The sequence below is a fragment of the Loxodonta africana genome, chromosome 4 (genome assembly GCF_030014295.1).
Source record: "Loxodonta africana isolate mLoxAfr1 chromosome 4, mLoxAfr1.hap2, whole genome shotgun sequence".
Taxonomy (NCBI): domain Eukaryota; kingdom Metazoa; phylum Chordata; class Mammalia; order Proboscidea; family Elephantidae; genus Loxodonta; species Loxodonta africana.
Genome location: NC_087345.1, coordinates 81106893 through 81244872, shown reverse-complemented (window position 1 = coordinate 81244872; position 137980 = coordinate 81106893). Strand labels below are relative to the sequence as shown.

The window sequence follows — 137980 nt, the reverse complement described above, 5'->3', positions numbered from 1 at the left end:
ATGCAGTGAGTCCTGATGGACAGCACTCTTCACAAGCCGAGTGTGAAGTGGGGCCTGGAACCTGGGCACTGTCCCAGCTCACCTGCCTGCAGGTCCAGGGACCCAGACTTCACAGCTTCTCCCCAGGGGTACTTTCCTCTCTGCTGTGTTGTCTCGGGTCAGTGCTGCACTCATCATTTCTGAATAATGGGAATATCTTGGCAACAAGACGAGAGAGGCCCAAGAGCACTGGGATGGGATGTGGGACACCAGGAGAGGAGGAGAGAAATTGGAAAAGGGAAGTAGAATACAGTCTCCTTCTCATCTCCCCAAACCCCAAAGAGAAGTTCCGAGGACACATTCTTCTTTCCAGTATAAAGCGCTGCATGGCCTACCCTGATCCAGGTACCTGAATGAAGTTAGGTGAGTTCCTCAGATGTCAAGATGTCAGGGGCAGGCCATGCCTCATGGATGTCAGTACCCAGGGTGACCATAGTTGGCAGTAGAGTGCAGCAGTTGAGTTATCCCAGACCTGAGTTTGAAACTTTTGCTAAGGGATAGTTACCCTCTTCATCCAAAAAAGGTAATAGTTACACTTCACAGGGCTGTTTTGAGAACTAAATGAAATAATATATCCAAGGGACTCTGCATAGAAACTAGGAGGTAGTGCAAACATTATTTTTAACCCCGTCCTAACTTCACATGTCTTAAAAGCTCAATTTTTTTTTGCAGCTTTATTGAGAATAATTGATATACATTAAATTGTAGATATTTAAAGTGTACAAATTGAAATGTTTTGACATGACACATATATTTGCGTATGTGTGGGTGTATTTGTTGTTGTTAGCTGCCATTGAGTCAGCCCTGACTCATGGCGAGTCCCTGTGCACAGCAGAATGAAACACTGCCCAGTCCTTTGCCATTCTCATGATCAGTTGCAGATTGAACCGTTGTGATCCATAGGGTTATCGCTGGCTGATTTTCGGAAGTATACGTCTCCACGAAACAACCATCACACCCAAGATAATGAACATATGTTGTTAGGTGTTGTTGAGTCGGTTCTGACTCATATAGCGAACAACAGAATGAAACACTGCCTGGTCCTGCGCCATCCTCTCAATTGCTGTTATGCTTGAGCCCACTGTTGCAGCCACTGTGTCAATCCATCTCGTTGAGGGTCTTCCTTTCTTTCGCTGACCCTCTACTTTACCAAGCATGATGTACTTCTCCAGGGACTGGTCCTTCCTGACAACATGACCAAAGTATGTGAGATGTAATCTCACCATGCTTGCTTCTAAACTGGATATGGAGATTATGGAACAATATCATTATTATCACACGAGTAAAATTTTGTTGATCATTCAAAAGCGGCTGAAGCAGTGTATTGATAGGAACCTGACAGAAATTCAAGCTGGATTCAGAAGAGCATGTGGAACCAGGGATATCATCGCTGATGTCAGATGGATCCTGGCTGAAAGCAGAGAATACCAGAAAGATGTTTACCTGTGTTTTATTGACTATGCAAAGGCACTGGACTATGTGGATAGCATTGCAAAGAATGGGAATTCCAGAACACAAATTGTGCTCATGAGGAACCTTGACACAGATCAAGAGGCAGTCATTCGAACAGAGCAAGGGGATACTGTGTAACCCGTTTAAAGTCAGGAAAGGTATGCATCAGGGCTGTATCCTTTACCATACTTATGAAGCTGGACTATATGAAGAACAGGGCATCAGGATTGGAGGAAGACTCATTAATAACCCGTGTTATGCAGATGACAAAACCAGTGAACATATACCAAACCAAAACCAAACCCACTGCCGTGAGTCGATTCCAACTCATGGCGACCCTATAGGACAGAGTAGAACTGCCCCATAGAGCTTTCAAGGAGCGCCTGGCAGATTTGAACATACAGATCACCCCAAATATTTCCTCTTGCTCCATTGTAATCTCCCCATTCTGCACCTCCCAGCTCTGTCAAGGCAACCACTGACCTGTTTTCTGTCAGTATCGATTAGTTTGCATTTTCTAGAATTTTATATAAATGGAGTCTTACAGAATATGCTTTTTTGTCTTCGCTTTTTTTTACTCAGCATGATTATTTTGAGATTCATCCATGTTGTTTCATGTATCAATAATTGGTTTGTTTTTATTGCTCAACAGGATTCCATTGTATGAATGTATCACAGTTTGTTTATCCATTCCCCTGTTGATGGACATTTGAGTTGTTCCCAGGTGCAATAAAGCTGCAATGAACATTTGCGTACTAAGTCTTTGTGTGGACAATCTTTTTATTTCTCGTGGGTAAATACCCAGTGGCATCACTAGGGGGTGCGGTGGGTGCAGACTGCACCGGGTGACACTCTCAGAGGGAGTGACACCAAAATGACTGTCTATAAAATTTTTATGCAGTGTCTCAGCAGAAGTTTACTATTTTTAATAAAAATATCCCTGTAGTGATAACAACAATTTTTTTTTTTTCCGTAAGCCCAGCTTACATGTATCAATATACCTACAAGGCTAAAACCCTGCTAATTTGTTTTTGAATCTTCTAATGCGCTCCATTCCGAGATGTCAGTATTACCCAATTACAAGTATGCTTCGAAGCACTGGCTTCCTCTGCAAGCACTACAAGCACTGTTGTTTTCCTTGCTGGTGGTGTTTATATAGTTGCTGATTTTGTCAAATTTTCTGGTTTTAGCTACAATATTGTGGTAATTAGTATTCGTGAACCTATATAAATAACTTTTTTGAGAACAAAGTAGTAATTAAAGGTAAAGAAGGTGAACAATAAAAAAAGGCTTCCAATCAGTTACCAATATTGTTGTAACTAATAATGTTGTAATTCAATGTAGAAAGATTTCACAAAACAATTTTGTTGTTCATATTCATATAATCTTAAGAAACATTGCATTTAAGCAATTTACAACTGTATTTGTCACGTATTATTCTACGATTAAAATTGATAAACACATGTATGAACCAAAAACCAAACCAAACCAAACCCATTGCCATCCAGTCGATTCCAACTCATAGCGACCCTATAGGACATGGTAGAACTGCCCCATATGGTTTCTAAGGCTGTAATCCTTATGAAAGCAGACTGCTACATCTTTCTCCCACAGAGCAGCTGGTCGGTTCGAACCACGGACCTTTCAGTTAGCAGCCAAGTGCTTAACCACTGTACCACCAGGACTCCTAATAGGTATAACAATTATTGATTGTATAACTCTTTGGTAACTAAATAGAGAAATTGGCAGTTTAAAACATGAAGTGGGTAAAATGCTGTTTCTTCATACATTTTTAGAAATATAACTTTAATCTTAAATTCAGGTTTTTTAAAATTTTTAGTCTTTTTAAAAATTTCCTTTAAAAACGTCACTGTCTTGCAAATATATATCTGACTTTAATGAAATTTTCAGGGTTTAAGTTTGAATTAAAGTTTAAAAAAATAGTGACATATTAAAAAGTGAGTTGGTGAAGGGCATTGATTTCAATGAAGTCATTCATGGGTTCAAAGATTTGAAGGCTAGGAAAGGAAAGTTCAGATTTAGTCAAGATGTTCACTAAGTACTAAAATGATTGTGTATTTTTTCCTGTTTATTTCTGTGGTATTATTTCATTTATGAATATATTTCTACATGCATTTGTTTACAACTTCTACATTATATGGGATTGGTTATATAAACCTAACTCATTAATGTATCTCTTGTAACGGTAAAGTTTAATGTTAAAATGAACATAATTTCCAAGTTTTTAGCTATGACATTTCTGATCAGCGTCTGATCTCTAAAATCTACATGATACTACAAAAAGAAAAATAACCCACTTAAAAAATGGGCAAAGGATATGAACAGGCACTTCACTAAAGAAGACATTCAAGTAGTGAACAGATCCATAAGGAAATGCTCACAATCATTAGTGAGTAGAGAAATGCCAATCAAAACTACAATGAGATTCCATCTCACTCCAACAAGGCTTGCATTAATCCAAAAAACACAAAATAATAAATGTTGGAGAGGTTGTTCAGAGACTGGAACTCTTATACACTGTTGATGAGAATGTAAAATGGTACAACCACTTTGGAAATCGATTTGGTGCTTCCTTAAAAAGCTAGAAATAGAACTACCATACAATCCAGCAATCCCCCTCCTTGGTATATATCCTAGAGAAATAAGAGCCTTTACATGAACAGATATATGCACATCCATCTTCATTGCAGCATTGTTTACAATAGCAAAAATGTGGAAGCAACCAAGGTGCCCATCAACAGAAGAATGGATAAATTATGGTATATTCACACGATAGAATACTATGCATCTAAAAAGAACAAAGATGAATCCATGAAACATTTCATAACATGGATGAATCTGGAAGGCATTATTCTGAGTGAAATTAGTCAGTTGCAAAAGGACAAATATTGTAGCAGACCGCTATTACAAGAACTCGAAAAATAGTTTAAAAAGAGAAGAAAATATTCTTTGATGGTTATGAGATTGGAGATGGAGGGAGGGAGGGTGGGAGGGACAGAGGGAGGGAAAGAAGTTTTCACTAATTAGTATATAAGAACTATTTTAGGTGAACGGAAAGACAACACACAATACAGGAGAGGTCAGCACAACTGGACTAAACCAAAAGCAAAGAAGTTTCCTGAAATAAACTGAATGCTTCGAAGGCCAGCATAGCAGGGGCAGGGGTTTGGGGACCATGGTTTCAGGGGACATCTAAGTCAATTGGCATAATACAATCTATTAAGATAACATTCTGCATCCTATTTTGGAGAGTGGCGTCTGGGGTCTTAAATGCTAACAAGCGGCCATCTAAGATGCATCAATTGGTCTCAACCCACCTGGAGCAAAGGCGAATGAAGAACACCAAAGACACAAGGTAATTATGAGCCCAAGAGACAGAAAGGGCCACAGAAACCAGAGACTCCATCAGCCTGAGACCAGAAGAACTAGATGGTGCCCGGCTACAACCGATGACTGCCCTGAGAGGGAACACAACAGAGAACCCCTGAGGGAGCAGGAGAGCAGTGGGATGCAGACCTCAAATTCTCACAAAAGGACCAGACTTAATGGTGTGACTGAGACTAGAAGGACCCTGGAGGTCATGGTCCCCAGACCTTCTATTAGCCCAGGACGGGAACCATTCCCAAAGCCAACTCTTCAGACAGGGATTGGACTGGACTATAAGACAGAAAATGATAATGGTGAGGAGAGAGCTTCTTGGATCAAGTAGACACATGAGACTATGTGGGCAGCTTCTGTCTGGAGAGGAGATGAGAGGGTAGAGGGAGTCAGAAGCTGGCCGAACGGATACGAAAATAGACAGTAGAGGGAGGGACTGTGCTGTCTCATTAGACGGAGAGCAACTAGGAGTATACAGCAAGGTGTATATAAGTTTTTGTATGAGAGACTGACTTGGTTTGTAAACTTTCACTTAAAGCACAATAAAAATTTTTTAAAAACCTGAAAAAAAATGATCATAATTTTCATGTAGTTCTTAAACGTTTTTGCTTTGAATTCTGTTGTTTTCTTACCAAATTTTCACTTTAGCCACATGAAACTATGTAAATGTAAGTACATTTAGGCTGTGCATATGATATTGAAATTTAAAGTATAATTTTAATTTTGCTAGTTGTTTACGTCACTAGTATTGCCATTACATTCAGTGATATATGGGAATTATGATTTATGAGTAACATTAGTACAAAAAACATTACGAAGGATGCTGTATGGTCTGGTATGGGAGGAGGTCCATGGGGGGGTGACACTACGAGTTACTGCACTGGGTGACAGCAACCATAGTGTAAACACCTAGGAGTGCAAGGGCTGAGTAGGTCATGTGGTAGACATATATTTAACCTTAGAAAAATCTGCTAAGTTGTTTGCCAAAGTGGCTGCACCATTTTGTATTCCCACCAGCAGTGTATAAGAGTTCCAGTTTCTCCACATTTTCTCCAACGCTTGTCTTTTTAAGTTTAGCCATTTTAATAGGTGAGTGGTAGCATCTCATTTGGTTTTAATTTGCATTTCCTTAATGATTAATGATGTTGAGCATCTTTTCATGTGCTTATTTGTCAACTGTATCTTTTTTTTGGTGAACTGTCAAATCTGTTCAAATCTTTTGCCCGTGCTTTTTTTTTTTTTAATTGCCCTTTTTTTTTTTTTAACTTTTATTGAGCTTCAAGTGAACGTTTACAAATCAAGTCAGTCTGTCACATATAAGTTTACATACATCTTACTCCGTACTCCCACTTGCTCTCCCCCTATTGAGTCAGCCCTTCCAGTCTCTCCTTTCGTGACATTTTTGCCAGCTTCCCACTCTCTCTATCCTCCCATCCCCCCTCCAGACATGAGATGCCAACACAATCTCAAGTGTCCACCTGATATAATTAGCTCACTCTTCATCAGCATCTCTCTCCCACCCACTGTCCAGTTCCTTTCATGTCTGATGACTTGTCTTCGGGGATGGTTCCCGTCCTGTGCCAACAGAAGGTCTGGGGACCCTGGCCGCCGGGATTTCTCTAGTCTCAGTCAGACCATTAAGTATGGTCTTTTTATGAGAATTTGGGGTCTGCATCCCACTGTTCTCCTGCTCCCTCAGGGGTTCTCTGTTGTGCTCCCTGTCAGAGCAGTCATTGATTGTGGCCAGGCACCATCTAGTTCTTCTGGTCTCAGGATGATGTAGGTCTCTAGTTCATGTGGCCCTTTCTGTCTCTTGGGTTCTTAGTTGTCGTGTGACCTTGGTGTTCTTCATTCTCCTTTGATCCAGGTGGGTTGAGACCAATTGATGCATCTTAGATGGCCGCTTGTTAGCATTTAAGACCCCAGACGCCACATTTCAAAGTGGGATGCAGAATGTTTTCATAATAGAATTATTTTGCCAATTGACTTAGAAGTCCCCTTAAACCATGGTCCCCAAACCCCCGCCCTTGCTCCGCTGACCTTTGAAGCATTCATTTTATCCCGGAAACTTCTTTGCTTTTGGTCCAGTCCAATTGAGCTGACCTTCCATGTATTGAGTGTTGTCTTTCCCTTCACCTAAAGCAGTTCTTATCTACTGATTAATCAATAAAAAACCCTCTCCCTCCCTCCCTACCTCCCTCCCTCCCTCCCTCCCCCCTCCCTCCCCCTCTCGTAACCACAAAAGTATGTGTTCTTCTCAGTTTTTACTATTTCTCAAGATCTTATAATAGTGGTCTTATACAATATTTGTCCTTTTGCCTCTGACTCATTTCGCTCAGCATAATGCCTTCCAGGTTCCTCCATGTTATGAAATGTTTCACAGATTCGTCACTGTTCTTTATCGATGCGTAGTATTCCGTTGTGTGAATATACCACAATTTATTTACCCATTCATCCGTTGATGGACACCTTGGTTGCTTCCAGCTTTTTGCTATTGTAAACAGAGCTGCAATAAACATGGGTGTGCATATATCTGTTTGTGTGAAGGCTCTTGTTTCTCTAGGGTATATTCCGAGGAGTGAGATTTCTGGGTTGTATGGTAGTTCTATTTCTAACTGTTTAAGATAACGCCAGATAGATTTCCGAAGTGGTTGTACCATTTTACATTCCCACCAGCAGTGTATAAGAGTTCCAATTTCTCCGCAGCCTCTCCAACTTTTATTGTTTTGTGTTTTTTGGATTAATGCCAGCCTTGTTGGAGTGAGATGGAATCTCATCGTAGTTTTAATTTGCATTTCTCTAATTTGCCCATGCTTTTTAAATCAGGCTATTTGTTTTATGTTACTGAGTTCTGAGAGTTCTTTATATATTCTGGATACAAGTCATTTATCAGAATATGATTTCCATGTTTTTTCTTCCAGTTTGTGGCTTATATTGTCGTTCCCTTAATGGAATTTTTCGAAAAGCAGAAGTTCTTAACTTTATTGAAATTCAATTTATCAATTACTTTTTTTCAATGTGTCAACATTCTCTTCAGTTGCATTCTGGTTATTTTGTTTCCAGTACTGTAGTTTCCCTGTCCCCTTATCTTCTCATCTTTGCTTTAGAGTAATAGATGACCTTTTGGTCTCATACAGGTGGCTTTTAATGGAGCACCGTACTCACAGATAACAAAAGTATTTTGTGTGCCAATCTGTTATTTTGCTAAAAGGTGATCTCAGGGGATAGTTTTGGTCCAAGGTTTAAAGAGTATCTCAGGACAGACAAGGATGCCCTTTATCACCACTCTCATTCAACATTGTTCTGGAAGTCCTAGCTAAAGCAAATGGCAAGAAAAAGAAATATAGGGCATCCAAATTGGTAAGGAAGAAGTAAAACTTTCCTTATTCACAGATAATATGATCCTATACGTAGAAAACCCCAAAGATGCCACAAGAAAGCAACTGGAACTAACAGAAAGATAGAGCAAACTGGCAGGATATAAGATAAACATATGAAAATCAGTTGGATTCCTCTACACCAACAAAGAGAACTTCTAAAAGTTAATCAGGAAACTAATATCATTTACAATAGCCCCCCACAAGATAGAATACTTAGGAATAAATCTAACCAAGGATGTAAAAGACCTTTACAAAGAAAACTACAAAACACTACTGCAAGAAATCAAAATAGACCTATGTAAATGGAAAAATATACCATGCTTATGGATAGGAAGACTCAACATTGTGAAAATGTCGATACTACCCAAAGCTATCTACAGATATAATGCAATCCCAATCCAAATTCCAACAGCATTCTTTAAGGAGATGGAAAAACTAATCACCAACTTTAAATTGAAAGGAAAGAGGCCCCAGATAAGTAAAGCATCACTGAAAAAGAAGAACAAAGTAGGAGGCCTCACACTACCAGATCTGGCAGACTACTATACAGCCATGGTAGTCAAAACAGCCTGGTACTTGTGCAATGACAGACATATAGACCAGTGGAACAGAGTTGAGAACCCAGATATAAATCCATCCACCTATAGGCAGGTGATCTTTGACAAAGAGCCAAAAGACAGTCTCTTTAATAAATGGTACTGGCAAAACTGGATGTCTACCTGTAAATAAATGAAATAGGAGCCACACCTCATACCATACACAAAAACTCTCTCAAAATTGATCAGAGACCTAATTATAAAACCTAAAACTATAAGAATCATGGGAGAAAAAATAAGGACAACTCTAGGGGCCCTAATATATGATATAAATAGAATACCAAACATAACTAAAAATGCACAAATATCAGAAGATGAACTAGATAACTTGAACCTCCTAAAAATTAAACACTTATGCTCATCAAAAGGCTTCTCCAAAAGAGTAAAAAGAGAACCTACAGATGGGAAAATTTTTTGGCTATGACATATCTGACAAGGGTCTAATCTCTAAAATCTGTAGAAAACTTCAACACCTCAACAACAAAAAGACAAACAACCCAATTAAAAAATGGGCAAAGGATATGAACAGGCATTTCACCAAAGAAGCATCCAGAAATGCTTGCAGTCATTAGCCATTAGAGAGATGCAAAGTCAAACTACGATGAGATAGCATCTCACCCCAGTATTATTGACACTAATCAAAAACAAACTAACAAATGTTGGAGAGGTTGTGGAGAGATTGAAAGTCTTATACACTGCTGTAGGGAACATAAAATGATACAACCGCTTTGGAAAATGGTATGGAGCTTCCTGAAAAAGGTAGAAATAGAAATACCATATGACCCAACAATTCCACTCCTAGGTGTATACCCTAAAGAAATAAGAGCTGTGACACGAATAGACATATACACACCCATGTTCACTGCAACATTGGTCACATTATCAAAAAGATGGAAGCAACTTAAATCCCCATCAACAGATGAATGGATCAACAAACTGTGGTACATACACACAATGGAATACTACTCAATGATAAGGAGTAATGACGAATCTGCAAGACACCTCAGGACACAGATGAATTTGAAGTACATTATGCTGTGTGAAATCAGTCAATCACAAAAAGTCAAATATTGTAAAAGACCACTATTATAAAGAAACAAGAAAAGGTTTATACACACAATGGGGGTGGGGGGGAAGCTTTCTTTGTTACCAGGGATAGGAGGGAGGGAAGGAAAATTATCAAGTAGTTGGAAGACACATGTTAATTTTGGTGAAGGGAAAGGCAATAGACAATATGGAGGAAGTCAGCAAAACATGACCAAGGCATGGGAGGACACTGAAAGGAACGCAAGAACAGGGCAACAATGGTAATTACTATAGCATAGACAATCCTGCAACAACAGTATTAACAAACACTAATTTACGAATGGATAGATAGCTAGATAGATATGGCAAGAGGTGTGAGAGAGTATAAGGAAACACACCCATCTGAAGATATAGGTCTGGTGGTGGATATTTCTACATACATAGTTGTAAGTGATAGCTATATAACAGTATAGACACTGGAGCACACACAGGGCCACAGTCAGGGCAACTTCTTAGACATAACCAAACATGTCGAGGCTCAAAAGTGAAGGATCACAGACTTGGGGAATAGCTACATCAATTGGCACAACATAGTTTATAAAGACAAAGTTCTGAATCCTACTTTGGTGAGTAGCATTTGGGGTCTTAAAAGCTTTCAAGAGGCCATCTAAGATACAGCTTTTGGTCTTTTACCATCTGGAGCCAAACAGAATTAAGAAAACCAAAGACCCAAAGGAGCACTTAGTCCAAAGGACTAATGGAGCACATGACCACAGCCTACACAACCCCGAGACCAGAAGAACTAAATAGGGCCCAGCTACTACTACCAACCACTCTTACGGGGATCACAACAGAGGGTCACGGACAAAAACTGTAGAGAAAAAAACAAATTGATAAAAAAGACCAGACTTACTGGTCTGATAGAGACTGGAGGAACCCCCGAAACTGTGGCCCTAAGACACCTTTCTGAGCTGGAACTGAAGCCATTACTATATACCACTCATCAGCCAAACCATAGACATAAAGTAAACAACACCCCAGAGGAACGTATTCTTTAGAGAAATCTATTATACTAGATCAAAAGCAAAGATAAGAAGGCCGGAAGAAGTATCAATTCAGGATGAAAGGAAACAGGGAACCTAGGATGGAAATAGGGGGAAGGCAGGCACATTTCGGGAAATGGAACCAAGTCAGGGAACACTTTGTGTACAAACCATTGAATGGGAAACTAATGTGCTATGTAAGCTTTCACCTAATGCACACTAAAGAATTAAAAAAAAAAAAAAAAGGAGTATCTCAGGGTGATAGTCTCAGGGGGTTCTCTAGTTTGAACTGCTCCACTAAATCTGAACTTTTTAAGAATTTGAGTTCTGTTCAACGTTTTTCTCCCGTTCTATCCAGGTCTGTCTATTGTGGCCCTGATCAGAATGGTCACTGGTGGTAGCTGGGCACCATCTAGTTCTTTTGGTCTCAGGGTAGATAAGAAAAACTCAGATTTTGAGAGCGCACTCAGATTTGAACTACACAAACACTTCAGGGTTAGGAAACTAGCTGAATCACTGAAGGTATAAGCTCTGATGTGGAGACTGCCTAGGTTTAAATCCTGACTAAGATTTTCTGGCTGTTTTATATTAGCCAAAATTTTTATGACCCAGTGTAAAATATGGGTACATTGCTCATTGGTGTGAAGAATAGATGAGGTAGTATGTATAAGGCGCTTATTATAGCAGCTGGCACATAGTAAGTGCACAATAAATGTTAACTATTATTACTATCTAGGAGTCCCTGAGGAGCCATGGTGGTGCAGTCATTAAGCATTCAACTGCTAACCAAAAGGTCAAAGGTTTGAACCCACCAGTTGCTCCACTGGAGAAAGATGTGGCAGTCTGCTTCCGTAAAGATTTATAGCCTTGAAAACTCTATTGGGCAGTTCTACTCTCTTCTATAGGATTGCTTTGAGTTGGAATCTACTTGACAGCAATGGGTGTGGTTTAGGAGTCTCTGGATGGCACAAATGTTTAAGCACCCAACTACTAACCAAAAGATTGGTGGTTCAAAGCCACCCAGAGGCAATTTGAAAGAAAAGCCTGGTGATCTGCTCTTAATAGGTCTTAGACTTGAAAACCCTACAGAGCACAGTTCTACTCTGTAACACAAGTGCTCACCATGAAATGGTATCAACTCAAAGACAGCTGGTTTGTTTTTTATTATTATTACTATATATATTAGGCACTTTACAGGTACCTAGGTGGCAATTTGCGCTTGACTGCTGTCATGGATTGAATTGTGTCCCCCCAAAATATGTGTCAACTTGGTTAGGCCATGATTCCCAGTATTGTGTGGTTGTCCTCCATTTTGTGATTGTAATTTTCCTATGTGTTGTAAATTCTAATCTCTGCCTGTGGTTAATGAGGCAAGATTATGTTGGAGAGGATTAGGGTGGGATGTAACACCCTTTCTCAGATCACATCCCTGATTTAATGTAAAGGGAGTTTCCCTGGGGTGTGGCCTGCACAGAGCATTGGAGACCTCATACCACCAAGAAAGCAGCGCCAGGAGCAGAGCGTGTCCTTTGAACCTGGGGTTCCTGCAAGAAGAAGCTCCTAGTCCAGGGGAAGATTGATGAGAAGGACCTTCCTCCAGAGCCAACAGAGAGGGAGAAAGCCTTCCCCTGGAGCCGATGCCCTGAATTTGGACCTCTGTCCTACTAGACTATGAGAAAATAAATTTCTGTTTGTTAAAGCCATCCACTTGTGGTATTTCTGTTATAGCAGCACTAGATAACTAAGACAACTGCTAACCTAAAGGCCATCAGTTCGAACCCACCCAACAGTACTATGGAAAAAAGGCCTGACAATCTGCTTGCATTAAAATTACAGCCAAGAAGACCCTCTGGAGCAGTTCTACTCTGTAACACATGGCATCACCATGAGTCAGAATGGACTTGGAGGCAACGGATTTTGGTTTTGGTCACTGGCCCAAGCCACCTATGCCTCTCACCTAGATGACAGCAGTAGCCTCGGAACTGTTCCTCTTGCTCTTACTTTTAACCCCTTCAGTCCATTCACCACATAGGAACGAGATTATTTTAAAAAGTAAATGTAACCCTGTTACCGCCCCCCCAACTTAAATTCTTCCAAATGCCCTCCTCTGCAATTAAAATAAAATCCAAACTCCTTACTGTGGTATACAAGCCTCTGCATGCTGTGGCTCCTCCCTTCCTGTCTGACCTCCTCCGCCACTGTCCTCCCATTATTCTGTTTCAGCTACAGTGGCTTACTTTCGAAGCCCTGGTGGCACTGCGGTTAAGCACTAGCCTACTAACTGAAAAGTCAGCAGTTCAAACCCACCAGCCGCTCTATGGGAGAAAGATGTGGCACTCTGCTCCCGTAAAAATTTACAGTCTTGGAAACCGTATGGGGCAGTTCTACCCTGTCCTATAGGGTCACTGTGAATTGGAATCAACTCGATGGCAGTGGATTTAGTTTTCTTGCTTTGGCCTCATTTCAGCTCCTCAGACACTCTAAACTCACTGTCTCTCAGGGCCTCTGCCCTTGCTGGTTGCTCATCCCTCAGAACAACACACAATTGCCTCGTTCTCATCATTCAAGGCTTGGTGCAAATGTCATTGCCTCAGAGAAATCCCCTCTAACCACTCTGTCTAAAGTAGCCCCTCCTCAGTCCCCACTCACAGCAGTGATCACTCTCCCAGTACCTTGTTTTGTTTTCTTCAAGCCACTTACTACTAAAGTTATTTCCTGAGTTGACTGCCCTCCCCAGCAAGTAAGCTTTTTGAGAGCAGAGCCTTGTCTCTTTACTGCTGTGTCCTCAGTGTTTAGAACAGTGCCTGGCACTGAATGAATGAATGAAAGGAGGCCTCTGGTGGTGGACCGTTGTATTAGTTTCCTATTGCTGCTATAACGAATCACCACAAGCTTAGTAGCTTAACACAGTACAAATTTACTATCTTACAATTATGGAGGTAAAAAGTCCAAAATCAGTCTCAGTGGGCTAAAATCAAGGTGTTAGCCGTATTCCTTCCAGAGGCTCTAGAGTAGAATCTATTTCTTTGCCTTTTCCATCTTCCAGAGGCTGCCTGCATTCCTTGGCTTGTGGCTTCTTCCTCCATCTTCAAAGCCAACAGTGTCATATTGTCAAATTTAACTCTCTGACACTTCTACACACTAAAACCAAACCTACTGCCATCAAGTAGATCGCAACTCATAGTGACTCTATATGGGGCAGAGTACAGCTGCCCCATAGGGCTTGGAAGGCTCTAAATCTTTACTGAAGCAGACTGCCACATCCTTCTCCCTCAGAGTGGCTGATGGGTTCAAACCATCCACCTTTTGGTTAGCAGCTGTGCCACCAGGACTCCTTCTGACATCCCTGACTTCCTCTTATAAGGACTACCGTGGTTACATTGGCCCCCCAGATCTGGATAATCAAGGATGATCTCCCTATCTCACAATCCTTAATTTAATCACATTTGTAAAGTCCCTTTTGCCATGTTCGAGGACTTCAAGGCTACTATAAAAGGGGCAAGGTGGTGCGGGAAAATTGGAACCCTTTGGAACACTTGTATATTGTATATTGTTAGTGGGAATGTAAAATGGCTCAGACGCAGTTAAACATAGAATCACTATATGACCCAGCAATTCTGCTCCTAGGTATATACTCAAAAGAATTGAAGCAAGTATTCAAACAAATACTTGTACACAAATGTCCATAGTCCATGGCAACACTATTCACAATAGCCAAAAGGTATAAACAACCCAAATATCCATCGACTGAAATTGTGATATATATAAACTCTGGTGTCATAGTGGTTAAGTGCTATGGCTGTTAACCAAAGGGTCAGCAGTTTGAATCCGCCAGGTGCTCCTTGGAAACTGTATAGGTCAGTTCTACTCTGTCCTATAGGGTCGCTATGAGTCGGAATCGACTCGACGGCACCGGGTTTGGTTTTTTGATATATATATATATTTACAATGGAATATTATTCAGCCATAAAAAGGAATGAAGTACTGACACATGCTATGACGTGGATGGACGTCAAAAATGTTGTTGTTGTTAGGTTCCATGGAGTTGGTTCCAACTCGTAACAACCCCACATACAACAGAATGAAACACTGCCCAATCCTGCACCATCCTCACAATAGTTGTTGAGCTTGAGCCCATTGTTGCAGCCACTGTGTCAATCCATCTCATAGAGACGCTTCCCCTTTATCACTGACCCTCTACTTTATCAAGCATGAAGTTCTTCTCCAGGGACTAGTCCCTCCTGATAACACGTACAAAGTACATGAGACAAAGTCTCCATATCCTTGCTTCCAATGAGCATTCTGGCTGTACTTCTTCCAAGACAGATTTTTTTGTTCTTCTGGCAGTCCATAATATATTCAGTATCCTTCGCCAACACCGTAGTTCAAAGGTCAATTTTTCTTCAGTCTTCCTTGTTCATTGTCCAGCTTTCACATACATATGAGGCAACTGAAAATACAATGGATTGGTTCAGGCACACCTTGGCCCTCAAAGTGACATCTTTTCTTTTTCAGACTTTAAAGAGGTCTTCTTCAGCAGATTTAACTAATGAAATATGTCTTTTTATTTCTTGACTGCTGCTTCCACAGGCATTGATTGTGGATCTAAGTAAAATGAAATCTTTGACAACATCAATCCTTTCTCCGTTTATCATGATGTTGCTTATTGGTCTAGTTGTGAAGACTTTTGTATTCTTTATGTTGAGGTACAATCCATACTGAAGGCTGTGCTCTTTGATCTTCATCAGTAAGTGCTTCAAGTCCTCTTCACTTTCAACAAGTAAGGTTGTATCATCTGCATATCGCAGGTTGTTAATGGGTCTTCCTCCAATCTTGATGCCCATTCTTCTTCATATAGACCAGCTTCTCAGATTATTTGTTCAGCATACAGATTGAATAAGTATGGTGAAAGGATGCAACCCTGACACCCACTTTTCCTGACTTTAAACCACACAGTATCCCATTGTTCAGTTCAAACAACTGCCTTTTGGTCAATGTACAGGTTCTTCATGAGAACAATTAATTTGTTGTGGAATTCCCATTCTTCACAATAATTTGTTATGATCTACACAGGCCAATGCCTTTGCATAGCCAATAAAACACAGTCGAATGCTTTTATATAGTTAATAAAACATAGCCACCACAAGCCTGTCAGTTTGTTGAACTGTGCTGGCTTGTGCGTTGCTGTGATGCTGGAAGCTATGCCGCTGGCATTTCAAATACCAGCAGGGTCACCCATGGTGGACAGATTTCAGCAGAGCTCCCAGACTAAGACAGCCTAGGAAGAAGACCTGGTAGCCTACTTCAGAAAAAATTGGCCAGTGAAAATTTTATGGATAGCAGCAGAACATTGTTTGATATAGTGCCGGAAGATGAGTGCCTCAAGTTGGAAGACACTCAAAATACAACTGGGGAAGAGCTGTCTCCTCAAAGTAGAGTCAACCTTAATGACGTGGAAGAATAAAGGTTTTAGGACTTTCATTTGCTGATGAGGCACGATTTAAAATAAGAAACAGCTGTAAACATCCATTAGTAATTGGAACATGGAATATACAAAGCATGAGTCAAAAATGAAATGGAATGCATAAAGATTGGTATCTCAGGCATTAGTGAGTTGAAATGGACTGGTATTTGCCATTTTGAATCAGTTGATCATATGGTCTACTGTGCCAAGAATGACAAATTGAAGAGGAATGGCATCGAATTCATCATCAAAAAGAACATTTCAAGATTTATTCTGAAGTACAACGCTGTCAGTGATAGGATAATATCCATATGCCTATAAAAAAAAAAAATTTTTTTTTCTTCACAAAGAAGGCCAGTTCATAGGACTGTTATTCAAATTTACACACCATCCACCAAAGCCAAAGATGAAGAAATTGAAGATTTTTACCAAATTCTGCAGTCTGAAACTGGTCAAACATGCAATCAAGATGCATTGGTAATTACTGGTGGTTGGAATGTAAAAGCTGGAAACAAAGAGGAAGGATCAGTAGTTGGAAAGTATAGCCTTGGTGATAGAAATGACGTCGGAGATCACATGATAGAATTTTGCAAGATCAACGACTTCTTCATTGCAAATACTTTTTTTCAATGATATAAATGGCGACTATACATGTGAACCTCTCTGGATGGAATACACAGGAATCAAATCAACTACATCTGTGTAAAGAGACAATGGAGAAGCTCAATATCATCAGTAGGAACAAGGCTAGAGGCCGACTGTGGAACAAACCATCAGTAGCTCATGTGCCAGTTCAAGTTGAAGGTGAAGAAAATTAAGACAAGTCCAGGAGGGCCAAAATATGGTCTTAGGTATATCACTTCTGAATTTAGAGATCATTTCCAGAATAGATTTGTCCCATTGAACACTAATGACCGAAATCCAGATGAGTTGTGGGATGACAACAAGGACATCATACATGGAAGCAAAAGGTAATTAAAAAGAAAGAAAAGACCAAAATGGATGTCAGAAGAGACTCTGAAATTTGCTCTGGAACATAGTGTAGCTAAAGAGAATGGAAGAAATGATAAAGTAAAAGAACTGAACAGAAGATTTCAAAGAGCGACTTGAGAAGACAAAGTATTATAATGACAGGTGCAAAGACCTGGAGTTAGAAAAACAAAAGGGAAGAACATGCTCAGCATTTCTCAAGATGAAAGAACTAAAGAAAAAATTCAAACCTCCACTGAAATTTTGAAGAATTCTACAGGGAAAATATTGAACGATGCAGGAAGCATCAAAAGAAAGTGGAAAGGAATACACAGTCACTGTACCAGAAAGAACTGGTCGATGTTCAACCATTTTAGGAAGTAGCATATGATCAAGAGTCAATGGTACTGAAGGAAGAAGTCCAAGCTACACTGAAGACATTGGCTTAAAAACAAAGCTCCAGGGATTGATGGAGCACCAATTGAAATGTTTCAACAAACAGATGCAGCACTGGAGATGCTTACTCGTCTGTGCCAAGAAATTTGGGAGACAGCTACCTGGCCAACTGACCGGAAGAGATTCATATTTGTGCCTATTCCAAAGAAAGGCGATTCAACAGAACATGCAAATTTCCAACAATATTATTAATGTCATACACAAGTAAAATTTTGCTGAAGATCATTCAAAAGCAGCTGCAGCAGTATATCAACAGGGAACTGCCAGAAATTCAAGCCAGATTCAGAAGAGGACGTGGAACAAGGGATGTCATTGCTGATGTCAGATGTATCCTGGCTGAAAGCAGAGAATACCAGAAAGATGTTTATTTGTGTTTTATTGACTATGCAAAGGTATTGGACTGTGTGGATTATAACAAATTATGGATAACATTGGAAAGAACGGGAATTCCGGAACACTGAATTGTGTCCATGAGGAACCTATACATGCAGAGGCAGTCGTTCGAACAGAACAAGGGGATACTGTGATTTAAAGTCAGGAAAGGTGTGCATCCGGGTTGTATCCTTTCACCATATGTATTCAATCTGTATGCTGAGCAAATAATCTGAGAAGCTGGACTATATGAAGAAGAATGAAGCATCAGTACTGGAGAAAGACTCATTATCAACCTGTGATATACTGATGACACAATCTTGCTTGCTTCCAGAAAACACTTATTGATAAAGATCAAAGAGCACAGCCTTTGATCTTTATGTTGAAGACTGCACCTCAACATAAAGAAAACAAAAATTCTCACATCTGGACCAATAAGCAACATCATGATAATCAGATATGCTACTTCCTGAAATGGTTGAACATCGACCAGTTCTTTTTGGTACAGTGACTGTGTATTCCTTCCACCTTCTTTTGATGCTTTCTGCATTGTTCAGTATTCTCCCTGTAGAATTCTCCAAAATTTCAAGTGGAAGTTTGAATTTTTTCTTCAGCCCTTTCATCTTGAGAAATGCTGAGCATGTTCTTTCCTTTTGTTTTTCATTTTACTTGGATCCACAATTAACACCCATGGAAGCAACAGTCAAGAAATCAAAAGACACATTGCATTGGGCAAATCTGCTGCAAAAGACCTCTTTAAAGCATTGAAAAGCAAAGACATCACCTTGAAAACTAAGATGTGCCTGACCCAAGCCATGTTGTTTTCAACGCCTCATATGAATGTGAAAGCTGAACAATGAATAAGGAAGACCAAAGAAGAATTGACGCATTGAATTGTGGTGCTGGCAAAGAATACTGAATATACCATGGACTGCTAAAACAACGAACAAATCTATCTTGGAAGAAGTACAACCAGAATGCTCCTTAGAAGCAAGGATGGTAAGAATACATCTCACTTACCTTGGACATGTTATCAGAAGGGATCAGTCCCTGGAGAAGGACATCATGCTTCGTAAAGTAGGGGGTCAGCAAAAAGAGGAAGACCCTCAATGAGATGGATTGACACAGTGGCTGCAACAATGGCCTCAAGCATAACAACGATTGTGAGAATGGCACAGGACCAGGCAGTGTTTCGTTCTGCTGTACATAGGATCACTATGAGTCGGAATCCACTCAATGGCACCTAACAACAACAACCATAGGCACTTGGGGCAGGGAGGAATGGGAAGGAACTGCTTAATGGGTATGTGTTTTATTTTTGGGTGGTGGTATATGCTCTTTCCAGTATGGTTGCTTCTAGCCACATATAGCTACTGAGCACTTGAAGTATGGCTACTGGTATTGAGGAACAGGATTTTTTATTTTAACATTGTTATAAAAATACATAGGTAACACCATTGCCAATTAAACACTTTTCAGGTGTACAATTCAGTGATATCAATTACACTAATCATGTGCAACCATCATCTATAAATTTTATTTAATTTTAATTTAAATACCCACAGTGGCTGTTGTTGTTAGGTGCTGAAAAGTCTATTTTTGACTCATAGTGACCCTATGTGATGAAGTAGAACTGCTCCATAGGGTTTTCTTGGCTGTATTGTTTATCAAAGCTGATTGCCTGGTTTTTCTTCCCTGGAGCCACTCAATGGGTTCAAACCACCAACCTTTTGGTTAACAGCTGAGTGCTTAACCATTGTGCTAACAGGGTCCTCGCATGTGGTTAGTAGCTACCATAATAGACAGTACAGATATAAAACAGGTAGTTTCCAACATATCTTTGTTTAATTCATAAGTCTAGTCCCTGCGAAAATGAGACAGATGCTGGCCTATGACAGTGAACTCCTGCAAACTCAACCAGGTAGTAATCCCAATTGCAGCTGCTTTGCCATATGTAGTATCATAGAGCAAATTAACAGGGCCTCAAGCACATGGAAGGAGCCCTAGTGGTGCAATTGTTAAGCACTGGGCTACTAAGCATAGGTCCGTTCAAATTCACTAGCAGCTCCACTGAAGAAAAGACCTGGTGATCTGGTCCTGTAAAGCTTACAGGCCTAGGAAACCCTATGGGGCAGTTCTATTCTGTCCTATAGGGTCACTTTGAGTCAGAATCTACTAGAAGGCTTTGAGGGCATACAACAGCAAAAATAAGTACGTGGTATGTAGCCATTGATGTTGCAAATGCATTCTTTTCCACCCCTGTGGGAAAGGAGGATCAGAAATAGTTCACATTCACTTGGTAAAAACAACGATACTTACAGTCTTGCCCAAGGGCCACGTTAACTCTTCTACTTTCTGTCATAAAATAATATGAAGAGACTTGGGCCACCTGGGCATCCCTCAGAACGTCATAATATTGGTCTTCTATGTTGATAACATCATATAAACTGAACAGGTTGAGCAAGAAGTGGCAAGTATGTCAGATGCCTTGGTAAGACACTTGGTCTCCAAAGGGTGGGACATTAACCTTACTTTAGAGCTTTCTTCAGGATTAGCTGAAGCCTTGTGACTGCTCTGAAGCCCATCTTCTTCTTCTGTTCAGTCTTGCTTCCTTCCCTTCCTCCTACAAATTTTGATCCCAAGAGTACTCACTAAAGATAAACTTGCACTCTAATCTCCACCTTAGAATCTGCTTCCCTGGGAACTCAATCTGTAACCAAGGAAAAAGTTTTACCAGGCAAAAATAACAAAAAGTAAATGGGATTTTAATGTGTGACAAAATTAAGGGCAAAAAAATATGGGACAAAGTGGAAAGTGCTATATAATGGTAAAATAAATAAGAAAATATAACCATCATAAATGCACTTGGCAATATTAAAAAAAAAAAAAAAAATTCACTGCTGTTGAGTCGATTCTGACTCATAGCAACCCTACAGGACAGAATACAAGTGCCTCATAGCGTTACCAAGGAGCAACTGGTGGCTTCAAACTGCTGACCTTTTGGTTAGCAGCTGAGCTCTTAACCACTGTGCCACCAGGGCATGTATAAACAGCAAAGCTAACTTTATTGAGAGCCCTCTATGTGCCAGGCACGCTCTACATGGGCTTTACACGTATTAACTCATAGCCTTCATTACAACCCTATAAGAAAGTACTATTATTCTTCCCGTTTTACAATTAAAAAACAATTGACAAATTTAGGAAAGAAAAAATAAACCAACCATTGAAACTGGAAATATCTACCCATCTCTCTTAGAAACCAATGAATCAAGCAGACAAAAAATAAGCAGAGATATAGAAGATCTGAATAATTAACAAGCTTAATCTACGCGTGAAAAGTACTACATTTACACCACAACAATACCGGCACTAATCCAAAAAAGAGAAAATAACAAATGTTGGCGACGTTACAGGGAGATTGGAACACTTATGCACTCCTAGTGGGAATGTAAAATGGTACAACCACTTTGGAAAATGATACCGGGCTTCTTTAAAAAGCTATAAGTAGAAATACCATACAATTCAGCAGTCCCACTCCTACAGAAATAAGATCCGTCACACAAATAGACATATGCACACCCATGTTCATTGCAGCATTGTTCACAACAGCAAAAAGATAGAAAAACCTAGGTGCCCATCAACAGAAAAATGGATAAACAAATAATGGTACATACACACAATGGAATACTACACAACAATAAAGAACAGTGATGAATCCACAAAACATCTCACAACATGGATGAATCTGGAGGGCATTATACTGAGCGAAATAAGTCAGTCACAAAAGGACAAATATTGTATGAGACCACTATTATAAGAACTCAAGAAAAGTTTACACACAGAAAATAACATTCTTTGATGGTTATGAGAGTGGACAGGGAAGGGGAATGAAAATTACTAACTATATAGTAGAAAAGTGTCAACTTTGGTCCAGGGAAAGACGACACGCAATATAGGAGAAGTCAGCACAACTGGACCAAATCAAAAGCACAGAAGTCTCCTAGACACATCCAAATACTTTGAGGGACCAAGTAGCTGGGGCTAGGGCTGGGGAACCATAATCTCAGGGGACATCTAGGTCAATTGCCATAACATACTTCATAAAGAAAATGTTCTACATCCCACTTGGTTGAGTAGTGTCTGGGGTCTTAAAAGCTTGCGATTGGCCATCTAAGATACCACGATTGATCCCATTTTGCCTGTAGCAAAGGAGAATGAAGAACTTCAAAGACACAAGGAAAATATTACCCCCAAGGACTAAAGGGCCACATTGACCAGAGACTCCACCAGCCTGAGCCCAACTAGATGGTGACTGGCTACCTCCACCAATTGCTCTGACAGGGATCACAACAAAGACCCCTGGATAGAACTGGAGAAAAATGTAGAAGAAATTCAAATTCATGAACAAGGACCAGACTCATTGGTCTGACAGAGATTGGAGGAACCCCCAAGGCTATGGCCCTCCGACACTGCTAACTCAGAAGTGAAACCATTCCCAAAGCCCACTTTTCAGACAAAGATTAGACAGGCCTATAAAATAAAAATAACACACATGAGGAATGTGCTTCTTAGTTCAATCATATATATGAGACCAAATGGACAACTCCTGTCCAAAAGCAAGAAGAGGAGGCAGGAAGGACAGAACTGGACTAATGGACACAGGGATCCCGGGGTGAAAAGGGGGAGCATGCTGTCACTTTGTTGGGATTGCAGCCAATGTTACAAAACAATATGTGTATAAATTTTTGAATGAGAAATTAACTTGAACTATAAACTTTCACCTAAAGTGCAATAAAACAGAAAGAGTTCTACACCTAGTGAACAGACAATATACTTTTTTCTAGCACATATCAAACATTTATAAAAAATGACTATGTATAAAGTTACAAAGGAAGAGTTAATACATTTTAAGAACCAATATTATACAGCCTATGTTCTATGACTGGGTTTATGTTCTATGACTGTAATGTGATAACATAAGAAATTAATAATTAAATGATAGCTTTTTAAAACCTCATTTTTGTTTGGAAACAAATATACGCTAATAAATAAACTTTGAGTTAAAGAAATAATAGAAAAATATGAAATATTTCAAAATAAATGAAAGTTGTCAAAATTTCTAGGATGCAACAAAAGCTTTACATAGAGATTTAAAGTGTTAAATGAATTTAAAGAAAACAAAAAAGTTCTAAAACTAATGAACAAAGCATTCAACTCCACAATGCATCAGCTATTAGAACTAGAAATTTTAACATACTCTCTCAGACACTGGTGGGTCAGGCAGACAAACAATAAGCAGAGATACAGGCTATCTGAAGAATATAGTTAACAAGCTCTATCTATTAGATATATGGAGAAGAAATAAAAATAAAGGGAAAAATATAATCAATGAACCTGAGAGGAAACAGAAAGAGAACTCTGGGTAGACTGATCAAGGGGGAAAGAAAAAAAAAAAAAGATACAAATAAACAAAATACAGAATGAAAATTACTACAGACACTTGAGAGTTTTTTTTAATAATAAAAGAGTATGATTAGTAATCATAAATTAATAAATTTATAAATCTAGATGATACAGACAAATTTCTGAAAAAAATATAAACACCAAAATTGGTCAAAAGAAAATAGAAAACTTGAACATAGCGACAAGCATTAAAGAAATTACAATGTTAATCAAAGACTTTTCTTCCCAAAACTCTTAGACCCGCATGAATTTACAGATACGTTCTACTGACATTCAAGAACAGTTAATTACTGTTTTGTACAAATTTTTCAAAAAATAGAAAAAGAGTGAAAGCTACCTAAATTCATTTTATGACAATGTAATAATCCTGATTCTAAAACTGCCTAATGCAAATACATGAAATGGATGTTATTAGTCCATCTCACTTACGTGCATATATACAAATATCCTAAATAAAATACTAGTTAACTGACTCAAACAGTATGTTAAAAAATAATTATCAAGTAGAATTTATCTCAGAAATGCAAGAATGATTCAATAACAAATCCTAAAAATGTGATTTATCACATGAATAGACTAAAAGAGAAAACTCATATTATCCAAAGAAATACAGAAAAAGCTTTTGTTAAAGTTCATTTCTGTTTATAATCATTAAAGAAAATTCCGGGTGCCATCTTCATGTTCTCCATCGTGGCATAGGATCAAGATGAAAAACAGAATCCTATGCAGGAACTCCATAAGCTTTGCCTCAACATCTGTGTGGAAGACAGACCGATCTGGCAGCCAAGGTGTTGGTGTAGCTCACAGGACAGACTCTGGTGTTCTCCAAAGCTAGATACACTGTTAGATCCTTTGTCATCAAGGGAAATGAAAAGATTGCCATTCACCAATTGGACTAAACCAAAAGCAAAGAAGTTTCCTGAATAAACTGAACGCTTCGAAGGCCAGCGTAGCAGGGGCAGGGGTCTGGGGACCATGGTTTCAGGGGACATCTAAGTCAACTGGCATAATAAAATCTATTAAGAAAACATTCTGCATCCCACTTTGAAGAGTGGTGTTTGGGGTCTTAAACGCTAGCAAGCAGCCATCTAAGATGCATCAATTGGTCTCAACCCACCTGGATCAAAGGAGAATGAAGAACACCAAGGACACAAGGTAATTACAAGCCCAAGAGACAGAAAGGGCCACATGAACCAGCGACTACATCATCCTGAGACCAGAAGGACTAGATGGTGCCCGGCTACAACCGATGACCGCCTTGACAGGGAACACAACAGAGAACCCCTGAGGGAGCAGGAGAGCAGTGGGATGCAGACCCCAAATTCTCATAAGACCAGACTTAATGGTCTGACTGAGGCTGGAAGGACCCCGGTGGTCATGGCCCCCAGACCTTCTGCTGCCCCAGGACAGGAACCATTCCCAAAGTCAACTCTTCAGACGTGGATTGGACTGGACAGTGGGTTGCAGAGGGATGCTGGTGAGGAGTGAGCTTCTTGGACCAGGTGGACACTTGAAACTATGTTGGCATCTCCTGCCTGGAGGGGAGATAAGATGGTGGAGGGGGTTAGAAGCTGGTGAAAAGGACACGAAAATAGAGAGTGGAGGGAGAGAGCAGGCTGTCTCATTAGGTGGAGAGTAATTGGGAGTGTGTAGCAAGGTGTATATGGGGTTTTGTGTGAGAGACTGACTTGATTTGTAAACTTTCTCTTAAAGCACAATAAAAATTATTAAAAAAAAAAAAAGATTGCCATCCACTGTGAAGTCTGTGGGCCAAGGCAGAGAAAATCTTGGAGAAAGGTCTAAAAATGTGGGAGAGTCACTATACCAAAAAGAATTGGTCAATGTTCAGCCATTTCAGGAGGTAGCATATTATCAGGAACTGACGGTACGGAAGGAAGAAGTCCAAGCTGCACTGAACGCACTGGTGAAAAACAAGGCTCCAGGAATTGACAGAATACCAATTGAGATGTTTCAACAAATGGATGCAGTGCTGGAAGTGCTCACTCATCTATGCCAAGAAATTTGGAAAACAGCTACCTGGCCAACCAACTGGAAGAGATCCATATTTATGCCTATTCCCGGGGAAGGTGATCCAACCAAATGCGGAACTTATCGAACAATATCATTAATATCACACACAAGTAAAATTTTGCTGAAGATCATTCAAGAGCAGCTGCAGCAGTATAACAGGGAACTGCCAGAAATTCAAGCTAGATTCAGAAGAGGATGTGGAACAAATGTTATCATTGCTGATGTCAAATGGATCCTGGCTAAAAACAGAGAATATCAAAAAGATGTTTATCTGTGTTTTATTGATTATGCAAAGGCATTGGACTGTGTGGATCATAACAAATTATGAATAACATTGCAAAGAATGGAAATTCCAGAACACTTAATTGTGCTCACGAGTAACCTGTACATAGATCAAGAGGCAGTTTTTCAGACAGAACAAGGGGATACTGATTGGTTTAAAGTCAGGAAAGGTGTACGCCAGGGTTGTATTCTTTCACCATACCTATTCAATCTGTATGCTGAACAAATAATCGGAGAAGCTGGACTATATGAAGAAGAACAGGGCATCAGGATTGGAGGAAGACTCATTTACAACCTACGTTATGTAGATGATTCAGTTTTGCTTGCTGAAAGTAAAGAGGACTTGAAGCACTTATTGATGAAGATCAAAGATCATAGCCTTCAGTATGGATTACACCTTAAATAAAGAAAACAAAAATCCTCACAACTGGACCAATAAGCAACATCATGATAAACGGAAGAAAGACTGAAGTTGTCAAGAATTTCATTTTACTTGTATCCACAATCAACACCCATGAAGCGACAGTCAAGAAATCAAAAGGTGCATTGCGTTGGGCAAACCTGCTGCAAAAGACCTCTTTAAAGCATTGAAAAGCAAAGATATCACCTTGAGGACTAAAGTGCACCTGATCCAAGCCGTGTTGCTTTCAATCGCCTCATATGCATGTGAAAGCTGGACAATGAATAAGGAAGACTGAAGAAGAATTGAGGCCTTTGAATTGTGGTGTTGGTGAAGAATATTGACTATACCATGGACTTCCAAAAGAAGGAACAAATCTGTCTTGGAAGAAGTACAACCAGAATGCTCCTTAGAAGCAACAATGGCGAGTCTGCGTCTTACATACTTTGGACATGTTGTCAGGAGGGATCAGTCTCAGAGAAGGACATCATGCTTGGCGAGTACAGGGTCAGCGGAAAAGGGGGAGAACCTCAGCGAGGTGGATTGACACAGTGGCTGCAACAATGAGCTCAAGCATAACAACGAGTGTGAGGATGGCTCAGGACCGGGCAGTGTTTAGTTCTGTTGTGCATAGGGTCGCTCGCTATGAGTCAGAACCGACTCGACAGCACGTTAACAACAACAGCACCCTGTCAAGGAGCCCTGGTGGCGAAGTGGTTAAGCACTCAGCTGCTAACCAAAAGGTCAGTGATTCGAACCCACAGGTGTCTCCATGGGAAAAAAGACCTGGCCATCTGCTCTGGTAGATTTCAGCCTAGGAAACCCTATAGGGCAGTTCTACTCCATCATATAGGGTTGCTATCAGTCAAAATCCACTCAATGGCACGCAACAACAGCGCCCTGATAGGGGGCCTTTCCAGGGAACTATGCATTGCATGGTGGGATCTGAAGGTTTCTAGAAGTCAGCTGGAGAAAGAAACCCGTCAGTCATACATCTAAAAGTCTATCCAGGAATTGACTGGCTAAGGAGATCATGGCCTGATATGGGGGGAAGACCTCATCACTTCCTGAACTGATTTGCTGACTACAGCATTTCAGACTAGGTGGCCCCCTCTACAGACTGACTTCAGCGGACCCTCCTTCAGGGAGTCTCACCAGAGACCCAATCGTAAGTCATTACTCAAGCCCAGTGATCCCAGGCTCAGCAGTTCGGTGTGAGCGAGTGAGTAGGTGGGCCTAGTTTATGTGTTATATGAGGAGCCTATTTTTATTCCAGTGGGTCAGTGCTACTCAGCTCCCCACTGTGAAAAGTATGTAAATCACTCACCATTTCTACCCTCCCCATTCAGATTGCATCCTTACCTCAATAAGAATTCCCATTTTTGCTCCATCTAGACCTCTCTTCCAACTCTCCTCCCGTTTTATCACCCTTGGGTCTTTACATGGTGGAGGAACATGTGCACTTGAGCTTCACTGGAAAAGTAAAAGACATGGTCAGTTCTGACAAGCCTCCTACACTGAGGCAATAATATTGCCTGACAGTCCATATGCAATTAGCTGGGTTTATTGTTGTTATTTTTAAATCTAGGATCAATCAGGGATCATTCATTGCATTTGGTTCTGTGTTTTTGATCTTCTTTGACGTGAAATGATTCTCTTGACTTTTTTTTTTTATGACATTGGCACGTTTAAAGAGTCCAGCCCAATTGTTCAGTAGAATGTAGGACAAGGAACTCTGTTTGGCCTTTTGTTTCTGGTTTTCAAAAATAGCCTGAGCAATTAAGGTACTCTTTGTCTTTCTAAAACAGCCCAGCCACATTTAAACAAGTGTAAAGTAGGGGACTACCCAGGCCCCAACCTGGCAAGAGACCTGAGGAAGAGAGGGGCGTGACGCACTCATTGACTGAACTGATCAAAATGATGCACTGAGGCCTCAATAATGCATATTCCAATTTGATACATGCACATTCATTGAGGTCCCAGTGACTAAAAAAAAAAAAAAAAAGTGACTAGGGGACTCTAAACCTTGGAACTCTCTTTGGGGATTCCAGAATTGGTGAGAACATCCACGCAGGGGAGAGGGTGCTGCATGTCCTTGGGGACAATGGAAGCCTCATGCTGGGACCTTTCTCAGACCCTGCCTAATGTGTCTCTATGTTTGCATTCCTTCAGGTTATGATAAAGTATATGTAAGTACAAGTCATAGTCTCTGTGGATTTTGTGAGCCTTTATAGAGAATTACAGAACCCACAGGGGCCATGAGCCAGCAGGGGCTGCAGTACAGAGCTGATTTGTGTAGGCCGGGCTCTGAGCGGCTGAGTCCGACAGACCATGAAGAAGCATAGAGTCCTTCCAGCGTGTCTGACCTAATCCCAGGACACTAGGGTAAGAGAGAGAGAGAGAAAGAGAGAGAAAGACCAGTCTGAAGTGTGTTAAAACAAAAATCATATTATTAAGCCAACAATAGGAACTGATTGAAATTTACTGAATATATGATTTGCAAATTAGGGTAACATTTCAACTAAGAGTGTCAGAAATATTCCAAAAATGAGAAGAATTTCCAGCCAGGGCCCTGAAACCTAGGTTGAGGTGGTGAGCGATAGAAGGTCCTCTAATCTGGGGGAGAGTAGGTAGGGATGGAAATTCCTAAGTGATGTTAGCTCAGTTATCTGATGGGAGTTTGAATCTCAGTATTGCATAAGAAATCCTAGTCAAAAACCTGAGTCCCTCGTCCTGATTCTTCTAGATAAATCACGAGTTTCTAGAACTTCCGTTTTCCATTCTGTGAAAAAAGGGAACAAATGTCACCTAGTTTGTATAGTTTTTCTGTTAAGTGAAACATTCATTAAGGTACTGAGTTTGAGGAAATGTTTTACAAATTAAGTGGTATATGTTTGTATATGTCAAAGGCTTGTGCTGTCGCAATTACAGTACCACCGTCACGTGAGTGGTCTGGGCGAGGCCAGCGCCCTAGAAGTGGACAGAGAAAGTCTGAGAAGTTTTAGCCCGTTGTCTTGGCCTGGGGTGAGGGGCGACATTTTTCTTCATCAAGATACAATTGTTCTTGATTATTCAAGCCTGAAGCTTTGGGGAAAGTAAAATCCACTCTCCGTTTAAGACCCGGAATGCCAATCTCTGGGACTGAAATCTACGCCGTGTGGGGCTGGTGGGCACCAGGGGGCGCCAGTTGGGTGCGTCGAGGGGCCTGGCCCAGCCTTGGGCAGCCACCCTCGGTGCACCCGACCGCCTCTGGTCTGGATCCGGGAGTTGATGCGAGAGGTGCCAGGGATCCATGCCATTCACGGACGCAGTCTCTATTGCCCCTTCCTTCTTTCCAGTGCGAGCCCGGGCTTGGGAGGCGCCGGAGGGTGTGAGCGCCTGTGGCGAGGTGTGCCCATATGGGTCCCCAGCCGACCGGCGAGAGCTACGGCCGCCCCGTCGGCGAGGTCACAGACTCCAGTGTGGAAGGGGCGCCAGCTGTTCTCCCAGGCGGCCGTGGGGGGCAGCAGAGGGGACGGCGACAGGTGCGGGAGCCCCTCCCAGGGTGGAACTGGAAAGCGGGCTCTGGGGTCTGTTCCCAGGCTGGAAACCACCCCCGCCCCCCAACCAAATCCCCGGGAGAGGCCGAGCCGGCGCCGGGTCTGGAGAAGGAAGCGGCCGGAGACAGTGCAATTTCACGCGGCCTCTGGGCTCGGGTTCCTGGGCAGGGGGGATGAGTTATGGGGTTTTGAGCCGGGGGAAACTGAGGTGGCCTAAGCGTGAAGCAAACAACACCCTCCCCCTCAAAAACACACAGAGAGAAATATTCACTCCAGAGAGAAAATCCTCAAGTGATCCAACCGGCTAGGGGAGATGAGTGATTTGGTTAGTGGGCGAGGCCAGCTTTCAGGGGGCCGGGCTTTGGCGCTCTCTCCCCGCCCCCATTACCTTTCCGGGGATTTGGGGGGCTTCTGGAATCTTGACCTCCGCCTTCGTAGCCCAGCTCCGGAAGGAAAGTTAGAGTGAGACCCCTTCTTCGTCTGCTTGGCGAAGAAGAGGGAGTCCCGGAGTTGCCGAGGTGTGGGGCGCGCTCGGGGCGGGCAATCAGTCGGAGACTCCAGCAAACTCCTCCAGCCCGGCTCGAAAGGGGGCGCGGCCGTGACTCACCCCCTCCCCTGCGCGCCCTCCCTCCCTCCTCTCACAGACACACACCCCTCCTCTGCCACCCGCCAGGACTCCGGCTCCGGCTCGGGTGGTAATTTGCTGCCGCCGCCGCCACTATCACTTCGCTGGCGGCTCAGGTGGCTCCTGCCTCGATGTCCTAGTCCAGGGGCCCCCGGGGCCGGACTTGGCTGGGCTCCCCTCACCCTCCGCTGGAGTCATGAGGGCGAACGGGGCTCTGCAGGTGCTGGGCTTCCTTCTCAGCCTGGCCCGGGGCTCCGAGGTGGGCAGCTCGCAGGCAGGTAAGCGGCGGGGAAGCACTGGCCAACTCGGAACCGGGATCCGAACCGTGCGCGGAGCCACTGAGGGTGTGAGGCGCCGAGTCTCGCACAGTGCGAGGCTGAGGCTTCTGACCCCGACTCCGCGGGTATCACCTGGGAGGGGACGGTCAGGTTTGGTGGCTTGGGTTCTCGGCGTGGTCCGGTCAGGGACCGGCTTCCTGGGCCCCCTTCTCCCTAGCGCGCCAACGACCCTCTAATTCGTTCCCATGATGGTACTGACGGCGAAACAGTAGTTCACACTTCTGAGGGACCCTCAGGGAGAGGAGCCGGAACCTCCATTCCGTAAGAGTAAGGAGATGATTGGAGGTAGAGATCTTCGGGGGGGAGGGGGAGTCTCTACCCCCCAGTTTCAGCAACCTCCAGTTTCGTTGTTTTGCCGACAGGGCGGAGCTACGGGAGGATTGGGGGTGGGGAGGGGAGGTGATGGTGGTTGTTGTTCTCTGGTGTTGGAAAACAGGAGCTGCACCTCCTCTTCCGTGAGTGGCCTGCCCCGGGGAGGTCTGAGATTAACCAGAGGGCCAAGTCCAGGTGACAGCAGGGTGAGAGGCCCAGCCCACCCTGGCTGCCCGCTTTCCCTCCAAATAATAAAGCTGGCTGGTCCCCTACGAGGCCAACTTCTTTTTGGCAAGACCCAGTTCAATTCAACTAGTATTTATCGAGCATCTACCATATACTAGACCCTAGGCCAGGAACTTTGTAGGGGCAAGGGCTTCCAGCCTCTATTTCTCCGTTTGTCTTTTCTCTCCCCAACTTGAGGCCAAGAATGCCCTACTTCCACCTTCTGAGGCTTCTGCCCTGGAGAGCCCTTCCCAGGCCCAGCTCCTCACCCAGTTTCGTTTATTTGACTCCAGGAGAAAAGAGTCCCAGACTGCTCATCTCTATTCCTTCCCCCCAGTGCCACCTAATCTCTTTTTGGGGGTGTCTCTGGGACCGCAGACACCTGAGGGGTGCCAGAACTGGAGGAGTCCTGTTGATCTTCTCTCCTGTTCCCAGATACCAGCTTGCAGTGTGTGGCACAGCCAGGGCCCCTTCCCCAGGGTGGGAGTGGGAAAACACCTGTGCTTCCCCCACAGTTGCTGGGCCTAAATTTAGACCCTGGGATCTTGAGATATGAACACTCCCAGCTGGTGGGGGGGGGGGTCTGGGGATTGGAGTGGGAGGGAGGAGCGAAGTGACTATCACTGGTCCATCCAGACCCCTGGAATTTTCAAGCAGTAACCCAGGAGTCCCAGATTCTGGCCCCTTCCCTGGGGGAGGCAGGAGGCAAGCATGGTTGGGTCTCTTTACCCTTTATCTGGGTTCTGCAGCCTCTGGGCATCCGGCCCTGTCTCAGTTCTATAGCCCCTTTGTCCCAGCTATGATGGCTGTGATGGGGGTGGGGGATGTTAGAGGGGAGGCCCTTGGTTGAGGAGGGGCTTGAGGTTCTTGTTCTGCCCCACACCCAGTTCACTCTACCAAAGGAGAGCTTGTGACACTGACCCTTCCTATCACTCTGGCCCTGTGGGACAGTTAGGGATTTTTGTAAAATTCCTCTCTCCCTGTCCCCCTCCTCAAGCTGTCTGGCTTCTCCCCAGAGATGTTGTTCGTCCCTCTCCTGCCCAGGCCCTTTGCTCCCTGTTTGTGTAATATGGACTTTACCCTCAGGGTGGCAGGGAACTGGAGATGGAACTCTAACAACTAGCCTTCCAAGCATAGACACAGAGTCTGCACACACACATATGCGCACTTGGCGGTGGATGGGACACCTGAAATACTTCCCAATAAGAAAACCCAAGGGCAGAACTCATATAGATTGAAGGGGAGCTATAAACATGTTTGTATGTGTGGGCCTACATGTGCGTGCGTGCACACATACACACACCACTTCCGTATGCAGAAATCTTGGCTCCTCCCTTATCTGGGGACAAGGATTGGCGCCTTGACTTGGAAGAGGGGGTGTCTTGCCAGGAAGGGGGTTGGGGTGGGGCTGAAATGACTAACCTTCCTAGTCTCTTTTCAGCCCAAGGACCCTGAAATACCCAGGCTCCTTTGGGAGTTCCTGGCCTGTTTACCCTTCTTCTGAGCCTACATCTACCCCCCCCCCACTGCTCCCCTAACCTCTCCCCCCCCCAGGAGTGATAGATAAGGGGAGCCCCTCCAAGGTCAGTAGGTCAGAATTGGGTAGATCTAAGAGGAGGGGCTGGGGCTTCACCATTTTCCCTCCATTCCCACTCCTGCCTCCCACTAAGCTGACACTGCCTCAGGGAAGGGTGGTTGGAACAGGTGGTATCTACATACGAGCACATGCGCACAAACACACACACAACAGAGTCTTGCACCGAGCCAGGTGAAAGAGACAGGAGCAAGGTTTCAAGGTCCACCATTTCCTGGAGCCCCTATATCCTTCATACTTACAAGTTAAAGGGAACCCCGAGACTGACATGCCTCCCGTACCTCTATTCTAGACTCTCCCCTAGTGTGGGTGAGGATTGCCATGTTGAGAAGACCTTTTCATGAACCCCTTTGTCAGTGAAATTGGGTGGGTAGCTTGGGGGAGCCTGCTGCTGTTTCTCACCAGGCTTCTGTGTATTTGCTAAAAATACTTTAGGGCTGGAAAGTGTGATGCTGAGGGAGTTGAAGTGGGTCAGGATAGGGGAAAGCAGTGAGAAGGGAAGCCAGAGCTGTTCAGGAAGGGGAGGGAGGTAGGCAACCAGCTCCTTATCTTCCAGCTTTAAAGACAAAGCTCCCATTGACCCCTCACCAGAGACCCCCCCCCCCCAGTGAGGTCACTTGTCTGAACCCAAGGCTTGAAGGTGGCGAGGGGGTGCTGCTGAGCAAGAGGAGTCTGGGGACAGGGTGGGGCAGCCCCCTCCTCCTGGATAGAATCGCTTCATTGTGGGCTAGACTGTGGCCCCAGGCACTGCCCCCACCCTCTGCCCCCATCCCACCCTCAGTAGACACAATAGGGGCTGTGTGCTTGCCCCAAAGAGATATTTATTCCGGGACCTAGAGAGAGACAGGATGGGGATAGAGAGTAAGTGCCGTGGGGGGGGGGGGGGGGAGGAGAAGGAGAGTAACAGAAATTTCTGTCCTTTTCTACTTTCTAGGGGGAAAAAAAATCCTACATCCTCCTTGATTAACCCCTTAGTGCCCAAAGTCATACCCAAAGGAGGCACAGAGGAGCCCCCGGTGGAAAAGGAAAACTTTTTCACCTTCCTGTCTGGGAAGATTCTAAGAGAGGAAGCTCAGGATCTCGGTCCACTATAGGCCTCGCTGTCTATCTGTGGGTGGCACAAATGGTTTACACTCCACTACTAACCTAAAACTTGATGACTGGAACCTACCCAGCAGTGCCAAGGAAGAAAGACCTGGCAACCTACTTCCATAAAGATTAGGGAGCTATTCTCCTTTGGAACACATGGGGTCACCATATGTCAGAATTGACTCAACTGCAATGGGTTTGGTTTGGTTTTGCCTATTCCTAAGGGAAGAGCTGGAGGCAACTGCCTTCTGATCCTATTGAGTGTAACTGGAAGAGGGCAACCAAGAGGGTGGTCTCAGAACATACGGATTGGGGCTGAAAACTGGTGTCCAGCCCTCCACCACTCTTATCTCTACTTTGAACAGTATGTCCCGGAACTCTGAATGGCCTGAGTGTGACTGGCGATGCCGAGAACCAATACCAGACACTGTACAAGCTCTACAATAGGTGTGAGGTGGTGATGGGGAACCTTGAGATTGTGCTCACAGGACACAATGCAGATCTCTCATTCTTGCAGGTTAGAGAGCCCAACCACCTCCCTCAACCTGTCCCTCTTTGTTCTCCCCACAGACACTTGGCTCCCTTCCTAAGGGCTATCCCCTGCTGGATGGAGTTCAGCATTCCTAAGATGCAGTAGTTTCTAAGATCTAATCTTCTGTATTTATGGGGACAAGAACTGGAATCTGGGACGTGTGGCCTTGTCATCATAGCTGGGGATACATAGGAGCTGGCCATAATGAGAAGGGGGCAGGGGCAGGGTGGTGGTCTGTGGTTGTGCAGGGTAAGCAGGGACTAATGCAGACAGCTGAGGACCAAGAGGCACCTGGGGAGATGGGGAAGTGACTAAGCAAGGACCCTCCTGGGAAGCTCTGGGAAGAAAAGTGTAGGAAACTGGAATTCCCCAATCATTTCTGCTGCCTATTTTCACTCACAATAGTGTGACACAATCCACTCCCTTATCCAAAATAGGAATTAGAAAGAATTAGAGGAGCTAAGGATTCCTTAATGCCTTATGGAGGGGAATGGGATTAAGACTTTTTGCCCTGTTGTCCATCTCATTGACACAATCTCCTGCATCACAGTGGATCCGAGAAGTGACAGGTTATGTCCTCGTGGCCATGAATGAATTCTCTACACTGCCACTGCCCAACCTGCGAGTGGTACGGGGCACCCAGGTCTATGATGGGAAGTTTGCCATCTTCGTCATGTTGAACTATAACACCAACTCCAGCCATGCTCTGCGGCAGCTCCGCTTTACTCAGCTCACTGGTCAGTTCCTGATGATGCTCTTGCCTCTCAGCCCTCTCCTTGATGATGACTCAAGACAGCTCACTCCAAGTGCCCCCTCCAGGGTGCCTACCACCTTGACCACTCTGGTCTACCACCCCTTAAACAATAGAGGGCCTCCCAGTGGGAAGTTGGGGGCATCTGTTCTGGAGGGAGGGTCCTATGTCCTGTGAGGCTGGAGTTAGAGCTGGATCTGTTCACCTATTCCTCTAACTTCCGAGTACAGTGTATCTCCATGTCCCTCTTCCCTGGGAATTCTACCTTTACTCTGTCCCCATGCCCCCACAGGCTGGAGGGATATAGGAGTTAAATATCACCTGGCCATCTTCCACTTTTCCTTGTCCCAGTCAGTTGGAAAATACACAGGCAGGGCTCTCTCTCTTTCTCTCTGTGTACGTGTAGGGGGGAGGCAGGCTTGAGTCAGAGATCTTTCTCCTTATTCCCCTCCCCCACTGGTCAAACCGGATCTAGACAGGTGTCTGAGGAGACTGCAATTCTTTGAGCCTGGCTCCTCCTCTGCTCTATAATGGGAATCTTCTCTGCAGCGTGGATTTAATTGGATGTATCTGTCTGCCCCATTTCCCTTACTTCTGAGTTTTAGGTGTCTTTTTGGACTGGTGGGAAGGTAGGGAAGAGGAGGTCTGCTATAGCCCTTAACCCTGTCATTTCTCTTCCCTACCTCAGAAATTCTGTCAGGGGGTGTTTATATTGAGAGGAACGAGAAACTTTGTCACATGGACACAATTGACTGGAGGGACATCGTGAGGCACCAGGACGCTGAAATTGTGGTGAAGGAAAATGGCAAGAGCTGTGAGTGGCCATAACTAAGACTGCTCTTCTGCCCCCACCAAACCATAGTGACTCCTTTTCCGCCGTCGTTACATCCCTGTGTTCTAATCTGAACCCACCTCTTCTCTATTGAACAAACACCTCAGGCCCTAGACCCAAGGAGCCTGCCAGGAGGGACCAGGTCAGTCCCCTAAAACCCAAACCACAGAAGCAGTGTGTCAAGAAAAAGAGCAAACAATGTCTGTGTAGAAATGGAGAAGCCAGATCTTTGGACTCCATATCCATTCCCCTTTTCACTGCAACATGGTCCTTTCTCTTTGGAACCTACCTACCCCTGACCATAGTCTGTTTGTTCCTGCCTGTTCATACACACTTATTTCTGCTGGGTTCAGTTTGCCAAGGAGGAACCAAGTTCCTGGGCTGGGACTGGGGCCGAGGTTGGCATTTGCCTCAGCCTCTCCCTTTCAGCTGCCCAGTGGGTGGTGTGGAGGCGTGGCTCCACCCCTTGTTGACAGGTTCGCTTGAGCCCAGCCCTGCTCTCCAAGGGTGAGGAGGGACAGTGCTCTGAATCTTCACTTCCTGGGACTGGGGTGCCTGTGTGTTGACATCATACCCTGTTGATTCAAGCAAGCCTTTCTTAGCCTTTTGTGTTGTTTTCTTTCTCAACCAGGTCCCCCCTGTCATGAGGTCTGCAAAGGACGATGCTGGGGTCCAGGACCAGAAGACTGCCAGACATGTGGGTTCTTTTCTGCCTAGAAACTTCAAACACATACACTTTCATATCCTTGCCTACCCCAGCCTGTGTCAACATTGGGCATAGGATGAGCCTGGAGGACTCTTAGAATACAGTTCTAACAGCCCTGACAGCTATGCTTTCTCTCCCTCTATAGTGACCAAGACCATCTGTGCCCCTCAATGTAATGGTCACTGCTTTGGGCCAAATCCCAACCAGTGCTGCCATGATGAGTGTGCAGGGGGCTGCTCAGGCCCTCAAGACACAGATTGCATTGTACGTATTGGGACCTGCCTGGGGCCGAAATGAGGATGTGGGCTTCAGGGAGGAGTAGGGGTGCATATGTAACATTTATGAGTCTCCCATGTTCCAGGCCTGCCGACACTTCAATGACAGTGGAGCCTGTGTACGTCAGTGTCCACAGCCACTTGTCTACAACAAGCTAACTTTCCAGCTGGAACCCAATCCCCACACCAAGTATCAGTATGGAGGAGTTTGTGTGGCCAGCTGTCCCCGTAAGTGTCTGAGGGGAAAGAACAACTGTAGTGGATCCAGGATTTTAGTTGGAATTTTAGGGGTACAATGGGGTCAAGTTGGGTGGAAAGTAGTGGAGGCCTAGAAGGCAAGTGGTTATAGCCATCTAATCACCCCCAATGAGTGACCCATAGATCCTGTCCCATTCCAAGAACCTAGGGTGGTGGGGATATGGGCAAACCCAATACAGAGCAGGAGGGAACAAGGGCCCAGGGGAGGGGTTTGGCTGGCAGTGTTCCTCATCTCTGATTGTGTCCTTCTCTTCCCTAGATAACTTCGTGGTGGATCAAGCTTCTTGTGTCAGGGCCTGTCCTCCAGACAAGATGGAGGTAGATAAAAATGGGCTCAAGATGTGCGAGCCTTGTGGGGGGCTGTGTCCCAAAGGTGAGTAGGAGATAGGAGGAAGTCAGTAAAGGAACATCTTTTCCTCCAAAGCTACTCAGGCCACCTCTCCTGAGCCCCTTTGTTGTTTGCAGCCTGTGAGGGGACGGGCTCTGGGAGCCGCTTCCAGACTGTGGACTCGAGCAACATCGATGGATTTGTGAACTGCACCAAGATCCTAGGCAACCTGGACTTCCTCATCACTGGCCTCAATGGGTTAGAAATCAGAGATCCTGCCTTCCTTCCCTGTTCCCCCACCCATCTACCCTCTCACAGTTCACTGCATTGCTTAACCATTCATATGCTGGGCTGATTAGGAATCGAAGTCATAAAAATCTTAGAGGTTGCAAAGGACCTTGAAACAGTGCTTAACTCAACTTCCCACCCAGGCCTTCAATCCCCTCAGGAATAACCTTAGGGGATCCAATGAAAGGGACAGGGTCTCCTTCCTCTTTCTTAAAGTTTTCTAAAAAGTTTGTTTTTAAATTTAGATCATTATCTGCCTCCCAGCTATTCTGTTTTAGTTATCTAGCGCTGCTATAACAAAAATACCACAAGTGGGTGGCTTTAACAAACAAAAATTTATTTTTCTCACTGTTTAGGAGGCTAGAAGTCCGAATTCAGAGCCCCTGTTCTAGGGGAAGGCTTTCGGTCTCTGCCATATCTGGAGAAAGGTCGTTGTCTCTTTAGCTTCCGCTTTCTGGTTCCTTGGAGATCTCCATGTGTCTTGGCATCTATCTTACCTCATCTGACTTCCAGCTATTTTCCTAAGCTGTGCTCCATGGAGCAACAAAGAGCAAAAACAAAAACCCATTGCTGTTGAGTTGATTCCAACTGTTAGTGACCCTATAGGACAAAGTAGAACTGCCCATAAGGTTTCCAAGGAGTGGCTGGTGGATTAGAACTGCTGACCTTTTGATTAGCAGCTAAACTGTCAACCACTGCACCACCAGGGCTTCTAATCTGTAGGACAGCATTTAAAGGTGTGTGTGTGTGTGAAACATTATGTCCACCTGTTGTTTTTTTCTTTCAACTTTTTATTTTGACATAATTTTAGATCTACGCTAAATTTGCAAGAATGACATAAAGATTCCCTCTTCTCTCAGGTTTTCCAAATGATAATATTATATATTAGCATCTCTCTTTCTTTCCCTCCCTCCTCCCTCTTTCCCTGTTTCTCTTTCTTCCTTTTCCCCTCTCTCTCCTTACACACACATACACATACCAAAACCCGTTACCAGGGAGTTGATTCTGACTCATGGTGACCCCATGTGTTACAGAGTAGAACTGCTGAATAGGGCTTTCTTGTCTGTGATCTTTATGGAAACAGAACACCAGGCCTTTCTCCCACCCCCAAGCTTTAGGTCATAGTGGAGTGCAAACCATTCGTACCACCAAGGGACCCTCACATATACACATTAATATATACATATTATAGAACTATTTTTTTCCTGAATAGCCTGAGGGTAAGTTTCCAGACATGATGTACCTTACCCCTGTTACATTTCAGTGTGCACTCCCTAAAAACAAGAATATTTTCTTGCGTATAGTATAATTGTTTAAATCAGAAAATTAACATGAAACAAAATGTTATCTAACCTATAAACTGTATTCAGATTTTACCAATTGTCCCACTAACATCCTTTATAGTAAAAAAAAAATCCTGAATCATAGATTATATAAAATTGTCTACTCTCCTTTAGGAAACCCTGGTTGGTATAGTGGCTAAGAGCTGTGGCTGCTAACCAAAGGTCGGCAGTTCAAATCCATCAGGCGCTCCTTGGAAACTCTACGGAGCAGTTCTAATCTGTCCTACGGGGTCGCTATGAGTTGGAATCGACTGAAGGCAATGGATTAGTTTCCTTTAATCCAGAAGTAGGAGCTTTGGTAGTGCAGTGGTTCGGCTGCTGACCAAAAGGTTGGTGGTTCGAACCCACCAGCCACTCCACAGGAGAAAGATGTGGCAGTCTGCGTCCGTAAAGATTACAGCCTTGGAAACCCTATGGGGCAGTTCTGTTCTGTCCTATAGGGTCACTATGAGTTGGGAGTGGCTTTGGTTTGTTTGTTTTTTTAAATTTGGAAATGTTTCCCAATTTTTATTGGTCTTACATGAGGTTGACAGTTTTGATGAGTACAGGCCAGGTAATAGGTAAAATGTTCCTCAGTTTGGGTTTGTCTGATGTTTCCCTATGATTAGGTTATACTTTTTTGAGAGCAATACCACAGATGTTGTATTCTTAGTGCATCATATCAAGGAGGCACATGCCACTGATTTGGCCCATTACTGGTCACGTGGTTAAGGTGGTGTTCTGCCAGGTTTCTCTATTATAAAGTTAATACTTTTCTCTTATAGTTACTAAGTATCTTGTGGGGAGATATTTGCTTGAATCAGTTATTATGATTATTCCTTCTATATTTATTGGTTGCCGTTCTAGTATTAGGAAGAGACTCCCCTTATTTATGTATGTATGTAATATATACATATACGTATGGATGGTTGGATGGATGGATGGATACCTATTTTATTCAATGATTCAGAATCTACTTGACAGCAACTTTTTTTTTTAATCCTTTCTAATTATTTATTTTGGTGTTCGATTGTCTCCAAGTTGGCCTGTGGGAGCCCCTTGAAACTGGCTCTTTGGGTTTGAACCCTTCATTCTTTGAGCACTTTGTTACTTTTTGGCACAAGATGTTCTAGGCCCCAGCCATTTCTCCAAGAAGCCCTGAGCCTTTTTAGCAGAGAATGATATTTAGAAACCAAGTTCTGAGACTAGGTGTGCTCATTGCTACTGGAGTATACCTCTACCATGTTCACCTGTTTTTACTGTTCTTCCCAGAGACCCCTGGCACAAGATACCTGCCCTGGACCCTGAGAAACTCAATGTCTTCCGGACAGTACGGGAGATCACCGGTAAGCAGAACAGGCTAGGCTTTCTGAGAGGAACTGATGAATCACTGACACAGATTAGGGCATAACTACTTGAGAAAATCATGCCCCAGGCAACAGGGGAGAGAGAATCTGAGAAAGAGGAAGGGGAGAAGGCTTCCTGCTCATACTCCTCTTCTAATTCCTCAGGTTACCTAAACATCCAGTCCTGGCCTCCCCACATGCACAACTTCAGTGTCTTTTCCAACCTGACAACCATTGAGGGCAGAAGCCTCTACAAGTGAGTATGGGGTATGGAGGCGGGAGCATCACCATGCAATGAACTCTGTTTCTTAGGTGTGTTTGAGTGAAATAAAAGACACTGTCTCATATAGCAGGCCCAGAGGGTCTGAGAGTTTGATAGGTAAAAGGCAAAAGGAATTCCTTCTCAGTGAACCTTACTAGCCCAGAACAAACTTATTGAATAAGAATGAATCCACTGCATAGTTAATTTTCCCTTTGTAGTCTCCCCTCTCATTCTGTCTCCTTATTCTCAGCCGGGGCTTCTCCTTGTTGATCATGAAGAACTTGAATATCACATCTCTGGGCCTCCGGTCCCTGAGGGAAATTAGTGCTGGGCGTATCTACATAAGTGCCAATCGGCAGCTCTGCTATCACCATTCTCTAAACTGGACCAAGCTGCTTCGAGGGCCTGCAGAAGAGAGACTAGACATCAAGCATAATCGGCCCCGCAGAGACTGTGGTGAGGGAAAGGGCCCATGGGTAGTGGGAAGAGGGAGTCAGGGAGGAGAGGGGCGTGAGGACTATTCTGCCTTGGAAGTGGGAGCAGGGGTGGCAGGTGGAACAAGGAGAGGGAGGATATTTGAAGCTTTGGGGGTTCAGAAGCAGTGATGAGGAGGAATTCAAGAGACGGCTTTTTAGGAGTCCTCAGTCTGCTCTCCTAATCTACCCCTTCCTCTCCAGTGGCGGAGGGCAAAGTGTGCGACCCACTGTGCTCCTCTGGGGGATGTTGGGGCCCAGGCCCTGGTCAGTGCTTATCCTGCCGAAACTACAGCCGAGGAGGTGTCTGCGTGACACACTGCAACTTTCTGAATGGGTACAGTGAGAGAAGAAAGAGTCAAGAAGGGGTGGCATTGGGGCCCTGGGATGGAGCTGTTTGGGTGACACCTGAAAGTCTTTAGACAACTTGCTGCATATGCCTTGGTGGGAATGAGGTAGGAAACCCTGTGGTTGGGGGCATAAAGGTCAGGACTTGAAAATGACCCTCTCCATTTACCCACTACAGGGAGCCTCGTGAGTTTGCCCATGAGGCTGAATGTTTCTCCTGCCACCCGGAATGCGAACCCATGGAGGGCGCTGCCACATGCAATGGCTCGGTACAGTAGAAGCACCAGAGTCTCTAAATCCCAAGGCCAATACAGGAAGGCCAAATAGTGCTAGGGCTTATAGATACAGATCCTCAATGAGTGGGTTGGTCCTTGCTGGAAGGTATGGACTGACCATGGGACCCCATTCTTTCTGACCTTCTCTTTTCCACCCAGGGCTCTGATGCTTGTGCTCAGTGTGCCCATTTTCGAGATGGGCCGCACTGTGTGAGCAGCTGCCCCCATGGAGTCCTAGGTGCCAAGGGTCCCATCTACAAGTATCCGGATGTTCAGAATGAATGCCGACCCTGTCATGAGAACTGCACCCAAGGGTCAGTGATGAGATGATGAGGAGGTCAAAGGGTGGGGGGGTAGGAGCACAGAAGAAGGGAAAGAAAGAGGGTGATGTGAACAGAAAGAGGAAAAGGACTGATTTAAGAATCATGCCCAGCTGTGTTGTAAAAGATTAACTGAAGGGAAACTCTTAACAGCACAAGACTGCACCACAATTTTGGGAACCTGGAGTAAGCTCAGCTCAGGCGAGGGCTCAGGGAGGGCTGGCAAGGTAGGGATATAGGCTATGTCTTGGGATATGCTTTGGGCTCTGAGATGGTATGGCATGATAGGGTCTGGAACAAGCTTTTGTATATTAAGGCTGTTGGAATTGACCCTCTGTTGTTTGAGCTCCCATTAAGGGTGTGACTTTCTTTTCCAGGTGTAAAGGACCAGACCTGCAAGACTGTTTAGACCAAACTCAGGTGCCGATCAGGTATGATGGCCTTGATGATTCAAAAAATTGGGGATATTTGTGAGAGAATCTAGGGAGAGGGCAGTTAACTGCTAGGAAGTGTAGGTCTGTATTCATTCTGTCTTCCATACACAGTTCACTAGCAGCACTGGATGGGGAAGATAAGAATCCAGGATCTTGGCCTTCCCCTCCTAAAATTAACTTGCTGTATTCTAAGGGGGTCCAAATCTAGCTTAACCTCTTCGGGGCTCAAGGATATATAGGTATATTAATGTTGACTTATTACCCCAGATCTGCGCCATACCTTCAACATAGGTACAGATGACATTTGTAGGGAAAGTATATCTCTGGGATAATGCTGGGCTTCTTTATATCCCATAGCAAAACCCATCTGGCAATGGCTTTGGCATTGGTAGTAGGATCGCTTATGATTTTCCTGATCCTGGGCAGTAGTTTTCTCTATTGGCGTGGGCGCCGGATCCAGAATAAAAGGGCCATGAGGCGCTACTTGGAACGGGGTGAGGTGAGTACTTAGCTCAATCTTGAAAGGTACCCTATGCCATCACACTTTAAGAGCCTTTTCATTCCCTGGAGATTTGATCCCTATCTTCAAGGAGATAGTGTGGCCTAATAGAAGGAACATTGGCCAGAGAGATGGGAGACATTTATTCTAGTCCTGATTTTGCTATTAGTTTGTCACATGACTTGGAGAAAGTTACTTTCCTTCTCTATGCCTCAGTTTATGGATCTATACAAAGGAAATAACATTCACCCTTATAAGATGGCAGTAAGAGTGAAAGAAGATGATGTATGTGAAAGCGCTTTGAAAAACATAGAGCACTGCTTAAAATACCCAAGGTGATGTTATTACCAACCTCTGATCAAAGGAAAAACGTAACCCTCTTGATTCTTGTCTAATGGCACAAACAATTTTCTCAATTTTCAGGGTCTCTTATTCCTCGATATGCCTATGATGCTGTCCAGGACTAAAAACTCTTCCTGACCCCAACCTTTTGGGCTCTGCTGCTCTCAGCACCACTGATAGGGAGGGAGTGGAACATGGGAGTGGGCTTTCCTGATGACCTCCTCCACATCTGCTTCTCAGAGTTTAGAGCCTCTGGATCCCAGAGAGAAGGCTAACAAGGTCTTGGCCAGAATCTTCAAAGAGACAGAGCTGAGGAAGCTTAAAGTGCTTGGTTCAGGCGTCTTTGGAACTGTGCACAAAGTGAGTGGTGGCTCACAGGAAGTCTTGGGAGGTGGGGAAAGGATCTAAGGCAAAGGGGAAAAAGATTTACGGACAAGACTGGCCTGGGGAGGATGACTTTAGGCTGACTCCTGCCCCAAACTTTCCAGGGTGTGTGGATCCCTGAGGGTGAATCCATCAAGATTCCAGTCTGCATAAAAGTCATTGAGGACAAGAGTGAACGGCAGAGTTTTCAAGCTGTGACAGATGTAAGGAGGGGGTTGTAAAAGTTGGAGACATTTGTGTATAAGCATAATTAGATACATTTGCATAGAAGCATGATCCTGTGTTAGCAGATAATATGTTAGCCATGTTGATGTACCTGAGAATCTTGGTCTACGTAAATACAGGTTGTGTGCACATATTTGAACGTATGTGAACCTGTTTGTTCTCTGGATAATTCCTCTTATGTCTCTTAGCATATGCGGGCCATTGGCAGCCTAGACCACGCCCACATTGTACGGCTGCTGGGACTGTGCCCAGGGTCATCGCTGCAGCTTGTCACACAATACTTGCCTCTGGGTTCCCTGCTGGATTATGTGAGAGAACACCGGGGGGCCCTGGGGCCACAACTGCTGCTTAACTGGGGAGTACAAATTGCCAAGGTGAGAGGAGCCTGGAAGAATTCTATGAGGGAATTGCCTGGCTAGGGACAGGTAGGGAGGGGTGGGCAGGCTGAAATTCTGAAAGTTGCCTTCAGGGTTTGGGGTGATTCTGGATCTCAAGGGCTAATTCCCCCAACCTGAGTACATATCCTTCCCCTATAGGGTATGTACTACCTTGAGGAGCATGGTATGGTACATAGGAACCTGGCCGCCCGAAACGTGCTGCTCAAGTCACCCAGTCAAGTTCAGGTGGCAGATTTTGGGGTGGCTGACCTGCTGCCCCCTGATGATAAACAGCTACTACACAGTGAGGCCAAGGTGAGGTAGCTGGGTAAGGTGGGGGGTGAAGCATGGAGCTAGGGAACAGAGGCAAGCAGATGCTGCATAGTAAATTCAAGGAGAGGAACCTGGAGATAGCAGAAATTTTAGTTCAGAGAGCAACAACAACAGGATGGAGCGTGCCTCAGGGTGTGGAAATGATTAAAAAAAAAAAAACTCTGGAAATCAACTGTTCACACCTTTATCTTTAATCCCTCAGACTCCAATTAAGTGGATGGCCCTCGAGAGCATCCACTTTGGGAAATACACGCACCAGAGTGACGTCTGGAGCTATGGTCAGTGCATCTGGATGCCCCCTATACCATCGCTGGCTCAAATTCATTAGTTGCCTTTTAAGATCCCCTCCCAGAATCTCTAAACCTTTCAGATCCTTTTATCAGATCAGGTTCTGCTTTCCCTTCACCTTCATAACCATGTCTGCCATCTGCCATTGACCAGTTCATTGCTTCCTCTACCAGGTGTGACAGTTTGGGAGCTGATGACCTTCGGGGCAGAGCCCTATGCAGGGCTGAGACTGGCTGAAGTACCAGATCTGCTGGAGAAGGGGGAGCGATTGGCACAGCCCCAGATCTGCACCATTGATGTCTACATGGTCATGGTCAAGTGTGAGTTACCTGGTGACCTAGATATTTTCCAACTGGACTTCTCTCCACACTCCATTCCCCGCTTATGGCTCTGCCTCCTACACCTTACCCCCAGGTTGGATGATTGATGAGAACATTCGCCCCACCTTTAAAGAACTAGCCAATGAGTTCACCAGGATGGCCCGTGACCCACCCAGGTATCTGGTCATAAAGGTGAGAAGCGACTAGGAGGTGTCAAGGAAATTTAGAGAAAAGGGGGCTTGGCTGGAACCAGGATCCACCTTAACAATATCTGTTCCAATAGAGAGAGAGTGGGCCTGGAATCCCCCCTGGGGCAGAGCCCCCTGCTCTGACAAACAAGGAACTGGAGGAAGTAGAGCTAGAGCCAGAGCTAGACCTGGACCTGGACTTGGAAGGAGAGGAGGACAACCTGGCAACCACACTGGGTTCAGCCCTCAGCCTGCCAGTTGGAACACTCACTCGGCCACGTGGAGTAAGACTACTTCTAATTACCCAAGACTGTATAACATGCCCATCTGTACCTCTAAGCCCTCATAAACCCCACAGATAACACGAGTAACTACTCAAAGACCCCCATGACAAGAGTAGGTTTCTCTCTTAATATTAACCTGTCTCCTACTTTTTACTAGAGCCAGAGTCTTCTAAGTCCATCATCTGGATACATGCCCATGAACCAGGGTAATCTTGGGGAGGCTTGCCAGGTAAGATCTGCCTCTGTAAGGAGCGGATGAAAGGCTGGGTGGCAGAGGGTCCTAGAACTGACAGGGTCAGTGTGGGAGACATTAACTTTTGAGTTAAATCAGTGTCCTGCAAAAGAAGAAGACACTGAACAACCCGATCTCCTTCTAAACAAATATTTCTTTTTCCTCATCTCTGGGTAAGTCCCTGTGTATTGTTTTCTATTTTCCTCCTTAGGAATCTGCAGTCGGTGGGGGTAGTGAGCGGTGTCCCCGTCCAGCCTCCCTGCACCCAATGCCATGGCGACACCTGACATCAGAGTCATCGGAGGGCCATGTGACAGGCTCTGAGGCTGAGCTCCAGGAGAAGGCATCAATGTGTAGGAGCCGGAGCCGAAGCCGGAGCCGGAGCCCACGGCCATGTGGGGACAGTGCCTACCATTCCCAGCGCCACAGCCTGCTTACTCCTGTCACCCCACTCTCCCCACCAGGGCTAGAGGAAGAGGATATCAATGGTTATGTCATGCCAGATACCCACCTTAAAGGTGCCTGACTTTTCCTAGGGCTTTCCTCAAATGTTCCTCTAATCCTTTTTCTCCAGGGTCCTCTCAATCCTTTTGTCTTCTCTGATCATATCCCTTCCGATTAGTTTTTTCTAACTTTCTCCCACTCCCTACTGTCTGTTACCCTGAAATTCTCCACATACCCACACTGTCTTCTCAACCCCCAGGTACTCCCTCCTCCCGGGAAGGCACCCTTTCTTCAGTGGGTCTCAGTTCTGTCCTGGGTACGGAAGAAGATGATGAAGATGAAGAGTATGAATACATGAACCGGAGGAGAAAGCATAGTCCACCTCGTCCTCCTAGGCCAAGTTCCCTCGAGGAGCTGGGTTATGAGTACATGGATTTGGGATCAGACCTCAGTGCCTCCCTTGGCAGCACACAGAGTTGCCCCCTCCACCCTGTGCCTATTATGCCCACTGCTGGCACAACTCCAGATGAAGACTATGAGTATATGAACCGACGACGTGGTGGAGGAGATCCTGGGGGGGATTATGCATCCATGGGGGCCTGTTCGGCAGCTGAGCAAGGGTATGAAGAGATGAGAGCTTTTCGGGGGCCTGGATACCATGCCCCCAATGTCCATTATACCCGTCTCAAAACGCTCCGGAGCTTAGAAGCCACTGACTCTGCCTTTGATAACCCTGATTACTGGCATAGCAGGCTTTTCCCCAAGACCAATGCGCAGGGAACATAACCTCTGCTTCCCAAGGCACTCAGGGAGCATTTGATGGCAGCTAGTGCCTCTAGAGGGTACCCCCATTCTTCTACTCCCTCTCCCTCACAGGTCTCAGCCCCATTTCCCCAGTCCTAGACAATTCCATTCAACCTATGGAGGCTTTTAAACACTGACACTAAATTGTTGTGGTATGTAGCCAGCTGCGGACTTTCTTCTCTTTCCCAACCCCAGAAAAGGTTTTCCCTATTTTGTGTGCTTTCCCAAACTCATTCCCCAGCTTCCTCAGGCAGACTCCGAGACATGAAGGATTACTCCCCATGTCCTTTTCTTTCAGGTTCTGATTTATTGGGACTAGGCCCTTGACTATGCCTTTGTTTCCCAGACTGTTCTAAGGAAGAGGAAAGGGAGGAACCACGCAGGGGAAAGCAAAATTTTAAGCCTATGACTCTTAATCCCCTGAAAAATCTGAGAAGCTTAAAATTTTGTGGAGCAAAGAGAGATTAGGAGTAAATATTAATGATTACTATTTTACTGCGTGTCAGGCATCATCATGCTAAACTTTACCTGCATCATCTCACTTCATCCTTACAATTCTGTAAGGTAGGTATTATCCTCATTTTACAAATAAGGAAACTGAGCTTTAAAGAGAATATGTAAATGTCTTAGATGGCAGATCAGGTTCAAAATCTTCCTGATTTCAATGCATGTGCTCTTACATGCATTACAGGCATTACATGCATTACAATGCATTGCATGCTCTTACAGGGGTTAAGGAAAATGGATAAAAGTCAGCACCCTTGTAAGGGGCATTGTTTTCTTGTTTTTTGCACTGAATCAAGTCTGAACCCAACAACCACAGCCTCCTTCCACACCCAGACTCCTCATCTCAGGAAGTAGAGGAGGAGGCCAGAAGGAAAAATAACTGGACATTTTTGTGTAAAGTCGTAACCCACAAGCGCTGTGTATCATCTCCACTCCTTACCCAAAGACGGATTTACAAGGGTCCTCCAGATCCATTTTTAGGAGCTATCCTCAGCCAGTAGTGAGACACCTCCAGTTGACATTGAAAAGGGACCCAGCTCTAGACCTCTCTCCCCTTGGATGGGAAACTGGGGGGAAATGTCTGTTTTATCACTGAAGTTTTTTGTTTTGTTTTTATACATGTCTTAATAAAAATGCCAAGTTTTTTTCTGCTTCTTATCTGTCAAATGAAGAAAACCTTCAGTGTGTTAGATAAGAGGCCACCCTTTTTCTCTGCTGGTCAGCAGTGGCTAGCAACCGGGGGCTTGCTGCCTTTGCCTTCTGACAGCCCTGCTTCCGTCCCACGTAGCTTTCCTCCAGCTATACTTTTCCTTGTTTTTCCTTAAGACAAGCATAGTGCACAGTCCTTTTCACCTAAGATTTTTACTAGGACTCTCTACAAGGTAACTCTTAGCTGGGAATTTAAAAAAAAAAAAAAAACACGCTTGAAGAAGCTGGAAAACGCCTTATTGGTGGATGGTTTTATGCGATGTGCTCTCTCCGTCAGGGGCGGGGCGGAATACCGACACTTCCAGATGCTTCAGAACTCTCTCTTAAAATATGTGGTCACGTAAATCTCTTTCTGAACACTTCCCTTAGATGCCATCAAAGCCATCAGCTATTGGAACAATAATGCCATCTCACTCCAGTGAGAGTCCAGCCTCCAGACTGGGAGGCTGTAAATGCACTGGACCTGCTAGGCCGGTCCCACTACCCGCCCCAGAATTCCAGAGACGGGCGCGCCTCCCAGCCCTTGGCGTAGACACTGCCCATTCGCCTCGGCTCCACCTTGCCCCTCTGCTTTAAAACCTAGTTCCCCGCCGTAGCCCCGCCCCTTTCCACTCAGCCCGCCCCCCTCTATTACGGGCTCTCGCTCAGCGCTCCGAGTAGATGTGGTTTTTCCGTGTGAGACCATGCTTCCCCTCACGCTCCCCAACGGCTCCGCCTTCCCGCCGGTGCCTGATCCTTCCCAGCGTGCCCGGCGACTTCAGCGTGCGAGGCCCGTGGAGGGCAAGGCCCCAGGGCCTGATTTAGGAGCGCGAGAAGCAGTCTGGGAATTGTAGTTCGCGAGTCCACGAGGGCGGCCAGAAGCTGGCGGTGAAAAAGACTCGTTGTCCCATCGTGCCCTGCGCCTCAGCCCGCGCGCTCGCAGCTTCTCGTTCTCGGCTGCCCGCCCGCTCCCTTGCTTGCTCGCGCTTTCGTTCGCGCTTTCCTCGCGGATCGAGGAGTCTGTGGTCAGAGGCTGCGGCCGGGAAGGGAGGCAGAGGCGGCGGCTCAGGAGAAACGAGGCTGCGGTGGTGGTGGGAAGATGTCGGGCGAGGACGAGCAGCAGGAGCAAACTATCGCTGAGGACCTGGTCGTGACCAAGTATAAGATGGGGGGCGACATCGCCAACCGTGAGTGCGGCCTCAGGGGTCTGGGATTCCAGGCTGAGGGGGCGAGGCAAGGGGGATGATGCCGGCTGGCCCCGGAGTGGCTGGAGCGGCGTGGTCGTGCTGAGTGAGCTACTGAGGGGCCCACGCTGGTCCACGGGGAGCGGCATGGTGGGAAGACCCTGAGCTGCACCTGGGATCTGAGTGGCCAGGCCTGGGTTGGAGTCTGGACGTGCAGGCTAGCGGCGGGAAAGAGCGGAGAGCCGGGCCTTCAGCCGGCTCGGTCCCTAGGCCTTTGGTAATGAGACAAGGCACGTCTCCTCTTGGCTCGCACCTCTTGGTCCTCCGGGCCTCTAGGAAACAGAGGTCCCGGGACTAGGCGGGCCTCGGTCCAGATCCCTGCTTCCTCTGATTCTGGCATTGGCGAGGCCACCTCCGAAAGGAAGCGCCCAGCTGTTGGCGACGGAAGCGCCCCTCTGTTTTGTCGCGGCTTCTCGGCGTCAGGACTCGAGCTGGCACGTGTTGCTCGTCCCCGTGCGGATCGCTGGTTCCCGTTTTTAACTCTGCTACGGCCCGTGACACCAGCTTCTCCACACGTGCTTTGCTAGAGTTTTCCTTCTTTGCTTCACCTCCTTTCCTGGTGGGGGCCCCCTTCTACCCTTGGGCCAGCTCAGGAGACCGTTGGAGGGCACCCCTGGAGCTTGTAACAAAACTTTTGGACATTTACTTGGCTTTCTTGAAGTTACTCATTACTGCTACCCTTCCAGAGCCCTAGTTGCGCAGTGGTTAAGAGCGCGGCTGCTAGCCAAAAGGTCGGTAGTTTAAATCCTCTAGCCGCTCCCTGGAAATCCTATGGGGCGGTTATGCCCTGACCAGTAGGGTCGTTATGAGTCGGAGTTGACAGCAACGGGTTTGGTTTTTGGTTTTCCTACCCTTCCAATCTGTGCAGATAGCCTTAGTTAGCCTAAACATTTGATTATTCTCAGGGATTTGACAGCTCTGGGAGTGTTTTGAGGTGCCCCCTTCCAATCCCAGAAAGGCAAGCTTGTGAATAGTACTGGAAAGGGGATGGGGTAGACTGATTTCAGAATTGCTAGAACTCATCGTTTTAAGGACTGTACTGACTTCCTGAGTAGCTGCCTGCCACTCTAGGCAAGTGCCTCACTTTCTATTTTCTCTCCATTTCACCTTTCCATTTTAAAAGCCAGTTAGGGAGACAAGCTGCTTGTCCTTAGGCTTTTAAGTGGTTTTGACTGACAGATAGTTGGGGAGGAGGTATTTAGGATGCTTTTGGTCCTCTGGCTGAAATAGCTTTTTTTTCCCCCCAGACTTTCAAAGGATTAATAAAACTTAGATCTCAAAAATCTAACCCGATGTTTAGGATGGTCCATAGAGAGGGCATCCAGTGAACACAATAGTGTTTCATAACACAATGGACATTTAGTATATTACCCTTATTTTTGGTACTTTTTAATTTTGATAGTAATGGTTTGGATCAGAAAAAAGTGTTCTTTCTAGAAGTTTGTAACTTCTGAGGCTCTTATGGTCCAGATTCCAGTTTTGAAACTTTTTGGGTCACATACCTCTGAGATCAACTGTAAGTTATAAACTGTAAGTTGTAAGTTATGACTGCTGAAGCCCAGGGACCTTAGATTAAGTGCCCTTATATGCTTGTTTATGAGGAAATAAGTCTGCATAAATTGAGATTACTAACACCTAATTGGGCTGTCTGAGAAGGGAAGAAGGTAATATTTAACAGTGAATCAGCTTCGAGTCAGCAGCTCTATGTCTACCTTCTTGTTGCTGACGCATATAAAATTTCTTCTAGTCTGCTTAGCATGAATGTTGGATACCTTGGCCAGAGCCCCCTGAAGTTCATAAACTCCTGTCCTACCACACCAAAGGTATCATCTTTAGGAAGTCCAAGGCCTTGCCTAGGGAGACAGATTGTGTATACCCAGTTGTCACATTATGTAAAGGAGGGAAGGCAGTGTTGACCTTTTTTAGAAAAGGTAGGCAGAATTCAAAGATTATAGGTAGACACTTTCCAAGACGTAAAATTTGCTCCCTCTTTCAGCCTCAAGGCAGTGGCACCAGGGTGTATTAGGAATCCTGAATCCAACTTCTAGTTATTTCTTGAGTGGTAACATGCAAGGTTGACATGGTAGGATTCTGTCCCCAGGAGTACTTCGGTCTTTGGTGGAAGCTTCCAGCTCAGGTGTGTCCGTACTAAGCCTGTGTGAAAAAGGTGATGCCATGATTATGGAAGAGACAGGGAAAATCTTCAAGAAAGAAAAAGAAATGAAGAAAGGTAAAAACAAAACAATTTCTATTAATTTCCTTTATCCAGTCTTGAATGTTTTGTTTCATTTTAATGATGCAACCTCCATCCCAGCTCTGGTTGAGATATTTGGAAATTTCAAATGGCAGGTGGGACATAGGCAATTTTCTACTGAGCCCAAACTGACTGCAAACTTAAGCAAGACCTCGAAAATCCTTCCATTTGTCTGAGGGACCACAGGGCTCCAAGACAGTGGGGCAGTAGGCTAATAGAAATTTTCATTACAGGTATTGCCTTTCCCACCAGCATTTCAGTAAATAACTGTGTATGTCACTTCTCGCCTTTGAAGAGCGACCAGGACTATATTCTCAAGGAAGGTGATTTGGTAAAAATGTAAGCTTAAACCAATATAGACCATTTGTCTTCCTGCTAAGCATTTATGTAGTATCAGTTCCTAAGTTCATAATTTCCTAACATTGTACTCTACTCTCGCTTTGCAGAGACCTTGGGGTCCATGTGGATGGCTTCATCGCTAATGTGGCTCACACTTTTGTGGTTGATGTAGCTGAGGTAGGTGGCCTGCCTTGAACTCTTTCTGTTCAACGGGGGGAGGGGGGTATAGGGTACCCACCCCAATCACAGAAGTTTTGAGTCTCTAGAGAAGCAAAAGGAGAAAGGTTGCTTTTGGCCTTGCAAAATGGGCACACGGGTATTAACTGAATAATCAGTTGAGTTGAAGGGCTTTGGAATGCTCTAATTGCATTTCCTCCTCTTACCTACAGGGGACCCCAGTAACAGGACGGAAAGCAGATGTCATTAAGGCTGCTCACCTTTGTGCTGAGGCTGCCCTACGCCTGGTCAAACCTGGAAACCAGGTAAGCTATTTTGTCCAACTCCAAAAGCTTGATAGAGCCAAAGATGCATTAGTCACCTACAGCCATTCAATATTGAACTGTCAACTTCCCCACAGCCCTCTTATCATTAAAACAAACAAACAAACAAACAAAAACTGCTTTTTATAGCTACATCTTAGGATAAGATTTCTTAAAGAGGCAGGAGCTAAAGATCTTCACACTAAACAGCAGTTAACTTGGAGTACCTGCCACTGGCAGTACTGTGCCAAGTATATGGGGATATGTGGTCCCTTCCTCATGCAGCCTATAGAGATCTTTTCTATTTTGTATGTTTCTTTTCTTAAAATAATTTTAGTTAGGTAGCCTACAACAAAAGATACAAAACTAACTTTAAAAGCTTATAACACAACAGTCACATCATAAAAAGGATAGGAGAGAGAATGGTAAACCAGTGCCAGAAATAGGCCAAAAGTTAGCCCTGTGCTTAGGACATATTAGGATGATAAAGTTCTCATAGTTAATACAATTAAGCATATCAGATTGTCACTGGAGACATTTCTAGCATGCAGATTTCCAGAGACCCATCGTCCTTTCTTTTCTCTCCTGTTCTGTGCGGTCTTGTTCCTCATTCTATGCTTTTAATCTGTGTACTTTTCCCCATTATTTTTAATTGCGTAGTTTTTACTTAACCTTTCTGTGTCTTAGTTTCCTTATAATGATAATCTACTTCCTGGAGCTGTTAAAAAGTATTTTGAACAGTGCCTGCTATAGTAAGCATGCATAATTTTGCATTTTTATTATTTTATATAGTATTATATGTCTTCACAGGAAGGTGATGTTTTAGTGGCTTGTATATAACTATAAAATCAGACTGTCTGGGTTCACACCCTATTACTGCCCCTCTCCCCCAAAAAAAACAAACCCATTGTCAATTCAATTCCAACTTATAGCCACTGTATAGGACAGAGTAGAACTGACCAATAGCGTTTCCAAGGACCAGCCAGAAACTGCTGATCTTTTGATTAGCAGCTTAGCTCTTAACCACTGCACTACCAGGGCTCCTTTACTGCCTCTTACTGTTTAAAAATAAATTTGAGCTCAAATTTCCTCACCTATAAAATGAGGGGAAAAAATTGTGCCTTATTCTCACACGGTGGTTGTGACAATTAAGATACTTGATATAAAGTACTTAGAACAGTATCTGGCACATAACTGTTCAATAAGTATTACCTGTGATTAGTTAAATTCACTTTTCTCTTTGTCTAAGAACCTTTGCTTAGGTGAGGATGAGATCATGTTTGAAAGTAGTGAGAAAGGAAAAATAGGAGTTTGCTGTCCGTTCTCAGTAGGTTATACTACCAGGTATAATGAAAATAAACTCTAGTTTTGAAGTCAGAAAACCTGGGTTTATGAGCAGGTTCTTCCACTTAATACTTGTTTAACCCTGGGCAAATCGTTTAACCTTTCTAAGACTCAGTTTATTCATCTTCTAGATTGGGGTACAGATTTGCCCTGTTCACTTCCAGAATTGTCTAATTAGACCAGGTTTGTGAAAGTGCTTTGTAAAATTATATACAAATGTAATATACTTTTTAGGTTGTAGGAATATAGGGCTATGAAATGAAAAACCAAAGAGAATGATTACACTAGACAGAGGATATTAGAACTCTCAGCTCTTTGTTTCTTATTCTTATGGTAGGGGACTGATACTTCTCACCTTTCATTTGATCTTGTACTTCTAGAACACACAAGTGACAGAAGCCTGGAACAAAGTTGCCCACTCATTTAATTGCACTCCAATAGAAGGTGAGACCTCAGATAATAGGGTTGAGGGTCTAAGGATGAGTGGTTTAACAGAATTGAGGCTTTTGCTCCCTTGAGGATCCATCTTGGCTCTAGCTCAGTCTAGACCAGAAACCTCAGAGCCCTGTGTTCCCAAAGCCAGGCACTTTTCTCTCATTGCCTGCCCCATCAAACTACTTAGGTGGGTGGATTTAGAAACCTTTTGGGATTCCAGATGGCTGGTGCCACAGGCTTTATCCTGTCTGTAGGTATGTTGTCACACCAATTGAAGCAGCATGTCATCGATGGAGAGAAAACCATTATTCAGAATCCCACAGACCAGCAGAAGTAGGTGCCAGCCCCACCTCACCTTTCATCATATGATCAACTTTTTCTTCCACGCTCTCAGCCTAACCTTGTCCACCTATTCCATGCTCCTAGGAACTACTTATTGCTCTTAATGGTTCCCCTTCCCACTATTCCTTTTAGGAAGGACCATGAAAAAGCTGAATTTGAAGTACATGAAGTATATGCTGTGGACGTTCTTGTCAGCTCAGGAGAGGGCAAGGTGAGGTTTACCTGAGCTAGCTAAGGGGGCTTACTGAGGGTGTGTTGAAGAACACAGGCCCGAATGTGACCTGACTTACTCTTTTAGGCCAAAGATGCAGGACAGAGAACCACCATTTATAAACGAGATCCCTCTAAACAATATGGCCTGAAAATGAAAACTTCACGTGCCTTCTTCAGTGAGGTGGAAAGACGTTTTGATGCCATGCCATTTACTTTAAGGTACTGCACTTAGCAAGGAGAGGACTTGGAACCAGTCTGACTCACAGACCATGCTCCCAGGAACACCTTTCCCTCTCCCACTTCCTCCTCTTTTTTCCCCTTTTGCCTAGACTTGTAGTACAGACACAGTCATGCTCTCTTCATCTCTGTCTTAGTTATCCAGTGTTGCTATAAGAGAAATACCACAAGTGGAAGGCTTTAACAAACAAATTGATTTTCTCACAGTTTAGGAGGCTAGAAGTCTGAATGCAGGGTGCTGGCTCTAGGGGAAGGCTTTATCTCCCTGCCAGTTCTGGAGGAAGGTCCTTGTCTCTTTGAGCTTTTGCTCCTAGGCGATCTTCATGTAGCTTGGCATCTCTCTTGCCCCATCTTTGCTTCTCAGTTTGCATTTAGTCTCTTTTATGTCACAATAGAGATTGACTCAGGATATACCCTATACTAATCCTGTCTCATTAACATAACAAAGATAATCCATTCTCAAATTAAATTACAACCACAGGCACAGAGGTTAGGATTTTATAGCACATATTTTTGGGGGACACAGTTCAATCCATAACCCCCTCCCCTTCGACCTAATTGAAGCAGGAACGCAATCCTAAGCATAAGCCTGAGGTTAGGAGCTATTTAAAAACATGAGTAAGATGGTAAGACTTGATGGGGAGTTAAGGATACCTGAATTCCTCTTCCCCTACCCAGAGCATTTGAAGATGAGAAGAAGGCCCGGATGGGTGTGGTGGAGTGTGCCAAACATGAACTACTACAACCATTTAATGTTCTCTATGAGAAGGAGGGTGAGTTCTAAAAAGAGAGTTTAGAGTTCCTGGTTACATGGTACTCACCCAGCCCCCCGCCCCCACCCCCACCCCCCATGACTTAGGGTAAAGAGCTAAGTATGAAGAAGGAATATTTTGTCAAAACACTTCTTCATTTTTCCCATAGGTGAATTTGTTGCCCAGTTTAAATTTACAGTTCTACTCATGCCTAATGGTCCCATGCGGATAACAAGTGGTCCCTTTGAGCCTGACCTCTACAAGTCTGAGATGGAGGTCCAGGATGCAGAGCTGAAGGTTAGTGTGGGATGGAAAGTGAGGAGCACATGGCATCTGTCCTGGGAGAGGGCGAGATGTCAGCAAAGCTCTGAAAAGAGCTATAGTACTGGGAGTAACACTTCGTGTTAGTGTTTCCTCCACATTTCTTACAATTTGTTGCCTCTTCTTCCTATCTTCCAGGCCCTCCTCCAGAGTTCTGCAAGCCGGAAAACTCAGAAAAAGAAAAAAAAGAAGGTGTGTTATGATCTTTCCTTCCTGGCAGGGTGAACCTGATCCCTCTTTATTCCATCTTTCTCGGTGGTGGGTGGAGTATATATTTCTGTATATCCTTTTTTTCCCCCATCTCAGCCCTGACCTAGATGATTAAGATACTTTTGTTCTTGGTCCTCCAGACACTGCTTCAAGTAGTTGGGAACTGACAGGTCTTCTCTTTCTCCTTTCCCTGAATATAGGCCTCCAAGACTGCAGAGAACGCCACCAGCGGGGAAACATTAGAAGAGAATGAAGCTGGGGACTGAGGTGGGTCCCATCTCCCCAGCTTGCAGCTCCTGCCTCATCCCTTCCCACCACACCCCAGGCTCTGTGAAGTGCAGTTTGTCTTCTCCATCCAGGACCGCCAGCAGAGCGGGGTCTCCCTGCCCCCATCCCAGTCCCCCAACCCATCCCTTTCCAACAACAACCAGCTCCAACTGACTCTGGTCTTGGGAGGCCAGGCTTCCCAGCCACTGAAGACTACTTTAAATAGAAAAAAGAAATTGAGTAATAAAATCAGGAGTCAAAATCCATCGTCTTCAAGCCCCTCTTTCTAGCCTTTTTCTACTATGCTTGGTCAAAGTTTGTGGCCCTACAACAGAACAGGGAGGCTAAATTAGCCACCACCACTAAAAACTCAGCTGAAATTTTTTATGCCACTCTAATGTCAGCATTTTCTCATCTGTTTTGGGGCTTTTTCCTCTCTTTCTCACTCCCCCAAAGTATTTTGTCCTCAAAATAGAGGAGCTATTCTTCAGATTGTTTTTATTCACATGTGGCAGATTCCTCTTACTGTCCAGGTTGTCTGGTCAGGCCTCTCCCATTTTCAGGAGCCGGAGCCTGCATTTACAAAGGGATTCTTGTCTATCAAGTGAATTCTCACTTGTAAATCTTTTTAGTCATTTTTGTTCTGCAGGTTTTTTTTTTTTTTTTTTTCATTTTCACAAAGCTGTAAAGAAGTAATCCATCTCAACCATGTCCTTTTCTTTGGAGTCAGTGGGATCTTCCCTTGTTTCATCTTACGCAAACAAGAGCTGGAAGCTCAGCTGAGGTTTTGTTTCTTGTCTGAGATATTTTGACTTCTCCCCTTTGAAAGAAAGACCAGGAACTGGAGGAGCAGACTGACTGAAGAAACAACTCCTGGCTTTCTGAAGCTGTGGACTTGGATTGGATGAATTGCTGGGGGTTTGGAGAGAAAGGTGATGAATTTCAGTACCTCTGGCATGCTGCCCCAGGAAACTAGGGCTCCCACTAATTTATGAGGTTTTTAAACACCTTGAAAATGAGATGGCGTTAAAATAAATTTGGATTTGGTCATATTGATGTGCATTTGTATGTTGCTCTTATTTAAACAGAGGTGGGGAGTACCGGTTGAGTAAGTGAACATCAGTTGGAACTGTTTTTCTACAGTGCCATAATCTACCTCCTAGTCAAAGAATATTTGGAGTTGGGGAAGACACAAATCCTGGATTCTCTGAATTACAGCATAGTAAATTACATATAGGAAATGGGAGTTTGATGGTGATTTAATTTTCTAAAGTAGCAATGTGCTACTTGCTGTTGACACTTTGGGACTAGGACACTATGTTGTGTATTGTAAAGAAGAAGAAAAAAAAAACACTATACAAGTATTAATTTAGGAACCCAGGAAGGATGCTTTAGTTTTTAATGTTCCGTAATCAGGCGTTGAAATTCATAGTCTTCAAGCCTTTTTATACTGCTCTCTGCTTCAGGGCCAGGTAGCTTGAGTGAATATTTGTTCATTAGATTTGAATACCTTACTACATGTGAGGCACTGGTGACTTGGAGGTATTACAATGAACAAGACTGGACACAGGTCCCCTCAGATCTTAACAGATTAGTAGGCAATTAACCGTGGAAATTTTGATGGACTTAATATATAAATTTCTTAAACATATATGTTTTCAAAACCTTGTCACACTCTGATGGTGACAATACTAGAACTACTTAAACACTTGTAACAAGGACTGTAAATTTTTAAAAACTCAATTTCCCCGAGTTAAAAAAGTGAAATGTTATTCTATAAATACGAAAGGGAAACCATCAAAAGGGAGGAGGAGGGATTATAGCACAAGATTTTACAGTATTTTAAACATTGAACAAGGTAAAATCTATGCTGAGTTCTTTTTCATCCTTCGTAATTCAAGTTTCCTGAAACCAAATCTCTGATGATTCTGACCTAACCACACCATGGTCCTGGCAAATTCTTAACACCAGATGTCATTCTTGCTCTGGAGAAACCAGTTGCCTTCAAGTCGATTGTGATTTATAGCGACCCCATAGGGTTTCCAAGAAGGGCCTGGTGGATTCGAATTGCCACCCCTTTTGTTTAACAGCCAACCTCTTAATCACTGCCCATGCCCAGTGCCATCGAGTCAGTTCTGACTCAGCGACCCTATAGGACAGAGTAGAACTGCCCCATAGAGTCTCCAAGGACTGCCTGGCAGATTCGAACTGCTGACCTTTTGGTTAGGAGCCTAGCACTTAACCACTACACCACCAGGGTTTCCTCTTAATCACTACGACTTGGCTAATCTGGCTTGTTCCCCTCTGTACGTTGGTTTTATCTTCATCCCTAAGTGGGGAATTACTTATTCTCAACAAATTCCTGGCAGTTTAGTTTGGGATGGCTAATGACATTCTGCCTCAGGCATTGTGGAAAAAGCTCCTAATAGCTGGCTATTTTATTCTCTAGGAGTTTTAGGAAGTTGATCTTTAATAGTGACTTTTCCCCACTCTCCATTTCCCATCCTTCAATGTTCTGGCATCTAGCACCTTCGGAAATAACGATACTGAACTTCCCTGCAGCAATTTAATTTAGAAAACAAGGCAAACCCATAAAGCAAATGATGAATTTTGTACACACAGTAGGCACCAATACAGAATAAAATGGAGGGTTTTGCCAGGTAACTGCAACTCCCATAAGGCAATGAGAAAGGAGGCGGAGGTCACTCTCTTGTCCGCACCCCTTGATACCATACTGGGAGACGCTCACCTTATATAATGCAGTGTTGGCGTAATGAAAATTGTGGGGCAGGGGGGCTTGGTAATTTGAATTCCAGATACTCTTTAACGAGAGAACTAACGGCGTCTACAACGCTTCAGCTCAATAATTCGACCACCTGCTGTTTGAGAGATTGTTATTTCACTCAGGCAGCCCCGCCCCGGGGGGGCGGGAGACGGAAGTGACGACACTGGATGCTTCATAAAATAGCTGTAGGCGGAACTCGGGCTCTCTCTCGGCCTTAGCGCCATCTTGTTAGGTAGGTGTTTCAACAGTGTGGATTCCGCATAGAATCCATTAACATCTTGCGGCTGCACTTAACCATCATCTCAGCAAACTAACTGTAGCTTTTTTCTCTTTCCCCGTAGAAACCTCCGGACCATGAGAGCCAAGGTGAGCGATTCCTGAACAGTGAACTGAGTCGGTAGGGATTGGCGAGTGGGGTAAACTAGCGAAGTCCGCCATGGTACCCAAATCGCTGGGTTCTCGAAAAGTGCCCAGGAGCTCCTGGGATAAGGATAGTTTGGTGGGAAGCAGAGGAGTTGGGGAGAGATGGCAGGAGTAGAAGACTGCAGGTGAGATGCGGGTTTACATCGTGGGATCCAAACTGATGGCAGTTGCTGCGACCAAGCCCTCTTACTTAAGAACCTGACTGAAAGGGCTTTTGATACCCCTACCTAACCTGTTACTGAAACTACTGATTTCTTGTTTTATTCTCTGCCTCTGTTACGATCGGTTGCAGTGGAGGAAGAAGCGAATGCGCAGGTATGTTGAGGCGTTGTCAGTACTGGAAGCGGGACGGGAGCACGCCTTCGGTAAAACTTGGGGGGCGGGTGGCATTCGGTCTAGGAATGTAAAAAAATTGAACGCACTGACTTGCTAGAGCCAGGAAGTGAAAACTAAAATCGTATTGCTGTTTCGTTTTACCATTTCACGTGTTGTATGACCAAAAGGTCAGCAGTTAGAATCCACCAAGCGCCCTTTGGAAACTACGGGGAAGTTCTACTGTGTAGTAGAGGGTCGCTTGGAGTCGGAATCGACTCGACGCCGGCGAGTTTGGGTGGTTTTTTTCTTTGTTTTGTTTATGTACATAAGTGGGAGAGAAACACTGACCATAGGTTTGGAGGCAGGAGTTAATGTATTCATTATCTACTTGCAGGCTGAAGCGCAAAAGAAGAAAGATGAGGCAGAGGTCCAAGTAAACGCTAGCGTGTGCACACACGGAAGCCACAGCAGCAGGAATATGGAATGTCGGAGGCCAGGGACGCTGGTACAAGTTGTTGACTGCATGCTACTGTCTGGAACTTATCTCAGTGGATCTAGAATTTCCATCGCCATTTGATCGCTGCGAACACCTTCGAGGGGCCCACCTTGCTTGTACTAAATCAGACCCTTTTGATATTTGCCCTGGACCTATGACAGTCTGGACTAGTTCTGTTCTCAGTTGTGGCTGAGTGTAACATGTGCACAATAAATCATCTCTTCTGCTGTTTTGGCTGAAGAACCAAATCTTCTTGTCTGTTATATGTGATTTTTTTTTTTTTTTTACGGTTCTTTTGGGGATTATCACATTTTGTTTGCCGTGTCACTAGTGACCCGTGCTATGGAAGATGTGAAGAAACTCCATCGGCTACAGAGCCCTGTTCGTGGGTTGCAGCCCCGGGCCCCAAAGCCAATACTTAGAAGCCCTTTCGGCAAAGGGTGTAGTACACGCCTGGGGATAGGTTACCGGGTTGTTTGGGAGTAATGGCGATTCCAATTTGCCGCCTCTTTTCGGGGCAACGGTATGTGGAGGAGATGCAGGGCTGTTTTGATCGGGTTGCCATGGTGACTCGCAGGGGTTGCTGGGAACTTCCTGTGGCTCGCGCAAATACTTAACACGCCATAGAGTATAATTCCGGGTCTGGTGGCTAGAGCGTCATTTCTTCCGCAGGAAGCGGAAGGATGATTGGGTGGGCGGCTCTTTGTCGAAGCTAGAGGACCGGCAGGCGGCAGCAGCAACTACGGCGGCGGCGGCAGGTGAGGGAGGCGGGAGAGTTAGGTGGAGGCCGCGCCCGGAGGGGAGGAGTCGGGCCGGCCCAGCGGTTGGTCTCGGGCGGTCCACACATGGCCCCCCAGGAACGAGCTGTCTCTTTCTCACACCCCAAGGCCGAGCCTCTTTTCTGAGTGACCCCGCTTCGCGAGCAAACGCCAGCTCCGTGACGTCACAACCTTGCCCATCCCCTCAGCTTGATGTCACCTGGAGCCCCCCCCGCTCCATTTCGGGCTCCCGTAGTGTCCTATCCAGCTGGTCCACGGCTGAGCGCCGGCGGCGCTTCACGGAACCTGCCAAGCTGGAAGACTTGCTGTGGGGAAACTCGTAGAACTTTTTTTTTTTTTTTTTTTTGGGCAAACTCTGGGATGTTACCAAGCGTCATAATCACCATCCCCAAATCTAATCTGCCATCCACTGCACTGTCAGTCACTGCCCTTCTACAGCTCCGAATTCGGTGTTCCTAACCCCAACTCTAGGCCGGGGTTTGATCCCCACATTCTCCATCTTGAGGCCTGCAGGGCACATCCCTCATTCTTCGTTTTCCATCCTATCGTCCCAGCTTCTCCAAATTAGTTCTGTCGCTTATTCTTCTTGCTGGCGACATCTCCCTTTGACAGGTGAAGAAGTGCAGTTTGAACCCTAAGGAAATTTTGAAGTGTCCAGAGCTCTTGCCGTTTTGTCAGACTTATTCTTGTGACAAACCACCCACCGTCCTCCACTCTTACCCCTTCTCCCACCCAAGTGTCTTTTTTTTTTCCTGTTCAGAACCCAGCAGTGATGTGGAGGTGGAGACCCACAGGAGCTCCGGACTTCACCTGAGCTACCTCAGGTATTGAATAATCCTGGGAGAATTGGGTGGGAAGGAATGTCCTATCTGATTATCTGCTTCTGGTGAACTTGCTTCATGGGTCAGGCTTGGAAAGATGATAATTTATTCTTCACTTGGTGATTTCCTTTTCAGTAAAAGTTTTATCTTCTCTTTTACCACCCCTTTTCTTGATTGTTTCTTTTATTTTGGGGTTACTTCCTTTTGGAGGTAAAGAACTCGTCTTCTTTTATAGATCCTCTGGTCTGATCAGTTCATTTTAGGGGAATTTGAAGGTAAAGTCAAGGCAACTGGGGAGAGCGAAGGCCCAAAAAATCAGGAAAGCCTTATATACTCACGGGGAAACAATATGAAGTTTTCCTATTTGGACACCAGAGGGAGCCTGAACACTGCCTAGGAAAAGCTTAGGCGGTCAGACACGTGGTAGCAGAGTCTCACAGTCTTGGGGGTGGTAGGGTGGTGGTTGTGTTAGAACCGAGTCAGTGGACTGACATTCCTGAGCTCTCTAGGGAAAGAAGAGATTTAAAAAGCTTTTATAGAGTCTGTATATAAAGCAGGTCTTTATGCGGTGAGGAATGGTGTAGTTTGATGTCAGTGGGATCTTCCCATAGGGAGGGGGGCAGGAAGAGGGTGTAGAATGGGGAAAGAAAGGTCACTTGTTCCTGTGGAATTAATTCCTTCCTCCCACCTTGGCCGTTTCACAGGTGGATCTGTCCTGGGGCCTAGAAGTAGAGATTGTAGCTATAGCACTCCTTCCTTTAAAGGGGAGTGGAAGGAGGCTGTCTTCATGGGTTGAGAGTGTTGCTGGGTGAGGAGACAATACATAAGTTTAGGAGCTGCCCTCAAACTGGTCATACCAGTCTTCACCCAGGATTTCTTGAGCTTTAGAGATCTGACACAGGGGCCATGGAAGAAGGGTTAAGGGATGTTGTTTTGTTACCAGTGCCCCGTCATCCCTAATAGCTCACCAGCCTATTTTGACCACTGTTCCCTGTCTCCTCACAGCTTATTTAGATACCCACAGTAGTTTTAATTTCACTTCTACAACTTTAATAAGGCCAGGTCAGAAGGGAGATAAAATTCAACACTATTCTCTCCCTTCCCCCTCCTCAGACCGCCTGTCAGCATTGAGATGAGGTGGCTTCATCCCAATTGCCTCCCTTCTCCGTTAGCCAGGCAAGTGTGAATCATTCTGACCAAGACTAGGTGCACAAGGGCCTGGGCAGGGACGTCTGACAAACAGCCAGTCCAAACAAGAATTCTCTTCCCTTAGATTCTCTATCTCCAAAGCAGTTTCCCCTCTGGCCTGCCTCATGCTGGGCTGCCCTGCAAGAGTGGTAGCCTTTCTAGAGGACTCCTGTTTGACACAGCTTTCCTTTTTCCTAGCTGTCACCAAGGGTGGCAAGAAAAGGAAGAAAGCCCTGAGTTGGGGGGAACCAGGATGCCTGACCGGGACAGCTATGCCAACGGCACAGGGAGCAGCAGTGGAGGCCCTGGAGGCGGTGGCAGCGAGGAAGCCAGTGGGGTGGGGGCAGGCAGTGTTGGGGCCAACTCAGATGCCATCTGCAGAGACTTCCTGAGGAATGTGTGCAAGCGAGGCAAACGTTGTCGCTATCGCCATCCAGACATGAGCGAGGTGTCCAACTTGGGGGTAAGCAAAAATGAGTTCATCTTCTGCCATGACTTCCAGAACAAGGAGTGTAGCCGCCCAAACTGCCGATTCATCCATGGCTCCAAAGAGGATGAGGATGGTTATAAGAAGACAGGAGAGCTTCCCCCTCGGCTGAGGCAGAAAGTGGCAGCTGGCCTGGGCCTTTCACCAGCTGACCTACCGAATGGCAAGGAAGAAGTCCCTATTTGCCGTGACTTCCTCAAGGGGGACTGCCAGAGAGGAGCTAAGTGCAAGTTCCGTCACCTGCAACGAGATTTTGAGTTTGATGCTCGGGGTGTAGGAGGAACTGGTGGTGGGGGCTCAACAGGCCCGGTCCTGCCAGGACGACGTCATGATCTCTATGATATCTATGACCTCCCTGATAGGGGCTTTGAGGACCATGAGCCAGTCCCCAAGCGTCGGCGAGGTGGATGCTGTCCTCCAGATGGCCCCCATTTTGAATCGTATGACTACAGCTTGGCTCCCTCCCGAGGGGTGGAGTGCAGACTACTAGAGGAGGAGAATGCCATGCTCAGGAAGCGGGTAGAGGAGCTAAAGAAGCAGGTCAGCAACCTGCTGGCCACCAACGAGGTGCTGCTGGAACAAAATGCCCAGTTTCGTAATCAGGCCAAGGTCATGACCCTGAGCTCCACCGCACCAGCCACTGAGCAGACTCTGGCCCCCACTGTGGGCACTGTTGCCACTTTTAACCATGGCATTGCTCAGACTCACACTACTCTTAGCAGCCAGGCTCTGCAGCCCCGCCCTGTATCCCAGCAAGAACTGGTGGCCCCCGCTGGGGCTCCAGCTGCTCCCCCAACAAATGCCGCACCTCCTGCTGCTCCACCACCCCCACCTCCACACTTGAACCCAGAGATCACGCCACTGTCAGCTGCTCTGGCTCAAACAATCGCCCAGGGAATGGCACCTCCACCTGTCTCTATGGCTCCTGTGGCTGTATCTGTGGCCCCTGTGGCCCCTGTGGCTGTATCAATGGCCCAACCCTTGGCAGGAATCACAATGAGCCACACCACCACCCCCATGGTGACTTACCCTATTGCTTCCCAGAGCATGCGCATCACAGCCATGCCACACTGATGGGGCAACCGGACACTCCCCTGGTACAGCCTCCTAGGGCTAGGGTCGAGGGGCTCTTACTTACCTACTCACCTAGCCCTCCTAGGCCCTGTCTGAAGGGCTTACTGAAAAACTGGACAAGAGACTACAAGGAATATGCTTCTGAGAAGGGGTTGGGCTGGTGTGTTTTTTCTCACCTCCCTCTCATGAGGGTCCTCTTGTCCATCTTTCTTCAAGCCTCACAGAAGGGGCTTGCATGGGAGTGCAGACTCAAGCCAGCAAAGAGGAAGGACTGCCTGAGGGGCTGTGTGTCCCCTGTTGGGAAGTTGAGGACATCCCTGGTCTTGTCCTCTCTTCACAGCACAGCACAGGTTCCGGCACTGGCTTTGGAAGAAAGAAAAACCCTACTCAGAGGGAAAGCCAGGGAAGATTGGGAAGTGGGTGGCCAGGAGAGAAGGCCTGATAGGAGCCTTCAGACAACATAGGGCCCAGTTGAGTTGGACAATACAGAAATTGCTCCTGGGCCCCTGGGAAGGTGGGACCATAGTATTCCAGCCCAAAGGCTAGGGAAATGTTCATTACCTTAGCTTAGGCTGGAAATCCATAGGACAGGGCTTACCACTTTCCAAAGAAATAAAAAATAATTATTTTTAACAAATGGAGGCAGTGAAAACTTGCTTAGATATTCTGTGTGGGGAGATGGGAGCAGTAAGTAAATCTCATGCTAAAATGGGATAGAGACCCCACCCTCACATAGCTTGGGTAAGGTTGGATGGAGGCCAGTGAAGGATAGAGACCCAGAACATGATCAAGTGGGGCTTTGGGGAAGGCTCTTTGTGGGGTAAAAGCATTGCAGCCACCTGGTCTAGTCTAAAAATAGCACCATCTGTTTCTAGTCTCTGCATATGCCATTCCCAGGTTGCCTTGGTAACCAGGGCTCCTAGGGTCACTTAGGGGGGCAGGTACTGAAGAGGGTACATGTAATGGGAATGGGATGTTATGTAGATTATAAATTCTTCAGTTTTGCAAACAGAGCAGAGCAGGTGATGCTTGCCTCTCTTGAGTTGTCGATGGGAGTTAATGTCTCTCCTACCCTATCTTTTCCTCAGTGGCCAATGCCTTAATCCTTAAAAGCCTTGGGAGGTGCTGAGAAAAGGAGAGTTCTGGGGACACAAACCTCAGGGTTCATCCCTTTCCTCTGCTTGCACAGAGGACCAGAGAAGGTTTTTAATCCACTTAAGGATCAAAAGGCCAGGGGCCTCGATAACCAAACCTCAGTTCCTCCTCAGCTCATGGCTGATGTAGGGGAAACAACTCAGGTGTCTAGTCTAATGGAACAGTGTATTTGGGGGTCGAGAAAGTGATCTTGCGTCGTGCTCCCCCATACCTCCTGCTACCTCTTGCTGTCTTGGCTGGTTGATCACTTAGGTTATACCTGGGGTTGGAAGCCTGGGTCAAGGCCAGTCACTTAAAAAAAAAAAAAGAATGGGGCTGACGACTAAAAGTGGTCAAATGTTTGTGCATATAGAAATGATACATTGATAAGCTTAATGTTGATTTTCTAGCAAAATTCTGGATCATTAAAGAAGATGGTTTATGAGCATTTAGAGAAGAATGTCATCATAGATACCAACATGAATTTCTTCCAGTCAAGTCCTGACAAACTATTTTTTCCAAGTATTTCTGAAGAGGTAGATGTGGGAAACTAGATGTTATATGTCCTGTGTTAATGTGCTCCAGCTAAAGGCCACCAGGATACACCTATAGTTGAAAGAATTGGGTTTAATGCTCATTGCAATGAGGAGAGCACACACCATGGGGAACAGTGGTGTGTCTCAGCAAGAGGATGCTAAGAGGACTTAGGATTTCAACTTTGGCTAAGTAATTTTGGGAAGGTTAAAGGAAGAGGGGGGTTCACTCTGGATTGGGATAATTCTATGATTGGGTATCTTTTATCTAGGAGGTTAGACTAGAGCAAGGCTAAAGCTGTAACTGGTAAAGAGGCAATTGTCACTCATTAGCTCGGAGAGGGGATATGTGGTATTTTGTGGTTTGCACGCTGACCTGTTGTCTGTGCTTAAAACTATGAAGTGGTCTTTTTTTTTTCTCACTTCATCACAGTCACTGAGTGACCTTGTTTGATGTTAGTGTTGAGATTATTTGTGCCCCACATAACACCACTGCTTAGCCATGAGAGTCAGATCAGCCCCTAACAACCTCAGACCCTAGCATGTGAGGCACCAGATGTCAAGAGTGAGTTCTTTCCTTTCTCACCTGCTAAGTCATTGCAGATAAGAAAAAATTATGGGTCAGTTAATAGTAGAGCTTGGTGGAAATAGAACAATTTTACCCAGCAAGTGTTGATTAGTGCATTCATGTTCGAGAAGTCTTCAGTGATATGGCCAAGGGCTATGTCTTATTTAAACAAACAAACAAAAAGAAACCAACTTGGATAAACATGCAAAAACCCATTAACAACAGTAACACAAGGAAGTACTAGATAATATTCAAATTGTCTGTCAATTGATTATAAAACATGACACCCTATCCCCCCCCCCATTCCCGCTTAAAAAAATTGCTTAGGGATAAACAAAACCTTGAGCTTGTCAGAGGAACAGTGTAGAGGTCTGCATTAGCAATAGTTCACTTGAGAACAACTTGGAACTTCCAATTGTCTGCAGAATTTAAAATCTTAGTCCTCATTGGTATTTCAGTACTTATTAAGAGCCTGCTATGTTCTAGGCACTCTTTTAGGAACTCCCTAAGGGTAGTAGAACTCTGGTCGTGAGTTGTAAACGGCAGTTCCACTTTGTTCTTTTTAAGTGGAAACACTCCTGATGTGTTCCCTTCTAAATGTAAGGTTTTAAGAGGGTCATCGACAAACCAGCGGGGTAGCTGAAGAAAATTGCCGAGAGGACTGAAGGGAGACCCAATAGATGTCTTCAAATATTTGAAAGACTGTCCTATGGAAGAAAGGATGAGAAGGTTTTATGTTCCTACTCAGGAAATAAACAGGGAGTTCAAACAGCTAACTTTTATTGGGTGCTTAATATAAGCCAAGGCATTGTGCTAGGCACTTTACAGGCAATATCTCATAGACACAGCAGGTACTATTGTACGCATTTTGCAGATGAGAAAGCAGCCTTAGAGGAATCTACCCAGGGTTCCACATCTAGTGAGGGATGGGCCCAGGATTCTATTCAGGCAGTCTGACTCCAGACTTGGCATAAGAAAGTTCTAATAATAGATATCCAACAAGGGGACTACTACTTTGTAGTAACTTAAAAGGAATAACAGAAAAAATTTCCTCAAATTCAGTTGCCCTTTCTGGGCTGGGACTAGAATACCACATCTGACCCTCTGTCTCCCCTAGGAGGCAATTATAGTTTTACATATATATGCAGATTATATGTCCAGGAAGTTTCAGTACTGTCACTCCTCACTTAGGCCCCTCCCTTTAAGACACTTCCTCTGACAAAGGGCCATCCCTTCCTGTCACCCACTTACTATTTATCACCACCAGGTGGCATCTGGGCACAGGACTGCCAATGGGCAGGGACCCACCCTGTTGTGCTGCTGCCTGCATTGCAGCTGTTGATCCTGTGGCTCCTGGGCACCAGCTAGGACTATGCCTTCCTGGGGATGAGCTTTCATCCCACATATACTATCTTCAGTAAGACGGTCTGATGATCTGGATAGGGGGAAGAAAAGTTTGGAAAAGAATCTCTATAATTCCCCACCCCTGTCTTCTCTGCTCTAAAACACCAGTTTATAGAGGTTTCACTCTAAGGATTTTTTTTTTTTTTTTTCTAGTACAGCTCTGCTTCATCAATTGGCAAGCAGATGATATTTAAGTTCCTTGGGCCCGTTTTCTACCCGCTCACCTCTGGGGATATGGAAGATATGGGTAGGCAGAAAATTGTTCCTTGCACAGTTCTGCAAACGGAATATAGCAGCCTACATACTGCCAGCTGCAAGGAGGTAGAAAAAAAGGAAGTGAGAGAACTGAGGGAGAGAGACTGGGCAGCGACAAGTTTTAAGCAGTTTTGATGAAACACAGCCTGATGAAATCTATGCCTGCAGAGCCAGATAACATTTATCAGCTGCAGATCTAGTCTCTCCCCAACAGTCAACCCTAGTCCCCGGCTGCGTCAGACAGAATAACGCAATAAACACCACATATACTGCATTAAAAGTTTATCTTATGCCCAACGCATACCTCTTCTGCTTCCAAATAGTCTACTTTCTAGGTGGAGAAACACCCCACCTCTAAGGCCAGTTACTAACAATAATAGTCATCATCAATGTACCCTGCACTTTTCCTTTTTCTGAACCTACTTGGTGCAATGTAGAACTGCATTAGTTCTATACCTGATAATATTCCAAATCTTCCAACGCAAGCAAACGAGAAACTGAATCATCTCACTACTCATGACTTCTCAGTGTTCTCGCAGTTCCTCCAAACCAAAAAAACCCGAACCCTTTGTCATCGAGTCGATTTTGACTCAGGATCAGAAAATTCTTGGAAAATGTAATCATTTCTGAAGTTGAACCCCCATTTTTGAGATGACTTTTTTTTTTTAAGACGATTTGATTTTAATCTGCCCTCCTCAGGAGAGAGAGAGATGGCTAACTCTTGGAGATTTCCAAAAAGAAAGCTTCATTTCCTAGTCACCCCTCTGCTGCTCTCCCCTCACCGAAAAAAGGCTGGATCATCCCAACTCTGTAATTCTCTGGTTATCCAATTTTTTCTAATGTCTGTCATTACACTACACAGACAAAGCAAGGGGGCTGGGGACCGGATAGGCCAAGTCGGTCATTGAACGCTTTCATACCAAATAGGGTAATTCTCTTTTCTTCCGACAGCCAGGAAAAAACTGAAGGATAAAGAATGTTCTTAGAGTATGAAAACTAGGGAAAGCTGACAAATGAACATATAGGAATCCCAGAAGCGAATCCTCCCAAACCGTCCAAATGGGGTGAAAGGAAATCTTGATCCTCCACAACTCCCCAACTTCGCATCTCCGGCTCCCTCTAAAACCGAGTAATTGGCTGCGCGGCTCTGCATGACGTCATACAAAGGCACTCCAACCCCACGTGGGGGGAGCTCCTGGTCCCGCCTCTGCTCTTTAAATGGTATACCACGCCTCCCCCACTTTTTCACCAATCAAATGTGGTTCTTTAGGCCCTTTCCTCCTTTTCCCGCCGTCCAGACCGCCCATCTTGGCACGCTAGTCCAATCAAGGAGGCCCCGTTTCTCTGAAGTCCTTTCCCTTCCCCAAGCAGGAGGGGCGGAGTTTCGACCTTTTGACTCCACCTTGGTCTAGGGGGGCGCGGACCAACCCGAACCGCCGGAGAGGAGGGGGCGTGGCTTGAAGGCCCTTCCCCCATCCTGGGGATCACGGTTTGCAGCGGGGAGCGGGCCGCCGGACGAGGCAATCTCTCGCCAGGCTCTGGGTCGAGCGGGTCCTCCCTAAGGTGGCACCATGGAGCGCTCTCCTGTAGAGGGCCCCAGCCCCGAGGACCTGCCCTCTGCTCCTTGCGACCCCACTGACCAGCCCCCCACTGCTCACACAAAGTCGGACCCCGGTTCTCGGGGCCAATCTGCCGGACCAGGAGCAGCGGGCGAGGCCCTTGCGGTGCTGACTTCGTTCGGGCGGCGGTTGCTGGTGTTGGTGCCGGTCTACCTGGCCGGGGCAATGGGACTCAGCGTGGGTTTCGTGCTCTTCGGCCTCGCCCTCTACCTGGGCTGGCGCCGGCTCCGCGACGAAAAAGAACGGAGTCTCCGGGCCGCGCGGCAGCTGCTGGACGACGAGGAGCGGCTCACAGCGAAAACACTCTATATGAGCCATCGCGAGCTACCTGCCTGGGTGAGCCACCGCCCCTAGCCCCCAGGGCAGCATAGTCCACTTCCAGCCTCTCGGTTTCGGGGTTCTCCCTCCCTGTCCCCAAAGTTAGCACAATCTGGGGAGAGAGGGCCCCGCTTGCTGCCTGCCTACTGGGACGCGCCAGTCTTGGGACCAACTGCCTGCTCTCTGAGCCCCAACCCCGCCTTTCCGCACGCCCAGATCCGCAGCCTTCCACAGAATCAGGACTTCTTCCTTACTTCGCTCTTGGGCAAGAGCGGTACTAACATCTGGGGACCCCACCTCAGCCGAGTCGCGCCCTCGTAGCCAAGCGATCCAGACGCCCGCCTTGCTTCTGGCGCCCCTCGCGCTGCTGCTGCTCCTGGGCATCCTGGTTCCCGTCGCCGCTCAGAGGGTTCCCTCGCCTCTCCTATCCTCCTCGAGACTTTTTACCTACTTAAGGCCATAAGGTTCTTCTCCCCTTGCCACTCTCTCCGATCCCCGCTGGGACCCAGCCCCAGGAGCTCGGCCCTGCTGAGCCCTGCACCTGACGGAACCTCGGGCCCTCGCCGCCTTGCGGCCTCAGGCCGGGCTGCAGCGCCGCGGAGGCGGCTGCCGGACAAAGGGCGGGGTTGTCGAGGACGGGAGTGCGGCTGCTGCAGTGCCCGCTGCCCACACTGCACCCCCGCCGGCCCCACCCTTCCCCAGGCAGTGGCTGGGGCAACGACCCTCATTTCTCGCCTCCCCTCCTACGGTGAAGGGCCGGAAGCTTTCTCCTGGCCTTGCAGGGGCAGAGCCCGTTATCCGGCCCCGCCCTGCCCCTCCCTTCGGCCCCTCCCAGCGGAGGCCCCAGTCTTACGGAGAGGACAGAAGAGAGGAATCAAAGTTGGCACTAGGCAGGGACAGCCATGCTTCCCAGGCCCTGGACTGGGGAGGAGAAAGGGGGAGGAATGGTCCTAGGGGTCTTGTGGGCCAGGCAGTAACTGTCTGTTCTTCCTCCTCATCATGGAAACTAATATTCCTCCCAAAACAACTACCCCTTCTTCCCCCCTCCCCCCATAGGAAGCACAGGTGTCCTCCTTTCCCATTAAAGGAGTCACACTGATAAAAAGAAGGAAAAGGGGGGAGGGGAAACACCCACCACTAGGGCCTGAATAGTTCTGGTCCCTCCCTGACTCAAGAGCTGTTTCTCTCTTCACCTCCTTGGTATAGAAGCTCCAGTCCTGAGGAGTAGGGAAGGCTGGAAAATCCCAGGATTCCCTCCTCAAATCTGATTTTACAGGACCTCCCCCTCCAGAAAAAATGTCCCCTTCTCCTCCTCCCTCTCCCTCTCTGCCCTGGCAGCTGTCATCCCACTATCCTGAGAGCAACTTTGTGTGGCCTGCACCCTGTCAGCTCTTCTTACAAAAGAGGCCTCAGGGTTCCCAAGCCCTGTGGAGGAATTAAATGAAACCCGGGGACATCCCAGCACCTCCTCCCAAGTCCCTGAGTGTGAGGAAGCCCTGCCAAGCTGATGTGTTTCCTCCCTTCTGGGCATCTGACTGGCATCTCAGTGAGAAACCAGAGGGGGAGGTGTGCTCATCACTGTCTCTGCCTCTCCACCCCAGGTCAGCTTCCCAGATGTGGAGAAGGCTGAGTGGCTAAACAAGGTGAGAGAGTTGATTGTCCTGATTTTTGTTTTTCATGAGGGGGGGACAGAGGTGGGTTCCTCCTGCCAGACCCTGCTATACTCCAATTCTTGCCCCAGCCTAGACCCCGCTGTTTTGTGGGGAGGATTATGAAGGGACTTACCTTCTGAGGAAGACTGGGCTCTCCTATGAACATCTCCCTTTCTTCTCAGATTGTGGCCCAGGTCTGGCCCTTTCTGGGCCAGTATTTGGAGAAGCTTCTGGCTGAAACTGTGGCCCCAGCTATTCGGGGATCTAATCCCCATTTGCAAACATTTACATTTACAAGAGTGGAACTGGGTGAGAAGGTATGTGTGTGGGAAGAAGGGAAAGTAATGAGAGGCCGGAGATGGGGTGGGTGGCCCAGAGGGGCTGAGATGTTCCTCCCTTTCCCCTCTCCCTTCTCTCAAGACTTCATCTCTCTCCAGCCACTGCGCATCTTGGGAGTCAAGGTTCACCCAGGTCAGAGCAAAGAGCAGATCCTACTGGATTTGAATATCAGGTAATGCCACTCCCCACTCTTCCCATTTCCCCTCCAACAGGGTCCTGGTCACTCCTGGCTCCTTCATTTTCCCTATTCCCCACTTTAGGTTGGTACTAACCCTCCTTATTATCTTCCTCACTAATCCCCAGCTATGTAGGTGATATACAGATTGATGTGGAAGTGAAGAAATATTTCTGCAAAGCAGGAGTCAAGGGCATGCAGGTGGGGCAGATGTCAGGGGCACCTCATTATAGGGAGCCTTTACCCTTTTTTTTTTTCTTTTACCCTAAGTTTCATGGGATATGGGGAAGTGGGAGGTTTGAGAAACCAAGGCTGGGAAAGTCTGGGAGGGGCAGAGGGCCTTTTCTGGGGAAAGACTTGATCTTCTCTTTTTGCTCCAGCTACACGGTGTCTTGCGGGTGATCCTTGAGCCACTTATTGGGGACCTTCCTATCGTGGGAGCTGTGTCAATGTTCTTTATCCGACGGCCGGTAAGGGAAGACATTCAGAGGAATGAGGAGGCAGGGGAAGCAGAGAGGATTGGAAGGATGAGGGTAGCCAGCCATGAAAAAGATATTGACAAGAAAGCTGAGAGGTCTGGCAACTGTTGGGTAGGTATGATCATGTCAGCATATGATCCGTCTTGACCCCACTACTCTATCCTTCCAGACCCTAGACATCAACTGGACAGGGATGACCAACCTGCTGGATATCCCAGGACTCAGGTATCAAGAACTTATTGAGCACCTGCTAAGTGCTCCAGCTCTGGGCTGGTGGTTTAAGGGATACAAAGCAGTGAAGGATGTAGCTATGTCTTCCAGCAGCCTCTCCCCTAGTTAAGGAGATAAGACAAATACCCTTGGAATGTTCTATACTGTGATTTTTTTCTTTGGGAAGGGGGTGGCTTGCATTTGGTAGACAATGAAGAAGGCTGAGGACTGCTCAGTAGGGGCAAAAAAGAGGAGGAAAAGCTGGGGATGGCAATGAAGAAGGGACAGTAGGTGGGGATTGAAGGCAGAAGAATAGTAAAAGAGGAGTTTCAAGAAGGGAATTCCCTTTAGCATGAGGTCTCTGCTGGCTGTGGGAAACAGAGTTGCAGTTTGGAGACACTGGACATCAGGGCCACATTCAGCGCCTTTTTTATCCCCCCATTCAGTTCACTCTCTGACACCATGATCATGGACTCCATCGCTGCCTTTCTCGTGTTGCCTAACCGGTTATTGGTACCCCTTGTGCCTGACCTCCATGATGTGGCTCAGTTGCGCTCCCCTCTGCCCAGGGTATGGTATGGCCTCTCCCCATTAGGTCCCTTTCTCAGGAATACAGTGCTGGGTCCTTAGTTTCTCACCATCTTATTCTTACCCCCAGGGCATTGTTCGTATCCACCTGCTGGCTGCTCGAGGGCTGGGCTCCAAGGACAAATATGTGAAGGGCCTCATTGAGGGCAAGTCAGACCCCTATGCGCTTGTGCGTGTGGGGACCCAGACATTCTGCAGCCGTGTCATCAATGAGGAACTCAACCCACAATGGGGAGAGACTTATGAGGTGGGAGAGCTGAGGAGGGAGGCTGTGTGAGATGGGGAGGCCCTGGAGGTTGAGAGAGAAGACGCAAGATTGGATGATCCTCACAGTGGCAACCCATGAGATCCTGATCCCTCTGTGTTCTCCAGGTGATGGTACATGAGGTCCCAGGGCAGGAGATAGAGGTGGAGGTGTTTGACAAGGATCCAGACAAAGATGACTTTCTGGGCAGGTAAGACTCTGCCTGTGTTAGGATTGTAAAGTCCAAATGCTACCAAGGTCCCGTAGAGAATTATAATCCTTTCCTGGGCCTTGGAACCATGTATCATTTTCTTTCCCAACTAGCCTCTGCCTTCATTTTCCCTCCCTATATGCACACATGCAAATATTTCCTGAGTGTAGGGAGAAGCGGGTCTGGGTTCTGTCATTTATTTCTGGATGGGTGAGTGGAAGGCTAATATCATGCTTCTAATTACAACTCTCTCCCTTTCTGCCTCTCACTGCCCGCTCTCCCACCAGAACGAAGCTGGATGTAGGGAAGGTATTACAGGCTAGAGTACTGGATGATGTAAGTGGGGAAAAGAAGAAGGTGGGGAGTGTTCTCACACATTGGGCAGACAACAGTTGCTACTTTGGTGGGGAAGTGGTTGGGTAGGTATTTGATCTCTACTACCCTGGTGGCGTAGTGGTTAAGTGCTACAGCTGCTAACCAAAACGTTGGCAGTTCAAATCCACTAGGTACTCCTTGGAAACTCTGTGGGGCAGTTCTACTCTGACCTATAGGGTCACTATGAGTTGCAATCTACTCGATGGCAATGGATTTTTGGTTTTGGTATACTTTATTTTCTTCTATCTCTCCCTGTAGTGGTTCCTTTTACAAGGAGGACAAGGCCAAGTTCACTTGAGGCTAGAATGGCTGTCACTTTTGGCAGATGCAGAAAAACTGGAGCAGGTAACCAATATGCGACACAGGAAGCTGGCAGAGGGGAAATAGGTGGCTGGAAGTGTAGGAGACTGGGGGGACCAAGGTCTAACTGCTACCACCACTTCCCCAGGTTCTACAGTGGAATCGGGGAGTTTCATCTCAACCAGAGCCCCCATCAGCTGCCATCTTAGTTGCCTATCTGGATCGGGCCCAGGATCTGCCTGTGAGTTTGCACCTGAGGGTGGGTGAAGGGGGAGCCCTGGACATAGCCACAGCATTCCCACACCATCTTTTGCCAGTGCCTCTGCCTGCTTTGCCCCATAAGCAGCAACTTGCAGCACAAGGGTCCTAAGGAGGGGAGCTGATGAGACCCCACCTCCTGTCACCAAAACAAAAACACCCAAGATGATGACCTCGGAATTCTATTCCCTACAGCTGAAGAAGGGGAACAAGGAGCCCAACCCCATGGTACAACTGTCACTTCAGGATGTGACCCAGGAGAGCAAGGTGAGGGCCATCATATCACTGTGGGAGGTGTTATGTGTGTGTGGGGGGTGTTGAGGGGGAGGACTGTTCTTGGATGAAGTCTCCCTTTCAGAATGCCTGTAAATTCAAGAGTTTTCTACAGGGAATGGCACTGTGGTATATGTCCTTAATCTCATTCTCTACCTCTCCAGGCTATCTATAACACCAACTCCCCAGTGTGGGAAGAGGCTTTCCGGTTCTTCCTGCAAGACCCTCGAAGCCAGGAGCTCGATGTGCAGGTAAGAGAATCATCTATACAGCCCCCTTCCTCCGCTAAAAACCCTATTCTGTCTTCCCAGATCTGCATGATTTCTTCTATCTGTCTTCTCCTTTGGTTCCTATTTTCAATTCATCTACCTAGACTTCTTACTTCCTCCCAATATATCCTCACTGTTCCTCACCTATATCTGTAGAGTAATTTTTAAGTGATAATTGTACACTTAAAAGAAGTGAATTTTACGGTCTGTAAGTTATGCCTCAGTAAAATTGTTGAAACAAACAAACAAACAAAAGAACATATTGAGTGTCTGTTAGACTGTGTGGGTCAGAACAAGTTGTGGATAACACTCTGAAGACTGGGAATTTCAGAACACTTAATTGTGCTCATGCAGAACCTGTACATAGACCAAGAGACAGTCATTCGAACACAACAAGGGGATACTGTGTGGTTTAAAATCAGTAAAGATGTGCATCAGGGTTGTATCTTTTCACCATACTTATTCAATCTGTACGCTGAGCAAATAATCCGAGAAGCTGTACTGAAGAAGAATATGACATCAGGATTGGTGGAAGACTCATTAACAACCTGTGATATACAGATGACATAATAACCTTGCTTGCTGTAAGCATGGAAGACTTGAAGCTCTTACTGATGAAGATCAAAGACCACAGCCTTCAGTATAGACTGCACCTCAACATAAAGAGAACAAAAATCCTCACAATTGGACCAATAAGCAACATCATGATAAATGGAGAAAAGATTGAAGTTGTCAAGGATTTCATTTTACTTGGATCCACAGTCAACGCCCACGGAAGCAGCAGTGAAGAAATCAAACGCTGTATTGCACTGGGCAAATCTGCTGCAAAAGATCTCTTTAGAGTGCTGAAAAGCAAAGATGTCGCTAAAGTGCATCTAACCCAAGCCATGGTGTTTTCAGTTGCCTCATATGCATGTGAAAGCTGGCAATGAATAAGGAAACTGAAGAAGAATTGATGTCTTTGAATTATGGTGTTGGTGAATAATATTAAATATACCATGGATTGCCAGAAGAATGGAAACTCTGGTGGCATAGTGGTTAAGAGTTATGGCTGCTAACCAAAAGGTTGGCAGTTTGAATCCACCAGGTGCTCCTTGGAAACCCTATGGGGCAGTTCTACCGTGTCCTGTAGGGTTACTATGAGTTGGAATTGACTAGACGGCAACAAGTTTGGTTTTTGGTTTTGGCCAGGAAGCAGGATTTTAATTGGGCCCTGAAGGATAAGTAGGATTTAAATCCTTAGAGGGGAGAAGAATGAAGACTTTCCAGGTAATGGGAACAGAGTGAGCAAAGGTGGAAGGGGCCATGGCATGGGCAGAAGACCATGAAAAGATGGACCCAAGTAGAGTGAAGGAATTGTGATTGGCCCAGAGAGGAATGGCTTCAGCCATGTTGTAATTTCCCCAGTCTGCCTCTTTTTCCTAATCACTACATTTTTTCCTTTGGTACCTATAGGTGAAGGATGACTCCCGGGCTCTGACTTTAGGGGCACTGACCCTGCCTCTGTCTCGCCTGCTGACTGCTCCTGAACTTACCCTGGACCAGTGGTTCCAGCTCAGCAACTCTGGCCCAAACTCCAGGCTTTACATGAAACTGGTTATGAGGGTATGGAGATGGGTGAAATGCTGAGGGGTATTAAGAGTAAGGAAGACGAACCCTCTAAGATTAAATGAGTTAGTATATGTGGAATCAGGCACGCAAAAATGTTTGTAGACCTGACTAGGGGATGAAGTGGGGTGTGAGTTGGGGGTGGGTGTGGAGGGAACCCTCTAGAGATGTGTCCAGCCAAGACAGGGACCTGGTTTCCCTACCAGATCCTTGCTTTGCCCCTAAGCCCCCATACACATTGCTTGCTGGTGCTCTCTGTACTTCTTCATTCAGCAATCACACTACCTTCCCAGATCCTGTATTTGGACTCATCAGAAGTATGCTTCCCCACTGTGCCTGGGACTCCTGGAGCCTGGGACCTGGACAATGAGAGCCCCCAGACAGGTAGCAGTGTGGATGCTCTACCTCGACCCTGTCACACGACTCCTGACAGCCATTTTGGGACCGAGGTGAGTCTATACCCGGAAAGGATCAGGGTCTGTTTACCAACCCTAACCGTGCAAAGTCTATTTCAGGACTGGTTTCTGACGGGTCTCTCTCCCTTTGACAGCCATCTGGTGCTCTCATCTGTCCCTTTTGCAGAAAGTGCTTCGGATCCATGTATTAGAGGCCCAGGACCTGATTGCCAAAGACCGTTTCTTGGGGGGACTGGTGAAGGGCAAGTCAGATCCCTATGTCAAACTAAAGCTGGCAGGACAAAGCTTCCGGAGCCGTGTTGTTCGAGAGGATCTCAATCCCCGCTGGAACGAGGTTTTTGAGGTTGGAATTGAGTGGCTGGGACTTCTACTCGTCATGCCCCTTTCTTTCTCATAGCTCAATGGTCAAAAAACCTCTAGAGTCCAGTCAATTGGGGGTCCAGTCATTTGAAGGAAGAAAAGAAGGAATTCCCTTTTTCTGTGTTCTCCCATTAGGTGATTGTCACATCAATTCCAGGCCAAGAGCTAGAGATTGAGGTCTTCGACAAGGATCTGGACAAGGATGACTTTCTGGGCAGGTGAGAGGGTGGGAGTTCAGATGGGCAGACAGGTGGGCCCTCTGTAAGCCATGGAGTGTGGCCCAGGGGAGACAGAGACTTGGCTCAGACCGTCTACATCTGTCTTAATCTTTCTGATCTACAGGTGTAAAGTGAGTCTCACTGCAGTCCTAAACAGTGGCTTCCTTGATGAGGTGAGCGTGGTATTGGAACTGACACTCCCTCCTGATCTCACCCCAAGTCTCATTCTCATAGTCCCTCTGTCCCCACAGCCCCCAAGTCCTAACCCTGTCTACTTCCACAGTGGCTGACCCTGGAGGATGTCCCATCTGGCCGCCTGCACTTGCGCCTGGAGCGTCTGACCCCCCGTCCCACTGCTGCAGAGTTGGAGGAGGTAAGGAAGGAGACTGGAGGATGGTGGTCAGGGTGAGCTCTTCTATCAGTTTTTAGGGCATAGGCCTAGCTGCAGGCCCCAGTTCTCAGCTACCCCTCCCCAGCCACCCCATACCCTCCCCCAGGTGCTACAGGTGAACAGTCTGATCCAGACTCATAAGAGTGCAGAACTGGCGGCAGCCCTGTTGTCTGTCTACCTGGAGCGTGCTGAGGACCTGCCGGTGAGATCAGCTTCCCGTGCCCCATCCTGTCTTCTTCGGGTGGGGATGCCCCTGATGCATTTGGAATAGTAAATGGCCCCTCTCTTTCCCCAGGGTGATGCTGGGGTGGGAAGAACTGTCTGTCCTAGGCCACAAGGGTGGTGGCTGTCAAGTGACAATGGAAGCACGTTCGCTGGCTGTGGATGTAATTTGTGAGAGGGGAAATCTGCCTAATAAACACCAAATTTAAGACTAACACAATACTCTCTTTCTAGCTCCGGAAAGGTACCAAGCCTCCCAGCCCTTATGCCACCCTCACTGTGGGAGACGTTTCTCATAAAACCAAGGTATTAGGAAATGCTGCAGGGCTTAGAATGGGTGAGATAAGAGGAGTAGAAGTGAGAGTATCAACGGCTGATTATAACCCTTCATCTCCACCAGACTGTTTCCCAAACTTCAGCACCTGTTTGGGATGAGAGTGCCTCCTTTCTCATCAGGAAACCAAACGCTGAGAGCCTGGAGTTGCAGGTACTATAAATTAATTCTGCAGGCCTTTAGCAGATTCCCACCCTAGGCCAGGCACTAAACTAAGCACTGGACATTCAGATATAAAAGATGTATTCTTTTGGCAGGGGTCATCCTTTGGTGATTATTGTAATTCACAACTTTATACTTCTGTATACATCTATATAGATGTATTCTTTTTTTTTTTTTCATTTTGAGGCTTTTAATTCAGACATTTCTGTGTTGAAATTCCAGGCCTACTGCTATGTCGCCAGACATTGACTATTTAATGCCTTTAAGCCTTGATTTCCTCCTCTGCAAAATGGGGGCTAAACATTTGTACTTCTGTTGTACAAGTAAAGCATCAGTCGTTAGTACTTCCCTCATATGTTACAGTGGTTAAGCTATTGGCTTTTTGCGGAGAGGTCAGCGGTTCAAACCCACCAGCTGCTCCTTGGGAGAAAGCTGTGGCAGTCTGCTTCTGTAAAGATTTATAGCCTTGGAAACCCTCTGTCCCATAGGGTCACTGTGAGTTGAAATTGACTCGCAATGGGTTTGGTTTTGAAAATTTTGATTTTCATACGAGTGCTTAAAACAATGTCTGACACATGGTAAGTGTCCAATATATGTTAGTCATCATTAGATGATTATACTTTTCTATACAGAAGTATAAAGTTGTGAATTACAATAATCACCAAAGGATGACCCCTGCCAAGCTTTAGGGAAATGCTTTCCAATCTTTTTTCTAGATGTAAGTTTTTTTTTTTTTTTAACATTTTCTTGTTTAGGTGACAGTTCACAGAGCAAATTAGTTACCCATTCAACAATTTATACGCAGCTTGTTCTGTGACATTGGTTGCAGACCTCTGAATGTGTTAGCACTCTCCCCACTTCTTCTCTGGGTTCCCTTTGTCCATTCACTCAGCTTCCCTGTCCCTACCGTCCTTCTGAACTTTGCTTTTGGGCAAATGCTGCCCTGTAGGTCTCGTATGGTTGATTGCTCTGAGGTGTCCATTCCTCACTGGTGTTAGTCATTTTACAGGCCTGTCTATTGTATGGTTATAATGTGATCTCGGGAGTGGTTTCAGTTCCATGTTTGAAGGGCGTCTAAGGGCCATAGTCTCGGGGGTTCCACCAGTCTCTATCAGATCACTAAGTCTGGTCATATTTATGAGTTTGAATTTTGTTCTACATTTCTCTCCCACTCTGTCCGTGACCTACTATAGTGGTCCCAGTCAGAGAAGTTGACAGTGGTAGCCAGACACCATGTAGTTCTTCTGGTCTCAGGCTCATTAGTCCATTAGTCCTTTGGATTGTTTCCTTGAGTCTTTAGTTTTCTTCACTCTTCTTTGCTTCGGACAGGAAGAAGCCAATTATTTTATCTTAGATGGCTGCTTGGGAGCTTTTTTTTTTGTATTTTAGATGAGGGTTTACAGAGCAAATTAGTTTCTCATTACACAATTAATAAACATATTTTTTTGTAGCATTGGTTGCCACCCCCCACAACATGTCAACACTCTCCCTTTCTCGACCTTGGGTTTCCCATTACCAGCTTTCCTGTCCCCTCCTGCCTTCTCATCCTTGTCCCTGGGCTGGTGTGCCCATTTAGTCTCATTTTGTTTTATGGACCTATCTAATCTTTGGCTGAAAGGTGAACCTCAGGAATGACTTCAAACTGAGTTAAAAGGAGTTGTAAGCTTTTAAGATCCCAGTCACTGCTCACCAAGGTAGGATGTAAAACAGTGTCTGTATGGATTTTGATATTCCAATTGACCTAGATGTCCCCTGAGACTATGGTCCCTAGCCTTCAAGCCCAGTATTTCAGTCCTGGGAGGTATATGGTTCTGGCTAAGAAGCTTTCATGTCTGTGTCCCCTGTGCACACTATTGCACACATGGGTATATTTGCAGCTTGTACACATATATATACACATATACCCTTCCACCCCTGTTCATCTTACATATCTACCTATGTATCCACTCGTACATTACTGTTGGTTACTACCGTTGTTGCAGGATTGTATATGTATTAATATTTACCATTGTTGCCTTTTATGTACCTTTCAGTGTCTTCCTTTACCTTGATTATGTTGTGATGACTTCCCTCATATTGTGTATTATCTCTCCCTTCACCAGACTTAGTACTTGTCTACTATTTAGTTAGTGGCTCCCCACCTCCGCAATCCCTGGTAACCGTCAAAGAATGTTTCTGTTTGTGTGGAAACCTTTTCTTGATTTTTCGTAATAGTGGTTTCATACAATATTTGTCCTTTTATGACTGACTTATTTCATTCAGCGTCATATCCTCCAGGTTCATCCCTGTTGTGAGATGTTTCACAGATTTGTCATCATTCTTTAACGTTGCATATGTACGTCTATATGTACCACCATTTGTTTATCCATTCATCCGTTGATGGACACTTAGGCTTTTTCCATCTTTTTCTATTGTTAATAATGCTGCAATGAGCATGGGTGTGCATACGTGGATTCATGTCATGGCTCTTATTTCTCTAGGATATATACCTAGGAACGGGATTGCTAGATCATACAGTATTTCTTCAGCTTTTTGAGGAAGCGCCATGTCATTTTCCATAATGGTTGTACCATTTTACATTCCCACCAGCAGTGTATGAAAGTTCCAATCTCCCCATAGCCTCTCCAGCATTTGTTGTTTTCTGTTTTTTTGATCAGTGCCATTATTACCAGCGTGAGATTGTATCTCTTTGTAGTTTTGATTTGTATCTCTCTAATGGCTAATGATTGTGAGCATCTCTTCATGTATTTGTTGGCTGCCTGAATGGATGTCTTCTTTGGTGAAATGTCTGTTCGTGTCCTTTGCCCATTTTTTAATTGGCTTGTTTGTCTTTTGTTGTTGAGTTGTTGGAGTTTTCTATACATTTTAGAGTTTAGACCCTTGTCAGGTATGTCATAGCCAATTTTTTTTTTCTCAGTCTGTGGGTTCTCTTTTTACTCTTTTGGAAGAGTCTTTTGATGAGCATAAGTATTTGATTTTTGGAGGTCCCAATCTGCTGTTTGTGCTTTTTAAGTTATGTTTAATAGTCTATTTATGCCATAAATTAGGGCTCCTAGGTTTGCCCCTATTTTTTTTCTATGATCTTTATGGTTTTTGGTTTTACATTTAAGTCTTTGATCCATCCTGAGTAAGTTTTTGTATATGGTGTGAGGTATGGATCCTGTCTCATTTTTCTGCAAATGGATACCCAGCTTTGCCAGTACCATTTGTTAAAGAGACTATCTCTTCCCCATTTAATGGATTTCGACTGTACATCAAAGATTAACTGTCCATAGATGGATGGTTTTATTTCCGAGTTCTCAATTCTGTTCCATAGGTTTATGTATCTATTGTTGTACCAGTACAAGGCTGTTTGGACTACTAGAGTAGGTTCTAAAACCGGGAAGTGTGAGACCTCCTACTTTGTTCTGCAGTAATGCTTTACTTATCTAGGGCCTCTTTCCTTTCAATATAAAGTTGGCTATTAGTTTTTCCATCTCATTAAAGGTTGTTGTTACAATTTGAATCAGGATTGCATTATATCTGTAGATCACTTCGGGTAGTATTGTCATTTTCACAATGTTAAGTCTTCCTGTCCATGAGCATGGCATGTTTTTTCCATTTATGCAGGTCTCTTTTGGTTGTGTTTTGTACTTGCGGTAGTGTTTTGTAGTTTTCTTTGTATTAGTCTTTTACATCCCTAGTTAGGTTTATTCCCAAATATTTTATCTTTTGGGGAGCTATTGTAAATGGTATTATTTTCCTGATTTCCTTTTAGGGGTTTTCTTGGTTAGTGTAGAGGAATCCAACTGATTTTTATATGTTAATCTCATACCCTTTCACTTCACTGACTCTTATTAGTTCCAGTAGCTTTCTTGTGGATTCTCTTGGATTTTCTATGTATAGGATCGTGTCATCTGCAAATAGGGGTAGTTTTACTTCTTTCTTATCAATCTGGATTTCTTTTATTTCTCTATCTTGCCTTATTGCTGTAGCTAGGACTTCCACTACAATATTAAAAGGAAAGTGGTGACAAAGGGTTGTCTAGTTCCTGTTCTCAAGAGGCATGTTTTCAGTCTGTCTTCATCGAGAATAATGTTGGCCGTTGGTTATGTATAATCAAAAAACCAAACCCGTTGCCATCGAGTCAATTCTAACTCATAGCAACCCTATAGGACAGAGTAGAACTGCCTCATAGAGTTTCTAAGGAGCAGCTGGTGGATTCAAGTTGCTAACCTTTTGGTTAGCAGCCGTAGCTTGCCCTAGCTCTTAATCACTGAGCTACCAGGGCTCCATTTGGTTATGTGTAGATGCCCTTAATTATGTTTAGGAATTTTCCTTCTATTCCTATTTTGGTGAGAGTTTTTATCAAGAATGGATGTTGGACTTTATCAAATGCCTTTTCTGCATTGATTGAGATGATCCTGTGATTCTTTTCCTTTGTTTTATTTATGTGGTGAATTACATTGATTGATTTTCTAATGTTAAACCATTCTTACATACTTGGTATGAATCTCACTTGGTCATGGTATATTATTTTTTTGATATGGTGTTGAATTCTGTTAGCTAAGATTTTGTTGAGAACTTTTATGTCTATATTCATGAGGGATATTGGTCTATAATTTTCTTTTTTAGTGATGTCTTTGTCTGGCTTCGGTATCTGGGTTATACTGGGTTCATGAAATGAATTCAGGATTATTCCTTGCTTTTCTATATTCTGGATAGGATTGGTATCAATGCTTCTCTGAATGTTTGATAGAATTCTCCAGGGAAGCTGTCTGGGCCAGGGCTTTTTTTTGGTTAGGAGTTTTTTTATGACCTCTTCAATTTCTTCTTTTGTTAAATTTTCGACTTCAGTTTGTGTTAGTTTATGTAGGTAGTGTGTTTCTAGAAATTTGTCCATTTCTTCTAGGTTTTCAAGTTTGTTGGAGTATAGTTTTTCATAGTATTCTGTCATGATCCTTTCTTAGTTGGTTCTGTTGTAATGTTGCCCATCTCATTTGCTATTTTAGTTATTTGCATCTTCTCATTCTTTTCCTTTGTCAATTTGGCCAGTGGTTTGTCTATTTTATTGATCCTCTGAGAGAACCAACTTCTAATCTTGTTGATTCTTTCTACTGTTTTCTGTTTCGGTAGTTTCTGCTCTAATCTTTGTCATTTCCCTTTTTCTGGGGACTGTGGGCTTCTTTTGCTGCTCTTTTTCTATTTGTTTGGGTTGTAGGGTTAAGTTATTGATTTTGGCCCTTCTTTGTCGATCTGTGCATTTATTGCTATGAATTCACCTCTAAGCACTGCTTTTACTGTGACCCATAAGTTTTGGTATGTTGTTTTTTCATTCTCATTTAATTCTAGAAATTTTTTAATTTCATTTTTAATGTCTTCTATTACCCAGTGTTTTTTCAGCAAGGTGCTTTTCGGTTTCCAAGTATTTGATTTGTTTTCCCTCTTCTTCCTGTTATTGATTCTAGTTTTATAGCATTGTGGTCAGAGGGTTTGCTTTGTATTATTTTGATGTTTTTTAATTTATTGAGGTTTCCTTTGTGGCCTAAAATATGGTCTATTCTGGAGAATGATCTATATACATTGGAGAAGAATGTATACTATGTGGTGTTCGGTGGAATATTCTGTATATGTCTGTGAGGTCAAGTTGGTTAATTGTGTTGTTTAGGTCTTCTGTATCATTGTTTTGTTTCTTTCTATTTGTTCTGTCCTTCACCAAAAGTGGTGTGTTAAAGTCTCCTACTATTATTATGGAACTGTCAGTTTCTCTTTTCAATGTTGTTAGAGTGTGTTTTATGTATTTTTGAGCTCTTGTCATATGTATTTTGGTGTGTAGATATTTATTATGGTTATATCTTCTTGGTGGATTGTCCCTTTAATCATTATATGATGCCCCTCCTTGTCTCTTATGATAGATTTTGATTTAAAGCCTATTTTATTGAGATTAATATTGCCACTCCTGCTCTTTTTTGGTTACTGTTTGCATGATATATATTTTTTCAATCCTTTGATTTTTAACCTATTTATGTCTTTATGTCTAAGGTGTGTTTCTTACAGGAGTATATTGATGAGTCTTTTTTTTTTCAATCCATTCTGCCACACTCTGTCTTGACTAATGCATTTAAACCATTTACACTCATTGTGATTATCAATAGGTATGAATTTACTGCTGTCATTTTCTTATGCTTTTTGTGGTGGTGTTGCCGTTTTCTTTGTTCCTCTTAATTTTCTGTGCTGAGTTCTTTTTGTTTATATATTTTCTTTTAATTTTCCTTCATTGCTGATTTTGTGTTTACTGAGTATGGTTTTCTTCTTTACCTTGGTGAGTAGGTTTATTAACTTTCTTTGTGGTTGCTCTGACGTTTACCTTTATTTTTCTAAGTTTAAAACAGCCTATTGTCTCTTGATATTGCCACGATTTCCTCTTCATATGGAAGTCCTATGTCTACACCATTTGTCTTGGTCATCTAGTGCTGCTATAACAGAAATACCACAAGTGGATGGCTTTAACAAAGAAAAATTTATTTCTTCACAGTAAAGTAGCCTAAAAGTCCAAATTCAGGGCATCAGCTCCAGGGGAAGGCTTTCTCTCTCTGTCAGCCTTCTCATCAATCTTCCCCTGGACTAGGAGCTCCTCTGAGCAGGGACACTGGGTCCAAAGGATGGGCTCTGCTCCTGGCACTGCTTTCTTGGTGGTATGAGGTCCCCGCCCCCCGCCTGCTTCCCTTTCCTTTTATCTCTTGTAAGATAAAAGGTAGTGTAGGTCATAAAAGAAAAAAACCCCAGGAAATTCCCTTTACATTGGAGCAGGGATGTGGCCTCAGTTAGGGAGTTACAATTCTACCCTAATCCTCTTTAACATAAAACTACAATCAAAATGGAGAACAACCACACAATACTGGGAATCATGGCCCAGTCAAATTGATACACACATTTTCGGGGGGACATAATTCAATCCATGACACCATTTATTCCCCCTTTTTGTTTTGAAGTTGTCATCACTTACAGATTAACATCTGGTTCCCTGTTTTCGGTTCTGTAGCTTTATTTTACTTTTGAGATTTCTCCATCTGGTTTGGCATCTTGGTGGTGCTGTCGTGTGGCTTATTCCCAGGTTGTTGTCTGATGTCATTGGTTCTCTATCCAAAGGACTCCCTTTAATATTTCTTGTAAGGATGATCTGGTTTTTACAAATTCCCTTAATTTTTGTTTATCTGAGAATGTCCTAATTTCACCATCATACTTGAGAAACGGTTTTGCAGGGTATGTGATTCTTGGTGGGCAAGTCTCTTCTTTCAAGGTTTTGTTTATGTCATCCCATTGCCTTCTTGCCTGCATGGTTTCTGCTGAGAAATCAGAGCTTGGTCTTATTGGAGTCCCTTTGTAGATGATATTTCGCTTTTCTTGAGCTGCTGTCAGAATTCTTTTTATCTTCGGACTTGGTGACTTGACGATGATATGTCCTGGTGACTTTCTTTTGGGTTCTATCTGTATTGGGTTCGTCGAGCTTCTTAGATGGAAATCTTCTCATCTTTCATAATATTGGGGAAGCTTTCTTCCAGCAGATCTTCAAAAATTCTCTATGTGCTTTTTTTATTGTCTGCTCCTGCTCTGGGATTCCAATCACACATAAATTATTCCTCTTCATGGTGTCCCACGTAATTCTTAGGGTTTCTTCTTTTTTCTGATTGTTCTTTGGACAAATTGTTATCAAGGGATTTGTCCTCTATCTCACTAATTCTTTCTTCCATTTTTCAATTCTACTTCTGTGTCCTTTGATTGAATTATCTATTTCTGATATTTTATTGTTAATCTGGATTTCCAGTTGCTGTTTTTGCATAATTTCTAATTGTTTGTTTGTCATTTTGTTCTTGTTTTGTTTTCCTGAATTCTTCTAAGGTTTTGTCTGTGTTTTCTTTGATCTCTTTGTTGCTGTTGTTGTTGTTAGGTGCTGTCAAGTCAGTTCCGACTCATAGCGACACTTTGTACAACAGAATGAAACACTGCCTGGTCCAGCACCATCTCTCTGAGAACCTTCTATATAAGCCTTTTGAATTCCTTATCAGGCAGTACCATTACCATTTCATCCTCAGGAAGGTTTTCTGCCGCTTTATTTTGGTCACTTGGTTGAGCCATCTTATTTCTTTATATGATTTGATATTGTCTGCTGTCTTTGAGGCATTAAGGTGTTATTTTATTTATTTATGATTTTGTTTTGATATATCAGAGCAAGTGCTCTCTCCAGCAGAGAAGGGATGGGTGGGCAGCCAGGGATAATGCAGGCACTCTGTGCAGCAAGGGAGGGTCAGAGTTGGTGGCCGAGGGTTGCACAGGCACTCTCTCTGGCAGTAGAGGGGTGGGGTGGGTGGCAGAAGGCTGTACAGGCACTCTCTCTAATGGGGGGGGGCAGGGCGGGCAGCCAGGGAGTGAGGTGGTTGTGCAGGCACTCTCTCCAGCGGGGGGCGGGGGGAAAGAGTGGGTGGACTACCAGGACAGGAATCACCCGCAGGTGCTCTCTCTGGTGGGGGAGTGACAGGGTGGGCGGCTGGGAGGTGTGCAGATGCTGTCTCCAGGGGGAAAGCAGCTCAGCAGGTGGCCAGGGAGGGGAAAGAGAAAAAAAAAATGGAATGGGGGCTTCCCTATTCTGTGTTCACCACTTGCCCTACCATTCAGGTACCACTGCTGGAGAGCTGCCTTCTATATGGGTCCTGATTTCCTCCCTGCTGTGTGTATGTCAGGATCCCTGAAGCTCTCATCCTCATTCTTATACTTTCCCTCTTTAGCTCCAGTTCATGTCCTACTCACCTTGCTTCACTCTGGGTATGTCTTTGCAGGGTCGCTGCTGGCTTTGTCTCAAAATGGCCCCACTGTGCCAGACCAGCTGGCAGGGCACCTCTGCTGCATATCTCTGCCCGTTTTCTGTTGTCGTTCAGTTTCTTTTTCCAGTCGGTGTTTGGTGTAATTCTATATCCTTTCATTTGATGCTCAGGGTTCCATGGTTGTCATGTGTACCTGTTAAACTTTGTTTCTAGGGTCTTTGCTTTAGAGGGATGGTGTGGTATGTCTGACTAGGCTGCCATCTTGAATCTGGGTCAAAAAATCTATTCTTATCTTTATGGGGTTCACACTCTCTTTTGGGAGAAAAACAACCAGAGAATACTTCCAGACTGATAACTGCTGAGGTATAAAGCACTGTAGGAGAAAATGGAGAGGTTCTAACTCAGACTAGGGGAAAAGGTAGGGGTAGTAAGAAAGGCGTTCTTAGATGACTTCTGAGCTTAAGGGTAAGCAGACTGTGACCAAGAAAAGAAGGGCAAGAAAACTCCAGGCTGAGAAAAGAATGGAGAAGAATGAAGGGGAAAGTTTATTATAGATAAGAGAGGTAAGCAGGAGCAAGATCACAGGGGCTCTTGAATATTATGCTAAGAATTTTGTATTTTATCCTAAAGGCACAGAGGCATATTTGAAGGAATGAGGGATGACATATCCAGATTTGCCTTTTAGGAAGATCATGCTGATAGCAAGGTAAAGAATGGACTGAAGAAGGACAACACTGGAGGCAGGTAGATCAGTTAAGAGATGATTAGAGTAATCCAAGGAAGAAATGACAAAAACCTGATGGCATTTGGCTGTTGTTTTGACATGGAGGGGGAGGAGGAACAAGGAACAGCCTAGATGACTCCTCAATTTTTGGCATGGGTGGCCAGATGGAAAAAGGTGCCATTGCCAACACAGGGAATACATGAAGACAGGATTTTTTAAATTTGCTGTCGCTAAGAGACATCCAAGGGGAGACATCCACAAGATAGATCTATAGCCCATAATGGTGTTTTTCCATCTCCCTGTTTGAGCACCATGAGCATGCAACAGGTAGTGATTGTAGTCATGGGCGTGAACAAGGTCTCTTAGGGCGTGCATAGAGTGAAAAGAAGACAAAGGGTGGACATGTGTGGTACCCCAACAATTAAAGGGCAGACAGAGGAAGAAAGCCCTTTCAGGGGACTGAAGTGCAACGAGAGTGGAAGGACACTCATCAGGGAAAAGTGGGTGACAGAAACCAAGAGTGTTTCAAAAAAGAGGAGGTGGCCAAATGTTGCCAGAAGGTAAAATAAGGTGACTGAATACTATTCACTGACTTTGGCAACTAGGAAATCATTGATTATTGGAGCAACTTCAGTGGCATGAATGGAGTAGAAGCTACATTTTGGTGCGCTGAAGGGTGAGCAAAAAATGCAGAAGTATGGGAGGGAAGGAGAGGAGAAGTGGAAGGTAATGTAGCGGTACTGATTTCCTCTTCTTATGGAGTGGGGGGTCAAGAAATGCCTTCTGGAGTTGATAGAACAATAAGTAGAGAATCCACCACATGAATTATAATAGAAACCAAGAGAATTAAAAATATTATTAACACTAGCAGAGGTAGAGAGGGGGTATAAATGAGCTCAGTTCCCCATCTTCCGTAGCAGAGAATCAGTAGATACTCTCTAAAGTTGGTAAATAAAGAACTAGAGACATAGGCATATTATTTAGAATATGCCAAAATGGGGCGGGGAGGGGGATAGAGGCTTAAAAGTAGTCACATTTGGAGTATGGAAATGGGGGTAGGATGGGCATGAAACATTTACTTTTTTTTTAAACTTTTATTGTGCTTTAAGTGAAAGTTTACAAATCAAGTCAGTCTCTCATACAAAACCTTATATAAACCTTGCTGTATATATATATATATATTTTTTTTTTTTTATATATATATATACTCCTAGTTGCTCACCCCTAGTGAGACAGCACACTCCTCTCCACTCTGAGTTTCAGTGTCCATTCAGCCAGTTTCTGTCCCCTTCAACCTTCACATCTCCCCTCCAGACAGGAGCTGCACAGGTAGTCTCATGTGTCTACTTGATCCAAGAAGCTCACTCCTCACCAGTATCATTTTCTGTCTTATAGTCCAGTACAATCACTATCTGAAGAGTTGGCTTTGGGAATGGTTCCTGTCTTGGGCTTACAGAAGGTCTGGGGACCATGACCTCCGGGGTTCTTCTAGTCTCAGTCAGACCATTAAGTCTGGTCTTTTTAAGAGAATTTAAGGTCTGCATCCACTGCTCTCCGGCTCCCTCAGGGGTTCTCTGTTGTTTTCCCTGTCATGGCAGTCATCAGTTGTAGCCAGACACCATCTAGTTCTTCTGGTCTCAGGCTGATGAAGTCTCTGATTTATATAGCCCATTCTGACTCTTGGGCTCATACTTACCTCGTGTATTTGGTCTTCTTCATTCTCCCTTGCTCTATGTGGGCTGAGACCAGTTGATGCATCTTAGATGGCTGCTTGCTAGTGTTTAAGACCCCAGGCCCCGCTCTCCAAAGTGGGATGCAGAATGTTTTCTTAATAGATTTTATTATGCCATTTGACCTAGATGTCTCCTGAAACCATGATCCCCAAACCCCTGCTCCTGGTACACTGGCCTTTAAAGCATTCAGTTTCAGGAAACTTCTAAGCTTTTGGTTTAGTCCAGTTGTGCTGACCTCTCCTGTATTGTGTGTTCTCTTGTCACCTAAAATAGTTCTTGTCTATCATCTAATTAGTGAATACCCCTCTCCCTCCCTCCCTGCCCACTCTTGTAACCATCAAAGAATATTTTCTTCTCTGTTTAAACTATTTCTTGAGTTCTTATAATAGTGGTCTCATACAATATTTGTCCTTTTGCACCTGACTAATTTCACTCGGCATAATGTCTTCCAGATTCTTCTGTGTTATGACATGTTTCACAGATTCGTCGTCATTCTTAATTGTTGCATAGTATTCCATTGTGTGAATATACCATAATTTATTTATCCATTCATCCATTGATGGGCACCTGGGTTGCTTCCATCTTTTTGCTATTGTAAACAGTGATGCAATGAACATGGGTGTGCATATATCTGTTCGTGTGACGGCTCTTACTTCTCTAGGATATATTCCAAGGAGTGAGATTGCTGGATCATATGGTAGTTCTATTTCTAGCTTTTTTAAGGAAGTGCCAAATTGATTTCCAAAGTCGTTGTACCATTTAACATTCCCACCAGCAGTGTAGAAGTGTTCCAATCTCTCCACAACCTCTCCAACATTTATTATTTTGTGTTCTTTGGATTAATGCCAGCCTTGTTGGAGTGAGATGTAATCTCATTGTAAGGAAACATTTACTTTTACTTTAATTCTGTTTTTACTGTTCTTTTCTCTACCCCATGCAGGTATTACTTGTATAATTTGAGAAAGATTAGGAAGTAAAGATGACTACAATCTCCTTGGGTTAAGAAAGGAAGGAAAGTGGGATTAGCAACTGTTACCATAGCTTCCCTGCCCTTCACAAAGGGGAGTCTCCCACCAAAGCCATCCAATGCAAGCATGTGGACCTCAACACCAGGATTAAATAATTTGTCACTGCATTTACCTCTTGATCACAGTATTGTTGCTCCACAGGTTCGGGGTGAGGGGGCTGGCACACTGGGCTCATTATCACTGCCCCTCTCAGAGCTCCTTGTGGCTGACCAGCTCTGCTTGGATCGCTGGTTTACGCTCAACAATGGTCAAGGGCAGGTGCTCCTGAGAGCACAGCTAGGGGTGAGTGCCAAGAGGTGGTGGGTAGGCAGAGGGAGGGCCTCCACAGCTGATGGGCCTCCCAGGAGGGTGGGAACAGAGGGTGGTATCCTTACAGAGCTCTGCCAACCTCACAGCTCTCTTGCCTACCTAGATCCTGGTGTCGCAGCACTCAGGAGTGGAGGTTCATAGCCACAGCTACAGCCATAGCTCCTCATCTCTGAGTGAAGAGCCAGAGCTCTGGGGAGGTCTCCCTCACGTCACCTCCTCAGCCCCGGAGCTCCGGCAGCGCCTAACACATGGTGACAGGTAAGGGGCTAAGACAGAAAGATGGGATATAGCCAGGAATATGAAGTATGAGTTACAGCTTCCCTCAGCTCTACCTTCTTTCAGACTTCTCTCCATCTCTCCACAGTCCCCTGGAGGCCCCTGCCGGGCCTCTGGGCCAGGTGAAACTGACTGTATGGTACTACAGTGAGGGACGAAAGCTGGTCAGCATCATCCATAGCTGTCGGTGAGACACCGTCCCTCCTGTCATCCCAGCGCCCTCCAACCCTTCGCTTGGATTGCCTTATCCACTTTCATCCTTCTGCTGCAGGGCCCTTCGACAAAATGGGCGAGACCCCCCTGATCCCTATGTATCACTGTTGCTACTGCCAGACAAAAACCGAGGCACCAAGAGGAAGACCTCGCAGAAGAAGAGGACCCTGAATCCAGAATTCAATGAACGGTCAGTGGGCACTAAGGTGGAGAGATGGTAGGCTGGGGGAACCCCTTGCTGCTAATACCTAGCTCCTCCCCAGGTTTGAGTGGGAACTGCCCCTGGATGAGACCCTCAGGCGGAAGCTGGATGTCTCTGTGAAGTCCAATTCCTCTTTTATGTCAAGAGAGCGTGAGCTGCTGGGGAAGGTAAGAGGGCTGGGCAGGGCAAAGGTGAGAGTAAGAAGCTGTCAGTACCAAGGCTGTAGTCTCTATTAGGGAGGAAGCATCCCAGGTGATATTCTAGAGGGGACCCTATCACCTCTCAGTGGTTTGGGACCAGAAGTGTATGATATTAGGACATGTTCTTTGGAGATATCAAAGTAACACTTTGCCCTTGCCATACTCTAATGCAGGTGCAGCTGGACCTAGCTGAGATAGATCTTTCCCAGGGTGCTGCCCAGTGGTGAGTGTCTGGATGGGGTGGGAAGGGTCTGGATATAGAGTGGGAGAAATTTCAGTTACAGGAAGGGAAAAAAAGGATGCAATCTGAAGTGAGCAGCATTGATTTCTATGAACTACAGAAGTCCTTGGATGGTGTCTCATTTATAGCAGAGTACAAGAGTCATATTTCTACCTGAGCCTTCTCACCATGTTTCCACAGGTATGACCTCATGGATGACAAGGACAAGGGCACTTCTTAGGAGCTGGGATTACCAGCCTGACTCTGCCCTGCCTCTTCTTTGCCTTGCCTCTTGCTGCATCACTTCCTCAAAGTAATGAGCCCAAAGCTAGGGCCCAAGGGCAGAGCTGCACCCCATCAGCTCCCTCACCTCCCAGGCCCATACTAGGGCTTTTGCCTGACCAAAGACAAGGACCATGTAGTACCGTTTACTGCATGGCCTTTATCCTTCTGGGCTCTGGGGCAGGGACCTGAGCTGGCTATTTCCTGCTCTGCCTGCACATTGTTCTCCTTTCCTCCCAACTCCCCAGGGCCTTCTGTACCTGTGCCTGGCCACTGGCAGCACTAGCAGTGGCATCAGCTTATGCCAAATACAGCTTTTGGAAAGATCTCTTTCTTGTTTAACTGGATGATCGCCTTCCCTACTGTGAGAAGGCAGGTAGAGTAAACATGGATGGGAAGGTGGGCAGACCGTGAGCTTCCTGGACTACTGCATGTGATGAATGGAAAGCAACCCAGGTCCCGTATCAAGTTCTATCCCCACTCTCCTCAAGCCTGTCCCGAAAATGACACCAGCCTTGATGGCTGGGGCCAGTCTCTTGATTCAGTTCGGGAATCAGGAACACTTGGATTCAGGAACACTCGGGACAGCAGGGCCAATTTTTTGTTCAAGTGCCTAGGCTGTTAACGTACTGACAAGAACAGGATCTGATACTTTTAATTTTGCACCAACTCTGTCAATCCACTGTATTTTACATTAAACATTATACTCAAACCAGCTATGGCTCTTTTACTTAAGGACAGGGAGTCCAACCTACTTATCAATAAACCCAAGTGTTTATTCCAACAGTCAAAATTCTTTATTAAACTCAGTGGTAGTGAATCATGTCAATTTAATTAGTGGCCAGATCCTACTGGGTGTAGCCACCAAGAATGTAGATTCCACTTAGGATCGTTGAGGGGCCTGCGTGAAGCACCTGCTGTTGAGTTTCAAGTGAAAATCATTTCCAGTCACAGTGAAGTCTGTTATTCATCCAGCTCACCTGGGTCTCATGGGTTTTCTAGGGAAAGGATTCCTAGAACTGGCAAACCTGGAATCCTGGTGCCACAGCACAAACTCAGTGTGTCAGTGCCATCAGGCCATGCTCAGCCACATCCACAAGGGCTCCAGGCTCACCCAGCAGGCAGCTCAATGAGAAATAGTTTATACCCATTCAGATCTGCCCACCTTTAACTCTGCTCCTTTCAAGACTGTTCCTGGAATGCAAGCTATAGAAGCTGTGCTCCATCACTTCTACCTACAAAACAAAAGGAGAGTCAACTATGAAAACAGGATGACTGGAATAGGAAGTTGGAGGTTTATTTCATAGCCGTCCCATGCACCTTATTTGCATTATTAGCAGGCTATCCAACCCCCTTGGTGGGCCACAAGCAGCTTATTTCCATAGCCCTACACCCACCTCATTTTGTGGGAGTCACAAGACTATGGCTACAAAAGCCATATTGAAGCATTCACTGCTTTATCATATAAAAGGGGGCTTTATCATCTTCACTGGAAGAATATAAACCTTAGGATCCTGCCAACCGGGAGGAAAGGGAAGGCTCAGGGGAAAGAACTAACTGCAGTTCCATATGGAGCTGTCAAAATTCAGTTTATTAGCAAAAACAATTTAAACCCCACACTTCCAATAATTCAGCTCCGATTTTTCTTTCTTTTTTTTTTTTATTTACTGTGCTTTAAGTGAAGGAAACCCTGGTGACGTAGTGGTTAAGTGCTACAGCTGCTAACCAAGAGGTTGGCAGTTCGAATCCTCCAAGTGCTCTTTGGAAATTATGGGGCAGTTCTACTCTGTTCTATAGGGTCGCTATGAGTTGGAATCGACTCGACAGCAGTGGGTTGGGTTTTAAGTGAAAGTTTACAAATCAAGTCAGTCTCTCATACAAAAGCTTACACACACCTTGCTGTGTACTCCTAGCTACTCACCCCCTAATGAGACACACTCCTCTCCACCCTTCAACCAGCTCCTGTCCACATCTGCCTTCTCATCTCCCCTCCAGACAGGAGCTGCCCACATAGCCTCATGTGTCTACTTGAGCTAAGAAGCTCACTCCTCACCAGTATCATTTTCTGTCTTATAGTCCAGTCCAATCCCTGTTTGAAGAGTTGGCTTCAGGAATGGTTCCAATCTTGGGCTAACAGAGGGTCTGGGGACCATGACCTCTGGGGTCCCTCTAGTCTCAGTCAGACCGTTAAGTCTGGTATTTTTATGAGAATTTGAGGTCTGCATCCCACTGTTCTGCTGCTCCATCAGGGGTTCTCTGTTGTGTTCCCTGTCAGGGCAGTCATCAGTCATTAATTGCCCCCAAGGATCTTGGGGGGCGGGCAACACGAAATAGAGGAACTTCATTTCTAAGGTCTCTTGCCTAATGATTAGACACAGGGTGTGTAGGCCAAGGCCTGTTGTTCCAGCTGGCTTCAAATAACATAACAGAGGGACCTTGTAATGTGTGGTTTTAAGAATCACTCTTGACTTAGTTCACCATTTCAGATAATTACATTTCCAGAAAACTAGAGTGCCTGGTACAAATTCTCCCATCCCAGAAGGGTTCCTTCTCTTCCCAATCTTTTCAAGTTCAGGATACATAAGGGAGGAGGTGTTGTTCTATACATTAAATACAAGATGAAACACAAATCAGTACATGGTTGCACTTATTTATATAAAAAGAAACAGTGGTCATTAATCACAGGAATTAAATGGATACACTTCTGCTATTTCTTAAAACAGTTAACCTTCAACACTGACACATACATGATGGCTTCCTTTTCCAGAGAAAGGCAGGTACAACTGCAACTGATATGGTACATCGTCACTTAGGTTCGCAAACACTACCCTCTTGGAATGTGGCTTTACTGGAACAAACAATGTGCTGCAGTAAATTGAGTATAGCAACACAATTATCTACCCAACAGCCATTTCCCCCCTTCCCTACTTTGCTCCAACTTTGTTATTGTGTACTGTCAAGTCGATTCTGACTGAAAGCAACCTAGAGGACAGAGTAGCACTGCCCTGTAGGGATTTCAAGGCTGCGTATCTTTACAGAAGCAGACTGCCACATTTCTGCTGTGGAGCAGCTGGTGGGTTTGAACTACTGACCTTTTGGTTAGCCAAGCACTTAACCACTGCACAGCCAGGGCTCCTTTTTCCCTACTTACAGAATTCCAACGCATTCATGGTGCAGTGTGTCAGCCCCAAGGGATTAACCATGATCCTCTTTGCCGGAAACTCACTGTCCCCGCTTCCCTTGCAACTCATGGTGGCTCCGTGACCCAGCTCTAATCAACAAGATGTAAGAGGAAGTCACCTAGACACTGAAGTATCAAAAGAAAGCCCTCATTGCCCTTTCCTTTCTGTTTGGGTCACCAGTGTGAGGATGTGATGCCTGGAGCTGCAGCAGCCTTCTTTACAGCAGGAAGGACAAAAGGAGGAGAAGCAAACATGATTATAGGAATACATATTTTATAAATTAGGGTCATATTTCTCACAGTTTTGGAATACTTTTTTTCCACTTAACATATAATAAACATTTTTACACCTCATTAAATATTCTTTGAAAACATAATGGTTCAGAGGTGGGGCCAAGATGGCTTCCGGTGAGCCCTCTTACAAAAAAGACCAAAAAAACAAGTGAAATGATTATATTTATGACAAGCTAGGAGCCCTGAACATCAAAGGCAAGGTTAGAAAATGGACTGAGCAGCAAGGGGAGGGAGAGACGCTTCAGAAGCAGTGAGGAGTTGCCGGACCTAAATCACTGGAAACGCTCAGGCACCATTCCCTGGAGCTACCATGGCAGGGCTGGCGATAGCGTTCCAGATGCAGTTTCTTCAGGGAGAGACAGCCAGCCACACAGCCTACTCATATGTCTGGAACCAGAGAAAAACGGTGCTCTCCACAAAAGCTAAGTATTGCGTGTATTTTACTGCACCCCCAGCCCCCAAGGCAGCTTCAGTGGCTGTTGATCTCCCTGGGCTTGACAGAGGTGCTGCTGAGTGCCCTGAGCCATTCTCCCAGCCTTGAAGAAGGAATAAATTCACAACTGGGGGAAAAGATAATCTGCCATCTCCACTATGCTAGGGAGCTCACGACGGAAGTGGCTCCTGTCCAAGCATAAATGGTACATGGACTTTGAATATCTTTCCCCACTGCATGGACCTGTGTAGGCCTATTTCAGGAGAATGGGCCCTTGTTGGCAGACTGCAACTGTTTCAGCTGTGCAGTGGAGAGGTGGGTGTTTGATGTTTGCCTATTAAACACTTTGCCTATTAAACAGAGTCCTCACCAACCCACATCAGGGGCCTATGGACTGGTACTCCACCCATATCACCTAGCCACCCGCAACAGGGGTTCAAGGATAACTGGTACCTCCCAGTCCTTACAACCAAAAACACAGGGTGCCCATGGTTCATCTGCAGAACCCACCCACCTGTGTGCTCTAGGGAACGGGGGCGTGCTTTCCTCACACTGGGGGGACAGTTGTCAGACCCCTGCCTTATTCAGAGCGTGGGACCCCCTGCTGCAACCAGATACCTGTACCTACACCAATCACCCCTGCCCTTCTAAGACTGTAGGACAGAGCCTGTACCACACTCTTAAGGACCAACTCCCTAGACACCTGAGCTGAATCCACACAACAAAAGTAAATGGACTCCTAGGCTCATATACCTGATAACAGCTCTAGCCATCTGGTGACAGGACGTTAGAGCTTCAAAGGGAAAAATAATCAAGATAGCTCACTCAAGCAGCCTATTAGGGCATATCAAAACAAAAGAAAGCAAGAAGCTAGGATGCAGTAAGCAAACATAAAATAAACTAATACAATAACTTATAGATGGCTCGGAGACAACATAATAAAGGGCATTTATACAAAGCCAACAGCCAACATCATCCTGAATGGAGAGAGTGAGAAAGCATTCCCCTTGAGATCGGGAACCAGACAAGAATGTCTTTTATCACTGCTCTTATTCAACATTGTGCTGGAGGTCCTAGCCAGAGCAATTAGGCTAGAGAAAGAAATAAAGGGCATCCAGATTGGTAAGGAAGAAGTAAAAGTACTCTATTTGCAGATGACATGATCTTATACACAGAAAACCCTAAAGAATCCTCAGGAAAACTACTGAAACTAATAGAAAAGTTCAGCAGAGTATCAGGATACAAGGTAAAAATACAAAAATCAGTTGGATTCCTCTGCACCAACAAAAAGAACATCGAAGAGGAAATTACCAAATCCATACTATTTACAGTAGCCCCCAAGAAGATAAAATACTTAGGAATAAATTTTACCAGAGATGTAAAAGACTTATACAAAGAAAACTACAAGACACTACTGCAAGAAACCAAAAGAGACCTACATAAATGGAAAAACATACCTTGCTCATGGACAGGAAGACTTAACATTATAAGAATGTCTGTTCTACCAAAAACGATCTATAGATACAACGCAATTCCGATCCAAATTCCAAAGACATTTTTTAATGAGATGGAGAAACAAATCACCAACTTCATACGGAAGGGAAAGAGGCCCCGGATAACTAAAGCATTACTGAAAAAGGACAAAGTGGGAGGCGTCATACTACCTGATTTTAGAACTTATTATAACCCCACAGTAGTCAAAACAGCCTCGTCCTGGTACAACTACAGATACATAGACCAATGGAACACAATTGAGAATCCAGACATAAATCCATCCACATGAGCAGCTGATATTTGACAAAGGCCCAAACTCAGTTAAATAGGAAAAAGACAGTTTCCTTTAACAAATGGTGCTGGCATAACTGGATATCCATCTGCAAAAAAAATGAAACAAGACCGACACCTCACATCATGCACAAAAACTAACTCAAAATGGATCAAAGACCTAAATATAAAATCCAAAATGATAAAGATCATAGAAGAAAAAATAGGGACAATGCTAGGAGCCCTAATACATGGCATAAACAGTATACAAAACATTACTAACAATGCACTAGATAGCTGGGAGCTCCTAAAAATCAAACACCTATGCTCATCCAAAGACTTCGCCAAAAGAGTAAAAAGATAACCTACAGATTGGGAAAAAACTTTTAGCTATGACATTTCCGATCAGTGTCTGATCTCTAAAATCTACATGATACTGCAAAAACTCAACTACAAAAAGACAAATAACCCAATTAAAAAATGGGCAAAGGATATGAACAGACACTTCACTAAAGATGACATTCAGGTAGCTAACAGATACATGAGGAAATGCTCACGATTATTAGCCATTATAGAAATGCAAATCAAAACTACAGTGAGATTCCGTCTCACTCCAACAAGGCCGGCATTAATTCAAAAAACACAAAATAATAAATGTTGGAGAGGTTGTGGAGAGACTGGAACATTTATACACCGTTGGTGGTAATGTAAAATGGTACAACCACTTTGGAAATAGATTTGATGCTTCCTTAAAAAGCTGGAAATACCCTGAGACCAGAAGAACTAGATGGTGCCTGGCCACAACTGATGACTGCCCTGACAGGGAGGACAACAGAGGATCCCTGAGGGAGCAGGAGATCAGTGGGATGCAGACCCCAAATTCTCATAAAAAGACCAGACTTAATGGTCTGACTGAGACTAGAGGAATCCTGGCGGTCACGGTCCCCAAAACATCTGTTGGTCCAGGACAGGAACCAGTCCCGAAGACAACTCATCAGACATGGAAGGGACTGGACAACGGGCTGGAGAGAGATGCTGAAGAGTGAGCTACTTGTATCAGGTGGACACTTGAGACTGTATTGGCATCTCCTGTCTGGAGGGGAGATGGGAGGGTAGAGAGGGTTAGAAACTGGCAAAAGGGTCAAGAAAGGAGAGACTGGAAGGAGGGAGTGGGCTGACTCATTAGGGGGAGAGTAATTTGGAGTATGGAGTAAGGTGTATATAAGCTTATATGTGACAGACTGACTTGATTTGTAAACGTTCACTTAAAGCTCAATAAAAATTATTTAAAAAAAAAGAAAATAAGAGATTTTTCAGAAAATTTATAGACAAAAAAAAAAAATGCATCGATTGGTCTCAACCCACCTGGAGCAAAGGAAAATGAAGAACACCAAAGACAAAGGTAATTATGAGCCCAACAGACAGAAAGGACCACATAAACCAGAGACTACATCAGCCTGAGATCAGAAGAACTAGATGGTGCCCGGCTACAATCGATGACTGCCCTGACAGGGAACACAACAGAGAACCCCTGAGGGAGCAGGAGAGCAGTGGGACGCAGACCTCAAATTCTCATAAGACCAGACTTAATGGTCTAACTGAGACTAGAAGGACCCTGGAGGTCATGGTCTCCAGACCTTCTGTTAGCCCAAGACAGGAACCATTCCCAAAGCCAACTCTTAAGACAGGGATTGGACTGGACTACAGGATAGAAAATGATACTAGTGAGGAGTGAGCTTTTTTGGGTCAAGTAGACACATGAGACTATGTGTGCAGCTCCTGTCTAGAGGGGAGATGAGAAGGCAGAGGGGGTCAGAAGCTGGCTGAATGGACATGAAAATAGAGGGTGGAGAGAAGTATGCTGTCTCATGATGGGGAGAGCAACTAGGAGTATAAAAAAAAAAGGAGTATATATAGCAAGGTTTATATAAATTTTTGTATGAGAGTCTGACTTGATTTGTAAACTTTCACTTAAAGGACAATAAAAATTAAAAAAAACATAATGGTTGAGTATAATTTCATAGAATAAAAGATTGGATCATAGTTTATTTAACTGATCGTCTATTGTCAGAAATGAAGGTAGTCGCTGATTTCCTAAGGATAAGTGGAATTGTTGGGTCAACTTTTCTAGTTCTATGATTTTTAATACATTCTTCCAATCTTCATTTTAAGGAGATCTGTAAAAATGGCATTGTGGTGTCAGACCTCCTCTAACTTCAAGGGGAGGAGAAAGAATCAAGGTCAACATCAGCCCAAGGCTGATTCCTATGAGATGGAGGTCATACATGCACTCTCCATTCTTTTATTTTTTGTTATAATTTTTATTGTGCTTTAAGTGAAAGTTTACAAATCAAGTCAGTCTCTCACACAAAAACCCATATACATCTTGCTACACACTCCCTATTACTCTCCGCCTAATGAGACAACCTGTTCTCTCCCTCCACTCTCTCTTTTCGTGTCCATTTCGCCAGCTTCTAACCCCCTCCACCCTCTCATCTCCCCTCCAGGCAGGAGATGCCAACATAGTCTCAGGTGTCCACCTGATCCAAGAAGCTCACTCCTCACCAGCATCCCTCTCCAACCCATTGTCCATGTCTGAAGAGTTGGCTTCAGGAATGGTTCCTGTCCTGGGCCAACAGAACGTCTGGGGGCCATGACCACTGGGGTCCTTCTAGTCTCAGTTAGACCATTAAGTCTGGTCTTATGAGAATTTGAGGTCTGCATCCCACTGCTCTCCTGCTCCCTCAGGGGTTCTCTGTTGTGTTCCCTGTCAGGGCAGTCATCGGTTGTAGCCGGGCACCATCTAGTTCTTCTGGTCTCAGGATAATGTAGTCGCTGGTTCATGTGGCCCTCTCTGTCTCTTGGGCTTGTAATCGCCTAGTGTCCTTGGTGTTCTTCATTTTCCTTTGCTCCACGTGGGTTGAGACCGATTGATGCATCTTAGATGGCTGCTTGCTAGCATTTAAGACCCCAGACACTACTCTTCAAGGTGGGATGCAGAATGTTTCCTTAATAGATTTTATTATGCCAATTGACTTAGATGTCCCCTGAAACCATGGTCCCCAGACCCCTGCCCCTGCTACGCTGGCCTTCGAGGCATTCAGTTCATTCAGGAAACTTCTTTGCTTTTGGGTTAGTCCAGTTGTGCTGACCTCCCCTGTATTGTGTGCTGTCTTTCCCTTCACCTAAAGTAGTTCTTATGTACTATCTAATTAGTGAACGCCCCTCTTCCACCCTCCCTGCCTCCCCGCTCTCGTAACCACGAAAGAACGTTTTCTTCTCAGTTTAAACTATTTCTAAAGTTCTTATAACAGTGGTCTTATACAATATTTGTCCTTTTGCAACTGACTAATTTCACTCAGCATAATGCCTTCCAGGTTCCTCCAGGTTATAAAATGTTTCACAGGTTCCTCACTGTTCTTTATTGATGCGTAGTATTCCCTTGTGTGAATATACCATAATTTATTTATCCATTCATCCGTTGATGGGCATCTTGGTTGCTTCCATCTTTAAACAGTGCTGCAATAAACATGGGTGTGCATATATCGGTTCGTGTAAAGGCTCTATTTCTTTAGAATATATTCCGAGGAGTGGGATTGCTGGATCATATGGTAGTTCTATTTCTAGCTTTTTAAGGAAGCGCCGAATCGATTTACAAAGTGGTTGTACCATGTTACATTCCCACCAGCAGTGTAGAAGTGTTCCAATCTCTCCACAGCCTCCCCAACATTTACTATTTTGTGTTTTTTGGATTAATGCCAGCCTTGTTGGAGTAAGATGAAATCTCATTGTAGTTTTGATTTGCATTTCTCTAATGGCTAATGATCGTGAGCATTTCCTCAGGTATCTGTTAGCTACCTGAATGTCTTCTTTAGTGAAGTGTCTATTCATATCTTTTGCCCATTTTTTAATTGGGTTATTTGTCTTTTGTTGTTGAGTTTTTGCAGTATCATGTAGATTTTAGAGATCAGGCACTGATCAGAAATGTCATAGCTAAAAACTTTTTCCCAGTCTGTAAGTGGTCTTTTTACTCTTTTGGTGAAGTCTTTGGACGAGCATAGGTGTTTGATTTTTAGGAGCTCCCAGTTATCTAGTTTTTTTCCTGCATTCTTAATGTTTTGTATACTGTTTATGCCATGTATTAGGGCTCCTAACGTTGTCCCTATTTTTTCTTCCATGATCTTTATTGTTTTAGATTTTATATTTAGGTCTTTGATCCATTTTGAGTTAGTTTTTGTGCATGGAGTGAGGTATGGGGTCTTGTCTGATTTTTTTTTTGCAGATGGATATCCAGTTATGCCAGCACCATTTGTTAAAAAGACTATCTTTTCCCCATTTAACTGTTTGGGGGCCTTTGTCACATATCAACTTCTCATACGTGGATGGATTTATGTCTGAATTCTCAATTCTGTTCCATGGGTCCATGTATCTGTTGTTGTACCAGTACCAGGCTGTTTTGACTACTGTGGTGGTATAATAGGTTCTAAAATCAGGTAGAGTAAGGCCTCCCACTTTGTTCTTCTTTTTCAGTAATGCCTTATTTATCCGAGGCCTCTTTCCACACTCTCCATTCTTTTTACCAATTCTGACACCAGCTGTCATGGATTGAATTATCCCCCCAAAATGTGTGTCAACTTGGGTAGGTCATGATTCCCAGTATTGTGTGATTGTCCAGCATTTTGTCATCTGATGTTGTTTCCCTATGTGTTCTAAATCCTAGCTCTATGATGTTAATGAGGCAGGATCAGAGGCAGTTATGTTAATGAGGCAGGGCTCAACCTACAAGATTAGGTTGTGTCTTAAACAATCTCTTTTGAGACAAAAAATAAAAAGAGAGAAGGGAGCAGAGACAGCGGGATCTCATACCTCCAAGAAAGCAGTGCCAGGAGCAGATTGCATCCTTTGGACCCAGGGCTACTACACTGAGAAGCTCCTTGACCAGGGGAAGATTGATGACAAGGGTCCCCCCTCCCCGAGACTGACAGAGAGAGAAAGACTTCCCCTGGAGCTGGTGACCTAAATCTGGACTTCTAGCCTCCTAGACTGTGAGAAGCTAAATTTCTGTTTGTTAAAGCCATCCACCTGTGGTATTTCTGTTGTAGCAACACTAGTTAACTAAGACACCAGCTGTCCCTCCCACAGCACTCTCTACTTCCCTGCTGGATTCAAAAATTCGTTGTGGCCACACAGAACTCTCAGGCCATACTCACAAGTATGGGGTTTATTAGGAAAGTAACAGGTTACAATTCAGGATCAGGGTCAACTTGGAAGTAACAGGGATGACTCAGGATACAGTTCTTCAATCAGGACAACTTCCTCTTAGCCGTGCCCGAAACAGAGGCCTCTCTCTTAGGCCTCGGCCCTGGTTCTCAAACCTTGCTCTTGACCTGTCCTCTGCCCAGCTTGGGCAAGTGTTACAAAGCTCTTTAGCTCCACCAATAAGTGCCTAAAGGCACCCTACTCCACCAGGAATCCTCCTGCCTAAAGGTGCTCAGCTTTCTCACTTTCTGGGTCAGCGAGCCTAGCCTGCTGGGGTCCTGTGCCATCTACAGTGTTACAGCTCTTTCTGTCTCCTGGGTCCAGGAGGTTCTCAACACAGGTACCCCAGGTCCAAAGGACATGCTTGGCTCTTGGCTCTTCTTCTTGATGGTAGTGAGGTCCTCCCTTGGCCTCTGGGATTGGCTCCCTTTCAGCTTAGCACAATGGCAAAACTGACCAATACCCTACAAGAGTTCCATGCACTGTATTTTCATTATTTGAAGACTGTCCAGTCCCCTTGGTGGGCCACAAGCACCTTATTTGCATAGTCCCACCAAATCATTTGTGAGGGTCACAAGACCATGGCTAGAAGAGCCATATTAAAAATTATAATGGTTACACACAAAAAGAAACAATCTTTGATGATTATAAGGGAGGGGAGGGGTGGGGATGGAAAAACACTAAATAGACAATAGATAAGTGGTAACTTTGGTGAAGGGTAAAACTGGGGAAGACAGCACAACTTGTACAAGGCAAGGCCATCGTAGCTCCATAGACACATCCAAACTCCCTGAGGGGCTGAATTGCTGGGCTGAGGGCTCTGGGGACCATGGTCTCACGGAATATCTAGTTCAACTGGCATAACATAGTTTACAAAGAAAATGTTCTACACTCTACTTTGGTAGTAGCGTCTGGGGTCTTAAAAGCCGTGAGCAGCCATCTAGGATACTCCCCTGGTCTCACCCTTTCGGAAGCAAGGAAGAATGAAGAAAACTAAAGATACAAGGGAAAAATTAGTCCAAAGGACTAATGGACCACATCTACCACGGTCTCCACCAGACTCAGCCCAGTACAACTAGGTCATGCCTGGCTACCACCACTGACTGCTCTGACAGGGATCACAATAGAGGGTCCCAGACAGAGCTGGAGAAAAATGTAGAACAAAATTTTAACTCAAAAAGAAAGACCAGACTTGCTGGCCTGACAGAATCTGGAGAAAGCCTAAGAGTATGGCCCCCGGACACCCTTTCAGCTCAGTAATGAAGTCACTCCTGAGGTTCACCCTTCAGCCAAAGAGTGGACAGGCCCCTGAAAGAAAATGAGACTAAAGGGGCACACCAGCCCTGGGGCAAGGACTAGAAGGTGGGAGGGGACAGTAAAGCTAGTAATAGGGAACCCAAGTTTGAGAAGGGAGACTGTTGACATGTTGTGGGGTTGTTAACCAATGTCATAAAACAATATATACTGTTTAATAAGAAGCTAGTTCGTTCTGTAAACCTTCATCTAAAGAACATTAAAAAAAAGAAAAAAAAATTGTAACAGGTAGAAGTGGTGGTATTAGGTAGAACTAGGTTTCCAGAGGGCAGAGTTGAAAGATTTGACAGCGAGGGGACCAGGAAAAGTATTAGGGCACTTCAGCTGCTTTCTTAGAGTCCCTTTATTCTTTGTACCTTTCTTTTTTTTTTTTTTAATTAATTTTTATTAAGCTTCAAGTGAACATTTACCATTCCAGTCTGTCACATGTAAGTTCACATACATCTTACTCCCTTCTCCCACTTGCTCTCCCCCTGTTGAGTCAGCCCTTTCAGTCTCTCGTTTCGTGCCAATTTTGCCGTCTTCCCTCTCTCTCTATCTTCCCATCCCCCCTCCAGTCAAGAGTTGCCAACACACTCTCCAGTGTCCACCTGATTTAATTAGCTCACTCTTCACCAGCATCTCTCTCCCCGCCGCTGACCAGTCCTTTTCATGCCTGATCAGTTGTCTTCGGGGATGTTTCCTGTCCTGTGCCATCAGAAGGTCTGGGGAGCATTGCCTCCGGGATTCCTCTAGTCGCAGTCATACCATTAAGTATGGTCTTTTTATGAGAATTTGGGGTCTGTATCTCATTGGTCTCCTGCTCCCTCAGGAGTTATCTGTTGTGCTCCCTGACAGGGCAGACATCGATTGTGGCCGGGCACCAACTAGTTCTTCTGGTCTCAGGATAATGTAGGTCTCTGGTTCATGTGGCCCTTTCTGTCTCTTGGGTTCTTAGTTGTCGTGTGACCTTGGTGTTCTTCTTTTGCCTTTGCTTCAGGTGGGTTGAGACCAATTGATGCATCTTAGATGGCCGCTTGTTAGCATTTAAGACCCCAGATGCCACATTTCAAAGTGGGATGCAGAATGTTTTCATAATAGAATTGTTTTGCCCATTGACTTAGAAGTCCCCTCAAACCATGTTCCCCAGACCCCAGCCCCTGCTCCGCTGACCTTTGAAGCTTTCATTTTATCCCGGAAACCTCTTTGCTTTTAGTCCAGTCCAATTAGACTGACCTTCCTTGTATTGAGTGTTGTCTTTCCCTTCACCCAAAGCAGTTCTTATCTACTAATTGATCAATAAAAAACCCTCTCCCTCCCTCCCTCCCTCCCCCCTTTGTAACCACAAAAGTATGTGTTCTTCTCCATTTTTTCTATTTCTCAAGATCTTATAATAGTGGTCTTATACAATATTTGTCCTTTTGCCTCTGACTCCTTTGTACCTTTCTTATATTTGATCATATGTTATAGTTGCTCTACTTGCCTGATTGCCCTACTCGTTACTTGGTTTTTAGTTCCTTAGGGCAGTCTTACCTGTGTATTTTCAGTAGAATCTACTGAGCTCACTGCTTCATGAATATTATCTGAAGTCCAGCCTAAGATTGTTGTTGTTGCTGGTGTTAAGTGCTGTCAAGAACAAAACACTGCCTGGTCCCGCACCATCCTCACAATCATTGTTATGCTTGAGTCCATTGTTGCAGCCACTGTGTTAGTCTATCTCACTGAGGGTCTTCGTCTCTTTCCCTGATCCTCTACTTTATCAAGCATGATGTCCTTCTCCAGGGACTGGTCTCTCCTGATAACATGTCCAAATATGTGAGATGTATTCGTGCCATCCTTGCCTCCAAGGAGCATTCTGGCTATACTTCTAAGATAGATTTATTTGGTGTTCTGGCAGTCCACGGTATATTCAATATTCTCCGCCAACACCGTAATTCAAAGGCGTCAATCCTTCTTTGGTCTTCATTATTTATGGTCCAGCAAAGCCCAAGATTAGAAAAGAAAATTGACAGGTGGTGGGACTGCTGCTGGAGAGAGGTTTACTGACAACAATATACACCAATAAGAAATGACAGTTGGTAGATAGTCTGACAGCGAGGAAAAAGGCAGGAAAATCTGTAACAACATAGGCAAAATTTTTTGTCCATCAGTTACCAAGATTTTTTTATTATTAAAATAGTATCTAGGTTTGGAGAGAGTATGAGAAACACATTTTCACGTAATGCTGGTGAAAGTGTACAAAATTCATATAATCTCACAGTGCAGTGAATTGCTTTAAAACACAAAGCTCACTCTGGCCTCCTCTGAAATCTGGCTTACCTCCCAAGAGACCTCTTTCACATGTAGCACCCTCCAGGGGAGACTGCTCCTCTCCTAAACCCCATATATTTCAGACTGGAAGGTGAGGTCTGCATTGTCCTTGCTCCTCAATGCTGCTTCCCCACTATTATTCTTCCACCTTCAGGAAAAGTCTCAGCTCCTTTGGAGATGATACCAATTTGATATCCTGTCCCTGCCTTCTCTCCTGTCATCCACTAAATACTTGGTCATGCCTCAATTTTTACTAAAGGCTCTGGTACCCTAAATCCTGCTATCATTCTGGTGTCTTCAGTGTATACTGTGGTAGCCCATTCAATAACTAGCATCATAGTTTCTCATTGTAGTGGACATTGCTGGTTTCTTTCCTAGCATTCTTTCTACCTCTCCCCAACTGGACTGAACCATCCCACCCTCAGTGACAGGAATGGGCCCTGACTGGCCTGAGTGAATCGGAGTAACAACATCCTCCTTGCATAATAACTTATGCCTAAGCCAATTGTTGTTGTTAGGTGCCATCAAGTTGGTTTTGACTTAAAGCGACCCTGTATACAACAGAATGAAACACTGCCCGGTCCCGCACCATCCTCAAAATCATTGCTGTGCTTGAGCCCACTGGTACAGCCACTGTGTCAATCCATCTCGTTGAGGGTCTTGCTCTTTTTTGCTGACCCTCTACTTTACCAAGAATGATGTCCTTATCTAGGGACTGGTCCCTTCTGATAACATCTCCAAAGTATGTGAGACATAGTCTCACCATTCTTGCTTCTAAGAAGCATTCTGGTTGCACTTTTTCCAAGACAGATTTGTTTGTTCTTTTGGCAGTCCACTGTATATTCAATATTCTTTGCCAACACCACAATTCAAAGATATTAATTCTTCTTTTGGTCTTCCTTATTTATTGCCCAGCGTTCGCATGCATATGAGGCAATTGAAAACACCACAGCTTGGGTCAGGCGCACCTTAGTCCTTAAGGTGACATCCTTACTTTTTAATACCTTAAAGAGATCTCTTGCAGCTGATTTGCCCAATGCAATACGTCTTCTGATTCCTTGACTGCTGCTTCCATGGGTGTTGATTGTGGATCCAAGTAAAATTTTCCCTGGACAGAATGATTTGTTCAAGTGTGGATAACCATATCACCTAAGTTGATCCAGTCAGAGTGAAGTCCAGGAATTGATTCCAATGGTCAAGGAAAGCTCCCTCTCTTCCTCTTGTGGTGTGAGGATATGATACCTGGAACTGTAGCCGCCAAGCCATGTCTGGCTACAGGAAGGGTGCCAAGGAAGAAGATAACACATGAAGGAGGGCAATAGCAAGAGAATTACAGAGAAAGGGTCCCTTTGTTATATCATGAACCTCTGGATCAAACTGAACTTAAAGCCCACTCTACCTCTTGTCTTTAACTACATAAGCCCATAAATCCCCTTTATCAAATTTTATTGTTTAGCCAGTTTTAATCAGATTTTTGATATTTGCAGTTGAAAGAATACTTAAGGACTTTCCCCACAAATCCAAAGATCTCCATCTCCACCTCCACTACCCTTTAAACTATCCACTCCCATGGCCACTCATCCTAGATGCTGTCTTCCTCTGTATTCTTTGAAATTTTAAAATCTCAAATGCACTATTTTTTCCCACTACAACTCTGAGATTTCCAACTGTATCACTTTTTCAACCTCAGTAAGAATTCAGCCCCTTAATGACTTCCCATATTCTCTCAATCCAATAGCCCCTCCTCTATATTCACTCCTCTTTTTGGCCTGGACCACAGCCCCCCTTTTACCCAGGCTCTCAGTTACCTCACTCTTGACTTAGGCATTAAAATTGGAGCCACTATTCCTTGTCCTTGAGTATAAAGAATATGACTCAGCTGGAGCTGGAGCTGGACTCACAAGGACACATCATCTGGGCCCTGAAGTATAAAGACAATAGCTTGGACAATCTTGGAAAACACCTTTTAGGGAAACTTTCACATAAACAAAAGATCAGCATACCTTCCACTCTTTTTCTACCAGCATTTAGTAAATAGCAAGATTTGTTGGACCAATGAAGACCCTCCTGACTGTCCTTACTGATATTTGTAACAATGATTATTAAGAAAGACAATTCAAAATGTAGAATCATGGTCATTTAGCAGTTTTTAGCCAGTCAGTAAAAAGGTAAAGCTTTTAATGATTTTACTCATTTGCAATGCCAATATATACTGACAATCTTGTAACATTCCTAGGACTCTGACAGACATGGCTCTGGCAGCATGCTTGTCCCTTATTCACTTTTGCCTCTTGGAGTATATGCCAAATAAAATTTTCCTTCTTGCTTTACTATAACTTCATGGTGATTTTACCCTAAACACTCTGGTGTTCATCCATCATCCCTATTGCACAAAACTCCAACCCAGCATCATTCTAGCTGTCTCTTTTCTCTGGCTCCACCATCCAAGCAGCTGAGAAATGCTAAAAGGAGAAAGAAATCAATGCCTTATAGATTGTGCTGTTACAAATTCATGACCACCTTCTGTGCTGCTCACCAAGTTCATGTGCTGAGCTCAGAGCAGGCACTCAGAAAACATTTGTGAAATGAGTACTTGTCAGTTGTCTCCTATCTTTTCACAGCACCTATTTCAAATCTTCACTTTCTCCAGCTATCTCCTCTTACTTCCTCTCTTAGCAAATCAGATCACCTCACCTTCTACTTCAGGGTGAAAATAAGAGTCCAATCAATACACGGGGACTCTCTCAATCCCTTGAATCCCCAACATATTTCCCTGTCAACTTCCTAGTATCAGTGCTCACCCTTGACTCTTCCCTTTCGCCCAGATATCCATTCATTCTACAAATATTTAAGTGTCTCCTAAATGCCAGGCACTGTGCTCTGCTTGGCCCTGAGAATACAATGGGGGTAGGGAGGGTATAAAAGACAGCAACAGCCTGAGCAGAGAGGACACAGGACACCGCTGAGGATCTGAAAGCTGGTAGGTGTGGCTGCTATAAAGGAAGCAAAGCAAGCAGTGTTTGAAATTGTGGTCATTTTTGTAGACCACTGTAAAGACTTAATCCTTATCAAAAGGCACGGAAGGATTTTAAGTAGGGAATGACATGACCAGATGCATATTTTGAAAAGATCACTTCATTTATTAAAGCTGGTGGTTACCTGTTTGGTACATTATTCTCTTGTGTTGTAGTGGACAAAAAATACTTCAAACAGATTCCCAGGCCCTAACAAAGACCTGGAGTCAAATCTGTGGGGGAAGTATCTGGAAGTCTATCTGCTTACAAAGCTCCCAGGAGACTGTGGAGAACACTTAAGTCTGAGAACCACTGTTTCAGAACATTACCAAAATGAAACTACACTACTTACCACAACATTTATTATTCTGTTTATATCTTGCACGTAGTATGAATCTATAAAAATGGGGCTCGGACTTTATAAGCTACCCATGTATCATAAAACATCCTCATTATCTTCCTCTTTCTCTCCACTATGGGTTACCATGGAGCCCTGATAGCACAGTGGTTAAAAGGTTGGCTGCTAACCAAAAGGTCAGCAGTTCAAATCCACCAGCTGCTCCTTGGAAACCCTACGGGGCATTTTTCTCTGTCCTATAGACTTGCTATGAGTCTGAATCAACTTGATGGCAACGGGTTTTGTTTTATGGGCTACTTTTTTTTTTTTAATTAATTTTTATTGTGCTTTTTTTAAGTGAAAGTTTACAAATCAAGTTAGTCTCTCATACAAAAATTTATGTACACCTTGCTAAACACCCCTAATTGCTCTCCCCTAATGAGACAGCAGCACACTCCCTCCCTCCACTCTCTCTCCTCGTGTCCATTCGGGCAGCTTTTGGCCCCCTCTGCCCTCTCATCTCCCCTCCAGACAGGAGATGCCAACACAATCTCATGTATCTACTTGATCCAAGAAGCCCGTTCTTCACCAGTAATGTTTTCCATCCCATATTCCAGTCTAATCCCTGTCTGAAGAGCTGGCCCCAGGAACGGTTCCTGTCTTGGGCTAACAAAAGGTCTGGGGACCATGACCTAAGTGATCCTTCTAGTCCCGGTCTGACCATTAAGCCTGGTCTTTTTAGGAGAATTTGAGGTCTGCATCCCACTGCTCTCCTGCTCCCTCAGGGGTTCTCCGTTATGTTGCCTTTCAGGGCCGTCATCGGTTGTGGCTGGGCACCATCTAGTTCTTCTGGTCTCAGGCTGATATAGTCTCTGGTTTATGTGGTCCCTTCTTTCTCTTAGGCTCATAGTTACTTTGTGTTTTTGGTGTTCTTTATTCTTTCTTGCTCCAGGTGGGTTAAGACCAATTGATGCATCTTAGATGAATGCTTTCTAGTGTTTAAGACCCCAGACACCACTCTCCAAAGTGGGATGCAGAATGTTTTCTTAATAGATTTTATTATGCCAATTGACTTAGATGTTCTCTGAAACCATGGTCCCCAAACCCCCGCCCCTGCTTCGCTGGACTTGGAAGGATTCAGTTTATTCAGGAAACTGCTTTGCTTTTGGTTTAGTCTAGTTGTATTGGCCTCTCCTGTATTGTGTTGTCTTTCCCTTCACCTAAAATAAAACTTATCTACTGTCTAATTAGTGATAACCCCTCTCCCTTCCTCCCTCCCTCCCCCACCCAACCATCAAAGAATATATTCTTCTGTTTAAACTATTTCTTCAGCTTGTATAATAGTGGTTTTATACAATATTTGTCCTTTTGCAATTGGCTAATTTCACTCAGCATGTCTTCCAGACTTCTCCATGTCGTGTAATGTTTCATGGATTCATCATTGTTCTTTATCGATTGGGCTACTTTTTGTTCAAAATGCCAAAGTGGACTGAAGACACTTTTCCCAACAAATTCTTTCCTATTTATTTCGGAAACAGTATCCTCTCTACCTAAACTATTATCCGTATTAACACATTAGCTAGTGTTTAAAGAGCCAATTAAGCTGTCTAGGGTGAACCCACAATTATTCAAGTTATTGAAGGGTTAAAAAAAAAAAAAGTTGCTGCATTTAATTCCAAAAGTTGTTCTACTAGGTTTTTAATGTTTCATTTTTCTTTTTCCTTTAGAGATGTGCCCCTTCTAATTTATTTTATGTTGTAGATTAATATTAGAATAAATATGCAATCCCTGAAAAGCCACAAGTCATGCTAGGTGGGGAGAAAGAACTGGTATTTGTCATGGAGAATCCACATACAAGATGTATAAATCACCTATCCCCAGTTAAGACTGTGTTCAGTCCAGTTCTTGTTTATGATTGAAAGACAGGGATGGCACAGAAAATGAAGAATAGTCCTTCAAACTGTTTTTGCCAAGCATTTTCTCTTTTCTTCTCACATTACTTCTCTATAAAGCAGACAAAAAAGAAATGCTAAAAAGTCAGCTGATGTCAAAATCGCTCATACTTAGCAAACTGTCAAAAGTGGACTCTAGCTAGGGGAGAAGAGAAGGAGAAAAATAAATCAGATAAACCACATCTTAGAAACAAATTTTCTGGAAGGGATGACAGGTACAAAAAGGCATCTGTAGTATGGCCCTTCCCCCAAGAATCTTGTAACCAAACCCGTCAGAGAAATGTACTCTTCTCCATCTTTCACACCTACTGATCCTTTGTCAATGTAAAATAAGGAAAATACTACCTACCTCCTATATTGGGAAAAATGAAATGACATTAATTTTACTTAACGAACACTTATATAGCACTTACTCTGTGCCAGGCCCATTCTATTTTACAAATATTAATACATCTAATCCTCCCAACAGCCCTATGAGGTAGATAATGATTATTATTTTACATATGGGGAAACTGAGGCACAGAGTGATAACAAACTTGCCAGAGGTTATCAGCAAGCATGTGGCAGAACCAGGATTCAAATGTGAGCAAGGTGGTCTGAGCCCATACACTTTAGCACCCCTTATGCTGTCTCTCTGAGATAATTTAGCCTCTTCATGCAGTACCTCATAGGTGGAGGCATTGAGGAATGATAGCTATTATCATCATTATCCTCATCACCGTTATTATTTTTCATTTCTCCTATATAATCCATTTCTACTCTTCCAGGAAGCTTTCTCCAACCAGTGAACTTCACTGCCCATAACGTTCATTTGTGCCTCGCCACCCCAACTTTGCGTGGGCTTTTTACCCTGATTCTCCGTGCACTCTTATGTAGCCCAGGCCTCCAGATAAACCACATCTTAGAAATGAACTTTTCTGGAAGGGATGACAGATACAAAAAGGCATCTGTGGTATGGCCCTTCCCCCAAGAGTCTTGTAACCAAACACTTAAGTGAAATGTTCTCCTCTCCATTTCTACACACCTACTGATCCTTCGTGGATGTAAAGTGAGGAAAATACTACTTACCTCCTATGTTGGGCAAAACTAATGGACGTTAATAAAGGAGTGCCTTCAGGGCATTTATTGACCCAGCAAGTAAAGGTGGGCCCTGGCCAGGCTGGTTCTCTCCCTCACCCAGCACAGAGGAGACCCATGATGAATGTCTGAGGAAATAAACTCCAATGCTGGGCAGAGGTGTCTAAAAGTGAGGGGCTGGAGGTTCCTGCCCTCTGTTCCATGGAGGCCTCTAGAGACCAGGCAGGTAGCGTAGGCAGCCACAGGGTGGAGAAGTCTCCACGTATAGAGACTGGACAACCTCTGGGGCAGCTGGCTGGGCTTTATTCCAAATCTGAACATCTACTTCAGCAGCCAGCTCATTTAAAAAAGAGAAATCATAGAATTTTGTGAGTAACTGCTTCAAGTCACCCAGCAACTCAATGGCCTGTTTTCTTTCCACCAAACCAGAGAGGAAGCTGAAGAGATCACAGCCACTCTCCCTGCCGCAGTGCTTCCTGATATTTGACCTCCATCCTGCCTGCTGCAGCTTCAGCACCGCCCCCCACCCCACCCCACCCTTCTGGATTTTGTCACCAATGGACCCAGAAAGTGCTTCAAGACTTCTTCACCTTTAGCAAAGCAAGGTCGTGTCATCTCCATATCACAGGTTGTTAATCAGTCTTCCTCCAATCCTAGTATCATCTGGTTTCTCAGATTATTTGCTCAGCATACAGATTGAATAAACATGGTAAAAGGATACAACCCTGATGCACACCTTTCCTGATTTTACACCATGAAGCTCCCCCTTACTATGTTACTTTTACTGCCTCTTGGTCTACGTAGTACAGGTTCCGCATGAGCACAATTAAGTGTTCTGGAATTCCCATGCAATGTTATCCATAATTTGTTATGATCCACACAGTCAGATGCGTTTGCGTAGTCAATAAAACACAGGTAAACATCTTTCTGGTATTCTCTGCTTTCAGCCAAGATCCATCTGACATCAGCAATGCTATCCTTCCTTCCATGTCCTCTTCTGAACTGGCTTGAAGTTCCCTGTCAATGTACTGCTGCAACTGTTTTTGAATTTTCAGCAAAATTTTACCTGTGTGTAATATTGACACTGTCTGATAATTTCCGCATTTCTTAGAAGCCAGGATGGCAAGACTTGTCTCACTTACTTTGGACATGCTGTCAGGAAGGAGCAATCCCTGGAAAAGACATCACGCTTGATAAAGTCATCGAAAAAGAGGAAGACCCTCAACAAGATGGACTGACACAGTGGCTTCAACCATGGGTTTAAACGTAGTTATGATTTTAAAGGTGGTGCAAGACCGAGCAGTGTTTCATTCTGTAGTACGCTGCGTCGCTTTAAGTCTGAACCGACTCCACTGCACCTAACAATAATAGACTCAGAAAAGATCTCGGCCCACATTAAATGGAAACTCACCAGGGTTAAGTAAGGGGGATATCCTAAGGGGCCCCACAGGGTTTTAGGGTCGGGGTGGGGGTTTTAAACTGCTCCTTGCCTTTCAGTTCCGGGACAAAAAGCGCGCTCAACAAACCCGACTTACGAACCACCGCCACAGCCGGAAGCCACCGCTTTAGCTTCCTCCTGGAGTCGGAGAGCATTTCCCGAGAGCCCGCGTCCGCTCGGGGACTACAGCTCCCGGCGTGCTCCGAGGCCGCCGGAATTAACCCTTCAGGGGCCGGCGCTGCATAGCGCCCCGCCCCCTCCCCTTACAGAGATCCCGCAGGGTGAGTTTTCGGGGGCTGGTTCGGGATTCTTAACTTAAGGCGCGATCTCTCTGTGCATGGTGCATATGTGTGTATGTGTGTATGTATATCTGTTTCGGGTGTACTCCCTGAGGAGAATGATTCCTGATTTTCTTATGGGACAATCTGCGGTTATGAGATTCAGACGCAGTTGTGAGATTCAGACGCATTTTTGCGAGTAGGAGACTGACCCCCAGTATCAACACTCTGAACCCTAGGCTCTAAGTGGAATCACTGCTATCTTTCCCAGAATGCTACCTAAATCCTCCCCTTCTTTACCCCCCAGAACAAAAAAAGTCTGCACCTCTCCCCTAATGGCCTTTCCTAGCGCCCCCAGCAAGACTTGAGACCTGGCGCTCGAGTCAGGGTTTTTATTACCCCCTTCTTTGGGGGTGAGTACTCATGGAGCCCATAGGATTTCTGATTAGAGAATTTAGGCTCTTTGCCTCCCCTTCAGATGCCACCCACGGTCCCTGCAGGTTTGGTAAGCACCCCATCCTTTGTCTGATGTGAATGACCATGGGCTTGAGAATGGGTGGTGGGTGTTAAACCTGACCTATTTCCCGACCCCTGGAACTACACCGCACAGGAGACAGTGGGGGAGGGGTGCCACTCTCCCCTTCCGTTGCTATTCTTTTTCTATATTGTGCACAGTCCAGTTCTGGGCTGGGCAGGTGGCCAGGAACTACAGTTGCTGAGGATTAGGTTGTGGGGTCAACTACCCTTGCTCCTCACCCATGGTCAGAGGAGGTGGAAGTGTTGCCTGTTTTTCACCTTTCGCTGCCCCCAGACCCAACTTTAATAAGGCCCCCTCCCTGCTTCAGCCTTCAAGAGTCTAAAGCTGCTAGAAAAAAGGGCTACCCTGAGTCAGGGGGCTGGAACGCGTGGATCTCCTTCTTTGCCTCACCTCTATCTCAATGGCACTGGCAAGCATCCTATCGTCACCCCGGACGTTAACTCCCCCATCATGAGCAGTCTCTGGCTTCCTCAGCCTGCCCCCAATGGGGACATTATTCCAGCCAGCATTTGGGAAGGGGTGGGCAGAGGGGGAAGACCTTGGGGCAGGAGGAGTCCTGAACCACAGGAAGCCAGGGGAGCAAGGGCAGACAGGCGTTTCTCCTCTACCTCACCCTCCACACTGCCAACTGGCTCCCTGCCCCTGCCCCCGCCCCTTGACATCCTAGCCTCCCTGGCTATTTAAACAGAGATGGGTGCCCCCATCGGCATACTGTCCTTTGGCTACCGGACATCATGCCTCCCAAGAAGGATGTTCCCGTGAAGAAACCAGCAGGGCCTTCTCCCCCAAAGCCTGCTGCCAAGCCAGCATCAGAGGCCCCTCCAGCCAAGGCCAAGGCTGAGCCAGCTGCCTCCCCGGCCCCTGAAAAACCCCAGGAGCCCCCCATCGATCTCTCCAAAGTGGTGGTGAGTACCCAGAAAGTGAGGGTAGAATTTGAAGAGGGTGGCACAAGGGTGGGATACAGCCTAGGGGCTTAGAAGGTGTCTAGAAGGTAGAGAATTGATGAGCACTGGGATGAGTTTGGCAGTTCCCCTTAGTTCCCTGTTTGGAAGCATCCAGGCGTAGGACTCTGCTGTTGTCTGTGCTGTTTTTCCCTCTAACATATAACATGTGTGTGTACAAACACACACACCTGTGCGCACATACACACACCTGCTGACTCTCCTGCTGGAGTCAGGAACTGTGAGATGGGGAACATCTGGGTCTGAGGATGGTTTTTTCAAGGTGAAGGGAAGGAGATGCTGCCTGCCCCTGGCTGGCTGTTCAACCCAAAAGCCAAAGCTCAACCCCAGGAGGGGAGGCTGAAGAGGACAGGCTTGTTAGACAATCACAGCTGGGGGCCAGGGGTAAATTTAGCCTTTGTTCAGCCCCCAGTTATGTGAAGGATGCAGGGCTCAGGGCAGTGGAGGGAGGGGAACAGGTGGCATGGGATTAACCCTGTTCCCAGGAAACCCTCCCCCCTATAATTCGTCCTCTTGGGATTCTCCCAAGGCCCAGAGCTGGGAATGGGACTGAGGTGGCTGGGCTCCCGGACTGGTCCCTTTGGGCCCCTCCTTAGAAGTGGCTGCCAGTTGGTTGGGAGGAGTGCTGGAGAGGGATTTAGTAACCTCTGTCATTCCTCCTCACCTGCTCTTTTCTTCCACAGATCGAGTTTAACAAGGACCAGCTGGAGGGTGAGGAGAAGCTGGTCCCCTAAGCCCACTACCCAGTCCCAAGCCCCTATTTGGATCCTCTTTCTCTTCCCCCAACTCCAGTCCTGACCTTGAAGCCCCTCACACTAGTTCTCTTTGTGTCCCTTTTTTCTGCCCAGTGCTAACCCATAGTTTCTGATCCTCCCTTCTGCCTGGGAATGATGGGAACCCCTGGTCGACATTAACTCTTCCCTATAACCTCAGAGTTCAAGGAGGCCTTCGAGCTGTTTGACCGAGTTGGTGATGGTAAGATCCTGTACAGCCAGTGTGGGGACGTGATAAGGGCCCTGGGCCACAACCCCACCAACGCCGAGGTGCTCAGGATCCTGGGAAACCCCAAAAGTGATGGTGAGGGGACCCTTGGAACAATGTGGGCTTTCAGTTTGGTGGTGGGACCCAGGAATGTTGGTAGGACACAAAGGATGCTCAGATGCGTCTCAAGGCTACAAAAACCATCAAACACAGGGGCAGAAAAACATCCTGGGATGTTGAACAGAATGGAAACCTTTGTGGTAGGGATGGGAGCTGGGTCCTGGATGACACCACAGTGACCTCTCCCTCACCTCTTTCTAACCTCCAGAGCTGAAGTCCCGGCGTGTAGACTTTGAGACTTTCCTGCCCATGCTCCAGACAGCGGCCAAGAAACGGGACCAAGGCTCTTCTTACCAGGACTATTTGGAGGGGCTTCGGGTGTTGGACAAGGAGGGGAATGGCAAAGTCATGGGAGCAGAGCTCAGACAGGTCCTCACCACCCTGGGTAAGGCAGGGGCCAGAATTCCTGTGGGGTAGAGAGGAAGAAGTTTGGCCAGGTTGGCAGAGCCAGGGAGGGGGTTACTGTCCTTCAGGTCACCTGCTGGAGACTAGAAGGTAGAGCAGAGCAGAAATCTGAAGGACTTCCTCCTGCAGAGGCTCAAGTGAGAGGGGACACAAAGGGCAGAGGAAAGGGGACGAGAGGGTAAACATGAGTTTCCATTTTGGTAGAGATGCTTGTGCTCTATGATCTGTACAAGTCTCCTAGCCCGCTGCAATTCAGTTTCCCCATTTGTCAAAGCTTTCACCAATACCAAGAGGCTTCGTTAATGAGATGAAATGGAAAGCAAGATGCAGTAACACAGGCAAGGCATAACCATTACACGGAGAGGATTCCCTTGGGGGATCAGTTGCGTTGACTAAGTCTCCCAGGTTGAAGAAGAGGCGGTACCACCTAGAAGAGTAAGGCCTGGTTGGTGAGGGCGGGGCTAAAACGCTATGTCTGGGGTTCAGGAGAGAAGCTGACTGAGGAGGAGGTGGAGGCTATTCTGGCAGGACACGAGGACATCAATGGCTGCATCAACTATGAGGGTGAGGGGTCAGAGTCCCAGAAGGGACAAGGGGGAGGGGAGCGGGCCTCTTGCCATGTATGTGGGTGGGTGGGGTACGCTGGGACCTGGATTATCTAAGGTCAGTTGGAGTATCTAAGGGCCTGTTTCTGAAGCCCCTCTTGCTCCCTCTCTGCAGCCTTCCTGAAGCACATCCTAAGCGTCTGAGCGCTACAGGTAGGGGGCACCCTCCATCCTTGAGAGGCGAGTCTACTTCCCTTTCCTCAGCCACAGCCCAACAGCAGGGGACTGCATTTTCCTGTCCTGTTTCTGCACGAGTGCCAGGGCCTGGCAACTTTCATCTTTTTCCACAGATCCCGTGGGGCCGGACACTGCCCCCCGCCCCCCCTCCGCAGGCGGAAGCACGTTCCGGCCACTAGGAGGCCACCTATTGTTTTAAAATAAAGAAACGGTTCCTCCCTCGGCCTGACTGTTGTTTTCTTCAGAGGTAGGGGCGGGAAGGAAATGAGGGCTCTCTCTCTTCTCTCCAAATCTGATTCCCTCTGCTTTTTCGCTGCTCGGAAGAGCAGATCCGTTGTGACCCACCCCACTCCTGCGGTTCCTAAGTCCCAGGTGGGTCGACTCTGGGGGAAGGTTCAGCCGCGGGTCCCGCCCACCTTATTGCTAATGTAGCAATGTCCTTGCGTAAACCCAGGCCGGGTTCCTATTGGCTGGGGGCTCTGAGGATGACGTCAGGGGACGTACTAAGACTAGGGTTGGGCCTGGAGTCGGAGCCATTACTGCAGGAAAAGGTCCCGAAACCTGAGCGGCCAAGATGGTGGGACACAGGGCCTGGGAGAATGAGCGGGATTTGGGGCGAAAGGCGGGAAGCCCGGGTAGGGGGCGAGGGAGGGAGGGCAGGAAGTAGGGGGCAAAGGGAATCAGAGGGCCTGGACGGTAGGAGGGGGGTCGGAGAGTGGGATCCTGCTAGGAAGCGCGTCCTCAGCGAGGAACAGGAGTTTGTGGTGGTTTGTGGGATAGAAGCTGGGGGATTGGAGTTCAGATGCTGACCGCTCCCCCCCTTCTCTGAGCAGTGTGACTTCACTGAGGACCAGACCGCAGGTAAGCAATCTCTGGCCCTTATTGAGGTCACCTTTAAGGAGAGGGACACCCCTCCAACACCTGCCTTCTAACCCCCGACATGTCATCTCTTCAGCACCCCCCAGGACAGTATTCCTGGCTCCCCTTCTCGATCCTCCATTTTCTTTTCTCACTCTTTCTTCCTCCTTCCCCTTCCACTCTAGATCTGAGCCCCAAGCACTGGGTGAGTTTTAGGTGGTGTGGGTATGTGAAACGCTTGCCTGCTGTGTGTGGGGTTTGGGGTGTATTGAGCTGCCTGCGCTCCTTTAATCGGCTACTTCTGCCTCTTCTCTCTTCCTGTGGTAACTCCCCCTCTGCCCCAGCTGGGAATTGTGATGGTGGTAAAGAGCAGTGACCTGCTACTTCGTGGAGATGAGGGGGAGTTTGCTAAGGATCCAACTTTGTCTACCATTTCTGTACAGGAAGGGTGGGAAGTGGCAGGCTGGGATGACCCCAGTCCCAGGCTGCTGCTTCCACTTCCTTATAAGGACAGGACCCAGATGGGGCGGTGGCACATTCCTGCCCTGAACAGCGTAGTGGTGAGGAGGTTGGGCTGGGCGCCACTGGCAGAGGGATGTGTAAATGGATGCTACTACCACTGCCAACCGGGAGGAAGGCTGTATCTATGTGGGACACCTTAGTTGGGGGAGAGGGAAACTGGATCCCTCTTAGCAGGGTGTACAGTGGTACAGATATCTGGTTTCATCACAAAGATGTAAGTTGAATGTGTACAGTGTAACTTGGAGGTAGGGTTTGGGTTAACCCCTTCATCCCCAGTGCTGATATTCATCTGAATCCTCAGAGTTTAAGGAGGCCTTCCAGCTGTTTGACCGAACGGGTGATGGCAAGATCCTGTACAGCCAGTGTGGGGACGTGATGAGGGCCCTGGGCCAGAACCCCACCAACGCCGAGGTGCTCAAGGTCCTGGGGAACCCCAAAAGTGATGGTGAGAGCCCTTTAGAACTCAGTGTGGTGGTGGACTCACCGTTCTTCAGCTAAGTGCTTCCCTTTATCATCATAGGCCCCCAAACTGAAGCAAGTCTTGTCTCAACTAGCAGATCTCATGGGTCTCCCTTGCTTTGAGGGGGAGCTGTTGGTTCACCTGTAGTCTCAGTTCTGAGAACTCACGTGACTTCTCGGGCCTGACACTGCACCCCTTCTACCCACTTTACGGCAGAGATGAATGTGAAGGTGCTGGATTTTGAGCACTTCCTGCCCATGCTGCAGACTGTGGCCAAGAACAAGGACCAGGGCACATATGAAGACTATGTCGAAGGCCTTCGGGTGTTTGACAAGGAAGGGAATGGCACTGTTATGGGTGCTGAAATCCGGCATGTCCTTGTCACACTGGGTAAGGCTCTGTGCCCTTGCTACTTGAGCTGAGGTGCCATCCTGATACACCTGTCACCCAGTTCCAAAACTGCTTGCTTTCCCTCTGCAGGTGAGAAGATGACAGAAGAAGAAGTAGAGATGCTGGTGGCAGGGCATGAGGACAGCAATGGTTGTATCAACTATGAAGGTAAGGGGCCAATTGGGGCTCTTGTGGAGGAAGCAGCTATGTGGGACAGGTCAAGGACAAGCATGTGGGGCTTTCCCTGTCTCTGGACTTGGGCTCCAAAAGGAGCCAGGAGGCAAGGGGCAGGGCCCAGCCCAGCCCAGGAGTGGGAGGTCAGAATATGACAGGAAAGGGGTGATGTGGTATGAACGGTGGGGAAGGAATGGGAAGTAAAGTAAATGGAATGTCTAATCCCCCACCACCTGACCCCTTCACCCTATGTCTGTGTCTTGTCTTCACCATTAATGTCTCTTCCTTCCTGCAGCGTTTGTGAGGCATATCCTGTCGGGGTGACGGGCCCGTGGGGCGGGTACGGCTCCTCCCAGCCTCTCCTTCTCTAGTTGACCTTCCCAGTGTTTTTCTTCCCAACCTTTGCTCTCTAGCCCCTGCCCTTACCCTATACTACCATCTGACCTTCTCCTGGCATGCTTCTGCATGGAGCTGACTGGGGAAGGGAGGGGCTCCTCAAAGAGGAAGACAGCCTGGGGGTATGGTACCTCCTCTCCTAGAATGGGGGTCATGTACTCTGGGCTCTGAGATTTTGCTTTTAGGACCCTGGGTGCTGGTGTCTGGGAATTCTCACCAGCCTATACCAGTCTTGCTTTAGGGCGTTGGCATAGGGGGGGTGGGTCGCCTGCCCATTCTGCTGCTAGAGCTGAATAGTCCTTTCCCCTTTCCTCTGCTGGGCAGCTTGGAGGTACCCTAACCCAAAACTCTGTCCTCTCTTGTGCCAGTGGCTGACAGTAGCTATAGGTGTAGTTGAGAACTTTTCTGCCTCTGCTGTGTTCTTGCTGCTCAGAGCGGGTAGGGGACTAACAGCTGGTGGGAGGGGAGCTAGGGGCAGAGAGAACTGGTCAGACTCAAGGTTGGTTGCTGCAGGCACCTTGCCTCTTAAGCTACCTTTGTGGTCTTGTAGTCTCCTGGCTCCTGGTGTGCCCCTCCCTTCAGCCCTGCCTCCTGGCTCACCCCACCTCTCCTTTCCACAGAGCTCGTCCGTATGGTGCTGAATGGCTGAGGGCAGCCCTTCCCGTGTCCCCAGAGCCCCGTGCCTTTCCCTCTGAGACTGTATCTAGCCCTAAAGGCCTCCTTGGGCTGTCACAGCACCTTTCCCATCTTGTCTCTCTTGGATAATTTGCCAGCAGCATTCACCAAATAAACTTGCTCTTCATACCCAGATTTGGTCCTGCTTTCCTTCCTGAGCAGGGTGAGGGGGAAAATGTGAGATGGTGATGATTTCTGCCCTGAGGCAGAGTATAGGGTCATGGACCTGGGGATGGAGAATGCTGGGGAAGGGCTTGTAGGAAACGTCTTGGCCTCACTTAAGAAATGCTGACCCCATTCATCTGTGCTACAAAGGCTACCCCTTGGGGGCTAAGGAAAGCCGTAAATCCCTGTAGGACCAAAACTAACCATCCTTGTTCCATCAGGTCGTGTCTTCTCCTAGCATTCCATCTCCTTAAACCTAGTCTCCGCCCTCCCAAGCACTGATGGCCTTTTGTGGGGAACTCTGGGAAGGGTTTATTGGAGCTAAAGCCAGGCCTATTAGCAGTGCCTGAGCCTGCCTGTCACCTCAGGAGGGCTGGGGGCCAATAACAACAGAAGTAGGTGAGATGCCTGCCTCTCCCTCTCCTAATAAGGGAAGGAATGAAGCAGCTACTTCTGAAAGGATAAAGACAGAATCTCCAGATTGAAGGGATGTCCTCCCAGGTCTTAAACAGCTATTTCTAGGGCAGGTGAGAGCCTCTGCCCAGCCTCCTGCAGCAGTGCACAGTGCTCAACAACTGTGGTGCCTTTCGCCTTGTGTGGTTAGGGGCCCAGTATCTGTGGGCCTTGTGGCCTGCAGAGCGTCTCTGTCCAGATGAGTGCCCCTGTGAAGGGCTCATGGAATGCTGCCCCCATCCCAACCCCCCACTTGATGGCCACAGCTCACAGAACACAGCATCCACAAGATGGAACTAAAAGCAAATTAATTTATAAAAAAAAAAAAAAAAGGAAAGAAAATTTACAGAAAACTTTGAACAGAAGAAAGGTGCCAAGACGCAGAAGAAGAGAAACACTGGGACATGAGAACAAAGGGCCTGGTGGGCGGGACCAAGAAGAACTGGGGTGTAGAGCCTGGAATCACATCTGCCTTCACATCAATGATGAACAGGGGGAGAGCTGGGACTGGGAGGCACTGGAATCTGGGGAGCAGGGTCGCACCGCGAGCTGGGGATGTGACTGGTGCTACCCCAGGCTGGGTGTCCCCCTCCCCCACTGCTCCCAAATCCCTGTGCCCTCATCCAGGGAACCCCTAGCTACCAGTCAAGGTTCTGATGGTCTTGGTGGGAGAGGGAAGATGTTGGGTGGGGTGGCACACTGAGTCATAAGAAGGAGGTGCTTAAGTGCTTTTTGAAAATCTCAGGATTTAGAAACTTGTCATCTTTTCATGGCTCCCCTCTTCATGTCTCCCAGGAACCCCTGATACAGCACAGGGGAGGAAAAAAAGAACAGCTCCTAGGGCCCTTTCTTCGCCTTATCTACCATAATTCTCCCCACCAAATACGTACACTCAAATCAACTAAGCGGGTGATTTTTAAAAAGAAACACAAACTGACACTCGGAAAAAGATCAGATGGCTGGCTGAGCTGGGGGGGCACCTAAAACCGCAACACTGAGGAAGCAGTAGGACAGAGCAGTAGTGGGGGCAGGCAGGTGAGGGGAGTTGGGGAGCTGATACAGTCACTAAGGAGGAGCTCGGGGGGCAGATTTCTGCACCCTAGTCTACCCCCAGAGCTCTCCGCAGACTTTAATTCCCCTTCCCTAGAATTGCCACCCTCCCTCAAAAAGATGTAAGTTATTTTTTAGTGGGTGAAGGGAGCTCCAACTGTGGCTTTTTAAAAATCTCTACTTCCTTTTAGAGGCTTTAATTGTTCAGCCACAAAAAAATGCAGAGGTTTTTTGAGGGGAGTGTACCCTTCCCCAGCCCTTCCTTGAGGGCAGCATTCCCATCCTGTTCTCTTCCAGACATTAGAAACGGCTTTTCAACAAAAGTCCTTGGATAATCCGATATAAAAACACATGCCTCTGAGGCACCAACAGCCCTGGTGGGGGCTGTGGAGGGGCAGGAGGAGCTTTCCTTACAAAAACACATGCCTCTGAGGCACCAACAGTCCTGGTGGGGGCTGTGGAGGGGCAGGAGGAGCTTTCCTTACAAAAACACATGCCTCTGAGGCACCAACAGTCCTGGTGGGGGCTGTGGAGGGGCAGGAGGAGCTTTCCTTACGTAGTGATGAACTCTCCAGGCTGGGGAGGGGTCCCAGTGATGGGGGAGGGCTGTTCCTGGAACCTTGATCTCCATGGGGGAGGGGGAGAGAGATGTCTGGCTGGCTCCTCACTGTGGAGGTGGCACAGGGGTGACTGTGCCTGGGCTTGGGGCCGTGGGGTCTGGAGGCAGCGGGGTGCCTGGGTCTGTGGAGAAGAGAAAGATGACTCAGCTACAGTGAGCAGGGGAGAAGGATCCAGGCCACCACAGGCAACACAGAACTGGGCATGGCGTGCAATGGGTGGCTAGATGAAAGAGGTACCCGTGATATACAAATTCCTCTTCCCAACATCCTCCAGCTCACACTGGGAAAAACCCATATACCCGAAATCACTCTCCTGCCTTCAAGGGAACGCTCTAAAAAGGCACAGGATACACCCAGGCGGAGTGCAGGCAGGGTTTATGGCTGAGCTTGCTAAATGAGGCATTTGAATGTGATGGGAGCAAGCAAGGAGATGCCGATCACCATGCAAGCAAGGAGCGACTTTGCAGGTTTACAACTGAGATGCTCTGTGCCACAGGCTCCTCCATGGCCCATCAGTGAAAGGCCCAACGTCATCCCAGAGGTGGCAGCTGCCAGGCTGGGAGGAAGCGGAGAATAGCCAGAGAGGCCTTCCTCCTGTATTCTAATTTTACCAGAGTTCATAAAGGACTGTGGAGGCTGTACCTGACCTCTTCCCCACCTACACGCCATCCCTCTGTGTGGACCCCTCTCCCTCATACCCTTCTCCCCTTCTGGACCCTTCTCACCTGGCAGTGGGCTGGCACTGGGCAGGAGGTTGCCCTGAACAGCTGCCACAATGGCAGGGCTCTGGGCTGCGGCGGATCCGAGCCCCGGCCCGAGAGGCAAGGAGGATGGCATGGTGGTGGTCGCCGGCAGGTTAGGATGTAGAGGGTTCGCCATGGACACAGGCAGGTTAGGTGGGGGGAGAGTGCCCGGGGCGAATGGGAGATGATGGTGATGCCCATGCAGGTTAGGAGGAGGGGGAAGGTTAATACTGACAGAGTCGGCTAGGCTACCAAATGGGATGATGGATGGAGCAGGAGGAGGAGGAGGCGGCATGCCGAAAGGCAAACCCAAAGGAGCATTACCCGCCACGCCTGGGTGCCCGCTGCCTGGCACTGCCCCTGGCATCATTGAGGGAGGAGTTTGTTGGTTGGGGAACGGTGAGGGGCCTGGGAACAAAGAGGAGAGTGAGAAGGTTAGACGTTTAAAATCTAGCTTACCAACTCACATAGCAAGGATAATCCAGCCACCTTCCCCTTTCCTAACACTAGAATAAGGCAAATCCTTGGAACAAAATCCCAAAAGTCTGGGCTTGGGGAGGGATCCCTGCTGGTCAGGCACATAACAGAAGTGAGTCTATCCGTAGAAACTGAGGCGGATCCTTGTCTCCAGTTCCCATCACATACCCCCTTCTCGGGGAACTACAACATTTAGCTTGTCAGCAAGAGTTCTGGAACCCATCTACTTACCATGGGGTCCAGGGGGGGGTACCCCTGATGGGACTGCCCCAGGCTGGGGGGCTCCAGCTGGCTGCTGCTGCTGTGGCCCTGCAGTTGGCCCCGCCTGCCCAATCTGTTCAGAGGGGCCCATGCTTCCAGGAGGGGCCCCACTGCCAGCAGGAGCAGGGGCCACAGAGGCTGGAGCCACAGCCAAGCCATGGACCGAGGGTGGTCCAGCGGCCCCTGTGGGTGGGATAGGCTGGGACCCTGGGGGCAGGGTGGGAGGTGGCTGCTGCTGTTGTTGGTGCATCTGTTGGAAGTGCTGCTGCCGGGCCCTCATCTCTGCATACTTCAGCTGCTCCATGTGGAAGGCTTGTCTGTCGGCTAGGAGCTGCTGCCTCTGATACTCCAGCTGCCAGTGCCAATTGAGTGCTGTTACTTGGTGTTCAGAAGACCCAAAGGCAAGCAAACACCTTGTCCCTGCTTTGCCTTCTCAGGCACACCCAGCCTCTCATTCCAGTGGTTCCCCACATCAAATCTTGGGCTCCTCTGTCCTCCACCCCCTGACCCTCATGAATTCCCCGGCCTTAATTTCCCTTGGCTATGTACACGGGTTTCTCATGGCAGTGGAGTCAAACTGGTGGTTAGCCCTTGCTCATTTCAGTCCCAAAGCTTTGAACTTGCTGTTACCTTGATTTGGAAAACCTTCCAACTCCTCTCGTCAGTTTATGTTCTTTAATTCCTTCAAAATGGGCTAAAGACTCACCTTTCTTAGGAAGCCAGCCCTGACCAATTCACTAGCCTCTGAGCTTTGGCCTTTCTTCTGTGATCTCTCAGGACTTATATACTCACTGCTTCGCGCTCCCGGTCCATGATCGTCTCCAGCTCCTCAAAATGCCGAAGTTTGATCTCCAACTTTTTCATCTGGGTCTCCACCAGCAGGGCCACCAGAGATTTGATCTTCCTCTCCTCTACAGCTGCCAAGTGCTAGGGACGGAGGGATGGTGCGGCACGTCAGCGGGAGGACCCAGCTGAAGACGTTCCCAGGGAGAGAAAGGCAGGGTGGAGGCTGGCAGGTTTTAAGAAAGAACTTGCTGTGGTCACAACCCAGAGAGTAGTACAGGCTTGATACTTTTAAAAGAACATAAAGAAACTCAAAAGAATGTAATCGACATAACCAAATTATACATGTAGAAATTGTTGATATACAATGTACTGCTGCGTATATTTCTAACAACAAAAATAAATTATATGGGAAAAAAAATATTAAGAAAGAGAAAACGTGGCAAAGGATAAGACAAAGTCGAATAAAACTAGAGAGCCAGAAACAGATCCGATGGTAAAAGATTAAAAAAGCTTAGAGAACTGGTGACCAAGTCTCCCTCTCAGGGTAAGAATAAAAAGGACACAGGTTAGCATTATTTAAGAGAGGAGCAAAGAAGGATCCCCTGCATGAAGTGGGGTACCTGCTTCCCTTGGGTCTCCTGGTCGTGGCCCTTACCTTGGCCTTGACGGCTGCGGCAGCTAGGGCAGCGGCTGCAGCGGTGGAGAGGTTGCCCTCACCAATGTCCCGCTCCACTTTTGTCTTCCTGTCACCCTCTGACTCCACTACTTCCTTAAGCACTTCCTCCTGCCCTTCCTTTGCCTCCTTCTCCTTCTCGGCATCCACTGGGCCAGAAAAGGGTTGAGTTAGCCAGAGAGCTTCACTTCTTCCTGTACCCCACCTCCCACCCTCACAGGCTCACCTACTGGATCCCCATCACTCTTCTCTGACTCCTTCTCACTATCACCTTCTTTCCCTTTCTCTTCATCCTTCTTGGGAGCCTCACTAGTCTTCTCCTTTGCTTCTTCCTCTGCAGACCCTCCTCCTTCTCGGGGTTCCTAAAGTCCCAGTGAAAGAAAAGTAGAGACTATCAAGGGCTAGGGTGGCTAATTATCACACCAGGACCCAGACTGGGAATGGAATCTTCTCTCCTTGAGAGGTGACCTGGCTCCAGGAGACAGACCCCATCTGAGCCCTGCTCTTGCCTGCCTAAGCGGATTTATACAACTCCTCTGTCACTGGTCCACACCTGGCCCCTCCACCCTCCCAGCCCAAAGTCAATCCCTCTGTACCTTGGACTCCTTCTTCTCATCTGTGGCCTGGCCCTCCGCCCGTGCCTCGTCAGTCCCGCTCTCCTCTGGGCCCATGGGAAAAAGAAATGGGAAATGGCTGATACAGAGTCTGTCTGTATTGCACTTATCCAACAGTCCCTTCTACCAGTCAAAATCCTAGTGAGAGGACCAGTAGGGAGCCACAGTTCCTATTCCTGTGGGAAATAAAAACATTACCAATCCTGCCCATCCACATTGTGCTCTGATGCCAGCTGGAGGCAGGGATGGTATAGGTAGCCAGATGGCTCTGGTTCTTGGTGAAAGGAGAAAAATTCTGGGAACTTGCCCGGCCTTACCAATCCGCTCAGGCTCATCTGAGGTGGTTCCTGCAATGCCACTGCTTTCCAGACCAAAGGCTGGGTCTGCCTTGCCTGTCACTTTGGCTGCTTCTTCCACTTTGCGAACATGGGCCTCCACCAGGGCTGTGGGCACCTCTTCCTTCATCTTGGAGAACTCCTCTGCAAGACCCAGGAGGGATGAGCTGGGAGCAGGGCAGGTAGGCAGTTCTGGCTCTCCCTGAGAAAGTCTCACAAGCCCATCTCTTCATCTAAGACCAGCATGGAGCTGGACAGGTGCCTCAGCCGAGGCCAGCAACAGACAAGGCTACTGGGGCAGCCAAACTTGAGGGGATTTCAAGGTCTGAGTAACCAGCCCTTCAAATGCAAACCAAGAAGGCCAGGACCCCTTCACGTTACCTAGGGCTGACTTCGCGGCAGCAGAGGCGACTCGAGGATCAACAACAGAGGCCAGGAAGGCCACAGTGCTCATGACAGGGTTGCCCGACTGACTGAAGGGGATGGGCTGGTAGGCCAGGGGCCCCAGGGAGGCCTCTGAGTCCTCCAGGTACGGGTCTTCAATGGGAAGACGAAGAAAATGCAAGATGCACTCGTCCTGCGTGCGGCTTCCCACGTGCTCTGATACTTTGTTCCAGTCGTCTTTGTACATTTCCAGTGCCTGGTGGTAGTGATGGAGACACAACTCTGCTTACTTAGCCACTGTCCTGGAAGGTCAACACCCCCTACTCCACTAGAGCAGCTGGCATCAAAGCTCTGTGTTTTGGTATTTGTGTACTCTGCCTGGCTCAAGGGGACTCTCCAAGTAGCATAAGAAAGGATACGGAGATATTGAAATGGCCCAAATCCCCAACCTGGAGCTGCTCCCTGAGGCAAGGTGCAATGGGCACTGGGAAGGCAGAGATGGCCTGCAATGTCATGCTCTGCTCATTCCAGACTCCACATGCTCTCGCCACTCACAAGTGTGGATGGCACCCTGGCCACTTCTGTTTTCGTAGAACTCTCCTTTCCTTGCCCCAATTACCTCCAAGAGTAGCAGGGTTTCCTGTTCTGTCCACTCGCGAGTGGCACTGGCTGCAGCCTTGCTCTGCAGGAGAAACAGGTGGGTCAGGCGTGAGGAGCCGATGATCTCTGAGGAGCACAGGCTCTCCAGCCTCTGAAGTCAGCCCACATCGCCATACCTTAGAGGGAACATTCTTCTTGGTGTACATGTCAGTGCGCAGCCCAAAGTTCTGCATGTCTGCTGGTTTCTCTTTGCCTTTATCAGGAAAGTTGAGCATTTGTTGGGAAGCAGAGGTCTGCTATGTGTGGAAGGGAAAGAAAGAGGTGAGTACAAGTAACCACAGGGAGCTAGAAGCAGACAGAAAGAGAAAACAGACAGAAGGAGCTTCCTTCCCAAAGCCAAGGATACCCCTCAGGGGGACTTCCTCCCTTACTGCTGTAGCTCCTCTGCTCTTATGTCTCTTCTTCCCCGGGCAGGGGCCCCCCAATAAAGGGGCAAATAAGAAGCCCAGCGGGGTCTACACCCCACCTACCAGCTCTGGCTTGCCCTTAGCCGTCTCTGGCACCAGGTCATCCAGCTCTTTGCCCTTTCTCCCAGCCTTGGTATCAGCATCAACCTGGCGGCCCTGGGGGACAGAGCTTGGTGTCATGGAGGCTGGGCAGGAAATGACCAGGCCAAGGCTGTGGAGGCCTCAAGACCAAATGCTGGGTGGCCCACAAGCTCTGGGGCACTCATGCCACTGTCCCATGTACCCTTAATAATTAATAAGTAGTTGGCATGATATCCATTTGTATTCACATATTTTTTACAGGTTCTCTTAGGAGCTGGACCACTAGGTTCTAATCCTAGATTTGGTTCTCCGTGACCTTGGGCAAGCCACATAACATTTCTCCTCTTAGTTCTTGTAATGTATGAAATGGAAGTGAAAAAAAAATGTAGGCGATAATAATTATGAGGCAAAAATGAAAAATGTAGGACAAAGTTAAAATGTCATGCAAGTTCATTTTAAGCCATTTTTCTCTATCTGCTCCATCCCCTACATTAGACTGCCTGCTCCTTGAGGACAAGGAGCAGCCCTTCTGTCTCAGCAAGTCCTCGCAGTCTTAGGTACAGAGGCTGAGAGAGGGTGCTAAACACACGAGCTGACTCCTGTGGCCCTGTGCATCCCAAAGGAAAGGAAGAAGTCTCAAAAAACTCCTGAACCATTCCCCTAAAAATCCAGAAAAAAGAAAAGTCCAAAGAAGCCCAATTGTACACCAACCCCACCCTGTCCCCACAGCCCCTCACCCTACCTGCGGGGTCTTGGGCTGCAGAGGCACCAGCCCTGATGGTGTGTCCGCCAAGACATGGAAGTGAGACGTGGGTGGAGGCCCCATTGGGGTTGGTCGGCTCTCAGCATCCACCTGGTAGTTAATAAGACCCCACTGTTCTAGGAAGGCATGGACCCTGTGAGGAGAAGCAGAAACAGGGTCACCCAGGGTAGCAAGAAAGGTATGTGAGGAGGAGGGCTGGGGGTAGAAGTGGGAGCATAAAGCTCCCCCTTTCCTTGACCCTCTTCTCTAATGATTCTACTCCCTGGAATACTCCATCTACTCCAATTGTTCACCCTCCTCCTAAATGCCAGTGACACCCAAAACTGTATCTCTAGCCTGCACCTCCCTCCATATTCAGCCACCTACTAAATATCTCTCTTCCTGAATATCTAGTCAAACTGAACCAGTATCTTTCAACTACACCCACTGCCACTGAGCTGATTCCAATCCATGGCAACCCCAAGTGTTTTAGAGTAAAACTGAGCTCCATAGGGTTTTCAATGGCTTTATTCTTATGGAAATAGATTGCCAGGCCTTTCTTCTGCAGTGCCGCTGGGTGGATTCAATCCACTAACCTTTTGGTTAGCAGTCAAGCACAAACTGTGCCATTCAAGAACCTTCTTTCAACTATTGATCTGCTCTTTCTCCTTTATTCCACGCTTTAGAGAATGCCGCTGCCATTCCCTCAAGCCACTCATACCCAAACCTGTACTTTGCCTTTCTCTAGAGTCTTTTTTCTCTTCTCATTCCCTAGGTTCTGTACATTTCTACTTCTGCCAAGAGACATCTGTGGGCAGACATACTCACATACCCCTTGCCCTCAGCCACAAGACCCACCTCATGATGGCACAGACATCACCCGCCAGGTTCCTGCGGCAGGCAGTGGAGGTGAGGTATTCTTGGGGGTTCAGTCGGTAAGTGTCAATCATGAAGTTTCGATAGGCCAGGTAGCTTAGAAGAAAGAGAGAGACATGAACAAGAGGAAGAAAAGTAAATGTTGTCAAGGGCTAAAGAGTAAACAGAAAGACAAAAGAGCTAATGACACCTCCTGTCCTGAGAAACAAAGAAAAAAGTAGATCATTCAACTAAATAAACACTGAGTGCCTACTATGTGTTAGATGCAAGGGACTCAAACATTTCTTACATCTTCCTTGGTGGGGTGTTTTAGTTACATGAATTCTCTCCTTGGCTGAACTTGGGAATGTCTCAGCCAACTTTTGAACAAGGAATCAAAGGGTAAGAAAAGGTGCTCTTATTTCCAAACTCAGATATTAAAGGTGAAATCCTTACTTGTGCATCGAACTATTCAACATGACACAGTAGAAAAAATATGTTTTGAAGGTGAAGGATCTAAGTTCAAATCCCAGTTCTACCATGATGGTCTTGGCCAAGTTACCCAAATGTTTTGAACCTCAATTTTCTCATCTATAAGATGGAATGTCTGTTGAGAATAACTGCTGCGTCTGTGGGCGTTGATTGTGGATCCAGGTAAAAAGAAACCCTTGACAACTTCAATACTTCCCCCATTTATCAAGATGTTGTTTATTGGTCCAGTTGTGAGGATTTTGTTTTCTTTATGTTGAGGTGTAATCCATACTGAAGGCTGTAATCTCTGACCTTCATCAGAGGTCTGTAAAGTACTAGCACCATGCCTGGCATATTGTAGGAGCTGAAAAAGATGGGAGCTATTATGTTGTATAGTAGAAAGACTGAGAGCATGAGCCGGACTAAATGGTTCAGATCCTGTCTAACTACTTGCTAGCTGTGTAACCTTCAGCAAGTGACTTAACCCCTCTAAGCCTCAGTCTCCTAATCTGTAAACTGGCAATGATAACAGTACCTACCTCTAAGGTTGATGTAAAGATTAGTCAATATATGCAGGACACTTAAGATGTTGTTACTATCAGGTGCCCCCCTCACAATTGTTATGTTTGAGCCCACTGTTGCAGCCACTGTGTCAATCCATCTCGTTGAGGGTCTTCCTCTTTTTTCACTGACCCTCTACTGTGCCAAGCATGATGTCCTTCTCCAAGGACTGGTCCCTCCTAATAACATGTCCAAAGTATGTGAGATGAAATCTTGCCATCCTCGCTTCTAAGGAGTATTCTCACTGTACTTCTTCAAGTCAGATTTGTTTGTTCTTCTGGCAGTCCATGGCACACTCAATATTCTTCACCAGCACCATAATTCAAAGGTGCCAGTCCTTTTTCGATCTCCCTTATTCACTGTCCAGCTTTCGCATGCATATGAGGCTAATAAAAATACCACCACGGCTTGGGTCAGACACACCTTAGTGCTGAAAGTGCCATCTTTGCTTTTTGACACTTTAAAGAAGTCTTTTGCAGCAGATTTGCCCAGTGCTATGCGTCGTTTGATTTCTTGACTGCTGCTTCTACGGGCGTTGATTGTGGATCCAAGTAAAAAGAAATCCTTGACAACTTCAATACTTTCCCCATTTATCAAGATGTTGTTTATTGGTCCAGTTGTGAGGACTTTGTTTTCTTTATGCTGAGGTGTAATCCATGCTGCAGGCTGTAATCTTTGACCTTCATCAGTAAGTGCTTCAAGTCCTCTTTGCTTACAGCAAGCAAGGTTGTATCATTTGCATACTGCAGGTTGTTAATGAATCTTCCTTCAATCCTGATGCCACATCCTTCTTCAGATAGTCTGGCTTCTCAGATTATTTACTCAGCATTCAGATTGAACAAGTATGGTAAAAGGATACAACCCTGACGTACACCTTTCCTGATTTTACACCATGCAGTATCCCCTTGCTGTGTCTGAATGACTGCCTCCTGGTCTATGTACAGGCTCTGCATAGGCACAGTTAAGTGTTCTGGAATTCCCAGTCTTCGCAATGTTATCCATAATTTGTTATGATCCACACAATCAAATGCCTTTGCATAGTCAATAAAACACAGGTAAACATTCTTTCTGGTATTCTCTGCTTTCGGCCAAGATTCTCTGACATCAGCAATGATATTCTTCATTCCATGACCTCTTCTGAATCTGGGTTGAGTTTCTGGCAGGTCCCTGTCAATGTACTATTTCAAGAGTTTTTCAGCTATCTTTAGCAAAATTTTACTAGTGTGTGATATTAATGATATTGTTCGATAATTTCTGCTTTCTGCTGGATTATGTTTCTTTGGAATGGGCGCACAAATGGATCTCTTCCATTGGGTTAGCCAGGTAGCTGCCTTCCAAGTTTCTTGGCATAGATGAAAGAGCACTTCCAGCATTGCATCCTTTGTTGAAATATCTCAATTGGTATTCCGTCAATTCCTGAAGCCTTGTTTTTCTCCAGTGTCTTCAGGGCAGCTTGGTCTTCTTCCTTCATTACCATCGGTTCTTTATCATACGCTGCCTCCTAAAATGGTTGAACACTGACCAATTCTTTTTGGAACAGTGACCCTGTGTATTCCTTCCATTTTCGTTTGATGCTTCCTGTGTCATTCAATATTTTGCCCATAGAATCCTTCAATATTACAACTCGAGACTTGCAAAATTCTATCATGCAATTTCTGGCATCATTTCTATCACCAAGGGCATATTTTCCAACTACTGATCTTTCTTTGTTTTTGACTTTTGCATTCCAATCACCAGTAATTACCAATGCATCTTGATTGCATGTTTGATCAGTTTCAGACTGCAGAAATTGGTAAAATTCTTCAATTTCTTCATCTTTGGCATTAGTGGTTGGTGCATAAATTTGAATAATAGTCGTATTAAATTGTCTTCCTTGTAGGCATATATGGATATTCTCTAATCATTAACACTTAGGAAAAAAACCCGTTAAAAACCAAACCTGTTAAAAAATCAAACCCATTGCCTTCAAGTCAATTCTGACTCATAGTGTCTCCAGAGGACAGACTAGAACTGCCCCACAGGGTTTCCAAGGAGCAGCTGGTAGATTCGAACTGCCAACCTTTTGGCTAGCAGCTGAGCTTTTAACCACTGCACCACCAGGGCTCTGACGCATAGGTAAATAGTAAGCTCTCATTAAATGTAGGCAGTTATCATCATTAACTATTTTATACCAAAAGTTCAAAGTGTACAACAGTTTGTGTTCAACACTGCCTGCGTATCATGTTGAACCCATGTCACCTGGTCACTATTTCCTTTTTCTGTGAGGAGAGCAAGTCTTCTTCACATACTACTTTCCCCAGATAAAACAGGAGGAGGAAACCATACCAAATGACAGGGGAAGAAACATGGGGGGTGGTGGGGGGCAGGGGGGCTGGGGAACAGCTGGGAAGAAAGCTAGTTCTGTTCCCAGGAAGCCTTGCCTCAGCACTAAGACTCACCTACCTACTCATCATATTGGCTTCCCTAACCATAGAAGATTAACAACTTTCATCCAAAATCTAGCAGGTTTGGCCTAAGGCAAAAGCTTGAAGGAGATAAAGACTTCTGTGTCCCAAGCCTGCATTTTCTATAATACTCCTCTCCCAGAGAGCCCTCTCCATCCCTTAATTTGGGGACTTAGGGTCTTCATAGCGCCTTCACTTATTTTTCTATCAAAACATACTCTCAGGGACCAGGCTGATTAATAGTCATTTACATTATAGTCAAAGCTATTACTTGTGCTAGGAATATTTGCATTTTAGACAGTATTAATAACTACAGGTTGAAAGGCTCTGAGGCATGGGAGCAAGTACTTGTTTTATGCAGAAAAGCATGCTTCATATCACCTCTGAGTAGATCCCAGAGGTCATGCTACTGTGGTCAAAGTACTGGGCTGGGGCTGGCTAAGGGCAGAGATCATGTCTTTGTAAGCCTAGCATGGCATCTGGCTCTAGAATAGTGCCTGGCTCACGGAAGGAACTCAAGAAATGTATGTTAAACTGAATGTTGCTGAATTAGGAAGGGCGAATGGGACAGGAGGAAGAAAAAGAATCATGATCTGAGATTTCCTTACATCTCTGGAGTCTTGGACTTGTTCTTGCCGTTAAAGAACTCAGGGAGAGCCCTCCGCTCAATAGCATGAACGCTGCAAAAGAAGCCAGAGTAGATTCAGTAGAAGGCGCTGGTGGAGGAATGTGAGTCCCAAAAGGAAGAACAGCCTGGAAGGTGAGGTGGGCAGCCAGCTGGAGACTGTAGAAAGGGACTAGACACTTGGGGAGAACTTCCCACCAGACCTGTAAGACTCAAA

The 137980-nt window shown here is 45.7% G+C and overlaps 7 protein-coding genes and 1 long non-coding RNA gene across 15 annotated transcripts in view; 6 read left to right on the top strand and 2 right to left on the bottom strand.

Annotated features, from left to right (window-relative positions):
* Positions 1–20540: 20540 nt before the first annotated feature.
* On the bottom strand, positions 20541–30543 carry LOC135231199 (uncharacterized). Its single transcript, XR_010321829.1, has 3 exons — positions 30300–30543; positions 27735–27845; positions 20541–25194 (listed from the first exon to the last, which is right to left on the bottom strand). It is a non-coding gene; the product is annotated as an uncharacterized LOC135231199 (long non-coding RNA).
* A 26-nt stretch (positions 30544–30569) lies between these two features.
* Positions 30570–49675, top strand: ERBB3 (erb-b2 receptor tyrosine kinase 3). Of its 2 annotated transcripts, XM_003405119.4 has the most exons (28): positions 30570–30814; positions 34460–34611; positions 35177–35363; positions 36066–36191; positions 36841–36906; positions 37061–37179; positions 37277–37418; positions 37708–37821; positions 37914–38034; positions 40659–40732; positions 40898–40988; positions 41245–41450; positions 41672–41804; positions 41994–42084; positions 42250–42404; positions 42788–42841; positions 43202–43343; positions 43926–44045; positions 44174–44272; positions 44483–44668; positions 44831–44986; positions 45207–45282; positions 45466–45612; positions 45707–45804; positions 45896–46084; positions 46242–46313; positions 46528–46834; positions 47020–49675. In XM_003405119.4, exons 1-28 carry the CDS (start codon positions 30733–30735, stop codon positions 47544–47546), a joined length of 4032 nt encoding a protein of 1343 aa, XP_003405167.1. In that variant the 5' UTR covers positions 30570–30732; the 3' UTR covers positions 47547–49675. The 2 variants fall into 2 exon arrangements, with proteins under 2 accessions (XP_003405167.1, XP_064140147.1); XM_064284077.1 differs by having other exon boundaries at positions 46528–47024.
* A 56-nt stretch (positions 49676–49731) lies between these two features.
* Positions 49732–61462, top strand: PA2G4 (proliferation-associated 2G4). The gene is made up of 14 exons (XM_003405120.4): positions 49732–49945; positions 52104–52232; positions 52490–52595; positions 52703–52772; positions 52985–53077; positions 54799–54862; positions 55108–55186; positions 55328–55406; positions 55494–55627; positions 56324–56418; positions 56567–56694; positions 56857–56910; positions 57129–60718; positions 61113–61462. The coding sequence occupies exons 1-13, from the start codon at positions 49858–49860 to the stop codon at positions 57192–57194; spliced, it is 1185 nt and encodes a 394-aa protein (XP_003405168.1). The 5' UTR covers positions 49732–49857; the 3' UTR covers positions 57195–60718; positions 61113–61462.
* A 122-nt stretch (positions 61463–61584) lies between these two features.
* On the top strand, positions 61585–67078 carry ZC3H10 (zinc finger CCCH-type containing 10). The gene is made up of 3 exons (XM_023557482.2): positions 61585–61972; positions 62754–62817; positions 64201–67078. The coding sequence occupies exon 3, from the start codon at positions 64256–64258 to the stop codon at positions 65561–65563; it is 1308 nt and encodes a 435-aa protein (XP_023413250.1). The 5' UTR covers positions 61585–61972; positions 62754–62817; positions 64201–64255; the 3' UTR covers positions 65564–67078.
* Positions 67079–70933: 3855 nt separating this feature from the next.
* On the top strand, positions 70934–95178 carry ESYT1 (extended synaptotagmin 1). The gene is made up of 31 exons (XM_003405121.4): positions 70934–71412; positions 72996–73037; positions 73229–73363; positions 73484–73557; positions 73689–73761; positions 73941–74030; positions 74209–74264; positions 74696–74819; positions 74908–75084; positions 75210–75292; positions 75580–75628; positions 75926–76012; positions 76116–76208; positions 76421–76492; positions 76663–76749; positions 78223–78372; positions 78669–78824; positions 78958–79134; positions 79287–79369; positions 79494–79542; positions 79653–79742; positions 79867–79962; positions 80217–80288; positions 80383–80469; positions 92903–93043; positions 93174–93328; positions 93435–93533; positions 93618–93749; positions 93823–93928; positions 94135–94184; positions 94383–95178. Exons 1-31 carry the CDS (start codon positions 71029–71031, stop codon positions 94420–94422), a joined length of 3309 nt encoding a protein of 1102 aa, XP_003405169.1. The 5' UTR covers positions 70934–71028; the 3' UTR covers positions 94423–95178.
* A 21704-nt stretch (positions 95179–116882) lies between these two features.
* On the top strand, positions 116883–121105 carry MYL6B (myosin light chain 6B). Its single transcript, XM_003405123.4, has 8 exons — positions 116883–117096; positions 118320–118536; positions 119277–119304; positions 119527–119670; positions 119903–120079; positions 120586–120663; positions 120820–120857; positions 120995–121105. Exons 2-7 carry the CDS (start codon positions 118366–118368, stop codon positions 120846–120848), a joined length of 627 nt encoding a protein of 208 aa, XP_003405171.1. The 5' UTR covers positions 116883–117096; positions 118320–118365; the 3' UTR covers positions 120849–120857; positions 120995–121105.
* A 254-nt stretch (positions 121106–121359) lies between these two features.
* Positions 121360–124489, top strand: MYL6 (myosin light chain 6). 2 transcript variants are annotated; one of them, XM_010597956.3, is made up of 7 exons: positions 121360–121458; positions 121715–121742; positions 122563–122706; positions 122938–123111; positions 123202–123279; positions 123581–123625; positions 124302–124489. In XM_010597956.3, the coding sequence occupies exons 1-6, from the start codon at positions 121456–121458 to the stop codon at positions 123607–123609; spliced, it is 456 nt and encodes a 151-aa protein (XP_010596258.1). In that variant the 5' UTR covers positions 121360–121455; the 3' UTR covers positions 123610–123625; positions 124302–124489. The 2 variants fall into 2 exon arrangements, with proteins under 2 accessions (XP_010596258.1, XP_010596254.1); XM_010597952.3 differs by lacking the exon at positions 123581–123625.
* An 868-nt stretch (positions 124490–125357) lies between these two features.
* The window catches only part of SMARCC2 (SWI/SNF related, matrix associated, actin dependent regulator of chromatin subfamily c member 2), a 21412-nt gene continuing 8789 nt past the window's right edge, over positions 125358–137980 (bottom strand). The window contains exons 15-29 of one of the 6 annotated variants that reach the window (XM_064284072.1): positions 137747–137818; positions 133666–133779; positions 132808–132961; positions 132048–132140; positions 131694–131813; positions 131537–131599; positions 130915–131173; positions 130516–130677; positions 130181–130245; positions 129856–129946; positions 129567–129733; positions 128918–129052; positions 128096–128477; positions 127370–127795; positions 125358–126765 (exon numbers count right to left, since the gene is read on the bottom strand). In XM_064284072.1, coding sequence (XP_064140142.1) covers positions 126689–126765; positions 127370–127795; positions 128096–128477; positions 128918–129052; positions 129567–129733; positions 129856–129946; positions 130181–130245; positions 130516–130677; positions 130915–131173; positions 131537–131599; positions 131694–131813; positions 132048–132140; positions 132808–132961; positions 133666–133779; positions 137747–137818 — 2380 coding nt within the window. In that variant the 3' untranslated portion in view covers positions 125358–126688. Of the gene's footprint in view, positions 126766–127369; positions 127796–128095; positions 128478–128917; positions 129053–129566; positions 129734–129810; positions 129947–130180; positions 130246–130515; positions 130678–130914; positions 131174–131536; positions 131600–131693; positions 131814–132047; positions 132141–132807; positions 132962–133665; positions 133780–137746; positions 137819–137980 lie in introns of all 6 variants that reach the window. The other 5 variants (XM_064284070.1, XM_064284071.1, XM_064284075.1 and 2 more) reach the window with 5 other exon arrangements.

Excerpts from the sequence above, each read along its gene's own strand:
- PA2G4 (XM_003405120.4), top strand. The coding sequence starts at position 49,858 with ATGTCGGGCGAGGACGAGCAGCAGGAGCAAACTATCGCTGAGGACCTG. Across the intron at positions 52,773-52,984 it reads TTGTGGTTGATGTAGCTGAG|GGGACCCCAGTAACAGGACG; the intron begins GTAGGTGGCCTG and ends TCTTACCTACAG. Across the intron at positions 56,419-56,566 it reads TGTTCTCTATGAGAAGGAGG|GTGAATTTGTTGCCCAGTTT; the intron begins GTGAGTTCTAAA and ends TTTTTCCCATAG.
- MYL6B (XM_003405123.4), top strand. The coding sequence starts at position 118,366 with ATGCCTCCCAAGAAGGATGTTCCCGTGAAGAAACCAGCAGGGCCTTCT. Across the intron at positions 118,537-119,276 it reads TCGATCTCTCCAAAGTGGTG|ATCGAGTTTAACAAGGACCA; the intron begins GTGAGTACCCAG and ends TTTCTTCCACAG. Across the intron at positions 120,080-120,585 it reads ACAGGTCCTCACCACCCTGG|GAGAGAAGCTGACTGAGGAG; the intron begins GTAAGGCAGGGG and ends TCTGGGGTTCAG.
- ESYT1 (XM_003405121.4), top strand. The coding sequence starts at position 71,029 with ATGGAGCGCTCTCCTGTAGAGGGCCCCAGCCCCGAGGACCTGCCCTCT. Across the intron at positions 80,289-80,382 it reads ACGTTTCTCATAAAACCAAG|ACTGTTTCCCAAACTTCAGC; the intron begins GTATTAGGAAAT and ends CATCTCCACCAG. Across the intron at positions 93,044-93,173 it reads TCCTGAGAGCACAGCTAGGG|ATCCTGGTGTCGCAGCACTC; the intron begins GTGAGTGCCAAG and ends TTGCCTACCTAG.
- ERBB3 (XM_003405119.4), top strand. The coding sequence starts at position 30,733 with ATGAGGGCGAACGGGGCTCTGCAGGTGCTGGGCTTCCTTCTCAGCCTG. Across the intron at positions 37,180-37,276 it reads CTCAAGACACAGATTGCATT|GCCTGCCGACACTTCAATGA; the intron begins GTACGTATTGGG and ends CCCATGTTCCAG. Across the intron at positions 44,046-44,173 it reads TCTTTGGAACTGTGCACAAA|GGTGTGTGGATCCCTGAGGG; the intron begins GTGAGTGGTGGC and ends CAAACTTTCCAG.
- ZC3H10 (XM_023557482.2), top strand. The coding sequence starts at position 64,256 with ATGCCTGACCGGGACAGCTATGCCAACGGCACAGGGAGCAGCAGTGGA.
- MYL6 (XM_010597952.3), top strand. Across the intron at positions 123,112-123,201 it reads GCATGTCCTTGTCACACTGG|GTGAGAAGATGACAGAAGAA; the intron begins GTAAGGCTCTGT and ends TTCCCTCTGCAG. Across the intron at positions 123,280-124,301 it reads TGGTTGTATCAACTATGAAG|AGCTCGTCCGTATGGTGCTG; the intron begins GTAAGGGGCCAA and ends TCCTTTCCACAG.